Here is a 144179-nt window from a genome sequence, read left to right as displayed (position 1 = left end):
GTCTCCATCCCCTCGCACAAATAAAAATTAGGCCCGACTGGTTGGTAATAAACCGTTCCATTTATATTAAAACATTCCATAGAAGTAAAATACACCTATACAAGTCTATATATATATATATGCATGGGTATAAGAACAATTGCGAAACCGGTCGGCATATTAAGTTATATAAAGTTCATAGAATGTAAATTTTGACATTCGTTGTTGAACTTTTCTATAATGACAGTAATAACATTTCGTTGAAAAGTTTAGTGCATATATTCCCGTGTATAGTATTATACTATCACTTTATGTACTTTAAGATAATTGTCTAACAAATGTGTAATCAAATATCCTTTGCAAAACTTTGTGCAATAACACAATAGCATGTGATTAGTTCTATTTGATGATGTTTATAAGTATAAGTTTTTATTTTTCTCTTCTTGTCTAATTTTCTAGTTGCGGATGTCAGTATAAATGGTTGTGTTCATGGTCAAGTCGAAAATATTTAAATTCTTGACTTAAGCTGCAACTCTTGGTTCATGTTTTTCAGCCCAAAATACAGATTGAGCGAAATGACAAAGTGCGAACTTTAAAAATTAATTCCTAAGTAATTAATTCTATTTAGGAGGAATGCTGTATTGAAAGTAAAAGAAGAATTACAAACTGCATTGTTTGCCTCATCTGTGTGAAGCGGTTAAGCAGTGTTCTCCTGTATTAAACATATTAACGTATGCAAAGAATATTTCGTTAAAAACACAGAATTATATACTTAAAGAAAAAAATAATTATGTTGCATGATGGACAACAGTTTACGCTTTTGATAAATCAGTCATTCCAAGGAAGAGATTATTGTGCAACCAGCACAGTTCATCATTGTCTTTAACACTAAGGTGACAACAATTAATACATGCATGATAAAGTAATTAATAAGTATTATACTTTATATAAATGTTTTAATATAGAAAATTGACTATGTTCTGTTCTCTTTGCTTGTCTGGAGGATTCAGAGTGAATTATGTACGCAACAAGAATATTTTCATCTTGATAATATAAATTGATTAATCATTTGCTGTATTATTTTTAGGGATGGCATCGAATACCAATATCTGTATTCGAATGTTCGAAAATTCATTCAATCGAATATTCGAATATTCGCATAAAACGGCTAGATTGATTTTACCTTGTTATGTGTTTATTTCCATTGGTTTGTAAGTTATATCCGTTTGCTAAATACGAGGCTGTTTATTAACGTTGCTATCGAATAATTGTATCGCTGTCGACTAATACTATGACCGATACTGTGATCGGGCACAAATAGAATGAAAAACATCGTGTCATTGAATTTTATTTTTTAATGATTCCACAGATTTTTAGCAGACCGCGCATATGTAAAACTAAGTTTACACACGTCACACGTTGCGGTCTGCTTATCCACAGACCGTGTAAAGTATTCCATGCTGCAGAAGGGGCTGGCGGCATTTTCAGATTTGAATTATGATTCCTTGATGATTGTTTAATTTATATCATCTGTTACTTTTGAGTAATTCACATATTTCAATGTCTGTTCAAAATGTGATCACAAAAACTTAATTATTATTCGCAAGTAAATTGAAGCCCTTAATTGGTACCTTATTGACAAACAACAGTTCGGGCCCTTTCTTATAGTAAGTATATTGCATTGCGCGATTTGAGTAATTCACACATTTTAATGGCTGTACATACTGTAATCACAAAACTTAATTATTATTTGCCAGTCAAGTGAAATCGTTAATTGGCACCCCATTGGCAAACAACAGTCGGGGCCTTTCTTAGAGCGTGTATATTGCATTGCGCAATCAACACTGATACGGGCCGCGTTATCAGTTTGACACGAAGAACGTCACGTCAAACATGTTACTCCCAGGTGATTTCGGCTGCTTGTTAGTAAGCGGTTCGCAGATCATTAAATATTGGTGAAATTACGTTTGGAAAAAATGCGAATATGCGAATATCATTTTTATTATTCGAATGCTGACCATTCAATCGAATATTCGAATATTCGAATAATTTTGCCATCCCTAATTATTTTACAAAGATTAAGTTTCAAAAAGAAAAGTTTCTGAAAAGAAGGAATGTAGTTGACACTTGTTCGTAGTTTCATTTCATCGTTCCTCAAAAAGTTGTAACTCTGTTGCTCTGGTCTCTTTCCTACCATTGAGCAATTAAATGGTAATTAAATTGAATGCGTTTTAATTTCCTTTTATTATTGTTTAATTTGAGTTTCAATGCTATGAGGTTAACTTTTATTTACACTTAAATGTATCATGAATATTGCTTGGCCAAGTGTGAGGTTGAGCGCTGAAAAACCGGTTTAAACCCCCAATGCTTTGCAAGCTTTATTCTTATATGTGTTTATGTTGTTTTGTATTGTGCTGTTTTGTGCTGTTTGGTACTGTTTTGAGCAATTGGCCACTTGCCTTAAATAAAGGACCAACTAACTGTATATAATGATAATTCAATACTGCTCCAGCAGCTGGAGTTTCACTTTGTTATATTTAAAGAAAAATAACGATGAAGACAAAGATTGCATGCTATATTGGTTGTAATTTCAATAAATTGTGGACAAGTATGTGGTCTCCATTGTGTGATGTATTATTGATGTGTTCGTAGCAGGTTGCATATAAGTAATCAATCTTTTATATAATTATTATCATTGAAGATCATCGAAAATGCATTTTGCCAATCCTGGTGCAACCTGAGCTTACCTTGTTAACATCGTATTGTCAGTTTGGACATTGCGCGTGGACAACATATTGTGTTGTGATTTTGTTTAACAGATAAAGTGTTTTATTCCAGACTTAACAGGTCATTTTTCATCAAGAAATAACAAAAATACAATTGTATTGATATGCATAAATATGTAGTAATAATATCAACAATTGTATCTTATGCTGTTTTTAACAGTCTGTGATCCATAAGTAAACATATTAAGCATGTTAAGTAAGTTTAGGAAATATAATGTGTACAGTTTTGTTGTTTCTGAAAACTAAGTCAGATACGTGAAAATCTGTTTTATGATTAATGATGAACACCTCACTCATAGTATACAATATTCGGTACAGTATAATACATATATTGTATTGTATGCCGGGTATGTGTTCTAAAAATAATATCACTAATACCTTTGTTGTTCATATTGACATCAAGATATGTGATGTAAACATATGTGTTTATGGTATGTGTACATGTATATTATTTTTCAAGTTTAATCTATGATGACATGTGCCATTTAATATGTAGTGTTCATTGCTATAATTTTGTTTTAGTTGCAAATCATGTGTTTGAACCTCTACATATGAAATGAGTGAATTTTCTTTTCTATCAACACTAATGCTAAAATTAATTATATATATTAACTATAAAAAAATTGTTGATAACAAACAGCATGTATATATGCAATTAAAAATTTACTTTTTCCACAGCAACTGTTAACTTAATTAATTTTTGTCTAACTAATTAATTTGATCAATTGTTGAACAAAATAGAATTGCTATATAAAACAAAAAATGTCTGGCAATGAAGATGCACAACACAATTTGTATCATGAGCAGTTATTCATTACAGTTTCAAGTACGTAGGTATACAAAATGTTCAATTTCTGAAAACACACCTATTTCACGAAAATGTGCATACATTTTTTTCATTATATTATGTTTATGATATTCCATATCTGTTTATGGTATTTTAGTTATTTTGCTGCTATGTTTTGGTTTTCAATTCTTAATATTGGTAAAAAATAAGAAAAAAACAACATTTTTGTTTCCATGACAACCATGACTGTGTATCATTTATAATACTGCAATTAATTCTCTAGTTTGTAATCAATTATGTTCATCGACATACGCTAATAAGGCAGTTATTATCAACACATACTGATCAGCATAACATGCACTGATACTTATTGAATTAAAACGTCATTTCATGACATGAAACTTAAAAAATAACATAACTTCGTCAGTTTTAGAAATTGGATCGTCAAATTTCAGATTTTGAATATATATATGAATATATTCATATATACATTCAAAATATTCATATATACATTCAAAATATGAAATGTGAAGATCTTATACCTAAACATGACGAAGTTATATACATACTATATATTTAATTATTTTATGCATTCGGCAGTAGTTACAGCAGAAGTATTTGCAGTCGTACTTATAATATTGTTAGTAGTAGTTGATGTAGTAGTAAATGTAGTATATGTGTTATTGCAGTTGATGTCGCATTACCAACAGCAACAGATTAATAATTCATAATTGATATAACATCGGACTGAACGAAGCAGAATCAGCACACGTTGTAGTGTCAAAAATAGAACAATGATTATTTTTTAACAAGCTAAAGCACAGGGACATTTAATATTTTTGGTCATGGAACATGCTTGTCGTAATCCATCTCCATTTGTAAAGATTATCGGCAGATATAGCTCATAAAGACGCATTTACTTTATTAACAGAATATTTAACTTGGCGATTACTCAGTTGAGTGGTAAGACACTAATTCTACACGAAAGGATATCAGGTGCGCCTTCGGAAGCGCTGAAGCTAACTTATATGCACCACATTGTTTCTATTTAAGTCACATGTAAAAGGTTTATCGCAAATTCTTGCAAGATCTATTCCAAAGCCTTTATGATTAGCATTTCTCTTTCGTCATGTATATTAAACTTTAACTATATAAATACATAGCATCCACCTTGTCCACGTTGTATTATAATTATTTGGCTTTGCGTTGCATTTGATCATATAGTAAGGTAAGATCGTTCAAATGCATTTACATATTTTATACTTGTGTAGCTCTGTAACTATTAGTTCAACTATTTTGTGTGTCATACGGAATGAATTATTAGTGTGGTATGCGTGGTATGTATGAGGCGCGTATAGCACGAGACCACTGTGTAGATGTGAACATAAGCATTTGTTGTACAAAGGCAGGCGAAATTTTAAATCACATATATACATACCAAAACGCGAATCTGAAGTCCACAACAATACAATATTTTATTCCGTACTATGAAGTGAAGTCTGTAAGAAATAGTGAACGACGACCTGATAATTCCATTCTAGCTCGAGTGAAATGATATACTTTGATCATTTCACTGTGGCATAATGCGAAGGATTTTTCCGATGTATTTATTATATTTTGAATATGCGAAAACCTGATCGGTAGTGTAAACCTTGATATGTTGATAATATAATCCAAAATTAAGATTAAATTATATAACATACTAGTTTAATAGTGAAAACGATGGAGAAACAATGGTACCATTATTGCACAACAGCAGCAAGTTTCATTCTCGCTGTCACGTGACGTTATGGTTATAACTTGTACGAAAGTTTATGGCTCTTACAAACCTTTTTCTAAATTTATAACTCCTCGTTCAAGAGCATGGCATGAAAAGAAAAAGCGTGTCGATTTCAGGAAACAGGCACAAAAGCATATTATCATAACCTCGTCAAAGACAAACACATGTGTAACATGTTAAATTTGTACTAAACAATGTTTTGTGTATTTGCTTTTGGTATAATCAAATAAAATATTATATTTCGTTTAATCGTTTTTATTACTCGTTTGTTAAAGCCTAATGTATCACAAGCATAGTTACATTTAACGTTGCCAACTTCAAGCTCAGATAAGTCGAACTGCGGATATATCGACGTTGCATTTGCAAACGACTTCGAATTAAACGTTGAGCTGCATTCATAACCAAACTTTTAGCTTTAAGTATACGTAACTATACTTTAAGCAATCTGTATATTGAAATAAAACAATACGTTGAACTGTTTAACTTATTACTATATTTAAGTACGCTTTAACAGCTAATGCTTATAAATATCTCCAATCGCTATAATCTTCCTTTTCATAATCCCAGCTTCAATATGAGCATGATTACCATCATCATCCTATTCATCATTATGGTCATCATTATGATCATTAATCAAAACATTCTTATTTTATGTTTGTAGATGCATCTGTTGCTGCAACTCTCTCTGGCATGTTCGATCATTGCCGGATGTTCTACGCAGACTCGGCGCCCTGGTATGACCAACCCAGATAATTGCGCAATAAATTCAATAACATCCAATAAATTATAGTTTTCAAATTTCGATGCCAGCAACGGAGCAATATTGCTCTCAAAATTGCGACTACTTTTGTATTTGTGATCTTTGGTAGTCTTTTATAGATTTTTGTTTTGTTTACGTAAAATTCAAAATTATCAAATGGGTAGAGTATCTGAAAGAAATGAGCACTTATTTACAGGCATGCGGTGCTATTACAAAGGACAATGGTACGCGCACGGTTCAACGTTCCAAGACGAATGCAATACTTGCTGTTGCTACAACGGGTCTGTAAGCTGTACAGAATTTGCATTCGGAGGTAGAATATCATCGTCGAGTATTCAAAAAAATGTTTTGGCAAGAGATGAAGACGTTCAATATTGCACCGCGTAAATTATGTTTTAGTATACAAGGCATCAATGGTATTGTTCTTAATTGCAGTAAAGTATATTTACTTATGTAACAAAGCGGCGAGATTATTGCATTGCACGTTTCTAATGTATACTATGATAGAAAAGCTCTACTGTTGCAAAAACGGCGTCATATTCAACGTGTTTCATAATGAGCGAGTTTTCTTCGCGATTATCGATTGTTTTTTTAAATTCATTCCAAGGCAGCATGGGAACGTTTTGCACATTTTATTATATGCATGAATTAAAAATCTTTGAGTTCTTACATATAAAACTTTATGCTTATTCAAGCAATTGTAAACAATCAAGTAACTAAATAAATTTTGTTATTTGTAATGTGTTGTTATTTGATCGGAATCTCGATGACATTTTAACAAAATACAATAACACGGCATTATTAATAAGCACGCGCACAAAGATCGCCATATTCAAATGTATATATGAATTAAAAGAGCAACCCTTATATTATAAAACATTAAGTATATTTGATGGTTGATGTATGTTATCGATTCAATTCAAGAGGATCAGAGAAAATACAATTTTCACGATTGGCGCATTTCTTATTATTATAATATTATGAGGTATAACTTTAAAGTACCCCGGTACTCATAAGTATACTAAAATGTACCCCGGGTACGGAAAAATACACGTAAAGGCGTAAAGGCGTAACCCGGCCATACTCTGGGTTTATACTCTCTATATTTTCCGTACTCCGGGAACTTTGTAGTATAGTGTAGCAGTACATGAGCCGACAATGACCAATGGAGCTTTATTGTGAGTGTACTCATTCTAGTCAAACCAGGCAGATGTCCTAGGCCAAGGCCTGGTACCGTTGGGATATGCCTGCAAAGGTGCAATTCCGATAATGACTGCCCGGGGGCATCGAAATGCTGTTCCAATGGCTGCGGAAATGACTGCATGAATCCAGTCTAAAGGGGCAGTTACACAAAGTTTGGCTGAAAAATGATTCTCTAGAACTGACCTTTTTGTGCTATATAACGGAATGTAAGACATGTTTCATTACAAATGTACGAATCAACGACAATGTAAAAATGCATTCGTTGTAAAAACTATGTCTTCTATATGTTTCGGTTATTTTCTGTTCTATAACAATATAACCAAATAAAACCAATTAAGAATAGCTTAACACACACACACACATAATAGATTGTACAAATACATGCCACAAAAAGTACAGTCAGAAGTGTCTTTCTTGTAAAGCAATTGCCAAAAAGCAAGTCTATTTATTTCGTCGCTCTCCATACAGTTTCCATATGATCATCTTCGACGTGACCTACAGTGAATGTAGTGACGGCAGTATGATTGTAAAATCAAAGATCTATCAATTGATAGATTTTTGGTAAAACGCATTATTTACTAGTGTACAAAGTAATCATGTTGATGTTGTTGATATTGATGACGTCGTCAAGAACAATTGCGATGATCATTTGATGATGTTGTTGTTAGTTTTGATTATGATGGCAATACTGATTCCGTTGTTGTTTCTGGTGCTGTTGTTGTTGATGATGATCAGGATAACGTTGATCAACACATAGCCCTTGCTACTCAAAATGCGTATTATGACCTCTTAAATTTAAATGAAGATAAATGAATTAAAATAAGCACGGGTTTAATCTGTCTCACGTATATTGACATTAAGTAACATACTCTGCGGTCTCGTGATATTAAAACTTATTAAGGTTGATACTATGACAGACTTTCTGGAAAAACTGGGCGCACTGCATGTGAGTAAAGTGTTGTATCAGATTAGCCTGTGTAGAGTGCACAGGCTAATCAGGGACGATACGTTTGTGTTTTTTATGTAAAGGAAGTCTCTTTTAAACGAAATTCCAGGTTAGGCGGAAAATATCGTACCTGATTAGCCTTTGCCTTTTCGGTGATTATAAACCTATTAGAAGTAAACACATTGGCATGAATTGTGTATACATGTAATGTTTTTCAAAGTGCATGACGGCCCTCCTAAGAGTCGGCATAAGAGTAATAAGGGTTTGTCACTGCACCATGGAGTAATTTACATTTGACCTATACAAGGCTTAGGCTAACCGGAGTGTATAACTGTTTATAAATAAATAAATAATTTAATTATTGAAATACTGGTGTGGTACTGACTTTTTGAGAAAATCTGACTACGTGCAAAACCACATATGGGCGCTATTGAGCCAACAAAACAAAACGCTTCAAATATGCAAGTTTGCATTGTAAACATTAGTATAGTTCATCAAAAGATGTTATACTTGGCAAGGTATAAACATATATTTGCTACTGTCGTGATGCCTGAACAAAATTAATATGTCGTTAACAAAATAATATAATACGTAACTGTCATGCCCTTTAAAGATGAAGATAATTTATCAATTTCCCTACGATTCAAAGTGGAAAAAATAATTATAGGATTTGCTGTTTTCTGTAGATTGCATCGATTGTAATTAGCGAGTGACCTGATGAATACATTTTGACGTGTAGAGCAGCCATTAATACAATTATTTATTTTTCGATTATCATAAGTGTAATCCTGGGTTTATAGCTATTTAGAAATTAATCGAATCATTACTAAAAATTGGGTATGCTACTGGCTTTGCGAGAAAATTTGAGTACACGAAATAACACATGTAAACGTCATTGAGCCAACTAAAAAGACGCTTAAAATATGCAAAAATTAATAGTAAGCATGATATTGGTTTATAACTAAAGTCCCTTCAACACTCAAAATCCACGAATATTTTGTAAAATACTTCGTAAATTAAAGTTAACCCATTAAAAATCAGTGTCCTTTATAGGAATGGCACAAATTGCAACGCTAGATATGGTCTTGCTACATTTAACAAGTTACAAAATGCTCGTTTTTATTTTGTGTGTAACAACATATTGCATGTGAATTTCCCGCGACGATATCCGCCTACGTTTTGCTTCCGACGCTTTCTGAAGCCAATCTCGCATTCGCTCGTAAATTTTCGTATACCGTCGCGTGAAATTCACATAGAAGATATTGTCACAGCATTTTGAATCTCGTTAAATCTTTGTGACCATACCATACATAGCGTTGAAATTTTGGCTTTTGCTTTTGTTATTGTTATAACGAACACTGTTTTTGTAGGGGTTAAGTTTATTTAACAAAATATTTTACAAATTATTCGTTGATCTTGAGTGCTTATGGGGCTGTATTAAAAAGATGCTAAACGTAGCAAGGTATACACAGAAATTTTCTACTGTTGTGATAATCATTGAAATAATTTATATGTCGTTACCAAAATATATAATAGTTACTAACATGCATTTGCCAAAGCAGAAAATTTGATTAATGATTCACGATTAAAAGTGAAAAATAAATACAGAGAATCTGTAAGTTTCTGTCGATAATCGGTTGTAATAGAAGAGTTATCCGAGAAAGAAATTTTGACGTTTAGCGCTGCCAGGAATACATACGGAATATTACGCTAGTCAATTGTTCCAAGAGTTTGTATCAGTCGAGTGGCTTGTGTGATGATTGGTCAATAAGAAGGAGTAGTAACATAAGGTGCCTTGCACCGCGGGGATCTTATGAGATTTGGACCACGGTCTGATTTAAAAGTTTTGCTATTAAAAAAAGCGGATATGGTTGGCCAATTTCTAGCAATAAGTTCGGTAGCAATGAACAACCTGATGATGTGCTCCCGTATTGCAAAATGTTAATAATTGTGATTATTTGTTGTTTGTTGTATTTTACAGAGTTTGTTTACGGTCTTAAGTGTAATGTTTACACAATTTGTTTAGTTGCGACACATACATGTTGGGAGAACAGTTTAATATAGAGCGAGCAGCATACATGTACAAACAAAGATTAGTGTGTCAATAATGTTGCGGGTTAGAGTACGGTAAGATTTGTTTTGAGAGTGGATAAAACTAAAATGCTTCAGAAGTCACAGCTGTAAAAGTGTGAGTTATTGTGTTTACCATATCTGTTCGAACGTGACAATGCACGTATTGGCATGCTTTGAAGTGTTTGTAGTGTACCAGGATAAAGCATTCACCACAAACCACGATGTCAGCCTGTACCATCCATACATTAACCACCATAACGTCACTGGGGAGACCACGTTGACATGCTGTATAAGCACAGGGAAGACATCGCCGTATATTTAATAACGTTATTTTTTCTGAATTATGTTTGAATTTTATAGACATGTTGATGTTAACAAGTGTTGCGCGAATCTCCCATTTAACCATCGTAGAATGAGTGCATGTTTTTTACTATGTATATAGTCGCAATAACAGGTTTTTAACTGAAGCTTACGACAGCAACAAGTAAGACACTATTAAAATGACGCAAAATCTTTAAATAAAGGGAAAATACTACTTCATATAGTCAAGTTTTTTTTAAATCTCGTTAAATCTTTGTGACCATACCACATATAGCTATTGCTATTGCTTTTGTTATTACGAACACTGGTTTTTATTTAACGAAATTTTTTACAAACTATCCATTGATTTTGGGTGTTTATGTGGCTTTATTAAAAAGATGGTTAACGTAGCAGGGTATAAACATATATTTGCTACTATTGTAATAATAATTTAAATAATTATTAATTATGTCGTTCAATTTGATCAATAATTCACGAATAATGTGGGAAATAAATAAAGAGGACTTGTTTGTTTCTGTCGATTTTCGGCTGTAATGGACGAGTGATCCGAGAAAGAAATGTTGACTTGTAGCGCTGCCAGGAATACAAGTATTTATTTTCCATAAACATACATGTATACAAAACTCGAAACTAATACCAGGTCTTTAAACTGTTTATTGGCATTAAAGTGCTTTCAATAAGCGATTTGTGCGTATTAAATTAGGTCATAGCTTTAAATAATAACGTCATTCAAGCCCGTCATTATTCAACCTGCGCTTAACTTACTTTCATATTTTGGGAGTATATCAAACCACCGATAGCTCTATATAAATCACTCGGAAGCAAACCATGTAGTTGCCAATAAGGTACATGATACTTTTATTAAAAACATACAACCGTTTTAAATATATTTTGTTTTTCATAGTGCAATCAATACTGCCGGTATCAATTGTAACTTTGAAATTAAAATAATGGCTAACTTTTTTTCAACACGCATAAATTATCAAGTTGTTGCATATGGAATTATGATACAATATTTATTCGCAGTTGTTGTTTATTCAATCTCTACAATCTCTAAAAATGCAAACAAAGTATTGTGATGGGAATTATTGGACTGTTTTGTGGATATTAACATCAACTTTTTGTGTATTTGTAAACAGATTAATTGTATGCTGACAAATGATACAATTTTTCGTTTTAGGTAGGTCTTGACTCGAAACATTAAAATGGTTTCCGGATGATAACTCAAGAATGCTTAGGCCTGGGATCATAAAACTTCATAGGTACATAGATCATGACTGGCAGATAACCCCTCTTGATTTGCAGGTCACTAGGTCACTGACCCAAAGACGGCTAACGTATAACAATAGCCGCCACTACAACAGCCCATTCGGGGCATGCGTGTTTTACAAACAGCCCTTGTTCTTATTGTTTAATGTCTAACAACTATTTGTATTTTTGTTTACGGTCTTTCAACTATTTGTTTTATTGTTTAAGGTCTTTAAAAGATTGCTCTGATTACTTACGGTTTTACAACTGTTTCTCTTATAGTTAAATGTTTTACAACTCTTCTTCTTATCTATGTAACTTTGTCGTAAAAATATGACTTGTCAGTGAGTTATATATATATATAACAAGGTATTCAAGTCACAAATACCCGAAAACAGAGTGCATCGCTTTGAATAGCCATAACTTCATCAATTGTTTAGCGATTTCGTACATATCTTGTAATATTTTTAAAAATCCTGGGTCAAATTTTAAGACATAACACGATACACAACTCGTGTGACCCACTCGTCATCGATCAGATTATTTTTGATTTCAGAGAAGTAGATTGTTTATTATAATTTGATTATTTTTCATTTAAAATGATATTCTTACTAATTGATATCAGATACACGCTAATTACTTGTACCTGTGAGCTGAATAAGAAGTCGAAGAAGCTATTGCAGTTGATGTCGTATACTAGTTACCAACAGCAACATAAATGTAATAAACATCAGAGTTTAAAGAAGCAGAAATAGCACATGTTGCAGTGTCAACAGCACCAGTTACATAAGGGTTATTCTTTAATAAGCTAAAGTAGAGGGACAATTAATATTTATTGTCATGGGAAATGCCTGTCGTAATCCCTCTCGATTTTAAAGGCGTATCGGCAGAAATAGCTCATACTGGAGCATTTATTTTAATTATCAGAATATTCAACTTTGTGATTACTCAGCCGACAATAATTTTGCACGCAAAAGTTGAAGCTTAATTATATGCAACATATAGTTTCTATTTAATTCCCATGTAAAAAGCTTTATCGCAAATTCTTGCAAGATCTATTCCTTAGCCTTTAAGATTAGCATTTCTCTGTAGTCATGTAAATGAAACTCAAAATCTATATAAATACCGCTAGTCCACGTCGTATAATACTTTTTTTCAGCTTTGGGTTTCAATTGATCATATAGTAAGGTAAGTTCGTTCAAATGCATTTTACAAATATTTTAACTTGTTAAGTTCTGTTGCTACATGTAAAACTTCTTTGTGTGACATACATTATTAATTATTAGTGTGGTATGCATGAGGCAAGTATAGAACGAGTCCACTGTGTAAATGTTTACATAGGCATATGACGTAAATAGGCAGCGAAAATTTTAATCAAATATATAAATGCCAAAACGCGAATCAAAAATCCACAATTATAAAATATTTTATTTTCGTACTATTCAGTAAATGAGTTGTAAATAATACTGAACAATAACCTGATAATTCCATTCTAGCTCGAGTGAAATGATATACTTTGATCATTTCACTCTGGCTTAAAGCCAATTAATTTTCCAGTTTATTTACGTTGATAACAAAATGCGATTAGCTTTAGCTTTAGTGTAAAACTCGACATGTTAATATAATTAAATCGGAATGTTTTTTAAGTCAATCTAATAACGTATTATAGCGATAGCGATGTGGAAAGCAAGGCACCATTATGAGCTTCGTTTACAGATCCACGTGACATTATATTTATAATCTACACGAATGTTATGACGCCGAAGAATATTTTCGCATGTTCACTATCTTCATTCAAGAGCATCAAATAAACACGAAAAGCGCGTTGATTTCAGAGTGAGATCGTTAAGATTTTCATTTGTGGTCGTATCAAAATATGATCACAAATGAAATAATATCTGGATCATCATCATTATCATCATCATCATCATCATCATCATCATCATCATCATCATCATCATCATCATCATCATCAGCATCATCATCATCATCATCATCATCATCATCATCATCATCATCATCATCATCATCATCATCATCATCATCATCATCATCATCATCATCATCATCATCATCATCATCATCATCATCATCATCATCATCATCATCATCATCATCATCATCATCATCATCACCACCACCACCACCACCATCATCATCATCATCATCATTACCATCATCATCATCATCATCATCATCATCATCATCATCATCATCATCATCATCATCATCATCATCATCATCATCATCATCATCATCATCATCATCATCATCATCATCATCATCATCATCATCATCATCATCATCATCATCATCATCAACAACAACAACAACATTAACATCGTCGGAATCAGAATCAGAAACAGAATCGTCCGAACTTCATTAAAATCATAATGACCATCATCATGCTTTTCACCATTATGGTCATCATAATGATCATTAATCAAATGCATGCTAATTATTGTTTATAGATGCATCTGTTGCTGCAACTTTCTCTGGCATGTGCCATCATTGCTGGATGTTCCACGCAGATTCGGCGCCCTCCCCAATGTTTCCGGCAAAGATGTATGTTTCTCGATTTAATAAAACCGGTGGATAAGATTTGTATTACAGAGTTTAAAAAGACACGTTTAATTGCTTGCGTTGAATTCGAGTAATATAATGTACCTCCCAACATAGATTGATATTTAATCATTTAAATTACCTGATAGTAGAATTATATCATCCATCTTTTTATCAGTCGATATCAGCTTTGTGGTTTGACCAACCTAGATAATTGCACCAAAACTTCACTAAAATCCAATAGATTATAAAAAGTTTAGCAATTCAATGCCAGTAACGGATCAATATTCCTCTCAAAATTGCGACTACTTTGTGTATTTCTGATCTGTGGTAGTCTTATATTGCTTTGAGTTTTGCCTTTCGATGTATTCGAAATTATCAAATGTGTCGAGTACCTGAAAGAAATGATCACTTATTTACAGGCTGCTATTACAAGGGAGAATGGTACGAGCATGGTTCGGAGTTCCAAGACGATTGCAATACTTGCTGGTGTGACCACGGGTCCGTAGGATGTACGGAAATTGGCTGCCCAGGTAATTTATCATATTAAGGCCTTCACTTGTCATTTTTATATTTTTATGCAAGAGATGATGAAGTTTTCAATGTTGCACTGCCTAAAGTATATTGTTCATAGCATGCACTGCATCATTTATATTCAGGCCTTCTTCAGCCGAATCTACGGGTTCGTTAAACGGGACTATTCCCAGAGCGGAATGGTAAACAAATCATAATAAGCTTTTTTAAGAAGCATATTGTGATAACTATATATTAATTTTATTCAAATTGAATCTATTAAAGTATATAACTTAAATTTGTAGAATAGTGTATTTATAATTTGTGTTATTATAGACACTCCCAGAGTCGATCAATTAACCGCTGTCATATTGGGTATTACCGCTGCCATTACGGTACTGAAGAATCTGGTAGAAAACAGCGTTTAAAGATCTCACAATAAACAAAGATTGGACACATTAATGAATATATGTTTCACATCGTTAACAAATAAATGTTAACTAAAAATAATAACGCTAGATTTCTAACATATGTATCGCAGGTTATATTTTAGCGATAATGTGTAAGATGTCAGAACATCGCAGAGTTTTTTTTATTGAGGAGTGCATATCTGCTTTTGCCTTAAAATGCATTTTAATTTTACTATTTTAACAATATTTTACTCGTTAAATCGAAATCTTTAGCCTTAAAAACTGTTTGTGTGATTCTCAATATTTACTTGATTGACTTCTTGTTTTATTTTATGTTATAAATAAAATATAAATTTTCGATAACAATGTCTAACATGACACATACGGAGCCATAAGTATACTTAAATAGTTCCAATAAGGTTCGATGCATTCCATAAACGTATGAATTTCTTTTTTAAATTTTCAATTTGAATCTTAGATTTAAAATAAACGCTTAAAGCTCGAACAAAATATGTGATGTTTTTTTATAAATATTTTTCTTCGTTAATTTCTGATTGTCATTCTAAGCAAGATAATTGTCTTGAGAAAAAAAAATGCGATCGAGTCACGAAAGCATTCCTTCAGTGAAAGATGTTGTCCAAAGGGTGGATTAAAAGTGTTAATTGGCCTATCTGTGACGCAACATTCTGCAGATGTGCAGATGCCGTCATTATGATGCTAAGCGTTACATTCAAATATCATGTAAAGTGACAATTAAGACCTAACTCATGCTGAGTTTTATTACTCTAAAATGTAGATGAACCTTGTTTCTATTCTTCACCATATATCTGATATAAATATTTATAAAAAAACGAACTATTATGTTATGACTCTCTGATTATACTCCTTTAATTGACGTTTCGGCATAATGCCTTTATCAAAACATTGGAATTTATATGTTAACTACATTTTTACGTCTTTTGACTGCACAATTTAAATAACAAAGAAAAATGTTTTTAAACGTCAAATGACGTTGTACATGATGACGTCATAAATGGCGTTATATAAAATGGCGCCAAAAAAAATGTAAAAATTCGCCAAAAATGAAATGACGTTAAACACTTACATATTGTATCTTAATCTTATGTTAAATGTGTGCTTTATATATTTAATAAATTGATATTTTACAATAAAACAATCATCATCATATGTAATTATATTATGTTATGATCAAATCGATAAGAGAAACTATTTAAATCTTCAAATATATTAAATACAATCGCTTCACTTTCTTTAATTGTTCAGGTACCTATACAAACATATTGGTCCCTGTATTTTTATTCAGTACCATAATGGCGGCGAATGCGAGTATTCAAGGTCGATAATACGGTAGTAATCGATTTCTGGGATTGTCTATAAAGAGTTATATTAAAATTGTTTTCCACAAAACAGCGGACATTTGGCTCAAAACAATTCACAATCCCGAAATTGCCTGTTTTCCCAAAATTGCCAGAAAAAAGTCTTATATTGTTATTTAGTTGCAGTGCATACATTATTTTGTTCATAAATTGAACTGCATTATGATATTGCTCATATGAAGAACTGAATAAATTATGTTAAACTATTTAACAAAGCGGCGGTGATTATGGATTGTCTTCACGAGCATTTTTTGATTTACAAATTATTTCCAAGAAAACATGGGAACATTCTACACAATATATTATATACATTAATTTGAAATCTGTAATTTCTAACCAATATTAATGGTCACTTCATTATTCACGCAATTTAAAAACTCACATATCTTAATTGATATACATATTTGTAATATTTTATTATTTCCTCTGAATATTGAAGACGTTTAAAAATATACAAAAAAACACGACATTGTTAATAAATGCGCGCAATCACATCGACATACTCGCATGTAAATGACCAGATCAAATAATATTTTCACAATTTGCTCGTTTTGATCTTATAATTTTATTCCAAATGTGTGCATAAACTTATATATTATTAGTGCACCGTGTTTTCTTGAGACATACGTAGACAAGTGTCTCTTTAATTGTGAGTGTAATCGTCTGAATTGTGAGTGTCCTCGTTTTAATTGTGAGTGTACACGTTTCAATTGTGAGTGTACGCGTTTCAATTGTGATTGTACGCGTTTAAAATGGGAGTGCACTCGTTTCAATTTTGAGTGTGCTCGTTTCAATTGTGAGTGTATTCGTTTTAATTGTGAGTGTGCTCGTTTCAATTGTGAGTGTACGCGTTTCAATTTTGAGTGTACACATTTCAATTAAGAGTGTACTCGTTTCAATTGTGAGTGCACTCCAGAGCTCCAGATAAGGGCCGTACAGCCTATAATACGCCTTTTTCATGAAGATTTACGCATTTATTTTTATAAACTAGACGTACAATTACTACATTAATACCCATTTTACGCATTTACGAAAAAAATCTGGCATTACCGATACGCCTGCGTCAGCGCGGCTTGATTTGTTGGTCTCTAACCTAACGGCGCTTTTCGTTAATTTAAATTACCGAAAAGTTGTAGACTGGGTTCATATATTATTGTCTATTCTTTCGCGTGATTTCCTGTAACTTGTAAATTCGTCAAAAACGATACGTCTGCGCGCGATTGAATGCCGGCTTAACCGAAAGCGGCTCAAAACAACACTTTGTTGTCATATAATGACTTCATACGGTGTCTTCTAACCATCCTGACATTAAATCTGTTAACCAAGAAAAAGTCATTGTCGCCTCGATATTAAACGATTTGATTGCATCGGTGGCGTTAGAAAACACAATGGGAAACGGATGAGACAGTGAAATAAGTGTTCATTTACTTAGCTTACTAGTTGGCTTGTGTTTTCTTGTAAAGAAAAATGAAGAAATAGTATTAGTCATGAGTTTTAATGTGTAGTTGTATTAGCATCATAATTCAGAATGGAAAACCTAATACAGTAACTGTTTAAGAAGCTACATATATTTCTTATAATTGCTGCAAATGTTTCTGTAAAGTCAGTTATACACCCTTCAATATCCAAGAACACGGGTAGTACAGTACTACCTGTATTTTTGGATATGGTAGTACAGGTACTAATTGATTTTAAGCGTTACTCCTTTTCTTTCTGTCAGTGGCAGTACCGTTACTTATTTCACAAATCCTTATCTGGAGCTCTGGCACTCGTTTTAATTCTGAGTGCACTCGTTTTAATTGTGAGTGCACTCGTTTTAAAATTATGAGTGCGCTCGTTTCAAGTGTGAGTGCATTCGTTTCATTTGTGAATGTACTCGTTTCTATTGTGATTTTACTCGCTTCAATTGTGACTGTACCCGTTTTAGACAAACCAGGCGTATGTCCTGAGCCTGGCATTGGGATATGCGTTGAAGCTTGCTTTTCCGATCGTGACTGCCCGGATGTACATAAATGCTGTTCCAATGGCTGCGGACATACCTGTCAACAACCCAACAATTGGCAGTAACACATCGTTTTCCGATTTTTGTAGAAGTGACCCTTTTCTGCAATATAATGAATGTATGTAACGTTCCAATACTTAAGAAAATGTATGTAATAAGGACAATGTACATATGTATGCGTTGTGATTAACTGTCACTTCTAGCAGTTTCTGTTATTTTCTGTTCGCTAATAATATTAAAAATAGAACCAACCCAAAAAGCTTAACATGCAAACATGTAACATAATAAAACAAAATCCACGTCGTACAAAATATAGTAAGAAATGTTTTTTCTTGTAAAGCTATTGCAAAAGCAAGTCTATTTATTTCGTGGCATTATTTACAGTTACCATATGATCTCTGTGATCTACAGTAGAGGCAGTGTTCTTATCTTGTATAAATAAATACATGCATTAATTATAAATAAATAAATAAACAAATAAATAAAAAAAATAAGTGAATAAATAAATAAGTGAATAAATAAATAAATAAACAAGTGAATAAATAAATAGATAAATAAATATATATATATATATATATATATATATATATATATATATATATATATATATATATATATATATATATATATATATATATATATATATATATATATATATATATGAATAATAATAATAATAATAATAATAATAATAATAACTTTATTTCACGAAGATAACACATTAAGAAATAGCATATCTTTTTTACAATGTGGTCTTCAAAAAACACAGTATATGTAAATATAACTCAACAATGTCTAGCATACTGCAATCAGCCTTAAAAAAAATACAAAAGCATCATATAATGAAAATAATAATACTAATACAAATAATATTAATAATATAAAATAATATTTATAAAATTACAATAATAATAATAATAATAATAATAATAATAATAATAATAATAATAATAATAATAACAATAATAATAATAATTATAATAATAATAATAATAATGGTTATTTCGTTCTTTCATAACATGAGACAATCACAAAGCAAAAAGAAGAAGAATAAAATACCCATAGGCGGTATTTTAATCCATACAACCCACAATATCAAAAAAGGTTTTGCGTTTGTAGCAAATGATTTTTAATGTGCCGTTTAAAGGAAATAATTGTAGGTGCTTGTCTTATATTATTTGGAATAAGGTTCCATATATTTCTCGCACAAAAGGAAAAGTACGCTTTTCGTAATTCGTTTTAAATGCAACATATGATAAATCGTTGTTGGTGGTGGACCTAAGAAAGTATGTATTGTTATTTGATACAAAAATAACGTCATCAAAATAAGGAGGCATTGAGCCATCTAAAACTTTGTACACTATAGTCCTAACAAGAAATTTACACCTATTTTCAACAAATGACAACCAGCCCAGTTTATTGAAAATCGGAATTGAAGGAGAGGAAAACGGCTTATTCATTATTATTTTTGCAGCAAGTTTCTGTATCGAAATTACCTTCTTTAAATTTGATCTTGTGGTTGAGCACCATATTGTACAACAATAGTCCATATGTGGTAAGATGTATGAATTATAAAACAACTTCATTGTTTCACAATTTAAATAGGGTTTAATGCGTTTTAATAAGGCTAGCTTTGAGTTGAGCTTTCGACAGACGTTATTTATATGCAGTTTCCAAGTGAGATGTTTGTCAACAGTTATACCAAGTAAATTATGATGTTCAACTTGATCAATAACAATTTTGTTGATTTTAAGTAATAAGGTGTTTGCAGACTTTTTAGCACTGGAGAATATCATGCATTTAGTTTTGTTTGGATGTATTAACATATTGTTAAAAGAGCACCAATTTGATATTATATCTAAGCCATTTTGCAAAGTACTTTGAATGCTTTAAATGTCAACGTCAGCTGCATGTAAGGTAGAGTCATCTGCATAAAGATCTAACGCTCCCTTTTGAAGGAAAAACGGCATGTCATTAATATATATAAGGAAAAGAAGAGGGCCGAGAACAGATCCTTGAGGTACCCCGGCTTTTATAGTTTGAAAAGCTGATTGTTGTGTTCCGACTTTGACGCATTGTTGTCTGTTAGATAGGTACGACTGCATCAAGGTAAGCACACTCTCAGAGAAATGATACATAGAAAGTTTTTTAAGTAAAATATCATGATCTACTAAATCAAAGGCTTTCCTAAGGTCAAGGTATACTGTCCCTACAATTTTCCAGAATCTATGTTTTGTAGCCAAGAATCTATAAGTCGAATCAATGATGACTGACAAGAATGATTTTGACGAAAACCAGACTGGAAAGTATGCAACAATTGATGTTTTTCAAGCAATGACTTCATTTGATTTGAAATGTGTCTTTCAAATATCTTAGAAATAGTAGGGAGTATGGAAATGGGTCTATAGTTGTTTAGGTCATTTTTATCTGATTCTTTATGCACAGGCAATATATATGCATTCTTAAGCCTGTCCAGAAAAATTCCACTTTGAATGCTCTTATTTATGATTGACGTTATTGAGCCGACAATGGTATCACCACAATGTTTGAGTATATCAGAACCGATATTGTCAAGGCCAGGTGCTTTATTGTTTTTTAAACAGTCGATTATTTAACGGACCTCAAATACTGTTATTGGTGCAATTTCAAATAAATGTGTTTTTAGTTTATCATTGAGATATCTTTTGAATTTTGTATAATTATATGGTTCAAATTTAGTTTTGGTGACCAAATTGGAGATGTTAGTAAAATGTGTGTTGAATGTGTCTAAGATCTCAGGAATGCTGTCAATGGTTGTATTATTTACGTCAAGTGTTAATGGCAGAGTGAGGGAAGGATTTGGATGTGCAAGTGAATTAATTGTTTTCCATATATGTTTTGTTGACACATTTTCCTTTACTGAGTTATTATAGTATTGTTGTTTATATTTTCTTATAAGAAACGTTACATGGTTCCTTTGTTTTTTGTACTCGTCGATTTTGTGATGTTTTTTCAACCAGTCTCGCATTTTAATTGCATGTTTAATTTCGTCTGAAAACCATCCAGGTAAAATTTGTGACTTAATTCTTTTTGTTTTAATAGGTGCATGGATGTTTAATGTTGATGTTATGGTATCAAGTAAATAATTAAGACATGTACTGGGGTCTGAGACCATGTCAATCATTTCTAAATTTGACATTAAAGGGGCCTTTTCACAGATTTTGACATTTTTTAACTTATTCATTAAATGCTTTATATTGATAAATGTAAACATTGGATCGTAAAAGCTCCAGTAAAAAATCAAGAATAAAATTTCAAAAAGGAAAAGAACATTGCCCGGAGCAGGTTTCGAACCCGTGACCCCTGGAGTCCTGCCAGAGGCCTGAAGTAAAAACGCTTTAACCTAATGAGCTATTCCGCCGAGAACACATACTAAACGTATTTTATACCTTATATAAGCAATCTTCGTAGTTTCACAAAATTTAACGACAAAAACAGAACTCTCCAAATTATTCAATCGTTTCGCGTTGCAACGCTTTATAATTTTTAGGTTTTAAAATCGTCAAAAGATGCATATAATGGCTATATTAGAGCATGGTAAATGTTCAGTATTACTGTTTCCTCACAAATATCATGACCAAAACGAAAATTTGCGAATCTGAAACAACTATTTTCAATTTTGTCAATTTACCAAAGCGTGAAAAGATCCCTTTAATAAATCGTTTTGAAAAGTGTGCTCCTTAAAATGTTTGAATGGCCTATATTCTTTTGATATATGCTTGTTCTTAGTTATTTTTGTATGCATTTGTCTTGTAAAACATACAGGAAAATGATCACTAACACTATACGATGAAACAAAAACATTGCTTATACGATCGGGTCTATTTGTATATAAATGATCAATAATTGTATACGATTTCTTTGTAATTCTTGTTGGTTTCGTTACTAACTGTTTAAGACCATTTGAAATTAAAAAACGAATTCCAGCGGGAGTTTTTGAATGTTTCTTTTTCAGATTGAAAGTTCATATTGAAATCACATAAAATATAAAGTTCTTTACTCATACAGTTAATAGCATTTTTAAAGCTGATATCATAGGCTGATACCCAGTCAATTGCAGAATCCGGTGGCCTATAAATAAAGTTAATTAGAAACGATTTAGCGTTTGGGAACATAATTTCAATCCAGACCGATTCTAATGAGCACGTATTTAAATCTAATCTATGTTTGAAAGGTATATTGTCTTTTATGTAAGCAACTATGCCACCACCCTTACGATTATCTCGGTCACGACGAATACAATTAAAATTTGGAATTTGTATATCCGAATCTTGTATTTCATTGATTAAAAATGTTTCGCATAGTCCTAAAATATGTATTTTTGAATGTGAAAGTACATATTTAATTTCATCTATTTTAGGCATTATGTGACGTATATTAAGACAAACAACATTTAACCCTCTATTAGAAAAATTGAAGTCTAAATTAGGAGCAGTATTATTGTCACACTTGTCAATAGCAATACGCCTGTCAATATTTTAAATACACGTATTGCAATTTGTACTTGAACTAGATTTATCAATATTGTTTTTACTAGGTGTCAAATAATTTGAACAATATGATGTTTTAAAAAGAGAATTGCTCTTATCACATTTGCAGACATTATTATTACATTCTATACATATATACGTAAGTGTATGGAACCTGTTTGGAGAAAGGATACTGCTTGTTTGTTGTATATCATGCGATTGTCTGTTAAAATTGTCCTATATTGGAAACATCGTTGGAGCCATGACTCGTCTCTGTCCTCGGTATTTCCTGTGGCGCCCATGGTATTCCGAGTAGCCGCCGGCGCCCCATCGATTTTGGTAGCAGTCTTCGGCGCTGTGATTTCGCAATCCACATACCGTGCATTTGTTTCCCTGTTGCCATCGCGATCTGTTAGTAAACGAAGCAATTTGGGGATGTTCGTTCACACTTCCTTTTCCGGACCCGTGCCTCGTTATTGGTAGTTGTTAATTTATGGCTGTAACAAGAGCACTAGTGCCTTTTGCATTGAGATGAATGCCATCTCGATGGTAGTAATGGCGGGCTGTGTTCCCATTGCCAAATACAAACGCCTGATGACAATCAATGATGCGTGCGTTCATGTCTTCTCCAGTCCGCTTTAATAATTCATTGAGCGGAAGTACGTCAGTGTCTATGCGTGGACAAGCGGTACACAAATATACTGCGCACGATTCCGATTTTCTTCTTATGTCCAGGATTAGAGATTTCACGTCATTGTAGAGCGCCGATCGAGCAGAACCGGAAGCAGCATCATTTCCCCCAGCATAAACAACGATGTTATTGTATTTCTCTACTCAGATTTGACTGGATTTCATTAAGTTTCTTTCCTGGGCAAGTAAGAACATCCACGTCCGTCTTCAAGCCAGACTTGTTTATCCCTTTCACGATGGAGTCTCCTATGATTAGCGTCTGTCTGGTTACTGTTTGGCTGGATCTTTGATCTTTATTTGGTGTTTTTTGTATTTCAGAAACCACAGAGGAGCTGTCATTTGTATTTTCATTATTGGAACTTTGATCTTTATTCTGCGTAGAATGATGATTTTCTTTCTTGTGATTTGTAATAGCAGACAACTGAGTTTTGATAGAGTCGGTAAACGATTGCCATCTTTTGAGAAGTTCTTCATTTAGTACACTCATTTGGGTTTTAACTGACTCTGATTCTTCAGCAACGTCCTGCATTTTTGAGGAAATATCATTACAGCAAAGACTATGGTGTTTTTTGAGGCCGCAAGTGATGTCTTTAAGTTCTTCCATTTGAGCCGACGTTTTCTTTACGTGTTCTTTTAATTCATATTTAAGTTCGAGTATTTGTTCAGAAACAGATTTCATAAAGTCAGTCAAAATACCCTTGATATATGATTCCTGGCTCTGGATAGAATGACGAATTTGCTTCTCTTTGCGAACAACTTGTATAGTCTCATTCAATTTGCGCAACTCATTGTCATGGACATCAGACTCATGGTGGTCACTCGAGGGTTTTGCCGTCTTGTTATTTACCGACATAAGAAGTTGTTTTAAAGAATTGTTTATATCTGCTGGTGTTATTTGTTCAGGCAATAACATGTCTTCTATGTTCTTTAACATGATTGGAAGGTGAACGTCGGTGAACTTCTGCGCATTTTTTCCATTAATCAGACATGAGCTTTTTGTGTGGTATAAGTTCAACGTGTAGATAGATTGTCGCCCTGTACTTAATTTGTACTGTGTTTCTACCAAATTCCCTTGTTTATCATGTATCGGTATTTTGCAGCATTTAAATGGAAAAGAAGTGTCATAAAAAAATTTATCAACCGCAAACTTGAAGCATTCAAACATACCGGTATTTAGTAATAATCGCAGTCCACCTCCAGTCTCGTACACAACAACATCTTGGTCCGTAGCGGCAAGCTTTTTCTGCAGCGATTTACTCACGTTTAATGAATATGTTCTCTCCTGGTATCCGCTTTCATGGCTTTGTGGAACTTCTGTTAAAACCGCTGTTCCGGGACTTCCCACTATTTCATCCATTTTACTTCGTTATTGGTACGGGATTCCCACAAAATTTACATCATATTATTCACTGACTTATACAGAATCATTTCTAAATTTTCACAAATTTATATCTCGTTTTTAAAACTTGAAAATATCATTATTATTATTATTTTGACATGCGGATTTTGAAAAGTTGTTTATATCAACCGGACGTGACGTGACGTGAATAAATAAATAAATAAAAATATACAAATAGATAAATAAATAAATAAATAAAAATATCCCGGTTGGATATTTAAGACGTTTGGTTGCCATAGTCTAGCATAATACTACAGAAAATATTCATGCACCGAAGGTTAAACATTTTTAGCAAAACTAAATACATGAACAAACTAATACAATCATGCTGGATATATAAACAAGAAACGTATTTCTTACTGAAATGTTTATATATATATATATATATATATATATATATATTGATATATATATATATATATTGATATATATATATATATATATATATATATATATTGATATATATATATATATATATATATATATATATATATATATATATATATATATATATATATATATATATATATATATATATATATATATATATTGATATATATTGATATATATATTGATTTAATTTTATGTTTTCAAAAGTACAGTTGAAACCATTGTGTTATAATGTGATAAGGGTCATTTGTAAAGGAAAAATAAATAAATAAAATAACTTCACCGTTATTGTCTTATGTTCTGAAAAAAAAACTGTAAGGACTCACTGTTGTTATCATTTGTCTTGAATTGTGCAATGTAATAGTGTGTATAATATGGTCAAAATGTATGTGGTTGTATTAACCAAATGATTATCAATTGTAACGTAAAATCTTAAGTTCCAATTAAATATGCACCCTTAATGTCCTTTCTGAAGCTATTTAGCGCATTATCGATTATCGATTGCTTCAAGTACACAAGAAATTGGCTTTTTATTTTAACTAATTGGTGATAAGCTGATAATAATCTTGAGAACAAGTCATCCAGATTACTTAGGCGTAGCCTAACGGTTTTTAGCAATATATGAATGAAAGAACGAAAATATAACACTTAATAAATTTCAAAGGCAATGTTTTCTAATGACATCTTCACTAATTTCAAAACGTATCACATGCAACTATAAGTACCTAACGCAGTATTTATTGTGTGCAGCAAATACGAATATGTAAACTTCATTAAATTAAAAAAATAATATATATGTGTTATTATGTTATTTATTTTTTGTTTCAGTTGTTATTAAGTCAGCAAACCGACATTCACAATGTGTCGATGTATTGCAATTCATATTTACATTTATAAGTAAAATTATGAATTCGATGTTTTTCTCACATTTCCAACAAAATGCATGCCTCATTGATAATTTAGTTTGACCATCCAAGTCTTACAATCAACTTACCATTTAATAAGTATGGAACAATTAATTTGTATAGGCCAGGTTCAAACACAAACAAATCAACTTTAATCAAGTTATTAAGGTACCGTGTCCATTAAACGTTTATAGTTATTCAAAGATTGAAAATTGGAGTTTCTGTGATCTGCGATAATGATTGTCAGTTTTACCTTTAATTTTCATAAACAAGTATATGAGTACATCAAAGCCACATGTCACACCTTTAACAAGCTGTTAATGATAGAGTAAATATCGACTGCATATATATTTAAAAATCATCCAGCTTTAAAAAAAACCTGTAGAACATATTTGTTGTACGTTACTCAATTTAGCATTACTAAGTGTTTCTTCGTAATTAAAGCGTGTTTTATTTCTCTGTGTGTGTGTGCAGAAATAGTTAATTATGGCTATGATAGTTGGACATTCACAGACTAAGTATCTTGAGTCAAGCACTTTGTGCACAGTGTTCCCATACCCTGGATTTAAAGTGAAAGATTTCATGCGCGGTCATCTGGAATTTTACAAGCAATTGTGCCAGAAATCGGTAAGTACATTTGTATAGTGAAATGTTTGTACATATTGTCTGCAGCTTCTTCTTTTATAACATCCGCAGATTCCTTCTTTGTATATATGGTCCGCAGATTCCTTCTTTGTATATATTGTCCGCAGATCAAAAACCCTTCTCTGTCTATATCGTCCGTAAATTACTATGTACTCTTTGTATATATGGTCCGCAGATTCCTTCTTTGTCTATATCGTCCGCAGATTCGATAATCCTTCTTTGTCTATATCGTCCGCAATTTACTATGTACTCTTTGTGTATATGGTCCGCAGATTCCTTCTTTGTCTATATCGTCCGCAGATTCGATAATCCTTCTTTGTCTATATCGTCCGCAGATTACTATGTACTCTTTGTATATATGGTCCGCAGATTCCTTCTTTGTATATATCGTCCGCAGATTCGATAATCCTTCTTCGCATGTATGGTCCGCATATTACTATGTACTCTTTGTATATATGGTCCGCAGATTCCTTCTTTGTCTATATGGTCCGCAGATTCCTTCTTTGTTTATATGGTCCGCAGATTTATTATTTATTCATATGGTCCGCAGATTCCTTCTTTGTATATATCGTCCGCAGATTCCTTCTTTGTATATATGGTCCGCAGATTCCTTCTTTGTATATGGTCCGCAGATTCCTTCTTGGTTTATGTGGTCCGCAGATTTATTATTTATTAATATGGTCCTTCTTTATCGTCCGCAAATTCGATAATCCTTCTTTGTCTACATAGATATCTTCCGAAGATAACTATGTACTCTTTTTTTTATATGGTCCGCAAATTCCTTCTTTTTCTATATGGTCCGCAGATTCGATAATCCTTCTTTGTCTATATCGTCCGCAGATTACTATGTACTCTTTGTATATATGGTCCGCAGATTCCTTCTTTGTATATATCGTCCGCAGATTCCTTCTTTGTATATATCGTCCGCAGATTCATTCTTTGTATATGGTCCGCAGATCCGATAATCCTTCTTTGTCTATATCGTCCGCAGATTACTATGTACTCTTTGTATATATGGTCCGCAGATTCCCTCTTTGTCTATATCGTCCGCAGATTCGATAATCCTTCTTTGTCTATATCGTCCGCAGATTCGATAATCCTTCTTTGTCTATATCGTCCGCAGATTACTATGTACTCTTTATATATATCGTCCGCAGATTCCTTCTTTGTATATATGGTCCGCAGATTCCTTCTTTGTATATATGGTCCGCAGATTCCTTCTTTGTATATATCGTCCGCTTCTTTGTAAATATGGTCCGCATATTTATTATTTATTCATATAGTCCGCAGATTCCTTCTTTGTATATATCGTCCGCAGATTCCTTCTTAGTATATATGGTCCGCGGTTTCCCATGGTCCGCAGATTCCTTCTTTGTCTATATCGTCCGCAGATTACTATGTACTCTTGTATATATGGTCCGCAGATTCCTTCTTTGTCTATATCGTCCGCAGATTCGATAATCCTTTTTTGTCTTTATCGTCCGCAGATTCGATAATCCTTCTTTGTCTATATGGTCCGCAGATCACTATATAATCTATATCGTCCGCAGATTGGTCCGAGTTTTAGTGCGACCCCATTGTCTTAGGCCGAACGTTGCATATCATTTAGCTCTTCAAACGAAGATACAAAAATTCGTTTTATGCGTCTATGGCTACAGGACGATTGAATTTCGCTTTTCAGAGGCATTTACGGAGGTTATTTGCTCTCAGCAGGGCGTTTTGTCGCACAGAACAGGTTTTGAATTTAATTTGCTTTGATTTGTGGTAAAATTAATTTGACATCATTAACATTTTGATTTGTAACGCCCCTTTGAAATGTTTACTGAAAATACTGTGTTTTACTGTACACAGGTACAACCAAAGTTCGATCGTACCTGTAATGTTAAGTTAAAAAGAGGGAAGAAAGTATCAATCTTCCAAAAGCGTCTTTAATGATTATTATAAAAAATCGGTATACAATTTAATTTTTTTTTCCTGGAGAAATGTTTCTAACCAACGATTTCAAGATTGTGCTCTTATAAAGTTTTATTATTATTTTGTTCTCATTACGGTTGTTATTTTGTTTATATTTAAGACGGGATATCGATATGTCTATCCACTTCATAAGGGAATCCACAAACCGTTGGCTGGTGCATTTCCAGTTTTCTTATTGCTAGGCTGGTCATGGGACAGTATCAAAAAGGAGGTCGATTCACAGGGTACGTCAGGACTGGACCAGGGTATGCCAATTATAGCCAGTAGTTCTTTTTTTATGCCAGTAGTTCTTTATTATGGTGGACGAACCAGTTATCGAACACCTAAGAAATCACGTTAAATTTCCTTAAAATTGAAACACTTAAAATGACAAAAACATTTTGTTTTAACAAATGACTAACAGTTCAATCATTGAATGATTTATCTGTAAAGTTTTCCAGCAAACTTCCTTCAAGAATTTATAACAATGATTCCCTGGTTATTGTCAACTCTAGCAGACAAAAAAAATGGCGGCCGATGTAAATATGACCTATTACCCGACACTTCATAAATACTACTCCAGTATATACAAAGTCACATGACTATCACGTGACCCTGACTCGGCAAAAAATCTGCGTCTGCTGCAATCAAAATTGCAAACGGAAATATGCTTTTTGTTGTGTAAATGTACGCTTTAATAAATGCATTCAAAAAGTTATAGCAAAAAACACATAAAACGGTGTAAATAACAATAAATGCATCCCTTTAACCTGTTTTTTGGCGCATTTGTTTCAAACTAAGTAGGCAAGTAGGTCATGGACTTCATGTGCGACCATTTGTTTATTAATGTGACGTCATGCGCACTTTTGCGCATGTGCATACAGAACCAAAACAAAACGTCCGATAATAGGGGCTGTTCGATAACAGGTACTTACACGATACGTCTTCTTCTGATACAGCGCTCCTTGTAAATAGAAGATTTTGTACCAGTGCCTATTGGTTATTGGATGAAAACTGTACAAAAGGTGCTTAGTTGGGTGTTAGTTACAATTATTTACAATGTAAGTGTTTACAGGTGGATAAGGGGGACTATGACAGCCACGTACAGGAGTAAGTGTTTTGAAAACTTCAACTGTGGCTGCTGCATGTGTGTTGGGAGGTAGTGAATTCCATTGTATTTCTGATCTTAGGTAGAAGGAGTATTTACAACAGTTAAATAAACTATGGACAATGTTTAAAATTTTCAAATCCCAATGTCATTCTTTACATTGATGATTGCAGGGTGGTTTAATGCAGTTGCCCTAGTTAGGGCATATTGTCACTTAGGGATGAATAGGGCCGAGCATTCCAGTCCGGAATTTTTATGTGGAATAAAAGCCATAAGTGGGGACAGTGGTCTAGTGGTATGATTTTTCTGAGCAAAAAGATAATCCCACGCTTGCTCCTCTCCACCCAGGTGTATAAATGGGTACCTGTGAGGTAAATAAGCCGATGTGCCGTGGCTGCCTTGTGCGCCATATGTAAACGGACGACTTAAATCCCAGTGATCGGGGGGTTATTGTCGAAGTCGGCTGAAGATGCATTATGGAAGCAGACTATAAACCGCACTTTTAATCTTTAAACCATAAGAAATTCAAGAATATTTTGAAATTACAGTCAATCTTGTGGATGCGACCACTTGTAATAAGCGACCTTTTTCATATGCGACCATTTTGAAATCCCACGGAGCTATTTCGCTATATAATGATATTGTATTAAGCGACTTTTGTCTTACGCGACCAGCGACCGCTGATTTTTGTGTATTTTGATGTCCGAATCTTGAATTAAGCGACCACTAGGAGGTAAAAGTGGTTAATCTATCGATCTTTCCGGGACAAATCTGTGTTAATTGTTTATCTAAGCCGATAAGAAGTACTGTTACACCTCTGCTTTGTTTTCACACCAACCATTATGATTATGCTTTGTCTCGTTGACCGGTTCTGACCGGTATTGTTGTAGACTGCGTATTAATTCATTGAGTTGAATAATAGAGGAACGTATTACGCATAGTCTACAGCTTAAATAATTAACTATGTGGTACGTTAAGAGACAACGCCGATTTTTCTCGAGTATAGATAACAGGTGCAGAAACAATGCACTGTACGCGACAAACATTTCCTGAGAAGTGCGGAAAATAAACTATTAATCGGCAACATCTGTCGAAATCCGTACATAACCAATTTGTAATTATGCTAATTAGTATATATTTGTTAGCCAATCACATTGTTATTAACTTAATAAATTTTCCAATCAGGTCTAGTGTTTGTTTGTTTTCAATTGACGTGTTGTAATTTTTTTCAGCTCATTATGTATCATACTCGAGTCAGATTTCCTTAAGCGTACATGCAGAAATTAAAATGTCAAAACGAAAAGTGTTAACGTTGAACGAGAAAATTCGGGTTTTGGCCATAAAATCGCAGATGAGTTTGGAGTAGGTCAAACTCAAATTCAGAACATTCTTAAGCGTAAAGCCGAGGTGCTTGAAGACGTGGAAAATAATGTGTCAGGTGAAAAAAACCCGAAAAATATTTCCTTTTCTATGTTGTTTTTGCAAATAAATATGTACACACAATTCATTTATAATAAATGATAATTTATAATAAGTGAAAAAATAAAACACATTATAAGTAAAATATTGTTTATGTATTGTGTTTATATTCATTTTATTATAAAAGTTAAAATCATTGTTGACAAAAGAGATTATCCTTCATATAGATTAAAATTAATGGTAAGCATTCTTCCCCGGGAATGGCCTTTTTTTATTTAAAGACCATTTTATTAAGAGACCACGTTTGATTACTCCCTTAAGTGGTCTCTTAATACAAGATTGACTGTACTTAACATTATAAAAACATGATAGCTTGATATCATTATTGAAAATAAACATAGGCAATGTCTTTATAACATTTAGATAATAAAATTAACATTTATTAAACAATTCCAATTTCATTTTTTAGCTAGACTACTCACCAAATTGTAGGTATTAGCATCCCCATATTGCTTTACTTAAGGTGAATTTGAAACATTTCCATATCACTAGTTCTACTATGGGAATTTTATTGAAACTTCACACATGTATTAGCACTCTTAATAATGACCCCTTTAAAAGTGAAGAAAAGGAGTAAAAAAGAAAATGAAGAAGTATAGTACTCTATAGAAAGAATCTATAATGAGGTTTGCAACATAAAAAAAAATAATTTTTGGTCCATACTTTTATTGACCCCTGTTTACATTTAAGTTTAACTACTATTTGCGTTTTTATGCCCCCGAATCGATAGATCGGGGGTATATTGTTTTTGGCCTGTCTGTCTGTCATTCTGTCCCAAAACTTTAATATTACAGTAAAGTTTTGCAATAACTTTTGAAATATTGAACATAGCAACTTCATATTTGGCATGCATGTGTATCTCATGGAGCTGCACATTTTGAGTGGTGAAAGGTCAAGGTCAAGGTCATCCTTCAAGGTTAAAGGTAAAAAAAACAACACCAATCTTAAGTGATCTCTGCCCTTGCCCTTCAGACTATTCTGAAAACTAAAGCGGCATTCACACTCTCCAAAATAGATTCCAATATTGAAACAACACAATGTTTTCGTACATCGAACTGGGCCCCACCATCTTTGCTGAAGACCTTATAAATGTTGCTGTTTTGCGTTGATGTCTTTTTCAACAGTTGCCCAACACAAGAAGACGCCATTTTTCCAGCACCAAAAATATAGCGGATTGTGTGATCAGCAAATACAACAATTTTTGGCTATATTATAGTGAACCAGTCTAAATTCAAACAATTTAAAGTTGTCTCCCTTGCTAAACATTTAAAATCCATTACTTTTGGAAATTAGGTATGCGGCCAAAAAGAAAAAAATGTGTAATCAACATTTTTAAGGGTACTTGATATGCACACAAAATATTTTTAATGAGTACACTGTATTTACATGATTTAATTTGCATATTTACGCAAATACACCCTTTATCAAGAGTGCTGACATTCATCATAATTAGAACCCTTGTACTTTTTTCTTCATTATATGTTAGTGCAATATTTCTATATGTACTTCAGATGTTGAAACAAAACTTTACATATGTGGCCAGGATTTTATTGAACAATCACTGACCAAGACCTATATCTTTGACCAGCCTTTTAGCAAGCTTATGTCCCCTGTTCATTCATACTACAGAATTAATTGAATATCTGATATTCAATTAAACTGCACACATGTCTTTTGGATAATCATATGAGGTCACAGACCAAGGCCCATATCTGACATACATTTTAGCAGAATTATGCCTCATATTGTACGATTTGTAATCATGTGCGTCTAATAACTCCTTTTTCTTGTCTTGCTTACAGCAATTTTATAACCGGGCTGCATTTTGAGCCAGGTGGGTCAAAGTCCCTGTTTTTAAAGTAGCCAAAAGTTTGCGTTCAATAATTTCACTTAGGATGAGGTTTTAAGCTGAAATTGTTTGTGTAGGTAGGTAACAGGGTGTTCGTACACAGGGTTTCATTCACTGGTACTACAAATAGAAAAAGAGTTTCAGCTAAATATATTTAGTTTAGATGAATTATTGTGCTTTTTGGGGTTTGTAGGAAGCTTTTATGTAGGCCTGTAATGGGATTGCATTTGGGACCAGATTTGTCAAGATCATTTTTACTGAAAATTGAATAATTGTTTCCCCTTAATAATTTGAATAAGGATGGATGAACTTTGCTGGAATTTGTGTGTAGGTAGCTTAGATGCAGACCCTGCGTTAAAAGTTAACGCCATTCACCTAATTTAATTGGTAAAGAGTTGAACATCTACCAGGTAGTTTCATGGAATAGTCATATTTTTTGTTTCATTACAAAACTTTCAGTTGTAAGTTTACATATAATGCATAACTGCTACTGAAATTCAACATGTTATATTAAAAATGTATGTTCATTATATCAGGTGACTGACGGTTTAAGCACATTATACTATCAAAGCAGAAGAATAGTTTACTGCACTGTCTGGAAATGTATTGTTGTATTTTTTTAATAGGTGAAACTTTTTATGTAGAGATGAAAATACTTTTTTCTTTGAAGAAAGGTTGAATTTTTATCCCGAAATTGGATGAGAATATTTCTTTGTCTTATTTTTGTTGTAAGGGTCACTTGACATTTGTTAATGATTTCCTGTTGGTTTAAATTTTGTGTCTGTCTATGTTATAAGGCTTTACCAGAGAAGTTCCGTTTATGTGATGGAAAGATTCATTTTTTTTAGTTACATAATGTTTATTGCAACTTTCACATCCTATAATTATGTGTAGTGGTCATTAGCAGAATCAGATTCCAATAACAGTTACATACTTGGACCAATCCCAGATATTGAATAATTCTCATATTTCACACGTATGTGTCTTTACACTTTTTATGCCCCCCTTCAAAGAAGAGGGGGTATATTGTTTTGCACATGTCGGTCTGTATGTCTGTAATTGTCCGTATGTCCGTCCGTCTGTCCATCAGATGGTTTCCGGATGATAACTCAAGAATGCTTAGGCCTAGGATCATGAAACTTCATAGGCACATTGATCATGACTCGCAGATGACCCCTATTGATTTTGAGGTCACTAGGTCAAAGGTCAAGGTCACAGTGACCCGAAATAGTAAAATGGTTTCCGGATGATAACTCAAGAACGCTTATGCCTAGGATCATGAAACTTCATAGGTACATTGAACCTGACTCGCAGATAACCTCTATTGATTTTCAGGTCACTAGGTCAAAGGTCAAGGTCACGCTGACCCGAAATAGTAAAATGGTTTCCAGATGGTTTCCGGATGATAACTCAAGAACACTTAGGCCTAGGATCATGAAACTTCATAGGTACATTCAACATGACTTGCAGATGACCCCTATCGATTTTGAGGTCACTAGGTCAAAGGTCAAGGTCACGGTGACCCGAAATGGTAAAATGGTTTCCTGATGATAACTCAAAAACTCTTATGCCTAGGATCATGAAACTTAATAGGTACATTGAACATTACTCGCAGATGACCCCTATTGATTTTCAGGTCACTAGGTCAAAGGTCAAGGTCACGGTGACCCGAAATAGTAAAATGGTTTCTGGATGATAACTCAAGAACGCTCATGCCTAGGATCATGAAGCTTCATAGGTACATTGACAATGACTCGCAGTTGACCCCTATTGATTTTGAGGTCACTAGGTCAAAGGTCAAGGTCAGGGTGACCTGAAATGGTAAAATGGTTTCCGGATGATAACACAAGAACTCTTATGCCTAGGATGATGAAACTTAATAGGTACATTGATCATGACTTGCAGATGACCCCTTTTGATTTTCAGGTCAATGGTCAAGGTCACGATGACCCGAAATAGTAAAACTGTTTCTGGATGATAACTCAAGAAAACTTATGCCTAGGATCATGAAACTTCATAGGTACATTGACAATGACTCGCAGATGACCCCTATTGATTTTGAGGTCACTAGGTCAAAGGTCAAGGTCAGGGTGACCCGAAATGGTAAAATGGTTTCCGGATGATAACTCAAGAACTCTTATGCCTAGGATCATGAAACTTAATAGGTACATTGATCATGACTGGCAGATGACCCCTATTGATTTTCAGGTCACTAGGTCAAAGGTCAAGGTCACGGTGACTCAACTTAAAAAAATGGTTTCCGGATGATAACTCAAGAACGCTTACGCCTAGGATTATGAAAGTTCATAGGTACATTGATCATGACTCGCAGATGACCCCTATTGACTTTCAGGTCACTAGGTCAAAGGTCACGGTGACTTGACACAGTAAAATGGTTTCCGGATGATAACTCAAGAAAGCTTACGCCTATGATCATGAAACTTCGTAGGTACATTGATCATGACTCACAGATGATCCCTATTGATTTTCAGGTCACTAGGTCAAAGGTCAAGGTCACAGTGACAAAAAACGTATTCACACAATGGCTGCCACTACAATTCACAGCCCATATGGGTGGCATGCATGTTTTACAAACAGCCCTTGTTTAGTTTGTGTGCCTGAACTTTGAAATGTTTAAACCTACTTACATATGTTTATTAAAGGGGAGCCTTCCTCAGCTTGGTCATAGTTCTGAGCCCGTATCCATCACCAATTACGAACTTGGCTGTATCCTATCCACCAACCAATTACGACCTGGACTGTATCCTATCCATCAACCCATTATGACCTTGGCTGTATCCTATCAACCAACCAATTACAACCTTGGCTGTATCCTATCCACCAACCCATTACGACCTTGGCTGTATCCTATCCACTAACCCATTACAACCTTGGCTGTATCCTATCCACCAACCCTTTACGACCTTGGCTGTATCCTATCCACCAAACCATTACGACCTTGGCTGTATCCTATCCACCAACCCATTACGACCTTGGCTGTATCCTATCCACCAACCAATTACGACCTGGACTGTACCCTATCAATCAACCCATAACAAACTGGGCAGTATCCTATCCACCAACCAATTACGACCTGGGCTGTATCCTATCCACCAACCCATTATTAAAGACCTGGGCTGTATCCTATCCATCAACCCATTACGACCTTGGCTGTATCCTATCAGCCTACCCATTATGACCTGGGCTGTATCCTATCCACCAACCCATTACGACCTTGGCTGTATCCTACTCATCAACCTATTGCGACTAGAGCTGCAACGAGTCGATCCGATTCATCGAAAATAAATTCGAAATGCTTCGATTCGATAACGATACCAAACCTACCAAATTCGATTCGATTCTTTAACATATAAACATATATATACATAGATACGTAAAGCGCGCTGTATTCTGACTATTGATACAGGAAGGTGTAGGTTTTATCTTTACCTGTAATTACGACGCGCGCGATTGGTTGCTTATTACTTTAGTCATCCAATCAATAAGCCCGTTTCGGTCTACTTTCGGAAAAGCGTCAAAATGGCTGAACAAGTTGTTGCTTACAAATTGAAATTATCAGATGCGACTAAGAAGCTAAAATCAAAAGTGTGGCAGTATTTTGGGTTTCGGGATGGTAGCCCTACCAATAAAGCAAAGTGTTAACTGTGCTTCACGGATGTGGCGTACGCTAAGTCCGGCTCAACCACTAATCTAATTTAATGCTATATGTCAAACGCAAACATAACGTTGATTTAGCAAGACAAAAAGGTCGCAAAAGTGCAACTACTCAAGTCGCCAGCCAGAAAAGTAGTTTTATTACTGTTGGAGTTTTGTTAAGTTTATTAGAGAATGTGATTTGTCCTACAGGTAACAGGTGATGTTGTCATGGTACAGTGGTAGACATGCTTATAGCGGTTTTGGATAAAGGTGTAATAGTGATAGTACTACAATTCAACTGATTCCAGATACGTTCTTCTTATTATTTATTTATTTTTTATATTATTGTGTTATCAACACAATCTTCTAGTCAGAATTTTTAATCTTAAAATTGAGTCCTAATTTGCTATTCTTTTTTTATGTGTTTTATTGAAATCACATTTGAACAGAAATGTTAGTTTTGAGGCATAAGAGTGAATATATGATAAACCTAGGTTTGAAGATGAATCGAATCGAAAAAATCGGTATCGGAGTGTCTGAAATCGAAATCGAATCGAATCGAGCTGTTGGTGAATCGTTGCAGCTCTAATTGCGACCTTGGCTGTATCCTATTCACCAACCCATAACGACTTGGGCTGTATCCTATCCACCAACCCATTAAGACCTGGGCTGTATCCTATCCATCAACCCATTACGACCTTGGCAGTATCCTATCAACCTACCCATTACGACCTGGGCTGTATCCTATCCACCAACCCATTACGATCTTGGCTGTATCCTATCCATCAACCTATTACGATCTTGGCTGTATCCTATCCACCAACCCATTACGACCTTCGATGTATCCTATCCACCAACCCATTACAACCTGGGCTGTATCCTATCCAACAAAACATAACACCCTGGGCTGTATCCTTTCCATCAACACATTATGACCTTGTCTGTATCCTATCCAATATCAACCCATTATGACCTGGGCTGAATCCTATCCACCAACCCATTACGACCTGGGCTGTATCCTATCCACCTTCCCATTACAACTTTGGCTGTATCTTATCCATCAACCCGTTACAACATGGGCTGTATCCTATCCACCAACCCATTACGACCTTGGCTGTATCCTATCCACCAACCCATTATGACCTGGGCTGTATCCTATTCACCCACCAATTATGACCTTGGCTGTATCCTATTCACCCACCCATTATGACCTTGGCTGTATCCTATACGTCCACCCATTATGACCTTGGCTGTATCCTATCCACCATCCCATTTCGACCCAGGCTGTATCCTATCCACCAACCCATTACGACCCGGGCTGTGTCCTATTCACCCACCCATTATGACATTGTATCCTATCCAATATCAACTCATTACAACCTGGGCTGTATCCTATTCACCCACCCATTATGACCTTGTCTGTATCCTATCCAATATCAACCCATTACAACCTGGGCTGTATCCTATCCAACAACCCATTAAGACCTGGGCTGTATCCTATCCACCAACCATTATGACCTGGGCTGTATTCTATCCAACCCATTACAACCTGGGCTGTATCCTATCCATCAACCCATTACGACCTGGACTGTATCCTATCCACCAACCCATTACGACCTTGGCTGTATTCTATCCACCAACCCATTGCGACCTTTGCTGTATCCTAGCCACCAAACCATTACGACCTGGGCTGTATCCAAGCCACCAACCCATTAGGACCTTGGCTGTATCCGATCCACCAACCCATTAAGACCTGGGATGTATCCTATCCACCAACCCATTACAACCTGGGCTGTATTCTATCCATCAACCCATTACGACCTGGGCAGTATCCTATCCACCAACCCATTACGACCTGGGCAGTATCCTATCCACCAACCCATTACGACCTGGCCTGTATCCTATCCAACAACCCATTACAACCTTGGCTGTATCCTAGCGTCCAACCTATTACGACCTGGGCTTCATCCTTTCCATCAACCCATTAAGACCTTGGCTGTATTCTATCCACCAACCCATTACGATCTGGGTATATCCTATCCACCAACCAAGTACGACCTTGGCTGTATTTTATCCACCAACCCATTACAACCTGGGCTGTATCCTATTCATCCTCCCATTAAGACCTTGGCTGTATCCTATCCACCAACACATTACGACCTTGTCTGTCTTCATCAATCGATTATGACTTTAGCCCGCATTATTAAACCGATCAGACAGGGGCTCGTATTAATCAATCCGTATTAATCAACCTATTCTTAGACTTAAGATTAAATATCAGACTTATAACCAAGAACAGTATGATCAGCAGTGTAATGTATGCGGACACTAAATTATGGTTGCTTATATCATTAATACATAATTTATGAATGTAGAATTGTGTAGATTATGGGGTTAAATTCGATGTCATATGATATTATAGAACTGCATAAGAACATTATAGTTTCAGGAATATTCTTTATTTGTAGACTTAATTAACAATTGGTTTGTGAATATATGTACCATCACTAAACTATAATGGCCATTTTAGAATCCATGTATAAGTGATTTATAATTTTAACATGAACCTTTTAAAAATACTACATGTAATCAATCATTGTGTTGCATTTGTGATTTATTTTAGAATAATGAGTATTCAATGTATTAAATACAGATGTTTCGTTAAAACCGACAAGGGACGTGATGATCACCCTGAATTTTTGGCCAAAATATTTAATACTATCCTTCTATGTTTGCAATGTTTTAGTCAAATTAAACTTCAATTCTCCCACCTACTTTTGGAAATAATTTGGTCCCTTCAAAACCCAATCAAAATTCTATAAACATGAAAGGATCTGGGACTTTTCAACTACATCAGTTACTTTATGACAGAATTTTGTTGTTCCTTTGATTATGGTTGATCCTCAGTAAATAATTACAATTATGCTTTTGCAATGTTTTGCAATAGTAACAAGATAAGTATTGATGCAAAGCATCAAAGGGCGTCAGGAATTTCAGTGTAAAAGGCACTCAATGAATTTACATGGAACGATTTTTTTTCTACTGTAAATATTAATAAATTGGCAGATTATTTTAAACAAAATAGAAAAAGATACTGGTATAACCATTATCTATGATTTTGTGTTATAACCCCCAAATAACCATTATCTATGATGTTGTGTTATAACCCCCAAATAACCATTATCTATGATTTTGTGTTGTAACCCCCAAATATTTCATAGTTCATTTTATTTACATTGGTTTCCTTTTTTTTACTGGCATCCGTGTGCAGTTTTCATTAATGGAACAGAACTGTGTAGGTTTCATCTTGTAAGCGTAATTTCATATTTTTCTCAACTTCAAGGGGAGATGATTCTGAACTTATTCTTACGTTGCTCATCTACGATAGGGGTTGAGTACTCATTGATATGAAAACACTGTAAAAGTTTTAATGTGTTTACGAACCCCCCACCCACTCACACATATATTTCATGGGATAATAAAAACAAAAAATGGTTACAATAAAACAGCATATTTATTTAAACTAAAATGTCTACATCAAGACCAAAAGTTAACATAGAACACAAATAAAATAATTTGATTCTACTGGGGCTCAAACCTTGGGCCTCTCACATGTGAAGAGAGCGTGTAACCACTACACTACGGAACCGCTTGAAAAATCACCTTCTAACTAAGATATTAATAAGTGACTGTAGTGTAACGGTTATCAATAAAGCAATAAACCATGTAATCGCTGTGGTCTTGTAAAATTGAAGAAATACGCGTTAACCAAAACTCGAACAGCAAAAGTCTGCGCCATTGTTAGAAAAACCACAAAATAAATATATTTTGATTATGTTTTGTTTTTATACAAAACCAAAGTTTCACCGGTTCGCGTATTTGCCCATTCCCTGTGATCTTTTATTATTGCCCAGTCCCTGTGATCAGTTATTAATTAAAAGAATTAGCTTTGCATTATTGGCAATAAATGTTGTAGTAAATGTAATAGGCACAAATGCAGTACTTATTTACACATATTAACACAAAAAATCACCACTATGCAAGATACTCTGACAACAAAAATATATACATTGATCCATAAAATAACTTCTCCTCCCATAAGCGAAAAAAAACAACGTATTACATACGAGTCGCCGCACTTCAGTGCGACGCCAATAAGAGTCAAGTTATCCTCACATCAGGGTATATTTTATTTTATGCCATGAAATCTGTTGTTAATTATTATATGAGTTGTGATCTCGGAAAACTGGGCTTAATTCATGTGAGTAAAGTTTCGTCCCATATGGCAAGCGAAATGCACATTAATTCCTTAAACCGCGGTTTAACAGTTAACTATATAGTTAAGATACTTTGAACCCGGGTTCAAAGTGCCGTTTGCACATTAATTCCTTAAACCCCGGTTCAAGACTTTGAACCGCAGTTTAAAGTGTGTCTAAAAATAGATACAAATCTGTTATCTGAGACAACCAATCAGGGGAGCTGAAAATACAATTAGAAGGTAAATGCCGCGACTTCATTGGTCATCTCTTAACTATAGGGTTAAGCGACTTTGAACTGCGGTTAAGAGGCGCGGTATGCACATTAATTATTTAACAGTAAATTATATAGTTAAGAAACTTTGAACCTGAGTTCAACGTGCCGTTTGCACATTAATTCCTCTCTTAACTATAGGGTTAAGAGACTTTGAACTGCGGTTCAAAGTCTTAAATAGTCTGGCAGAAAATGACATATACCCGACATTGAAGTGTATAGTAAATGTTTAAGTGTTTTTTGATGGGGGACATAGTCCTGATGAAGAGTCCAAATGATGCCGGGCTGGTATCTTTGAGGGTTCTGAGAAATCCAAGATGGCGTCCAAGATGGCCGCCGTTTTCAGCTTTTTTACGTTAGTGGTGGTATGATAATGAATTTATCCTTATTTTTGGATCTATTCAGCAAAAAATTGAATATTGTTATGATGGTTGAAGTTTGGGAAGTGATTTTATCGAATTAAAATTCCAAATTATAAAAGTATACGCAAAATGGCTGCCATTATGGTCACTCATTCAAATAATTTCATTTAAAATTCGATTCTACATCATTGAATCGGAATTTCATGCTCTTCAAACTGGACTTATTGTATTTCAGAATGGCATTTTGTAAATAACATTCAATATTAGCAACTAAAATCCCTTTAATATATTATTTTACTCAAACAAAGGTATTACAGACATGCAAACTAAGAAACCGTATTAAAATACACATGTACTGCATAATGCACAATGTGCAAACATCATGAACACATATTCATTAATAGCGCAAATGATTTACACCCGTTTGATTAACATCTGGTTAGCATGGAATACACAAATACATTAATAATAATTATTCATTATGTTCCTAATATATTAAATTACAGTTTATCATTACAGTACGGTCAGAACTTCACTGTGTTTACAGTGACCTACAACTATATAGAGTTGCAGTCGATATTATTTGGGCATACCCTGAGCAGTCTCAGGATGTAATACAACGTCTCGATGGAATGCACTTCCTGATGAGTTTTGTTGGGTCAGTGGGAACGCTTATGGCAATTAGTGGGTTGGAAGAGCTGATTGAGTCAACATTTGCTGTAGTGTCAAAACTCCTAAATGGGAAGAAATATCCACAAAATGTACGGGCATTTTGAATTGTGACAGAGGAATTGTTGTGCAAGGTATTCACCGACAATCTAGAAATGCATCTGCCAGTCGTACGTCTAAATTGTGGGTTGATTGTTTGATTATGGCGGTATGTGTTGTAATGATGTATGTTTGTGCAGAAAGAGAAGGTGATTGGCCGCTGCACTTGGCATCAGTTAAGCTAATGTTACCCTACTTCTTTGTCGCTGCACACCCAAACTACGCGAAATATATCCTCTATTACCTGAGTTCAATGGGGTAAATGCCTGAAAGCGCACAAGAAAAGTTCTTAAAGGGTGTGCATGTCATGAGACATGTTCCGGGGATATGGAATGCCATATGGAGCGACATGTTCATAGAAACAACTTTTATGAGATATGGCCATGGCAAGAAGGGAATTATAGGTTCAACACTTAAACCTGAAACTGTCAAGGTTTGGAGTTTGAGTCTGCATATTTGCAGCAGTTTGAAAGAAGATCTGAGAGAAATGAGCAGTGCCAATTTTGTGGACACTAATGAGCAACACAAAGAAGAAAAGTGATGGAGGATTAATGCAGATGCTAAAGATAAAGCAAGTATTCGGAGAAAGTTGGCAGAATGTATTGATCCGTGGGATCCAAGCAAGCATCCACACAGTCTAGTGAACATTTTGACTGGAACAATAGCATCACCGTCTGCTGATTTTGATCCCGCAATATATATTGGTAAAGCCCAAATGATTGAATTCAAAAACTCATGGCCGGACAATTTCAATGGGTCAATATCTAAAAAGATTGAGACCCAGGTTGTGTCTCGAAAGCACATTAGGGTTGCAGACACCAAAGTGTATGACATCAACCTGATTTATTCAGGAGTGATTGGCTTACAAGCTAGTTCAAGGGAAATTGACATTAAAGATATACTAAACCATGAATCGGCTCCAGTACCTACTGCTATGTTTACTCAGAATAGGAAAAACCAAATCTATGCTAAAGAATCAATTAAAAGTAGAAGTGTCTGAGCGGCACATTGAAAGCAAGATCACATGTTCAGTAATTGATGGATCTGCTGTCCTGTATATCAGTCACTGGCCGTTCGACGGAAAAATACGTGACTATATTGACAACTTTAAATCTTATATAAGACAAATTCTGAATAAATATGATGTCTACTTAGTGTTTTACCGATACATGGAGTTCAGCACCAAGAGTGTGGCGAGGTCAGGGAGACAATCTAATGCCTCAAGGGTTTTCAAACTAATGGATGACATGGCATTACCAACACAGAAGGTTATGATAGGTGTCACTGAGAACAAACAACAGCTGATCCCTCTGATCTGTAAAGCTTTTTGCACAGACAAAGAATTTCACCACCTGTGCACTCAAACACACACATTAGTCGTTACAGGAGATCATGATACGCCCACTGAAATATATAAAGGTGTCATAATGATCTGAATTCTGAAAACAACAACGAAGAAGCTTACAGTATTATGATAAGGCAAATGATTGATGCTGTAGAAGCAGAACACACTGGCATTTCTGTGGTAGCTGCTGAGACAGACGTGTTTGTTTTGTTGTTACATGACTATGTTGTTCTTAAACTGTCATTATTGGTCATCATGAAATAATCGGTGAAAGAAAGAGCAGTTATAGACAATCGCAAAACTGCCCAAAAGCATATAAATATTGCGACCGACTTCTGTCTGCTTACACTATATCTGGATGCAACAGTGTGGCTGGATATTTTGGTATCGGTAAGGGTACAGTAATTAAGATGCTAAACACAGGCAAGTCCATCAGACTGTAAGGCGAGATGACGGCTTGTATGAAAAAAGTTGTGAAGGAAGCGAGTAAATTTGTCTCAGCATGCTATGGAAATCCTGATACAGAGCAAATGTCTATTACGAGACGAATCCTTTGGTCAGCCAGGGTAGGCAAGTCGGGTAAGGCTATGCCATTGCTAGCAAGCTTGCTTGTCGCAAACCACGGAAGCATTCTATGAAAATGTGAAACATGCTCACATTCAGGCGTGTATTTGGAAACACGCATCAGATGCATACCCACCAGATCTGGATCCATGTGATTATGGTTGGCGAAAGGACGAGGTGTCAAACACACTTTTACCCTTTACAATAGCATCAAATGTTGCTTTAGCTCCACTCAATGATCAAATGTGGGTGTACAAGCGATAGCCAATGTTCAACACTTCAGTGCTCACGTAATCAAGCGCGACTACCATTTACTATCTTCTGCGCTTGTCAAAGGTTCAAGTTGATGTAACACAATGTAACAATGAGCAGAAAAAGCACGCCCGTTAGATAACTTACTGTGTTGATTATAAAGGAAAGATGTATTATGTTATTGTTGGTTTGAAAAACAAACATGGGAACTGAACTAATATTTACATTAGAACATAACGTTAGTTAGACGACAACTCACAACATGAGCTAAACTAGTATACATACTACTTTATGCCATGATGTTTGAAAAATGTGCCTAGATCATGACTTTGACGAACAAAGGTTGAATAATACATATTATGGTGTTTCAATTGAAACATAACGTGCTTGTTAACATTTATGAGAACGGTGTTTTTTCATCACACACACCATAACTTTTACAAAATTGCTGCTTCTGTACACAAAGATAATATAACTTTTCTCCAATGGTCAGGAGTAGGCCAATATGTTCTTGTTATATTATACTCTACATATGTTTAATTAAAATTCATTTATTGAACCATTATTAAACATTAAATTGCTACCAAATTGTATTATTTTTCAATATTCATTATTCTTATGAGAAAAATTGAATATCTAGATCTTCAATACATTTTATCTTGGTTAAAGGAGCAATTTTTGAGCTGCCATCTTGCTTCTGGCAGCCATTTTCGATGTCATTTCCATTTTAGTTTATATAACACACGTTTTCACTTCATTATTCATATTTAACATGTAAAACAATATAACAATTACATTATAATACATAAAATAATGCATATTTATATTTTTAAACAAAAAAGACTGAAAATTGCCGCCATCTTAGACGCCATCTTGAATTTCTCAAAACCCTCAAAGATACCAGCCCGGCATCATTAAGATTCTTCATCAGTAACATGTCCCCTGAAAAACACACTTTAACATTTACTATACACCTCAATGTCGGATTAAGTGAAAAATGACCACTTTTCTGCCGGACTAAAACTGCAGTTTAAAGTCTTAAACTGCGGTTCAAAGTCTTAAACTGGGGTTAAGACGCGCTGAATGCACATTAATTATTTAACAGTTAACTATAGGGTTAAGAGACTTTGAACCCGAGTTCAAAGTTCCGTTTGCACATTTATTCCTTAAACCCGAGTTCAAGAGTTTGAACCGCGGTTCAAAGTGTGTCTAAAGATAGATACAAATCTCTTATCTAAGTAATTCAGAGACAACCAATCAGCGGAGCTTAATCCACAATTAGAAGGCAAATGTCAAGATTTCATTGGTCGTTTCTTAACTATATAGTTAAGAGACTTTGAACCGCGGTTCAAAGTCTTGAACCCGAGTTTAAGGAATTAATGTGCAAACGGCACTTTGAACCCGGGTTCAAAGTATCTTAACTATATAGTTAACTGTTAAACCGTGGTTTAAGGAATTAATGTGCATTTCGCTTGCCATAGTCCCAGATTAGATTGTGCAGTCCACACAGGCTAATCAGGAATACAATTACCGCTGTTATGGTATTTTTGTTTAAAGGGATCTTTTCACGGTTTGGTAAATTGACAAAATTGAAAAAAGTTGTTTCAGATTCGCAAATTTTTGGTTTAGTTATGATATTTGTGAGGAAACAGTATTACTGAGCATTTGCCATGGTCTAATATAGCCATTATATGCATCTTTTGACGATATAAAAACCTAAAAATTATAAAGCGTTGCAACGCGAAACGATTGAATAATTTGGAGAGTTCTGTTGTTGTCGTGTAAATTTGTGAAACTACGAAGACTGCTTATATAATGTATAAAATACGGATCCTAAGCATGCTTGGAAGAATAGCTCAGTTGGCCTATGCGTTTTTACTTCAGGATGCCGGGGGTCACTGGTTCGAGCCCTGCTGCGGGCTACTTTTTTCCCTTTTTAAATTTTATTTTTGATTTTTTACTGGAGCTTTTAAAATTTAATGTTTACATTTATCAATATAAAGCATTTAATGGCAAACTTCAAAACATGCCAAAATCTGTGAAAAGGCCCCTTTAAAGGTGGGGAATGTGTAGTCCCTGATAAGCCTTTAACGACACTTTACGCTCATGCATTAAGCCCAGGGCTCATATGTCAGTGTCTTTAAGGTTAAACACTTTTTTTCAGGTGGCATTAAAAAAAGCAAGACATCTGAAAAAGATGCCCATACAATACTATTAGAGACTGCTGATAGGTTATATTATGAAGACAAAAAAGAGGAACTTTACAAACTGCTAGAAAAACATAAGGTATATTATAAACAAGTTACCTTCCTTAAACCGTTTCAAATACAATATTTTATTGTTAAAACAGTCTGCAAAACTAACTTTTCGTATTCATATCCATTGGGGCGATCAAACCTTCCTCATGTCATAGCATGACGCAATTTTCTATAGCCAAAGAGATTAATACTTATTTAAAAATTACATTTAAATGAAAGTATAAAAATATCCTAATACATGTATAACAATTAGAGGTTTTAGTTTTTATGCTCCTCCAAATTTTTTTGGGGGAGCATAATTATAGTCGCCGCTTCGTCTGTCCGTGTGTGTGTCCGTCCGTGCACAATTTTTGTCCGGGCTATTTCTCAGCAATTAATGACCGGAATTCAATTAAACTTTATGGGAAGCTTCACTACCAAGAGGAGATGTGCATATTATCAGCTGGTTCTGGTCGGATGATTTTTCACAGAGTTATGGCCCTTTGAAATTTATAATAAATAAATAAATTTGAAATAATCTATAAACTGTACATATAGTGCAATTCTTGTTCCCCCAACTACTGACTGGAATTCAATGAAGCTTTATGTGAAGCATAACTACCTTGAGGAGATGCGCATGTTATTTGTGGGTTCTGGTTAGATGATTTATTTAGAGAGTTATGGCCCTTTGAAATTTTTAAGTTGCTAAACCATCCATCGTATTATTTTGTCCAAAGTTATGCCCCTCAAGACGTTTCCTTTTATCTGAATATATAGTGCAATATTGTGACTAAATAAAACTTTGGGGAGCATCACCCGTCTCTGACAGTTTCTTGTTTTTAAAGAAGTAATTAAAATGTTCACTGTTACTTCAATTTCATCATTGATATTCTTATTTATTTGCAGAAGTAAATTAATCACACTGTATTTTTATGTACCTAGAATGGTTGCATACAGCATTTGGACTGTCGTCAGTCTGCCCTTCTTTCCGTCCGCCCTTCTGTTTCCAGAGTGTTTTTTTTACTGCTTCAAGATAATGTACCTGATATTTTGTGTGTGAGTCTACAAGTATGACTAACAAATCATTTTCGTTACGGTCCATTAATTTTTGGCGAAGTCACAGGCGTTGACTAAGACATTTTATCTAGAATAACACTTTTCTGGACTTTTTTCCTAAACGCTTTCAGATATTTGTCTGATTGTTGGGGTGTGAGTCTACCTGCATGACTAACAATTCAAATTTGAATATCATTCCGGTCCATCATTTTTGCCGAAGTTACTGTTTTTTACTAGTATTTTTCCTAAAAATACCGGTAATATGAACAGTTTTCTGGACATGATTTCAAGATTAAGTTTTCCTTCCTGTCCATTTTTTTTATGAAGTTATGGGCCTTGGACTTAACACTGATTTTATGCTCCCCCAAAGTTTATTTTGGAGGGAGCATATAGTCGCCGCTTCGTCTGTCCGTGTGTGTGTCAGTCTGTCTGTCTGTCTGTCCGTCCGTGCAAAATTTTTGTCCGGGCTATTTCTCAGCAACTAATGACCGGAATCCAATGAAACTTTATGGGAAGCTTCACTACCAAGAGGAGATGTGCAATTATCAGCGGGTTCTGGTCGGATGATTTTTCACAGAGTTATGGCCCTTTGAAATTTTCCATTAACTGTACATATAGTGCAATTCTTGTCCGGGCGATTTCTCGGCAACTAATGACCGGAATTCAATGAAACTTTGTGGGAATCTTCACTACCAAGAGGAGATGTGCATATTATCAGCGGGTTCTGGTCGGATGATTTTTCACAGAGTAATGGCTCTTTGAAATTTTCTATAAAAAAATTTATTGTCCCCCAACTACTGTGCCCTCAAGACGTTTCCTTTTATCTGAATATATAGTGCAATATTGTGACAAAAAAAAACTTTGGGGAGCATCACCCGTCTCCGACGGTTTCTTGTCTAAATAAGTGTATGTGGGGCTTCAAAGTGCAGTAGGGGGCAATCTGTTTCGCACACATAGTTATTTTTAATCCAAATTTCATTGGTTTTAATATTTTGTTCTTAAACTTGCAAAAAAACTGCAACAGCAAAACTTAGGACAAAACCAAACATTTTACAAATAATTTTCACATTCATAGGTGTTCAATGAAGACAATATTAAAATATCTGTTGAGTTATTTTATACTTTGAACGTAAATTAGTATTTTTTCAAGTAGCTTAAAATAAACAAGGGCTGTTTGTAAAATATGCATGCCCCCCATATGGGCTGTCAGTTGTAGTGGCAGTCATTGTGTGAATACGGTTTTTGTCACTGGGACCTTGACCTTTGACCTAGTGACCTGTAAATCAATAGGGGTCATCTGCCAGTGATGATCAATGTACCTATGAAGTTTCATGCTCCTAGGCCTAATTATTCTTGAGTTATCATCAGGAAACCATTTTACTGTTTTGAGTCACTGTGACCTTTACCTTTGACCTAGTGACCTGAAAATCAATAGGGGTCATCTGCCAGTCATTATCAATGTACCTATGAAGTTTCATGATTCTAGGCGTAAGCATTCTTGAGTTATCATCACAAAAACTATTTTACTGTTTCAAGTCACTGTGACCTTGACCTTTGACCTAGTGACCTGAAAATCAATAGGGGTCATCTGCCAGTCATTATCAATGTACCTATGAAGTTTCATGATCCTAGGCGTAAGCATTCTTTAGTTATCATCCCGAAACTATTTTACTGTTTCAAGTCACTGTGACCTTGACCTTTGACCTAGTGACCCGAAAATCAATAGGGGTCATCTGCCAGTAATGATCAATGTTCCTTTGAAGTTTCATGATCCTAGGCGTAAGCATTCTTGAGTTATCATCTGCAAACCATTTTACTGTTTCGAGTCACTATGAGCTTGACCTTTGAACTAGTGACCTGAAAATCAATAGGGGTCATCTGCCAATCATGATCAATGTACCTATGAACTTTCATGATCCTAGGCGTAAGCATTCTTGAGTTATCATCCGGAAACCATTTTACTGTTTCAAGTCACTGTGACCTTAACCTTTGACCTAGTGACCTGAAAATCAATAGGGGTCATCGGCCAGTCATGATCAATGTACCTATGAAGTTTCATAATTCTAGGCGTAAGCATTCTTGAGTTATCATCCAGAAACCATTTTACTATTTGAAGTCACTGTGACCTTGACCTTTGACCTAGTGACCTGAAAATCAATAGGAGTCATCTGCCAGTCATGATCAATCTACCTATAAAGTTTCATGATCCTAGGCCTAAGCATTCTTGAGTTATCATCTGGAAACCATTTTACTATTTTGAGTCACTGTGACCTTGACCTTTGATCTAGTGACCTGAAAATCAATAGGGGTCATCTGCCAGTCATGATCAATGTACCTATGAAGTTTCATGATCCTAGTCCTAAGCGTTCTTGAGTTATCATCCGGAAACCATCCGACTGACAGACCGACATGAGCAAAACAATATACCCCCTCTTCTTCGAAGGGGGGCATAAATATTATTGTAAGAAGAAAGGTTAGTTCTATTTAAGAACATGCGAGAAAAGGAGAAAATATAAGCAAATAACTTTATTTTAGGGAAGCCCATACAAATTAGACTAAAAGTATACAAACTTCCTGTTCATATTTCACCTAGTTACCTAACAGATGCATCTCTTGAATTGTTACAATGTTTTTTTTATTTATTGTACCAAAATAGCTGACAGAGTTCTTAGAACATTTTTACTTATTTAACCTTCACAAACCAACACAAAACACTATTTCTCAACAGCTGGTTTATAAGGACTGGTTGCTTTTGTAACAGTCTTATAATATTTAATTCAAAGTATATCAGGTGATCAATATCACCCTTGTTTTATTACCTTTACTGAGATTTATCGCAATGGCGATCTAGCCATGAGATAATGTTGCAGACCACTAATAAATATGATGGTGTCATTTATAAAATAGAACACTAAGGGATATCAAACAAATTATTGGCAATACGTTGGCAAACATTTATTGGCAACTTTTCCAGTCACATTTCATTTCATTATGTAATTACAGCAAAAAGAAACAAAATATTTAATAAAATATCAAGTGAGGCTTAAAATAAAATAACTGGGAGCATGATCTTTAGAGTTTGAAGTGTTCTTCATGACCTCATTAGCACTTGAACTTGATATTCGTAAAATATTACTTTGCCTTTTTTCTTGCTTTTCATGTATAAATTTTATAAACACCCACTGACCCGATATAAAAATATATCAGGCAGCATTTTGCTTTTCAATGTCAGCGTAGTTTATATGACAAAGTGTAATACCCCAGGATGAAAACGATGATGAGATTCTGTGGCGACTAGCGAGGGCAGCTGTAGATAAAGGAAAGAACACCAACAAGGAGGTGCAGAAACCAAGCTGTTACGAAGGGCTCAAGTACATCAAGAGGGCCCTATCAATAAACCAGAATAACTGGGCTGTACATAAGGTAAAGCAGGGCTCTTTTTAATGCCATAGCTGTTGCCAAGTCCCTTCTGATAATTTCTTGATGTGATGTTGTGAATAACTTTGCCAATGATATCCATGTCAGTGTGTTGAAAATACATATGAGCCATGCTCTGTGAAAATGGGGTTTAATGCACGTACCAAAAGTGTCGTCCCAGATTAGATTGTGCAGTCTGCAAAGGCTAATCAGGGACAACACTTTCCGCCTAAATGGATTTTTTGTAAAAGAGACTAACTGCAAACCAAATATACCATATAAGTGGGAAAATCGTCCCTGATTAGCCTGTGTGGACTGCACAGGCTAATCTGGGATGACACTTTATGCACATGCATTAAACCCCTTTTTCACAGAGCATGGCTCATACCTTTTTCTTGTCATGCCTGTTGATGGCTATACTTTCTTAAATATGATACTTTTAATAGTGGTCGCATGCCTAAAATATTTACATGCAGTGCTTTTTAGATAGTTCACATATACCAGGACTTGATAAATCTAAGTTCAAAGTAACAATATATTGATTAAAATAAAAATATAGAGACCTTAACAATAACTAAAATAGAAATGCTATCAACTATAGCTTTTTCTATGAGCAATGTTTGATATACATCTTGAAGGCTTTGTTAACAGTTAATAAACTTTTAATGTTTCCAGATTTAAATGTGAACAAGTTTGTTTTTTTATGCTATAAACATTTGTATCAGCTTCTCTAGTGTCATTTTCAACCATTTTTGCATGTTTTATTTCGCAGGCTCATCAGGGACGACACTTTCCTTTTTTATGATATTTTCTGTTTAAAGAAAGTCTCTTCTTAGCAAAAATCGGGTTTAGGCGGAAAGTGTAGACCCTGATTAGCCTGTGCACACTGCACAGGCTTATCTGGGACGACACTTAAAGCACATGTATTAAACCCCTTTTTCACAGAGCAAGGCCCATATGCAAACTGCCATGTCCATTTGGTACTTACAATGTTAAATTGCATGTCAATTTAATTTCATCCATTCATGAGCCCTGGAATCATGACTGACCACACCCAGGTGGCCAAATAGTATAACAAAATATAAAAAATTAATAAATCATCGTCTGATACCACAACGCTTAAATATTTAATATTGGATGTGTTACATTTTATCGTGGTTCTTTACAGGCTTTGCTCTAATTTGTTCAAATAATACCCTAGGGTAAAATCTAATCACACTTTTGGGCCCAATTTTTACACCTTGCTACATGAGTCGTGGAGATGTGTCACTTGTGGCAATAATATTTTTTTTCCTGATAGGAAAAAGCTTTTTTGTATAATGTTTATTTAACGTAACTATGTTGTGCATACACTAATGTGGGTAATACAAGAGGTGTTAATCGCCCACTTATAGGTTAATATTTTTTACATCAATGGTTAAAAGGTATCTAATAATCTTACATGTGGAAACATATTTATTTTTCTCCACATACATTTTTTAAGGGTTATCATATCAGTTTTCAAAAAAAGGTTCAACATTGCTTATAAAAAAGCTTGCAACATGGTGTATGCCTTGTGAGAGGCAAGAACTGCAATCCATAACAATTCTGGGAGCATTTGCATGAGCTTTCCCAACACAACAAGTGCTGTTTATTCCCAGTATTTGCACTGTTTGGTCTCTTCAAGGCTTTTGATAAAGTGGAATTGAACTACATTGGTTTAAACAAAGTACTTTGTTGATTTCAGAGTGCTGTAATGCTGAACCCCAATGATGCCTTCTCTTTTCACTCCCTAGGCTGCTGGTAGGTCTTGCTTAAAATAATAATTACATAGACTATAAGTTGGTCTTGCTAAAATACATTATTACATAGACTATATGTCGGTCTTGCCTTAAATACAATATTACATAGACTATAAGTTGATCTTGCCTAAAATACAATATTATCTAGACTATAAGTAAGTCTTGCCTAAAATAAAATATGACATAGATTATAAGGCAGTCTTGCCTAAAATACAATGTTACATAGACTATAAGTCAGTCTTGCCTTTAATACAATATTATAAGACTATTAGTCGATCTTGCCTAAAATGCTTTATTACCTAGACTAATAAGTTGGTATTGCCTTAAATACAATATATTACGTAGAGAATAACTCAGTCTTGCCTAAAGTACAATATTACGTAGACTATACATCGGTCTTGCCTAAAATAAATATTACCTAGACTACAAGTCGGTCTTGCCTAAAATACAATATTATGTAGACGATAAGTTGGTCTTGCATTAAATGAATATTGACTATTTGTCGATCTTGTCTAAAATGCTTTATTACCTAGACTAATAAGTTGGTCTTGCCTTAAATACAATATTACATAGACTGTAAGTTGGTCTTGCCTAAAATACAATTTTTCCTAGACTGCTTGTTGGTATTGCCTTAAATACAATATTTGCTAGACATCTAGAAGGTCTTGCCTAAAATACAATGTTTTCTAGACTACTTGTAGGGCTTGCATAAAATACAATATTTCCTAGACTTCTAGTTGGTCTTGCCTTACAAAACATTATTCTTAGGTTATGTGTTGGTCTTTTCCATTATAAAATATTCCCTAGACTTTAAGTAGGTCTTGCCTGAAATAAATATTTCCTAGACTACTTGTTGGTCTTGTCTTAAAATCAATATTTCCTCTACTACTAGTATGTTATGCCTACTGTACAAATTACCAAAACTATTAATAGGTATTGCTTAAAATACAACTTTTCCTAGACTACTAGGAGGTCTTCTCTAAAGTATAATGTTTCATAGACTACAATACTGTCTTGCCTAAAATATAATGTTTCCTAGACTACTATTATGTCTTGTTTAAAGTACAATATTTCCTAGACTACTATATAAGATCTTGTCTTAAGTACAATATTTCCTAGATTACTATAAGGTCTTGCATAAATTACAATATTACCTAGGCCACTTGAAGGTTTTGCCTAAATACAATATTCCTCAACTATAAGTTTGTCTTGTCCTATTATGTCAAACAGTTGTGCTATCTTGTCAAAATCATGTGCTGACTTGTCGAAATACAGTCCTATTATGTCGAGCAGTCGTGCTATCTTGTCAAAATCATGTGCTGACTTGTCAAAATACAGTCCTATTATGTCGAACAGTCGTGCTTTTTTTGTCAAAATCATGTGCTGACTTGTCAAAATACAGTCCTATTATGTCGAACAGTCGTGCTATCTTGTCAAAATCATGTGCTGACTTGTCAAAATATAGTCCTATTAAGTCGAGCAGTCGTGCTATCTTGTCAAAATCATGTGCTGACTTGTCAAAATACAGTCCTATTATGTCGCACAGTCGTGCTATCTTGTCAAAATCATAAGCTGACTTGTCAAGTTACAGTCCTATTATGTCGAACAGTTGTGCTATCTTGTCAAAATCATGTGCTGACTTGTCAAAATACAGTCTAATTATGTCGACCAGTCATGCTATCTTGTCAAAATCATGTGCATACTTGTCAAAATACAGTCCTATTATGTCGAACAGTCGTGCTGTCTTGTCAAAATCATGTGCTGACTTGTCAAAATACAGTCCTATTATGTCGAACAGTCGTGCTATCTTGTCAAAATCATGTGCTGACTTGTCAAAATACAGTCCTATTATGTCGAACAGTCGTGCTATTATGTCAAAATCATGTGCTTATTTGTCAAAATATAGTCCTATTATGTTGAACAGTCGTGCTATCTTGTCCAGATGTGTATTATTGGCCATGGACCAATTACGAGGTGGAAACTAGAAAGTTTAAATTTTCATCAATTGCATAACATTGCAAAATAACATTACCAACTCTTAAGTTTTAGTTCAGACGTCCATCTTTACATGTACCTCAAATATTGTCAAATTGAAGTTAGAAAGGCAATATCTCTTGAGTTAAACGTCTGCTTACAGGGCTCGAATTACTTTTTTTATCAATTAGCACAAAATTGCGAGTTGTTAAAACTTTAACTCGCATTTTAAGCTCGACTATTATCTCTGAATATATATAGTGGAGCTATCCTACTCACTCCGGCGTCGACGTTCCGTTCCGTGCCGTTAGCGTGCACATGTTAAAGTTTTCATACTACCCCAATTACTTTCATTGTCCCTTTACATATTGCTTTCATATTTTGCATACTTGTTAACCAACATGACCCTAACCTATAAATATAAACAAGAGCAGACAACTCTATCAAGCATTTTGTCATAATTATTGCCCCTTTTCCACTTATAATATGCAGCAAATGTTAAAGTTTGCGTACTACCCCAAATATTTTCAATGTCCCTTTACATATTGCTTTCATATTTTGCATACTTGTTAACCATCATGACCCCAACCTATAAACAAGAGCATACAACTGTATCTAGCATTTTGACATAATTATTGCCCCTTTTATACTTAGAATATGCATATAATTGATATATCTATGTTAAACTTTGCGTGCATTGACATAGTGCTTTCATATTTTGCATACTTGTTTACCATCATGACCCCAACCTATAAACAAGAGCATACAACTGTATCAAGCATTTTGACAGAATTATTGCCCCTTTTATACTTAGAATATGCATATGATATTGATAAATCTATGTTAAACTTTGCGTACTACCCCAAATATTTCCTACATCCTTTGACATATTGCTTCTATAGTTTGCATACTTGTTTACCAACATGAACCAACCTATAAACAAGAGCAGACCACTGTATCAAGCATTTTGACATAATTATGGCCCCTTTTAATTGAACATTTTGCTTAAATTGCCATAACTTCTTTATTCATTATCACATTTTATTATTACTTCGACAAAACAACACTTACCTGAATACCACAATGTATTCCACCCAAACAATACCCTACGCCCATACCCAGAATCCCCCCCAATCTCCCCCCCCCCCCAATTTTTTTTAACTTCATCTTATAAATTACCCCACCCCACATTATACCCCCCCTCTAACCCCCCCAATTTTTTTTAACATCATCTAATAAATTACCCTTCCCCACATTATACCCCCTCTCCCCCCCCCTACTCCACCCCTACCCCCGCAATTTTTTTCCCTTTTTTTATTTTTGAAAACATCGTCTAATAAATGACCACATCCCACATTATACCCCCTCTCACCCCCCCAAAAAAAATAATTATTTTTATTTTTTTCCTTTTTTTATTTTTGAAAGATCGTCTAATAAATGATTGAATATGAACAATTTCCCCATGATGGCTTACGTTATACTGTCAAGCAAGCACTCGAATAGTCGAGCGCGCTGTCCTCTGACAGCTCTTGTTTATTTCCTACTCGCAATACAAGTTTTTTTTAATGCATCCTTCGGTAGATCTTAACTTGAAAAATAAAACCGTGAACTTGTAGTGATACTGTGATAACAGATACACATATATAAAATTGGTAGAACTGAGTATATTTTAACTTAAAAGGTTTAAAAATGCAAGAACAGTGCATATTACACTATTTAATGGTATACTATGATCTAGGTCTTTCTCAGCAAGTCATTCAGCCCTTGTGACACCTTGTCGAGTATTTTTGTTTTTAAATAAAGTTTACACTGATTGCACAGCTCAAAAATGAACTTTCTGATCAACAACCGGACGTTTTAAATTTTTTTCAGCCAATAAAGTACATCTGAAAATCGGTTGGGGTTACATCATGCTTTTTGTTTTTAACACAAAACATATAACAATCTTAGATTGGTAGCTATTTTAAAATTATGACGTTTATCGGATAGTACACATTGCTCTGTGTTGGTTTCAAGTCAGCACATGATTTTGACAAGATAACACGGCTGTTTGACATGATAAGACTGTATTTTGACAAGTCAACACCACATCTGGACAAGATAGCACGACTGTTCGACATAATAGGACTATATTTTGACAAGTCAGCACATGATTTTGATAAGATAGCACGACTGTTCGACATAATAGGACTGTATTTTGACAAGTCAGCACATGATTTTGACAAGATAGCACGACTGTTCGACATAATAGGACTGTATTTTGACAAGTCAGCACATGATTTTGACAAGATAGCACGACTGTTCGACATAATAGGACTGTATTTTGACAAGTTTGCACATGATTTTGACAAGAAAGCAAGACTGTTCGACATAATAGGACTGTATTTTGACAAGTCAGCACATGATTTTGACAAGATAGCACGACTGTTCGACATAATAGGACTGTATTTTGACAAGTCAGCACATGATTTTGACAAGATAACACGACTGTTTGACATGATAAGACTGTATTTTGACAAGTCAGCACATGATTTTGACAAGATAGCACAACTGTTCGACATAATAGGACTGTATTTTGACAAGTCAGCACATGATTTTGACAAGATAGCACGACTGTTCGACATAATAGGACTGTATTTTGACAAGTCAGCACATGATTTTGACAAGATAGCACGACTGTTCGACATAATAGGACTGTATATTGACAAGTCAGCACATGATTTTGACAAGATAACACGACTGTTTGACATGATAAGACTGTATTTTGACAAGTCAACACCACATCTGGACAAGATAGCACGACTGCTCGACATAATAGGACTATATTTTGACAAGTCAGCACATGATTTTGACAAGATACCACGACTGTTCGACATAATAGGCCTGTATTTTGACAAGTCAGCACATGATTTGACAAGATAGCACGACTGTTCGACATAATAGGACTGTATTTTGACAAGTCAGCACATGATTTTGACAAGAAAGCAAGACTGTTCGACATAATAGGACTGTATTTTGACAAGTCAGCACATGATTTTGACAAGATAGCACGACTTTTCGACATAATAGGACTGTATTTTGACAAGTCAGCACATGATTTTGACAAGATAACACGACTGTTTGACATGATAAGACTGTATTTTGACAAGTCAGCACATGATTTTGACAAGATAGCACAACTGTTCGACATAATAGGACTGTATTATGACAAGTCAGCACATGATTTTGACAAGATAGCACGACTGTTCGACATAATAGGACTGTATTTTGACAAGTCAGCACATGATTTTGACAAGATAGCACGACTGTTCGACATAATAGGACTGTATTTTGACAAGTCAGCACATGATTTTGACAAGATAACACGACTGTTTGACATGATAAGACTGTATTTTGACAAGTCAACACCACATCTGGACAAGATAGCACGACTGCTCGACATAATAGGACTATATTTTGACAAGTCAGCACATGATTTTTACAAGATAGCACGACTGTTCGACATAATAGGACTGTATTTTGACAAGTCAGCACATGATTTTGACAAGATAGCACGACTGTTTGACATAATAGGACTGTATTTTGACAAGTCAGCACATGATTTTGACAAGATAGCACGACAGTTCGACATAATAGAACTGTATTTTGACAAGTCAGCACATGATTTTAGCAAGATAGCACGACTGTTTGACATAATAGGACTGTATTTGACAAGTCAGCACATGATTTTGACAAGATAACACGACGGTTTGACATAATACGACACCTTTTTAAGAAGACAGAAAGAAATGTGACAACGTAAGACAGCTATGGCGTTCCATAAAAGTGCATGAGCATATATAATGTTATATGTTTTGCAGGTGTTATGCGATAGCAAACTTAAACTGGTACGAGAGACTGTTTGCAGCAGCGTTTTATACTAATCACCCGACATCAACTTTTGAAGAGGTTAGTTATAATTAGAGCTTGTCTGAGTATTGACGCATACCGCTTAATCTCGCATGTTGTCATTCCATATGACAGACCAACGGATGCGCGATGGGTGGACAGGTGGACGGGACCTTAAGCTTAATTTCGATAGTATGCCTGGACATTATTTTTTTCAAATGGGCGTAAATATATAGGAAATGGAAAGAAGCTCAGTTGGTTGAGTGCTAGACTCCAACTTCTAGGATGTGGGTTCTATTCCTCGCCCAGCCACATAACATGTTTGGATATTTGTAATGAGATCCTTTCTATGGCCATTCTACCCTACCTCTGATTGATGGTTAACACACTGTGATGTGACTAAAATTCTGTTTGAAACAGAGAAAATCTCAAATAACAAACCCAACTAATTTTTTTGCCTTTTTTCTTTCAGGCGTTACATTGGTTTCTGCTGGCAGAAAAAAGTATGTTTTTTTATTTGAGACATAATTTTAATGTTATAAGTATTAATGAAAATACTAATTGTAAACTTTTTAATTATTTTACATTTTAGAAATTTATATTTAATGCCCAAACGGAGTAGAAGGCATTAAGCATTGCACTTGTCTGTCCTTAGGCAATACCGCACGTCCCGAAGTTTTGTTTAGAATTTTTCTAAATGAAAACAATTAACTGAACGAAAAAAAGTCGGTCTTCGAGCTTGCTTTTTAACAGATGACCATATATTTTCCCTCAATGTATTTTAATCCAAACACTAAGATCTGAAAAACGTGAACTGTTTTGCTCATTTGTTGATTGTTCAGTTGACGTTGACTCTATTTGGAGAGCAGGTGTCTGGTTGAAAAACTTCAAACTGAGAAAATGGAATGATTCTTGATGTTATAAGAAACATGTATTCAATCATTAAATTGTCCGATTTTTTTACAGCACATTGGCGAGCAACAATAAGAAAATATATCCCCTGTCTTTTCCTCTATGTAGATGAACTTGAGGATTGCTCTGGAGTAATTCTTTAAATACTAAGCGCTACATACTTCTTAAAAGGACTTGTTTCGCTGATATAAACTAATGATACTTAAAAACACAAATGCTTAAGCTACCGTGTGGATTGGGTTAAAATACACTATGTAAGTATACACAATATTTAAGATTATCCGGACTTCTCCGCCATGAACCTATGTATGCTGAGCATGACGTACTTGCAGCTAGGGGATACCACGTCGGCAATTCATTACTTTCAGCGATGTGTTGAACTGCCAGTACCATATGGCACGCCAGTTGATAAACGGGTGGGTTGAGCTCAATCTCGAGCAGGCTCTATATCCAACTCCCTGTCTCCCTATGTCCGTTTGTACAGACAACCTCCATAAATGTATATTTTTCTAGCTTAAAGACTGGTTTTATATCATATCTGTTTTTAAACATATCGCTACAGATTACAGTGTTCCTGGATAGAGAATTAGATTTTGTTCCCACAAAATCTCACTTATATTTTTTCCTGCGTTAAGACTTCGTTTTAAGAATATGTAAGGTTTTACACGAAACACATAACTTACTTTTTTATACATAACAATTCTTCTTTTTGGAATATCAGTTTGTACAAAAAAGCCCACAATTTACTTTTTGTCATGAACAAAAACTAAATTTTTAGAATGTAAAAGTCTTAACAATTTGTTTTCTTGTATTTGTTTATTATGAGCAAATACAATGTTGATATGAAACTGGTATATACTCGTTTAATGGGAATTCTAGAACGGCTTGAACTATTTTAATGCTGTTAAATTATGTACGTATTATGTAGATTTTCTTAGGGTATCGCATTTTTTTTTGCAAATATTATTTTTAATGTTAACCACACAATTTCATGCAATGCCATTTCCATTTCCAGGTTTACGTCGAAATGAGACTACTTTTCAAGACCATGCAACAATTGGAGCGGAATAAAAAAAAAACATAGATAGACAAGGCAGTTTATAGGTGTTGTTTGTTTCGTATCCTCATGTTATGGTAAGGGAAGGAAAGGTGATCGAAAACGGACGTGTTAACATCGGCTCTGTTAAAATTTAAGTAAAACCATCTTTTCACTTTATTAAATTCACGAGGTACGAAGGAGGTCATGTCAAGCAAGTACAAAGGTAAATATGCTTATTTGTCGAAAGAAAACAGCTGTCAAGTAAGACTAACCAAACGTTGTGCAACTAGCAGTTCGTCTAAAGGTGACTTCGGCGTGCATAAAACAGTGTAAACAAACCGCGAGCAGGTTTCTGACGTGAACATTGGGCACAAATTGACATGCCTGCTTGATATGCTTTCTTTAAACAATTCACTAAATCATTCATTTTAATGTTGGAACGAGAAAGTGACCGCCCTAAAGCAATTCACGATATTACAAAGGCCCGTCTTAAGCTTCTAAAATACCAAAGCATTGACATGTAAGCCCGTCGCTGCGATCAAACTTGATGTTCAGCGGCAAACTGAGTATGCAAGTGGCGACAACAAAGACCCTCTCCGCATCGTCCGCGAGTTCACAAAGAGCAATCTGAGCATGGTCTATGATAGACTTGGATTGTCGAGGCTCTACGGGTAGGCTGGCGTCAAGTGGCCCGCTCCAAAAAAATGTCATGTAGTAGGGCCATTTTAGTTTATATCCACTGACCTGCGTGACATGACGCTTTAAGACACCGATAGAACTGGTATTTATCTCTTAACCGCCGCGCTGGTGATAAATGAGAAAAAAAACCCAGAAAAAACTGTCATCTCAGATTGGAACAAATCGCTTTAAACAAGCGTATGTAATGATCAATGTGTAACAGCGATTCCAGCATGTCCGCTATGTCCCCGCCAGACAGTTTCTTAACACAATAACACTCGATATAAACCACGCCCGGTCACAAACTTCCATTTTGTATGGATAGACGGGGAATGTGGTATCCTGTGAAAGATGTGTCCATATACAGTGTTCCTCCGCGAAAAAGAACAGTGAACATTCTCAACCCTGTGTATCCAATGACCATCCAAATAATTATCATTTTGCGCAACAAACGAAATACTTGAAATCTACGTAAAGATAGCTCTTAACGCAAAATGAGCTTAAAATAGAATATGTTAATTTATCAAATACCATATCCTGTTTCCCGTGTAATATAACCATTACGAATATTTTTAATTTGCACATGTGTAATATACTTTTTAAGCGTATTCATTGGCTTAGTTTTCGTTCGATTGACCAATCTTATTTTGTTATTTTGCTGAAATGACGTTGCAACGTCAAATGACGTCACAAAATGTAAACAACATTCGGGATTTGTCATTATGTTTGCGTAAATATTTATTGTCCCCTACCGGTTTCACCAGAGGGGACTTATGGTTTACGCCCTGTGCGTCTGTCTGTGAGTCTGCCTGTCTGTCTGTCTGTCTGTCAAACTTTTCTGGATCCTGCGATAACTTTAAACGTTCTTCATATATTTTAATGAAGCTTAAAACATGGATATATGGCAATATGGACATTATGCACGTCATTTCATTTTGTTCATATGTCAAAAATTCTGGTTGCTATGGCAACAAATAGACTAGAAATACTGCTGAAAAAGGTGGTTTTCTGGAGCCTGGGATAACTTTAAAAGTTCTTCATATTTTTTTTTATGAGCTTTGAAACATGGATAGATGGCAATATGGACATTATGCACGTCATTTCATTTTGTTCCTACGTCAAAAATTCTGGTTGCTATGGCAACAAATATATATATTTTTTTAATCTGACACTCGTGGAATTTCTGACAATGGTGGAGCCGGTAGGGGACATATATTGCTTGGAAATAGACGTTTAATTTGCTCATTTAAAAGCATGTGATAAAAAATCTGACACTCGTCATTTCATACCATATTTTATTAAACTCGTCCAGGAAATTCGTAAGTAAGCTCGCAAGAGGCTCGCTTACTAACAAAATTCCTTAGCTCGTTTAATAAAATATGGTATGACATGACAACTCGTGCCAGATCCGATATATATGTGGTGTTAAAACAAAATCCAAATACCCGTTATGCATTGACCTTCTTGATATCTTTGACATAATGCGTATCCAAGGAAGCTAAATTGACTTATACGATATTGATTCTGTGCTCAATTTTTAGCGAGGCTGTTTTCGGAGAAAACCCGAGCTATTGTCATAGCCAGCTCGTCGTGTCGTGTCGTGTCGTCCGCCGGCGTCGTGCTAAAACCTTAACATTGGCTCTAAAATCAAAGTGCTTCCACCTACAACTTTGAAACTTCATATGTAGATGCACCTTGATGAGCTCTACACGCCACACTCATTTTTGGGTCACTAGGTCAAAGGTCAAGGTCACTGTGACCTCTAAAAAAATCTGACACGCTTTCGCAGCCGAGCGTGGCACCCGTTATGCGGTGCTCTTGTTAATTTTTCTCTTCACAAAGGCTAGGGAACTTTAACGGAAATCAGGTTAACTGGGTTTCTAAGTGAGTAATCTGAAGAACGACTTAATCACTTTACTAGAATCTTAGTGTGAATGCAATACCGTAGACAAATATTAAACCACCGTTCAGACATAGACTACTACGATCAAAGCGTGGCCGAAAACGTGGCTGATCGTGACAAATCGCAGGAGAAATGTAGTGGAGTCTTCATAAGCGCAGTATGATCGCTGTAGAGTCTTCATGATCGGAGAGCTCAACGCTCTCGCCACGCTTATTTTGAACATGCTCAAAACAAGCGTAGCGGGATCGTGGCAAACAAGAAACAAGAAGAAAAAAAAGAAGAAATGAAGACCATAATTTGCCAAATTGCTCGATTTAGACTCCGATCGGCCTCGATCCGCCCCGATCCAAACCTTTTTCAGATCGTGGCTTGATCGGGATGATCGTCGTAAAGTCGGTGCTCTGTGAGAACGGGGGTTACAACCCAAAGAATCAGAGGTGCAGATAACGGCGAAAAATGCCAACGTGGGTAGCGACCGCCACAACACCAAAGCTGTTTCAAGCATGCTGAATTCCGGAAAGAAGACAAAGCTATCGACGAAAGCGATGATTACCAGGAAGTGCCGGACAATACCGATGATGATATTCCACTTGCAAGACTGGCAGCCATATTCGGCTCGTCTAAAAGCACAGACGACTACACCAGCATCGGCAACAATCTTCAAGTAATCGAGGACATATCCGACAACAACATTTTGCAAGACCCCCCGAGATATGGAAACAAATGTAGAAGATACTGCATCATCGTCAGATGAAGAAGACAACATCGCACTAAACCCACCAACGAAGATGTCCGCGAAGTCACCAATGGAAGTGATAAATGTTATCCAGAAATTTCACAAGAGTCCGAAGACTCACAGAATGTACAAAGTCAACTGGATGGAATAACAATCGTATCACGACGACCACTCATGAACATATCAAGACTGACATCATGCCATTCTTTACAAAAAAAGAAGCGAATAAATAAATTATATTGTTAAATATTTCAGTGATGAGTATTTAGCGCTTAAGCATGTTTTCTGTCTTAATGCTGTTTATTACATGTACCCGTAAATGTGCTACGTGAAACATGCCGATCTAACATACACTTATTATATGATATTTGTTTGATGTATGTCTGTTTTACAATATTAATAAATAAAAATATTAAGTTAATATTTGGCTCCTATAAATTCATAAGCAGAAAGTAGTACGGATATTAGGCAGTATGAATACTATTCAACTGGAGATGCAGATATGTTTCAGATTCCACGTCATGCGAAAATGGGTTTTATGCCATTTTCGCCCATCATAGCTATAGCCCACCCAGCCTGCGCATCTCTCAATCTGGTCAGGATATACATAATGAAACGCTAAAACATTGAGTGATTTTATAGCGGACAGCATCGCCTATGACCAGACTATGCATACACACAGGCTGTGCTTGAGCTACGCTGGTCGAAACGCCATAAGACCTATTTTCGCATGGCACGGCTATGACTGTGATTTGAATGTTTCGAAAGAAACTGCGTGTTAAATATTAACAAACGATATAATTCGATGGTGGAGAAATAAACTCATAATAAGCCATGTGAGGACACATGATGTGAACTCAAGTAGTATAATTTATATCTTCTAACACTAATGTGGGGTTTGACTATAATAACACATTTCATGCGGTGAATATGCGAATAAGCAGTGAAAAAACACACAAAATAGTTAAACTTTTGTTTTCAATTAAATTATTTAGAAACGTAAATTTCAAACTTTATTTCAAAGTCAGCATTTTCGCAACTCATGTTCAACGTTTAATAAATCGAGAACTGTGGATATAAACAAGCTTAACCTTATACTATTGCGTTGTTATCACCCGCGAAATTGAGAATACATGACATATCGCCGCTACGTGTTGAGAACAAAAGAACGTTTCCCAGACATATCAAATATAACCCCGCTTTAGTAGCAAGCACTACCCACGAGGTAACGCAACATATGCGTGATAGTGTCTTTGACTCTAGATATAAGACTATACTTGTTGATTAGAATAGTGTTATTTTCCCGCATCTATTTATAGCCTCAGATTATGAATGACCTGTGCTGAGCAAAAATACACGTGATTAAGACGCGGCAGATAGTGGACTTTTTTAATAATTCAAAAACTTTCTCTTTCTCGACACGTGTACTTCAAACATTGTTTATTGATTCTTATATACGCTCCGTTCAAAAATATTCCATTTAACACGATATTCACATTATGTTTCCATTTGTGAATGAATATAGTAAAGAATTCTGGCATGAATTATATAACTTTCTCGCAGCGGATGTGGCAGATGCGGCAGTTATCAGGTTTATCGTAGTTTAGAGAAAACTGTATTGGAACGCGTGCGCAAGCGAACAACTAACAAAAACACTCTGAAAAAGAACTCACCTCTCGCGCGTGCCTTTTGTTGTTCCTTGTTAACGAAATGCCATCTGTTATCAATGTCTCCGTAAGACCGGCGTGCAGATGTCCACCAAACGCCAAGAAAACCGAAGTTGCCATGTGCCAGTTTCTATTGCCACATGTTAGTTGGTCAATGATTTCGTTTTCTTTTGAGAAATTAGCAATTAGAAAATGTCATTCAGCAAAATGTAATCAAATCTGGCCTGGAACAGAGGAATTAAATAATTAGAAATAAGAAACTTACATTAAGCAACTTGCTATTGGTAACTTGCAAACTGGCATGACTCACTGACCTTCCATTATTTTGCCGTTTTACTTTTTGTTGTAGTTTCATAATATCAAAAAATGGCTGTTATATTTATAAATAAAGATATCTTAATTCTAAAAATGGATATATTGATATCAAGAATTTGATTTGTGATGTCAGCAAATAATTGACATCGAGAAATCGGTAACATAGTTTTTGATCTAAAGAACTCGAATGTTTATATTTAGAACTGATTCGGTGTGGCGTTTAGCACAGATATATAGTTTTGGGCGCATTTAGACATAATTATGAACAAAAAATACACTGATACCGAGATAAATGTATTTCAAAACATATCAAATTATTTATCGAGATGTTAATTAAACAATATTATTTTCTGTAAGCATTTACTGAGTCACATATTTTCTAGACAAATAGCTATTTCTGCAAAACCTATGTAACATTTATTTCTCGATATGTCTATTGTGTGTATATCAAGAATATATTTAGTGATTTGAATAAAGATATTTTTGATATCAATACATGATTAAGGTTATCATTTATTCGAATGATTTATCAAACAAAAGCAACAAAAGCCATGCGCGAGAGGCGAGTTTTTCAAATTAAAATTCCATCGATAATCATCATGAATTGGATGATCAGTACGTATTTCAACACAATAGAAATACTTGGAAATTAATAAAAAAACACGCCAACTATGCAAAATAACCGATCAATATGTCCATTAATGTTACAATCTGTTACATTTTAGTTAACTAACGTATCTGACGAAATTCAAATGTTTAAGAGTCGGATGCCAACTTTGTATGGACACATCTTACCGATCATCTCAATGACAATTGCATTTTTTTTCAGATAACTCGACACTTTTTAATAGATATAACCCACTGTTTTTAGTGAATCAGAAATGCAGAATTCCTGTGCATAAAAATGTTTGTACAGACGTAAATTCAAAACGAATTACCGAAACATTTTCTTATCCCTTTGGAATAAGATGCTGATTTTGTATAAATGTTAATAGACAAAAGGGAAACTAATTCGATTTGTTAAAGATAAAAGTGAAACTAATTCAATTTGTCTGATTAGTTCATTATATATTTCCATGCATTTACCAGTTTTCGAGTCACCCAACAGCTGGATCTTCGCATAGTACACGAGCTTAAACAATTTTAAATTACATTCTTTGTAGTGAAACGGCTGATCTAAAGCATGTATAATTATGTCCCAATGAAGGCACTATGGCTATTTAATTATATACTAGATATACATGCTATACTAGATAGCATGTCTTGAAACATTACTCTGCTAAAAACTGCAACTTAGATGCCTATATGGCATCAATGCATATTCCTGGCAATATTGGTTTGATTTTGTCATTTCCAAAGAAATTCGATTTGTTTGTGATGTGCTTGGATCATAACAGCGTCTCTTCTCCGACTGTGCGCTTATACCTGTGTTTACTAAGGGCCGGACATAAACTGGAGAAATTTCCAGTAAAATAACCGATTACCGATCTGCCAAAATTTAAAAGTTTCCGGTCTGTATCTCATACTAGAAGTGTTATCACATGAAAACCATTCAACCAAATCTAAAAAATAATAAATAGCAAATGTTATTCGTTGGCCATCAACCGTTTGACAGTAAACGCGTGTATTTCTAAAAGTGTGTCCATCTTTTCCCAATCCTTCTAGAACACTTAGTAAAATACACAGCTATTCCTTATGTGAGTTTTACAGTTTAACAGATGATGAACTATAATGTCAATTTCAACGGTATGCTCTACATCTTCACACTAAAATGAAAGATATCTGCACGATGCCAACTTTTCTTTTACAGGAATGTTGAGCTTTTTGTGTTTTGGGGTTGTGAGGGTGGTGAAGGTTTGCGAACCCCTTACTTCAATAGTTTTCCCCTCATTTTCCAAACTTATGGGAATTATCCCTTCGTGGGACTTTAACTGGTATTTGAGCATTCCAGTTTCGCTCTGAAGGATAAGGTCTCTATATTTTAAAGTCTTGCACTTGTGGGGGCTTTGACACAATGCTCCGCAATTTGGGCATACTTCTTTGTTGTGTATGTAGGTGCTGTATAATAAAAGCACATATACTTCGACAGAGTCTTCTAATTCATTGGTCCAGATCCTGTGAAAAGACAAACCATGAATATATATGAAAGAATAAGTACGGTAGTAATATTTCATGTTAACATTTCATGCATGCATACCTTTTTCCAAAATCAGTTGTTTTATCGATTGAATTCAAATTTCTTACCAGTGTTTTTTTTTAACTCAACCAATACAGAGATTTAGGGTCAGGTGAATCGCACTTCGAGCTAACGTTATTGTTGCGTAAAGGGAAGTGCTTCCTTTAAGCAGAGCTCAAGATAAAATGCGTTTTCTATTATCTTTTTAATTATGTGGCTACGCATTAGTATTCTCTTGGCACTAACGACATAGGATTTTATGAAGAACAAATGTGTATTTGCCGCTTTCACTCCCCTTCGCTCCCGTTATCTAGAGGCCTGTTACGTTTAATTAAACACGATCGTGTTGATCCACATGATCCGTTGTATTTTCATCTCTCTGAATCTCAAGTTACCACTAAAAAACAAGTTCATTATGAAGATTATTTTCGGTCGTAACTTAAAATATATTACTTAAGAAATAAGCATTTGAATCTTATTTAAAAATTGCAATTATAATATTATATGTATAAATCAATAGTAAAGTGATTTTTGTAAACGAAAATGCCATTTGTTATATTTTATATATGTGTGTAATTACGTTATGCATAGATTCACAATGTGTCGCGCTTGACTATGCAAATTGATTCGTACTTAAACATGTTTGGTAAAAATAGCCATCATATACATAAATGCATTTCACGTAGAAGGTAAAACTCTTATCAGAGTGCCCAATTTGTTTAAAGTCTCTGTTATCCGAAGTGTTCTATATCGGGAATCAAACTACATGTATCCGCAATTTCACGAATACCACCTATTAAAGCTCGATTGGTCATTGTCGGCTCGGGTACTACTTACATGTACCTCGGGTACTCTTAAGTATACTTAAACGTACCCGGTCGATATTAGACTGTACCCGAGTTGTATTCCCGCCCAAAATCCGATGTCGTAAAACGCTCTACCGATTACCATAAAAAGATATTGTTTATCTTAAAAAAAGTATCTTTAAAAAAAACTGCATCAACATGTTTTTGAGTATAAGTTTCGATAATATAGATGCCATTTAACAGAAAATTGACATAAATGTGAACATAATTAATAAAAAAAAATAGCCGACAACGACCGATTTAGCGTTAAAATTCCAGGGTATGTTTTAGTACATTTACCGTACCCGGGATACTTGTAAGTATACTTAAGAGTACCCGGGGTACATGTAAGTAGTACCCGAGCCGACAATGACAAATCGAGCCCTATTAAAGCATGCTCTATCTTCGTTTACATTTCATTGAATACTATCAACATTTAAGTATTTGGAGCACAGTGATTACTCTACATGCTGGAATAGGAAACACTGTCGTACGATATTTCTAAATAGTTTTATTTTGTTGAAATGTTTACTGTCCACCCACTTCATGCTGTTTTCCGACAAAATTTTCTACTTTGGAGGCAAAAATCTTCCATTTACCGTGAATATTTTTCTTCCCAATACAAAGGATACACCATTTATGTACTCGACCATGTGCCTTGTCTCAAAACACGTGATTTTTTTAATCAAGAATTTGATTTTCTTATATCAATAATTCTATTTATTGATATTAAGAATATATTTTTGGATGTAACAAATCATCATTTGATAAAGATTAATGTTGACATTGAGTTGTTAAGAATAAAAATGTCACCAAAATAGCAAAACGGCGTCCTAGAGATATGCGATAAGCTTCTGCGACTACATTGCTTCGTCCTCCATTAAAATGTAATGTAGTAGAATGAATAATTCAACTTCATTCGCTTACTTGCCTGGCCCGATTTCGTCTGTCGCAATAACATTATATTACAGCCCAGCTGATCAGTTCTGTGAAAGGAGAACCAATGAAACAAATGTGTAAAAGTTTATATTTTTATTATTCAGAAAAATTATTTCTAAAAATAAATTGATTAAAAACTTAATTTTCGCCATTAAGTACAACTATTTAAATTATAAATCAGATGCACCGGTATTCTTTATTTTCCTCGTGACATGGTCATTCAATATTTAAGCAGTCTTGTGAATTACATAACCTTTTGCTAAAACCACATACAAAATGATAACGTATAAATCCCATAAAAACAACCGACTTCATATAATCAGCTGTTTTACCTGAATGTGAAGTTAACCGGAAATCTAAGTCCCTCTCAACCAATCAGAATGCAGAGCTCTGACACACCTCTGTGTTTATACATGTATGGAAAGATAACCTGAGTCCCCCTCAACCAATCAGAATGCAGAGCGCTGACACACCTCTGTTTATACATGTATGGGAATATAACAGTTAATACGCAGATTAAACATCCACGTAAACATTTGTATTTACGGTGTGGACTTAAACACAATTGAAAACACACAAGGTAAAGTTACACAATATACTTAATCAATACAGTATGTTCAAAAATTTACTTAAAGGGGCCTTTTCACAGATTTTGGCATTTTTTAACTTATATATTAAATGCTTTATATTGATAAATGTAAACATTGGATAGTAAAAGCTCCAGTAAAAAAATCAAGAATAAAATTAAAAAAAGGAAAAGAACATTGCCCGGAGCAGGTTTCGAACCAGTGACCCCTGGAGTCCTGCCAGAATCCTGAAGTTAAAACGCTTTAGCCTACTGAGCTATTCCGCCAAGTACACATGCTTGACGTATTTTATACCTTATATAAGCAATCTTCGTAGTTGCACAAAATTTAACGACAAAAACAGAACTCTCCAAATTATTCAATCGTTTCGCGAATTATTCAATCGTTTCGCGTTGCAACGCTTTATAATTTTTAGGTTTTAAAATCGTCAAAAGATGCATATAATGGCTATATTAGAGCATGGTAAATGTTCAGTATTACTATTTTCTCACTTATATCATAACTAAAACGAAAATTTGCGAATCTGAAACAACTTTTTCGGCGTAAGCTGAATTAAGCCAGCTTTTCACCTCTCCTGACCTTTGTAAGTGTCCAATAAAATTCAAATAAAATTTCCCGCGGCTAGGTACGAATGAATACACTTCATTTATTCCATTGGCTGATTTGAGTATTCCACCAGAACATTGGAAACATATCCGCGTCTTTGTAACACTGTTTTACTGCATGAAACAATTTTATTTCTAATGAAAAGGCTTAATAGATAGAACAGTTTTACACTCAATTCTCGACATAAATACAGTTTGTGCGTACACCTTTTATTTTCAGAGAATTACCAGCGCAACGCGTTTATATTTAAAGGCTATGTTCTCATATTTAGTACTTACTTCCATATTCTTGTCAACATGTTAACATGTAAAAGTATAAAGAGCAGTGGAAGCGAGGCCTCACTTTAATACATTGCATTTCAACCCGGGTCAATTCGCGGCCAGTGTATGAATGTCAGAGTTTATATACAGGTCATCTCCGGAGTTCGCGGCCAGTAAAATAATAGTTATATAATAAATACGCTATCCGTGAACTAGGTGACCTGGAATTTTCTTTAGACCAGAAATATGTAGATTCTTAATGTGTTTTCAACAAAACAATGATAAATATTATTTTTGATTATTTTAACAATAATTATTCCACCATATTGACCAATGTATTAAGCATGAGCGCGATGATTAGCGATACTGTTAATAATCGAATCAAACCACTAAAACAGGTTTGTTCGAAGAACGCGCCTATAAATACGGATACTTCTCGTGTGGCCGGTTGACTCGTATGTTTTAATTTCACTTCCATTCTTCTTTTGGTTTTCTGTTTTGTATCTATAGGTTTATGACCAGCAATATGTAAAAATGTAAAATAAGCCGCGAAAACTCCGCGTAACATCCCGTACTGCGTGTGATGCAGCTAAGAACTGCACAGAAAAAAGACATTCGCTATCCTTGATCTCATTCATTGAACTATCAACGCCGTATATCTTTTTTAAAGATATTTCTTGTTTCAATTTCGTCAATTTACCAAAGCGTGAAAAGATCCCTTTAAGTAAATGATCATAATTTGTACAATCCTATGATTTTCCTATCGGTGTTAAAATGTATACCGATTGTTAACTCAACGAGTATTTTTCATACATGTATCAAATTTATTACAAAGGGCTGATCGATTGCATCAGTAAATACAGGAAACTATATGTATATTTATTTGATAACATGTCTTAAAACAGGTATACTACAGTATTTATAGGTTATTAGACGTTTCACTGTACAATACGGAGATATATTTGGACGAGCACACAGTTTGCAGTCATATTGGACGACTTCAAACTGTGTGCGAGTCCAAATATATCACGTATTGTACAGTTTAAACGTCTAATAAACTTTTTATTCTATATCCTCATTACCAAACCAGCTTTCCGTATTTTTATTTTCATTCATTGATTACGCACTTTATGACGTATCTCGTGTGACGTCATTTCTCTGACGAAACATACTAGTATAAGCAAGACTCTGCATTTTAGGGACAACAATATGGAGGTGGTAGTGTTTAATAAATCTAGTAGCAAATTATACCATTTTGATAGCATTGAACGAATCCAAAAGGCAAAACGTATTTCGGATTGTGTGTTTGTCATGCATAATTGTTAACTTCGATAGGAATAAAACAACTCGCTCTGACAGGATTACGAATTTGTAAATTGTGTTTTGGCCTTTGGGTCAGAATGATGAGCATGTGTACAAACGCTATCAACAAATACTGTGGTTTAAAATACATTTCGATAAATGGATGGAAGAACAGAAAATGGAAAATGGAAATGCATATCATTGTAACTTAGTTGTTATAAGGCTAACATTGGATTAAAGTTGTCATTTTGTTTTGCTGTTGCATATTTGTTTTCAATTTCTAGCAATAACAATATCACTTGCTTTTGCATTTTTTTTTCTAACAATAAAAAATAATTAAATATCACATTCTCGATTCGTTTTTTATTTCCTCTCATATTTTCAATAGGAAAGTATTAAAAAGAGACATACAAGCAAAATATCGCCTGTGTGAATCGATTATAGTACATTCGGATACTTTTTCTCGGTAACGGCTTTTATCGCTATAAAACAATTGCTTAGTGCACTTGTACTCAACTGTCCAATATGGAAAAAATACAGACTTTTTGGATCCAATACCGGAATATATTGGACGGTCACGTGGTATACATGAAGAATGCCGATTGGATGAATTTATTGGATATAGAATAAATACAATTTATCACAAAATTGCTGGCATGATCTACAATGTATTTGCTTGTTTGATTTAATACCAAATGTGGCGTTGATTTAATTACCCAGTATGCATCATAAGATCATTTAGCTGAAAAAGGAAATGTGAAGTCGTTTTTTTACTTTTTGCTATGTATTTATGTGACGGTAGAATTCTCAAGCGATGAGCAACTGCACTTTAAACAAATCCTAAATGCGTTTTGAATGTAAATGTTACCTCATACCTTTGACTTGCAACTAGTCTAATACAGATGTTAAACGCGAATTAACTAATACCTAAGTATTTTGGTTAACTCGATGGAAACCTCGATCATTTTATATGAACATCGCTCTGGGAAAACGGCGTTTAATGAATTTGTCTCAATGGTCGTCCAAGACGTCCCAGATAAGCCTGTGGAGTCCGACATTTTCCACTTTTATGGAATTTTTCATTTGAAGTAAATATCTTTTAAACAAAAATCTGGTTTAGGCCGAAAATGTCGTCCCTGATTAGCCTGTTCGGACCTCGCAGGCTAATCTGTAACGACACAGACCGCACATGCATTTAGCCCAGTTTTCATAGAGCGATGCACATAGAAAACATATATATTATTACTCGCAAAGGGCCTGACTTGTTTGGCTAGACTTCAGACCTTTGAGATTTAATTTACTGGATTCATCTGCATTTTGACCCAAATATAGGTACATTTTAAAAACACAAACTATTTGCGGTCACGAAGTGTCTTTGAAAAACGAACCTAGTAAAAGATCGTATTAAAAGTAGTCTGCTTATAAAACTAAAATGTACCCTTTTATAGAGTGGTCAACATGCTAAACTGATCTACATGCTTTTAACATCTTTTTAATAATAAATTATGCGTCGCGAATAGTATGCTTTAAAAAATGATGTTCGATGTCATGTATCGATCTTGCACCCTTTTAATTTAAACGTCTACGATTGCATATAAATAAGACATATTATTGTTACAAAATGTTGAACACAGTGCTGCGTGAGATAAACAGTGCGAGATTTACGAGATAACAGACTACATGCATGCTCGTCTCATATTTCGAGGTCACAATTTTTGTGGTAAACAACATTGTCTAGGTACGCAGAATTCAAATACAAAGAACATATTGAGACTCGCTCTCTGAAAACGTCTTAATGCATGCGGGGTAGAGTATCGTACCAGATTAACATGTGCGGTACGCTCCCTCTATCAGAGCGAGGCTAAACTTTGCTAAATATCATGCGGTCTGAACCACAAACTAAAGTACAGTGGGGGATAAAGGCATCATCGGGTACAGAGAGAATAGCATTTTTCATTAAAACATATAACAAGAGGCTGCAGAAGCACCCCGCTGAACCTCCATGCAAAAATAGCGCATTTTCCTTTCAAGTCTTTGCTGTTTCCAAACGCCATCTTTTTAAAATGGGTAAAGAAAACAGTAGATTGATCTTTTTTTACTGTTTGTTGAGGCCTGTGCTAGGATTTTCAGTGTTAAATTGAGCCTCGTTCTGGAAAAACTGGGCTTAATGCAAGTGCGTAAAGTGTCGTCCCAGATTAGCTTATGCAGTTCGCACAGGCTAATCAGGGATGCTTTGCAGTTTTATGGAATTGTTTGCTTATAGAATTGTTCTTCTTTACGAAATTCCAGTTTAGGCGAAAAGTGTCCACACAGGCTAATCAGGGAGGACACATTACGCGTATAAATGAAGCCAAATTTTCCCAAAACGATAGTTATACAGGCTTAATTCAGAAAACTAGCAGAGTTTCGGAATCTAAACCCCTAGTAGTAGTGCTTGTAGGACTTCAAATTAAAACGTGATACACTGAAATATCAGCAAATAAATTGTAAACTTTGGTTGGCGCGTATGCTCTATTATATGAAATATAACAACAAGAACGAAAACAAGAGCAACCGCAAGAACACCAACTCTTGTGTATCAATCCCGCTTAGTTATAATGTTTCCCACAGATGCCTGTGTTTCCAAATTATTTGACACCGGAACAGGAAGAGGAGCTGCGCAGTGTCGCCAAAGCCATCGTCTCGCCCGGAAAGGGAATCCTGGCCGCCGATGAGTCGACCGATCCGTGAAATGTTTGTCTTTTGATGGCTGGCCATCGCGTTGAATAAGTTTTGATAATATTTACATCTGAATACTAAATTCTAATGCTATGGACGCGTCGAACACGGTACGCGTTCTAATTATGGGATTTATTTAGTTCTTTTGGACATGTTTTGCCGAAAATGCCGACCCACATCAGTCTGCGATGTTCGTGGATTGATGATACTTAATACACGTGTATCTTATTCGTTGTTTTGTGCACACAATTACACGCCTTTCATATGATCTTACCTTTAATATTTCAGGAACCATCGGGAAGCCGTTTGAAAGCATCGGGCTCGGGAACACGGAAGAAAAAACCGACGGCGGTACCGGGAGCTCCTGTTCACTGCCGACGCCGTCGTGTCGGACAGCATCAGCGGTGTGATATTGTACCACGAGACGCTCTACCAGAATACAAATGAAGGCGTTCCATTCGTTAAGGTTCGTACAATTTCGTGATTTTACGTATCATAGCGTGCAGGTACGTATCGTGTCGTGAAGGTACGTATCATATCGTGAAGCTACGTATCGTGTGGTGAAGGTACGTATCGTGTCGTGAAGGTACGTGTCGTGTCGTGAATGTACGTATCATGACGTGAAAGTACGTATCGTGTCGTGAAGGTACGTATTGTGTCGTGAAGGTACGTGTCGTGTCGTGAAGGTTTGTGAAGGTACGTATCATTTCTTGAAGGTACGTGAAAGGTACGTATCATGTCGTGAAGGTACGTTTCGTGTCGTGAAGGTTCGTGAAGGTACGTGCCATGTCGTGAAGGTACATATCGTGTCGTGAAGGTACGTATCGTGTCGTGAAGGTACGTATCATATCGTGAAGCTACGTATCGTGTCGTGAAGGTACGTATCGTGTCGTGAAGGTTCGTGAAAGTACGTGTCATGTCGTGAAGGTACGTGTCATGTCGTGAAGGTACGTATCATGTCGTGAAGGTACAAGTCATGTCGTGAAGGTACGTATCATGTCTTGAAGGTAAGTATCATTTCGTAAAGCTACGAATCGTGTGGTGAAGGTCCGTTTAATGTCGTGAACTTTCATGAAGGTACGTGTCATGTTGTGAAGGTACGTATCGTGTCGTGATTGTACGTATCGTGACGTGAAGTTTTGTGAAGGTACGTATAGTGTCGTGAAGGTTCGTGAAAGTACGTATCATGTCGCGAAAGTACGTATCGTGTCTTGAAGGTACGTATCATGTCGTGAAGGTACGTATCATGTCGCGAAGGTACGTATCACGTCATAAAGGTACGCATCGTGTCGTGAAGGTACGTATCCCGTCGTGAAGGTACGCATCGTCTCGTGAAGGTACGTATCGTGTCGTGAAATTTTGTGAAGGAACGTCTCACATCGTGAAGGTACGCATCGTGTCGTGAAGATACGTATAGCGTCATAGCAAACCATTGGTGTGCTTCTTAACAGAATAAAAGCGTGTCTTTATCTCAGCAGTCCCCTCCAATCTTAAATATTAAATGGCTAACATAAAATAGCTCAGGTCAAACACTGGATATATATTTCACCGTAATTGTGGAATCAAACACAAGACGGGTTCGGTGCAATACGGGGAATTCATTTTTAACCAATCAGGACTAGTATATACTATACTTGTAGGTGCCTCTCGGACCACCACTCTAAGTTTAAAGAATTCGGAGGGGGATATACTAGTAGCTGCCTCTCGGGCTTAGATGTCTTGAGTCCTTTGGTCATTGGCATAATTGTCCTCATATTTCCTTTTCCATACTTGCCACCCATGAGCAACATAATCGCAATACAATATATTCCGCCGACCTTTTTTGTTGAAGGTGTCGGCAGACAAGAACATTATCCCTGGCATTAAAGTGGACAAAGGCGTGGTCGCTCTGGCAGGAACTGATGGCGAGTCCACCACCCAAGGTAGGCTACACATCGAGCCTCATTCTTGGAACTCTGGGCATAATGCATGTGCGTAAATTGTCGCCCCAGATTAGCATGTGCAATGCGCATTCGCTTATCAGGGGCGACTCTTTCCGCCTTAACTTGATTTTCGTATAGAAAGAAACTTCCTGTAAACGAAAAAATCCATAAAAGCGGAAGGTGTCTGCCCTGATAGGATCCCTGATAAGATTGTTCGGACTGCACAATTAAATGATATGCCACCGAGTATTCGATTTATAGACAATACTTCATTAACATGATTTCTTACGCTTCACTTTAACGTAGCTACACATCTCTCTTGTATAGGCTAGATCACACTATTGATAGCAAACATATTGCCCTAACAAATGACGTCACATTGAAAGCTAGAGGTATAGCTGTACTTACAATCTGGAATAAAAATATGCAAAAGATAATGAACGCAAGCTACCGAAATTAAAAATGCTTTTCAATTGTCATGGTGATTATGATCTGCGTGCAATACGGGTTCATGGAACGGTAGAAGTGTTTTGCTGTCGGATATTTTTATAAAAAGTTACAGTGTAGAGTATGCATATAATGCAAATATAAAAATATACATAATTGAGACTAACTCTGGGAAAACAGGGCTTAATGCATGTGCGTAGAGTGTCGTCCCAGATTAGCCTGTGCAGTCCTCACAGGCAATGAAGTTCTTTCATAGAGAAAATCCAGCTAAGGTTAAAGTGTCGTAATTGATTAGCCTGTGCGTACTGAACAGCCTAATCTGGGAAGACACATTACACACATTCATTAAGCCCGTTTTTCCAATGGCGAGGCTCAATTGTATTGCATTTTATTTAGGATTTGAACGTTGCTATTAATGTTCAGGAACACACTCATACAATGTTTCCGCGCTATTCCATGCGCAGGTCTAGACGGTTTGGCAGAGCAGTGCGCCAAGTATAGGAAGGACGGTGCCCGTTTCGCCAAATGGCGATGCGTTCTGAAGATCGGGGACCAGACGCCCTCGTATCTCGCCATGCTGGAGAACGCCAACGTGCTCGCACGCTATGCCAGCATCTGTCAACAGGTGGGCATCACCGTGTTAGCTGTTTGGAAATATAACTAGTTTGTGGTTTTAATTTTTGTCTGTAAATTGACAAATAAGACTTAAAGTATGTTTGTTTAATCGTTAAACATGTCCATACCCTAGAAACTTATTCATTGTATAAGATTGTTTTCGTATCAATATTTGATATAAAAAATTAATATTAAATACAAATGTTTGTTGTATCCATTTTTGCTGTGGATCGATTTTATTTCACACGCCTTGGTTTAAGAAGAAAGTTATTTGACAATAATCTCAGTCTGGATTGGTTGCTTCTGGAGAAAATTGTTAATTTTATTTCTCTGGAAAGGTGCACTACATGACACAGTAATTCGCGTTTATACGTGACATCAATTGTTTATGGTTCAATGTGAATTTAAAAAAATCTTGTATGATGACTCCGTGATAACATTTTAAGATCAATAATCCTTATTCATTCTTTACCGTATGTACATGTTTCATTTGGTTTTTAGTAAAATGCATTGTCTTTCACAGAACGGTCTCGTGCCCATTGTGGAGCCGGAAGTACTTTGTGACGGCGAGCACGACCTGTTTACCGCACAGAAGGTCACCGAGCAGGTTTGCATCTCCCGTCTGGCATTGGAACACTTTCGTTATATTTGAGCCGCGCTCTCGGAAATGGGGGTTTCATGTGCATTGAGTTTCGCCCCTGGTTAGCCTGTGCAGACCGAGCAGGTTAATCGGGACGACACTTTCCGCCTAATTGGATTTTCGCTAAGAAATAACTTCATTTTAACAAACATATCATAAAAGCGCAATGTGTCGTACCTGATTAATCTGTTCGGACTTCACATTCCAATCTGTGTCTTTACAAATATATCTTCTAAATATTTTCAAACTTAACTAGGTTTATTAGTTGTGTAATGAAATTTTAAGTCATATTATAATTAAGGTAACCAACAAAAAATTTATCTATGGATGTAAAGAAAATCTGATAAACTAATATAAAGATGTGTACAATGTATATTTTATGACTACCACCAAATACTATTTTCTAATGCTGACGTTAATTCGTACCTTGCTAAGTACATCATGTAACTGTACTTTTCACAAAATACAGATATCCGAATTCCATACTCCACAGGTGCTCGCGTTTACATACAAGGCCCTTGCAGACCACCACGTGTTTCTGAAGGGGACTCTGCTCAAACCCAACATGGTGACAACGGGTCAAAGCTGAAGCCGGAAGTTCAGCCCCGAGGAAAATGCGCGCGCAACTGTCCTCGCTCTCAGTCGAACAGTGCCGCCTGCAATGCCTGGTAAGTCAGAATAAGGTCCGGATCGGCTATAATGTTTTTACTCAGTTACTTTTAACAAGTTGATTGATTGTAGTTTAGTTGCGTTTAGACCAAAAACCGTAGTGTTTAATGGAAAGAACACTATATGTTTTCACAGTCAGGTGTTAGATTGTACAGGAGCTAAACTAAGTCGGCGGATTACATTTCTTTGAAGCGAGTAGCCCCTAGTTGAAGATCCCGATTAAACACAATGTTTTCATTCCATGTCTCGGTTATAATATTCCTGAAGCAAAGTTGGATTAAAAAAATATTTTCCTTTTATTATTTATCTAGCGTTATATTTGCTTAAACTGTAACTATTTGATAGAGATTCGATATGATACGGACATTTTACCAAGATTTGCTAGTCGTATTTTATATAAATATATATAAGCTTTGCTGTTGGAAAACTTTACTTAATGCAAGTTCGTAACATGTCCATCTAGATTAGCCTGCGTGGCTCGCACATGCTTATCATGGAGACCTATATTCGCATAGACTGGATTTTGTTAAAATGAGACTTCCTTCAAAAAAGAATTCCTAAAATCTGAAAGTGTTGTCCCTGTTAAGCCTGTGCAGACAGCAAGGGCTAATCTGGGACGAAACTCAACGCAAAGGCAGTAAGCCCAGTTTTCCCAGAGCTGCGGCTCAAATCAATGTTTCGCGCAGGCGTGGTGTTCCTGTCCGGGGGCCAGTCCGAGAAGGACTCCACCGTCAACCTGAATGCCATCAACACGTTTACGGCCGCACCCAAGCCTTGGGCGCTCTCATTCTCGTTTGGGCGCGCCCTGCAGTCCAGCGTCCTCAAGGCATGGCGGGGGCAGGACGACAACAGGAAGGCGGCCCAGAGGCAGTTCCTGTTGAGAGCCAAGGTACAGGATGTAGTCTGGTATCCATAATATAACTTTCAATGTTGTTTCCCAACCGGATGAGCGAAATGGGTAAAGTAAACACGGGACAAAAGTGATTACCATAAGGCATGAATCTGTCAATTGGAATGGTTTGGTGTCCGGATGTATTCGCCTTTCATCAGATTTAAGACATCGAGACTCCAGTTTAGGCGAAAAGTGTCCAAACAGGCCAATCAGGGATGCTTTGCAGTTTTATAGAATTGTTTGCTTATAGAATTGTTCTTCTTTACGCAATTCCAGTTTAAGCGAAAAGTGTCCACACAGGCCAATCAGGGATGCTTTGCAGTTTTATGGAATTGTTTGCTTATAGAATTGTTCCTCTTTACGAAAATCCAGTTTAGTCGAAAAGTGTCCACACAGGCCAATCAGGGATGCTTTGCAGTTTTATGGAATTGTTTGCTTATAGAATTGTTCTTCTTTACGAAAATCCAGTTTAGGCGAAAAGTGTCCACACATGCCAATCAGGGATGCTTTGCAGTTTTATGGAATTGTTTGCTTATAGAATTGTTCTTCTTTACGAAAATCCAGTTTAGGCGAAAAGTGTCCACACAGGCCAATCAGGGATGCTTTGCAGTTTTATGGAATTGTTTGCTTATAGAATTGTTCTTCTTTACGCAATTCCAGTTTAGTCGAAAAGTGTCCACACAGGCTAATCAGGGATACTTTGCAGTTTTATGGAATTGTTTGCTTATAGAATTGTTCTTCTTTACGCAATTACAGTTTAGGCGAAAAGTGTCCACACAGGCCAATCAGGGATGCTTTGCAGTTTTATGGAATTGTTTGCTTATAGAATTGTTCTTCTTTACGCAATTCCAGTTTAGGCGAAAAGTGTCCACACAGGCCAATCAGGGATGCTTTGCAGTTTTATGGAATTGTTTGCTTATAGAATTGTTATTCTTTACGCAATTCCAGTTTAGGCGAAAAGTGTCCACACAGGCCAGTCAGGGATGCTTTGCAGTTTTATGGAATTGTTTGCTTATAGAAGTGTTCTTCTTTACGAAAATCCAGTTTAGTCGAAAAGTGTCCACACAGGCCAATCAGGGATGCTTTGCAGTTTTATGGAATTGTTTGCTTATAAAATTGTTCTTCTTTACGAAAATCCAGTATAGTCGAAAAGTGTCCACACAGGCCAATCAGGGATGCTTTGCAGTTTTATGGAATTGTTTGCTTATAGAATTGTTCTTCTTTACGAAAATCCAGTTTAGTCGAAAAGTGTCCATACAGGCCAATCAGGGATGCTTTGCAGTTTTATGGAATTGTTTGCTTATAGAATTGTTCTTCTTTACGAAAATCCAGTTTCGGAATCTAAACCCCTAGTAGTAGTGCTTGTAGGACTTCAAATTAAAACGTGATACACTAAAATATCAGCAAATAAATTGTAAACTTTGGTTTGCGCCTATCCACTATTATATGAAATATAACAACAAGAACGAAAACAAGAGCAACCGCAAGATCACCAACTCTTCCGTATCAATCCCGCTTAGTTATAATGTTTCCCAAAGATGCCTGTGTTTCCAAATTATTTGACACCGGAACAGGAAGAGGAGCTGCGCAGTGTCGCCAAAGCCACTCGTCTCGCCCAGAAAGGGAATCCTGGCCGCCGATGAGTCGACAGGTCCGTGAAATGTTTGTCTTTTGATGGCTGGCCATCGCGTTGAATAAGTTTTGATAATATTTACATTTGAATACTAAATTCTAATGCTTTGAGTCACGCGTCGAACATGGTACGCGTTCTAATTATGGGATTTATCTAGTTCTTTTGGACATGTTTTGCCGAAAATGCCGACTCAGATCAGTCTGCGATTTTCGTGGATTGATGATACTTAATACACGTGTATCTTTCTCGTTGTTTTGTGTACACAATTACACGCCTTTCATATGAGCTTACCTTTAATATTTCAGGAACCATCGGGAAGCGGTTTGAAAGCATCGGGCTCGAGAACACGGAAGAAAACCGACGGCGGTACCGGGAGCTCCTGTTCACTGCCGACGCCGTCGTGTCGGACAGCATCAGCGGTGTGATATTGTACCACGAGACGCTCTACCAGAATACAAATGAAGGCGTTCCATTCGTTAAGGTACGTGATTTTACCTATCATAGCGTGCAGGTACGTATCGTGTCGTGAAGGTACGTATCATATCGTGAAGCTACGTATCGTGTGGTGAAGGTACTTATCGTGTCGTGAAGGTACGTGTCGTGTCGTGAAGGTACGTATCATGACGTGAAAGTACGTATCGTGTCGTGAAGGTACGTATTGTGTCGTGAAGGTACGTATCGTGTCGTGAAGGTTTGTGAAGGTACGTATCATTTCTTGAAGGTACGTGAAAGGTACGTATCATGTCGTGAAGTTACGTTTCGTATCGTGAAGGTTCGTGAAGGTACGTGCCATGTCGTGAAGGTACATATCGTGTCGTGAAGGTACGTATCGTGTCGTGAAGGTACGCATCATATCGTGAAGCTACGTATCGTGTCGTGAAGGTATCTATCGTGTCGTGAAGGTTCGTGAAAGAACGTGTCATGTCGTGAAGGTACGTGTCATGTCGTGAAGGTACGTATCATGTCGTGAAGGTACGTATCATGTCTTGAAGGTAAATATCATTTCGTGAAGCTACGTATCGTGTGGTGAAGGTCCGTATAATGTCGTGAAGGTTCGTGAAGGTACGTGTCATGTTGTGAAGGTACGTATCGTGTCGCGATTGTACGTATCGTGTCATGAAGTTTTGTGAAGGTACGTATAGTGTCGTGAATGTTCGTGAAGGTACGTATCAAGTCGCGAAGGTACGTATCGTGTCTTGAAGGTACGTATCATGTCGTGAAGGTACGTATCATGTCGCGAAGGTACGTATCACGTCGTGAAGGTACGCATCGTGTCGTGAAGGTACGTATATATAACGTCGTGAAGGTACGCATCGTCTCGTGAAGGTACGTATTGTGTCGTGAAGATACGTATCGCGTCATAGCAAACCGTTGGTGTGCTTCTTAAAAGAATAAAAGCGTGTCTTTATCTCAGCAGTCCCCTCCAATCTTAAATATTAAATGGCTAACATAAAATAGCTCAGGTCAAACACTGGATATATATTTCACCGTAATTGTGGAATCAAACACAAGACGGGTTCGGTGCAATACGGGGAATTCATTTTTAACCAATCAGGACTAGTATATACTATACTTGTAGGTGCCTCTCGGACCACCACTCTAAGTTTAAAGAATTCGGAGGGGGGATATACTAGTAGCTGCCTCTCGAGCTTAGATGTCTTGAGTCCTTTGGTCATTGGCATAATTGTCCTCATATTTCCTTTTCCATACTTGCCACCCATGAGCAACATAATCGCAATACAATATATTCCGCCGACCTTTTTTGTTGTAGGTGTTGGCAGACAAGAACATTATCCCTGGCATTAAAGTGGACAAAGGCGTGGTCGCTCTGGCAGGAACTGATGGCGAGTCCACCACCCAAGGTAGGTTACACATCGAGCCTCATTCTTGGAACTCTGGGCTTAATGCATGTGCGTAAATTGTCGCCCCAGATTAGCCTGTGCAATGCGCATTCGCTTATCAGGGGCGAATCTTTCCGCCTTAACTTGATTTTCGTAGAGAAAGAAACTTCCTGTAAACGAAAAAATCCATAAAAGCGGAAAGTGTCGGCCCTGATAGGATCCCTGATAAGATTGTTCGGACTGCACAATTAAATGATATGCCACCGAGTATTCGATTTATAGACAATACTTCATTAACATGATTTCCTACGCTTCACTTTAACATAGCTACACATCTCTCTTGTATAGGCTAGATCACAATATTGATAGCATACATATTGCCCTAACAAATGACGTCACATTGAAAGCTAGAGGTATAGCTGTACTTACAATCTGGAATAAAAATATGCAAAAGATAATGAACGCAAGCTACCGAAATTAAAAATGCTTTGCAATTGTCGTGGTGATTATGATCTGCGTGCAATACTTGTTCATGGAACGGTAGAAGTGTTTTGCTGTCGGATATTTTTATAAAAAGTTACAGTGTAGAGTATGCATATAATGCAAATATAAAAATATACATAATTGAGACTTACTCTGGGAAAACAGGGCTTAATGCATGTGCGTAGAGTGTCGTCCCAGATTAGCCTGTGCAGTCCTCACAGGCAATGAAGTTCTTTCATAGAGAAAATCCAGCTAAGGTTAAAGTGTCGTAATTGATTAGCCTGTGCGTACTGAACAGCCTAATCTGGGAAGACACATTACACACATTCATTAAGCCCGTTTTTCCCATGGCGAGGCTCAATTGTATTGCATTTTATTTAGGATTTGAACGTTGCTATTAATGTTCAGGAACACACTCATACAATGTTTCCGCGCTATTCCATGCGCAGGTCTAGACGGTTTGGCAGAGCAGTGCGCCAAATATAGGAAGGACGGTGCCCGTTTCGCCAAATGGCGATGCGTTCTGAAGATCGAGGACCAGACGCCCTCGTATCTCGCCATGCTGGAGAACGCCAACGTGCTCGCACGCTATGCCAGCATCTGTCAACAGGTGGGCATCACCGTGTTAGCTGTTTGGATATATAACTAGTTTGTTGTTTTAATTTTTGTCTGTAAATTGACAAATAAGACAAAGTATGTTTATTTAATCGTTAAACATGTCCATACCCTATAAACGCATTCATTCTATAAGATTGTTTTCGTATCAATATTTGATATAAAAAATTAATATTAAATACAAATGTTTGTTGTATCCATTTTTGCTGTGGATCGATTTTATTTTACACGCCTTGGTTTAAGAAGAAAGTTATTTGACAATAATCTCAGTCTGGATTGGTTGCTTCTGGAGAAAATTTTTAATTTTATTTCTCTGGAAAGGTGCACTACATGACACAGTAATTCGCGTTTATACGTGACATCAATTGTTTATTGTTCAATGTGAATTAAAAAAACTCTTGTATGATGACTCCTTGATAACATTTTAAGATCAATAGTCCTTATTCATTCTTTACCGTATGAACATGTTTCATTTGATTTTTAGTAAACTGCATTGTCTTTCACAGAACGGTCTCGTGCCCATTGTGGAGCCGGAAGTACTTTGTGACGGCGAGCACGACCTGTTTACCGCACAGAAGGTCACCGAGCAGGTATGCATCTCCCGTCTGGCCTTGGAACACTTTCGTTATATTTGAGCCGCGCTCCTGGAAAAGAGGGTTTCATGCACGTGCAATGAGTTTCGCCCCTGGTTAGCCTGTGCAGACCGAGCAGGCTAATCGGGACGACACTTTCAGCCTTATTGGATTTTCGCTAAGAAATAACTTCATTTTAACAAAAATATCATAAAAGCGCAATTTGTCGTACCTGATTAATCTGTTCGGACTTCACATTCTAATCTGTGTCTTTACAAATATATCTTCTAAATATTTTCAAACTAAACTAGGTTTATCAGTTGTGTAATGAAACCTACCAAGTGTTTAAGTCAAATTTTAAGTCATATTATATTTAAGGTAACCAACAAAGTAATTTTTTTATCTATGGATGTAAAGAAAATCTGATAAACTAATATAAAGATGTGTACAATGTATATTGTATAACTACCACCAAATTCTATTTTCTAATGCTGACGTTACTTCGTACCTTGCTAAATACAAAATGTAACTGTACTTTTCACAAAATACAGATATCCGAATTCCATACTCCACAGGTGCTCGCGTTTACATACAAGGCCTTTGCAGACCACCACGTGTTTCTGGAGGGGACTCTGCTCAAACCCAACATGGTGACAGCGGGTCAAAGCTGCAGCTGGAAGTTCAGCCCCGAGGAAAATGCGCGCGCAACTGTCCTCGCTCTCAGTCGAACAGTGCCGCCTTCAATGCCTGGTAAGTCAGAATAAGGTCCGGATCGGCTATAATGTTTTTACTCAGTTCCTTTTAACAAGTTGATTGACTGGAGTTTAGTTGCGTTTAGACCAAAAACCGTAGTGTTTAAAGCAAAGAACACTATATGTTTTCACAGTCATGCACGGTGTTAGATTGTACAGGAGCTAAACTAAGTCGGCGGATTACATTTCTTTTAAGCGAGTAGCCCCTAGTTGAAGCTCCCGATTAAACACAATGTTTTCATTCCATGTCTCGATTATTATACCCCTGAAGCAAAGTTGGATTTAAAAAAATATTTTCCTTTTCTTATTTATCTAGCGTTATATTTGCTTAAACTGTTACTATTTGATAGAGATTCGATATGATACGGACATTTTACCAAGATTTGCTAGTCGTATTTTATATAAATATATATAAGCTTCGCTGTTGGAAAACTTTACTTAATGCAAGTTCGTAACATGTCCATCTAGATTAGCCTGCGTGGCTCGCACATGCTTATCATGGAGACCTATATTCGCATAGACTGGATTTTGTTAAAATGAGACTTCCTTCAAAAAAAAATTCCTAAAATCTGAAAGTGTTGTCCCTGTTAAGCCTGTGCAGACAGCAAGGGCTAATCTGGGACGAAACTCAACGCAAAGGCAGTAAGCCCAGTTTTCCCAGAGCTGCGGCTCAAATCAATGTTTCGCGCAGGCGTGGTGTTCCTGTCCGGGGGCCAGTCCGAGAAGGACTCCACCGTCAACCTGAATGCCATCAACACGTTTACGGCCGCACCCAAGCCTTGGGCGCTCTCATTCTCGTTTGGGCGCGCCCTGCAGTCCAGCGTCCTAAAGGCATGGCGGGGGCAGGACGACAACAGGAAGGCGGCCCAGAGGCAGTTCCTGTTGAGAGCCAAGGTACAGGATGTAGTCTGGTATCCATAATATAACTTTCAATGTTGTTTCCCAACCGGATGAGCGAAATAGGTAAAGTAAACACGGGACAAAAGTGATTACCATAAGGCATGAATCTGTCAATTGGAATGGTTTGGTGTCCGGATGTATTCGCCTTTCATCAGATTTAAGACATCGAGACTCCAGTTTAGGCGAAAAGTGTCCACACAGGCCAATCAGGGATGCTTTGCAGTTTTATGGAATTGTTTGCTTATAGAATTGTTCTTCTTTACGCAATTCCAGTTTAGGCGAAAAGTGTCCACACAGGCCAATCAGGGATGCTTTGCAGTTTTATGGAATTGTTTGCTTATAGAATTGTTCTTCTTTACGCAATTCCAGTTTAGGCGAAAAGTGTCCACACAGGCCAATCAGGGATGCTTTGCAGTTTTATGGAATTGTTTGCTTATAGAATTGTTCTTCTTTACGCAATTCCAGTTTAGGCGAAAAGTGTCCACACAGGCCAATCAGGGATGCTTTGCAGTTTTATGGAATTGTTTGCTTATAGAATTGTTCTTCTTTACGCAATTCCAGTTTAGGCGAAAAGTGTCCACACAGGCCAATCAGGGAGGACACATTACGCGTATACATGAAGCCACATTTTCCCAAAACGATTCTTATATAGGCTTAATTCAGAAAAGTAGCAGAGTTTCGGAATCTAAACCCCTAGTAGTAGTGCTTGTAGGACTTCAAATTAAAACGTAATACACTAAAATATCAGCAAATAAATTGTAAACTTTGGTTGGCGCGTATGCTCTATTATATGAAATATAACAACAAGAACGAAAACAAGAGCAACCGCAAGATCACCAACTCTTCTGTATCAATCCCGCTTAGTTATAATGTTTCCCACAGATGCCTGTGTTTCCAAATCATTTGACACCGGAACAGGAAGAGGAGCTGCGCAGTGTCGCCAAAGCCACTCGTCTCGCCCAGAAAGGGAATCCTGGCCGCCGATGAGTCGACAGGTCCGTGAAATGTTTGTCTTTTGATGGCTGGCCATCGCGTTGAATAAGTTTTGATAATATTTACATCTGAATACTAAATTCTAATGCTATGAGTCACGCGTCGAACATGGTACGCGTTCTAATTATGGGATTTATCTAGTTCTTTTGGACATGTTTTGCCGAAAATGCCGACCCAGATCAGTCTGCGATTTTCGTGGATTGATGATACTTAATACACGTGTATCTTACTCGTTGTTTTGTGTACACAATTACACGCCTTTCATATGATCTTACCTTTAATATTTCAGGAACCATCGGGAAGCGGTTTGAAAGCATCGGGCTCGAGAACACGGAAAAAAACCGACGGCGGTACCGGGAGCTCCTGTTCACTGCCGACGCCGTCGTGTCGGACAGCATCAGCGGTGTGATATTGTACCACGAGACGCTCTACCAGAATAAAAATGAAGGCGTTCCATTCGTTAAGGTACGTGATTTTACGTATCATAGCGTGCAGGTACGTATCGTGTCGTGAAGGTACGTATCATATCGTGAAGCTACGTATCGTGTGGTGAAGGTATTTATCGTGTCGTGAAGGTACGTGTCGTGTCGTGAAGGTACGTATCATGACGTGAAAGTACGTATCGTGTCGTGAAGGTACGTATTGTGTCGTGAAGGTACGTATCGTGTCGTGAAGGTTTGTGAAGGTACGTATCATTTCTTGAAGGTACGTGAAAGGTACGTATCATGTCGTGAATGTACGTTTCGTATCGTGAAGGTTCGTGAAGGTACGTGCCATGTCGTGAAGGTACATATCGTGTCGTGAAGGTACGTATCGTGTCGTGAAGGTACGCATCATATCGTGAAGCTACGTATCGTGTCGTGAAGGTATGTATCGTGTCGTGAAGGTTCATGAAAGAACGTGTCATGTCGTGAAGGTACGTGTCATGTCGTGAAGGTACGTATCATGTCGTGAAGGTACGTATCATGTCTTGAAGGTAAGTATCATTTCGTGAAGCTACGTATCGTGTGGTGAAGGTCCGTATAATGTCGTGAAGGTTCGTGAAGGTACGTATCGTGTCGCGATTGTACGTATCGTGTCATGACGTTTTGTGAAGGTACGTATAGTGTCGTGAATGTTCGTGAAGGTACGTATCAAGTCGCGAAGGTACGTATCGTGTCTTGAAGGTACGTATCATGTCGTGAAGGTACGTATCATGTCGCGAAGGTACGTATCACGTCGTGAAGGTACGCATCGTGTCGTGAAGGTACGTATATATAACGTCGTGAAGGTACGCATCGTCTCGTGAAGGTACGTATTGTGTCGTGAAGATACGTATCGCGTCATAGCAAACCGTTGGTGTGCTTCTTAACAGAATAAAAGCGTGTCTTTATCTCAGCAGTCCCCTCCAATCTTAAATATTAAATGGCTAACATAAAATAGCTCAGGTCAAACACTGGATATATATTTCACCGTAATTGTGGAATCAAACACAAGACGGGTTCGGTGCAATACGGGGAATTCGTTTTTAACCAATCATGACTAGTATATACTATACTTGTAGGTGCCTCTCGGACCACCACTCTAAGTTTAAAGAATTCGGAGGGGGGATATACTAGTAGCTGCCTCTCGAGCTTAGATGTCTTGAGTCCTTTGGTCATTGGCATAATTGTCCTCATATTTCCTTTTCCATACTTGCCACCCATGAGCAACATAATCGCAATACAATATATTCCGCCGACCTTTTTTGTTGTAGGTGTTGGCAGACAAGAACAATATCCCTGGCATTAAAGTGGACAAAGGCGTGGTCGCTCTGGCAGGAACTGATGGCGAGTCCACCACCCAAGGTAGGTTACACATCGAGCCTCATTCTTGGAACTCTGGGCTTAATGCATGTGCGTAAATTGTCGCCCCAGATTAGCCTGTGCAATGCGCATTCGCTTATCAGGGGCGACTCTTCCCGCCAAAACTTGATTTTCGTAAAGAAAGAAACTTCCTGTAAACGAAAAAATCTATAAAAGCGGAAAGTGTCGGCCCTGATAGGATCCCTGATAAGATTGTTCGGACTGCACAATTAAATGATATGCCACCAAGTATTCGGTTTATAGACAATACTTCATTAACATGATTTCCTACGCTTCACTTTAACATAGCTACACATCTCTCTTGTATAGGCTAGATCACAATATTGATAGCTTACATATTGCCCTAACAAATGACGTCACATTGAAAGCTAGAGGTATAGCTGTACTTACAATCTGGAATAAAAATATGCAAAAGATAATGAACGCAAGCTACCGAAATTAAAAATGCTTTGCAATTGTCGTGGTGATTATGATCTGCGTGCAATACTTGTTCATGGAACGGTAGAAGTGTTTTGCTGTCGGATATTTTTATAAAAAGTTACAGTGTAGAGTATGCATATAATGCAAATATAAAAATATACATAATTGAGACTTACTCTGGGAAAACAGGGCTTAATGCATGTGCGTAGAGTGTCGTCCCAGATTAGCCTGTGCAGTCCTCACAGGCAATGAAGTCCTTTCATAGAGAAAATCCAGCTAAGGTTAAAGTGTCGTAATTGATTAGCCTGTGCGTACTGAACAGTCTAATCTGGGAAGACACATTACACACATTCATTAAGCCCGTTTTTCCCATGGCGAGGCTCAATTGTATTGCATTTTATTTAGGATTTGAACGTTGCTATTAATGTTCAGGAACACACTCATACAATGTTTCCGCGCTATTCCATGCGCAGGTCTAGACGGTTTGGCAGAGCAGTGCGCCAAGCATAGGAAGGACGGTGCCCGTTTCGCCAAATGGCGATGCGTTCTGAAGATCGGGGACCAGACGCCCTCGTATCTCGCCATGCTGGAGAACGCCAACGTGCTCGCACGCTATGCCAGCATCTGTCAACAGGTGGGCATCACCGTGTTAGCTGTTTGGATATATAACTAGTTTGTTGTTTTAATTTTTGTCTGTAAATTGACAAATAAGACAAAGTATGTTTATTTAATCGTTAAACATGTCCATACCCTAGAAACGCATTCATTCTATAAGATTGTTTTCGTATCAATATTTGATATAAAAAATTAATATTAAATACAAATGTTTGTTGTATCCATTTTTGCTGTGGATCGATTTTATTTTACACGCCTTGGTTTAAGAAGAAAGTTATTTGACAATAATCTCAGTCTGGATTGGTTGCTTCTGGAGAAAATTGTTAATTTTATTTCTCTGGAAAGGTGCACTACATGACACAGTAATTCGCGTTTATACGTGACATCAATTGTTTATTGTTCAATGTGAATTTAAAAAACTCTTGTATGATGACTCCTTGATAACATTTTAAGATCAATAGTCCTTATTCATTCTTTACCGTATGAACATGTTTCATTTGATTTTTAGTAAACTGCATTGTCTTTCACAGAACGGTCTCGTGCCCATTGTGGAGCCGGAAGTACTTTGTGACGGCGAGCACGACCTGTTTACCGCACAGAAGGTCACCGAGCAGGTATGCATCTCCCGTCTGGCCTTGGAACACTTTCGTTATATTTGAGCCGCGCTCCTGGAAAAGAGGGTTTCATGCACGTGCAATGAGTTTCGCTCCTGGTTAGCTTGTGCAGACCGAGCATGCTAATCGGGACGACACTTTCAGCCTTATTGGATTTTCGCTAAGAAATAACTTCATTTTAACAAAAATATCATAAAAGCGCAATTTGTCGTACCTGATTAATCTGTTCGGACTTCACATTCTAATCTGTGTCTTTAAAAATATATCTTCTAAATATTTTCAAACTAAACTAGGTTTATCAGTTGTGTAATGAAACCTACCAAGTGTTTAAGTCAAATTTTAAGTCATATTATATTTAAGGTAACCAACAAAGTAATTTTTTTATCTATGGATGTAAAGAAAATCTGATAAACTAATATAAAGATGTGTACAATGTATATTGTATAACTACCACCAAATTCTATTTTCTAATGCTGACGTTACTTCGTACCTTGCTAAATACAAAATGTAACTGTACTTTTCACAAAATACAGATATCCGAATTCCATACTCCACAGGTGCTCGCGTTTACATACAAGGCCTTTGCAGACCACCACGTGTTTCTGGAGGGGACTCTGCTCAAACCCAACATGGTGACAGCGGGTCAAAGCTGCAGCTGGAAGTTCAGCCCCGAGGAAAATGCGCGCGCAACTGTCCTCGCTCTCAGTCGAACAGTGCCGCCTGCAATGCCTGGTAAGTCAGAATAAGGTCCGGATCGGCTATAATGTTTTTACTCAGTTCCTTTTAACAAGTTGATTGACTGGAGTTTAGTTGCGTTTAGACCAAAAACCGTAGTGTTTAAAGCAAAGAACACTATATGTTTTCACAGTCATGCACGGTGTTAGATTGTACAGGAGCTAAACTAAGTCGGCGGATTACATTTCTTTTAAGCGAGTAGCCCCTAGTTGAAGCTCCCGATTAAACACAATGTTTTCATTCCATGTCTCGATTATTATACCCCTGAAGCAAAGTTGGATTTAAAAAAATATTTTCCATTTCTTATTTATCTAGCGTTATATTTGCTTAAACTGTAACTATTTGATAGAGATTCGATATGATACGGACATTTTACCAAGATTTGCTAGTCGTATTTTATATAAATATATATAAGCTTTGCTGTTGGAAAACTTTACTTAATGCAAGTTCGTAACATGTCCATCTAGATTAGCCTGCGTGGCTCGCACATGCTTATCATGGAGACCTATATTCGCATAGACTGGATTTTGTTTAAATGAGACTTCCTTTAAAAAAAAATTCCTAAAATCTGAAAGTGTTGTCCCTGTTAAGCCTGTGCAGACAGCAAGGGCTAATCTGGGACGAAACTCAACGCAAAGGCAGTAAGCCCAGTTTTCCCAGAGCTGCGGCTCAAATCAATGTTTCGCGCAGGCGTGGTGTTCCTGTCCGGGGGCCAGTCCGAGAAGGACTCCACCGTCAACCTGAATGCCATCAACACGTTTACGGCCGCACCCAAGCCTTGGGCGCTCTCTTTCTCGTTTGGGCGCGCCCTGCAGGCCAGCGTCCTCAAGGCATTGCGGGGGCAGGACGACAACAGGGAGGAGGCGCAGAGGCAGTTAATGTTGAGAGCCAAGGTACAGGATGTAGTCTGGTATCCATAATATAACTTTCAATGTTGTTTCCCAACCGGATGAGCGAAATGGGTAAAGTAAACACGGGACAAAAGCGATTACCATAAGGCAGGAATCTGTCAATGGGGAATGGTTTGGTGTCCGGATGTATTCCCCTTTCATCAGATTTAAGACATCGAGACTATATGCTCAAGAGATTTGATACAAATTTACTTCCACTCGTTTTTTAAACGATGTTTGGCTTTGAAGTACGAAATTGCACTTTCATAAAGAATCAATCAGTAGGTCTCGCCGGAAATGTCCGTCGGTCACAAACTATTCAGGGCTATATCTCAAAATCTATATACGATGTCATCATGAAACTTAATTGGTGTAAATATATCAATTAGGAGAAGTGCCATGCACAGGAACCATAACTCTAATGTTTCTTAAGTAAGTGTAATTACTCTTTGTTGTTTTTGTGTGATGCACGTCTGTCACAAACTTTTCAGGGCTATATCTCAGAAGCGCTATAATATTCGAATTCATAAAAGAAAACAAAATGCAATTTAAAGCGTCTACATGCGTTTCATGCAGATTGCATTTTCACGCCCGAATACGTATACAAAAACATACATTTTAGAGGAAAACGTTTGTGTTCTTATTTGTCAAATCCGGTGGATAAGCAAGAATTTGTTATTGATTCAAAATATGTACAGAGTGAGTGTATGAACATAGTAATGTCCAATTAATTTACAGTTTGGTCATTTGTGTTAAGCTGGGTTCCCACTGCCGATCAGATCAACTCGATCAAGCCCGACCAAGCGGTCGGGTACTGGTCTGGTTCGGTCGGCATGAGTGGTCGGGAGCGGTCGGGTAGATCAGCATTTGTCGAGCTTCCTACCCGATATTTTTTGACATGTCATAAAATATCGAGTAGCGGTCGAGTAGGAAATGGATCGAGAAGCGCTCGGGAAGTGGTCGTGTATTGGTCGAGTAGAAGATCGAGAGTTGATCGTGAAGCAATCGTGTGGCGATCGGATTGACATCTTTTACACGTTCTGTACCCGATCCGCTCGACCTCTACCCGAGTTATTTTAGATCGCAACACGATCCACTCGAGCTCTATTCGATTTCATGTACAGATTTACTAGAATGCTACCCGACGGCTACTCGACCGTACACGATCACTTCCCGATTGCTATTCGACCATACAAGAGCTCTGTACCCGATTTGCTCGACCTCTACCCGAGTTATTTTAGATCGCTTTGTACGACTGTAGTACGACCATCACGATCTGGTCGTGTGAAGATCTAGTGGCGATCGAGCTGAGGTCCACTTGGTCGAGCTGAGATCGTATAGGGCTCGCGTATAGGTCGAGATGATCGAGCGGAAATCGGAAAGATAATTGAGTGGACGTCGTGAATGAGTCGGGTGGGGGTCGTGTGTTATCGACAAGAGGTCGAGAAGAAGTCGTGTATACCCTTTTAAGTCGAGCTTGGTCGGGTTTGGTCGGGAAATTTCGGTGATCGGGATGATGGAGTTTATCGGATCGGTAGTGGGAACCCACCTTTATTATTAATGTTAAGTGGAAGCGTCTTGTATACATGTTGGTGTTAAAGGATAACAATTCTACCGAGTCCCCATCATACAAAGCGCGTGGTACAGAACAAAGTACGGACAACTTATAGCCTACTCGCATCATAATGGCCTCCCAGTAAGCCCGCGAACATTAAACTGCGCCGTCTGCTCTCGGCATTGTGCCAAGCAACTTTTTAAAGGCTGACTGGTCGGGTATTAAAATGCGAGGAATACAAAAGTCTGTAATATTTCCGATATGGTTACATCTAGTTGGATTTTTTTTAATTTTTATAGATATTTTTTAATTTTTTGTTTACATTTTTACCTTTTTTACATTGATATTTGTGGTATGTTTACGGGAAAATGTATGAAGCTAATACAAACTGAAAATTATAACTACTGTCGTCTGGAGAAATCCGCACCATCTTATACGTTTAGTTTTGTCGGTGGCAATAAATAACCATGTCGTTTGGTTTGTACCATTTTAGGCGAACGGACTAGCAGCCATTGGACAATACTACGGGGAATTGGGAACAATTTCGGCGGGGGGAGAATCGCTGTTCGTGCCCACACATCAGTACTAGATTCAATATGATATGGACTTTATATAATATAGAATTGATAGGATCGAAACTGGATATTTACTTTATATATTGTAGATACTTAACAGGGTTTTACATTTGATTTTTAAAGGGAATTGAAAAAAATTACATTATAGGCCGTTGTGGGATTTACATTTGATTTTATGGATACTTTTTTTAAATTGAATACATGTAGTTTTATATATTTTGTTTTTAAAACAAAGTTTATGTATTGTTGTTTCGCAAATCATTATTTGTGTATATTTAAATTTTCTGTATGTGGAAAGTTTCGCTGTATTTACATAGAGGATATTTGTTGGAATCGGTGGATTATCGATTTTAATTCACGAGTGATCATAGAAAATAATATTTTCCCGAGTGGCGCAGCCACGAGTGAAAATATATATTTTCTATGATCACGAGTGAATTAAAATCGATATATGCCACCGAATCCAACAAATTTTCTTTTTATTTTATGTTTTTTTTTCACAGTTTATATACATTGTTAAAGAGCTCACTAGTGATTTTGATGTGTTTTGTAAGTAGCGGGTTTCTTACTAACGAAGCTAAATCACGGTATCTTAAATTCTAATTCACAATATTACAATTTATTTTATGTTTAACTATAATAGATTAAGCAAAAACAGTCTATAAACCCCCAGCGTCCAGCACGAGGTAGCGTTTGCCAGGCGCGAAGGATTCAATTGACGCTTTGCCAGACGAGTCGACCACCTTCTCCATGGGCAGGTAGCGGCAATACAGGGCGGCAGCTTCCGGCTCCAGAGCCAGCGACAGATTCTCTGTCGCAATGCCCGCCTGAAAGAGATACCGATTTTAAGTAACGAGACGACATTGTTTATTTTCTCAGACAATTACTGCAAATACATATTAATTCCAGAAGTGTTTGGGAATAAAAATGTAAAGCCGTCACATATTCTTACTAAATTAGACAATATTACTCTATAGGTGCATTTTCTCTGAAGACAGTTTATCTGAAACATTTATTGCTACAGTTGGTATATTAATATAAATTTGTCAACAGTCGTTACAATACGACTCTGTCTGAACATATGATATTAGTTTATAGGCACTCGTACCTCAACGGCGGCCTCTCTCATGAACTGTTTTGCTGAGTCGCCCCAGATGGCGGGCACGGTAAGCACCCAGTGCATCTCAATGAACATCAGGCCCTTCCCAGTCACAGATTGCAAGTTGACAAGGTGATCCTTCAGGTAGCGGATGCAGGAAGAGAATACCTTGTGTGCAGGCATCTTGAGACCCTTGTTGTCGGTTAGCGTGGTTGAGCGTGTGAGTTTCTGAAGTGGATTAGAAATGGCAAAACATAGAGTAGGAAATCGTCAGAATCAACAGTTTATATACCGTTGTAACTAAATTATATACGGTGGGGTAACTGGCTCCAAACCTTTCGTTTCATAAATGTTCACAGACAAATAATGTCCAATAAAATAAAAATTTAAGTTAGAATACTCTTAGGATGAAGTCTGGAATGCAACGACAATTTGAGCGGGTAACTGTGAAAATGACGAAAGCAAACGGGTAATATTACACCGGGAACAACGCCTGTATTGTCACTGATTTGAAAACGAATAAACGAGTCGTTTCACTTGTTTATTTTCCATGTATATTTAGACACCGGCACCAATTAGACGCCTCATCAATCGATCATGATTACGATCACAAAAGTATACCAGCGATAGCTCCTCCATTGGTCATGAAGATTAATATCGTAATCGAGTGAAAGTGGATTCCGCCGATAAAAATAGCATTTTATACTATCATAAATACATTGGAAACGGTTCGCATATATAAGGAGACAGCGTTAATGTACATACCTTTGATACTTACTCATCATTTAATTTTATTTTGCCTTTTTATGTTTTCTATGCATTTAATTTGATTACTCATCATGTAATGTTCAATAAATCATTCAGTATTCACCTTAGTTTCGTACAGAAACATTTTAAAGTTTTTGAAGTAGAACCAGCGTGCATGTTGCTCGTCCATTGCCAGTGTCAGATACTTCTCCTCAGCATCATAACCGAAGCTGTCAAAATTTCCATCCGGAGAGAAAAGGACACGGGAAGGGGTCTTCATGGAGACGAGTGTTGCTGAGCCGCCCTGGGACTCACATTTGTTGGTGAGGATTTTGAGAGGGTTTTCCAAGAAATCCGTGCGAAACGAGAATGCATAACCGGAGTAAGTCGTGCCGAAGTCTATTGCGGCCACCTGAAGCCGGTACTTGGTGGCTTGTACAGATACCGGAAGAGCGCTGGCCATATCTATGTACTCACCTTTTCTGTGAATTAAATTAGAAACATCTGTCAAATACATTTTATTAAAGTTGCTTCAAATTCCATTTACATACAACATATTTGTTTAAACCAGTATATTGTACGTCGCTTTCGTCAAAAGCATGGTCATTGCTGTTGCGGTTGTTGTTTCGGGATTTATAGTTTTCCTAACGTCCCGTTGTGTAAGGTCTAAGTATTTTGAATAAGTTCTTCATGTTTGTTTTTCTTTTACTTTGATGCTCCTTATCTTATGCTATACTTTTTCAAATGCTTGATTATTCGATTTTTTTTCCCTTTAACTTACGGGTAGCTTTCCTATAATTTTGCAACATTTTTAATTAAGTCATGCTTGAATGTTCAATACTGCTGTTATACTTACAAAAATTGAAAAACAATGTTTGTAACGAACATAAGAAATATAATCTGCTTTCTCAAATGTTATTTAAGGGGCCTTTTCACAGATTGTGGCATGTATTGAAGTTTGTCAGTAAATGCATTATATTGATAAATGTAAGCATTGGATCTAAAAACTGCAGTAAAAAAACAAGAATACAATTAAAGAAAGAAAAAAAGTAACCCTCAACTGGGCTCGAACCACTAACCCCTGGGATGAAAGTCCATCGCTTACACCACTCGGACATCCGCGCTGATACAAACAGCGATGTAGTTTATACTTTATATAAGCAATGTTCGTAGTATCACGAAATATAACGACAACAACAGAACTCTTCAAATTATTTAATCGTTTCGCGTTGCAACGCTTTATAATTTTCAGGTTTTTAAACCGTCAAAGGATGCATACAATGGATATTTTAGAGCAATCTAATTGTTTAGTATAACTGTTTCCTCACAAATATCATAAATACAACGAAAATTTGCGAATCTGAAAGTAGTAGTAGCTGCAGTAGTATCAGTAGCAGCAGTAGCAGTAGTAGCAGTAGTAGCAGCAGCAGCAGAAATAGGAGTAATAGCAGTACTAGGAGAAGAAGCAGGAGTAGCAGCAGTAGCAGTAGTAGCAGTAGTAGCAGTAGAAGCAGCAGGAGTAGTAGTAGTAGCAGTAGTAATAGTGGTAGTAGTAGAAGTAGTAGTAGTAGTAGTAGTAGTGGTGATGGTAGTAGCGGTAGTGGTAGTGAGACTGGTAGTGGTAGTTGTAGTGGGACCGGTAGTAGTGGTAGTAGTATTTGTAGTAGTAGTAGTAGAAGTAATTGTAGCAGTAGCATTGCAGTAGCAGCACCAGCACCACCAGCATTGGCAGTAGAAGTAGTTGTTGTAGTAGTAGTTGCTGCAGCAGTAATAATAACACTATTAGAGTAGTAGTCAAAATTCAGTCATTGGTGCGTGATTGTTGCGAGTATGGTCGTTTGGGTTCACGCTATTTTACACCCACGTGTGAGTGTTCAAGTCACATTTAGATGTTCATTCGACTTAAATTCCATGCAATAAACACGTTTTCTTCTGGTTCAAAGCTCAGGATGGAAGCCCATATTTTTTTAATTTTTTAATTTTTTATATGCTATTATCTATAATAGAAACAAGGAGTTTAACTTCCTTTCTGTAAAACTATACCATCTTTATTGTAAACTAGGGACGACTTCGATCGCTGACTTTAGTCTGGAAACGGAAGTTGTAATACGCATGTTTGGTAGGGTACGTGATGGAATGCGTTTTAGTTTGGATTGGTTATTTAAGAATGCAGTATACTAACTATTTTGAGTATACTCTCTCAAAACAAGAACATCATACAGTACCAAATTACATGGGAATACCAGAAAATATCGTCGATTTTCGTGCACACTATCGAATAACAAGACATTTATTCGATATATTGCTTGAAATGACAGTACTGTTTAGTTAAGCTTGGAACTTCATGTACATTTCCTGAATAACTTTACTTCAAGTTCAACTAATTTTCCTGCGCCTGCTATCAAATAAATCATGTTTTACTAAGAGATTTCTGAGTGTTTCTTAAAAAAATAATTTAAGGAAGACTTAATTAATCATTTAATAAATACTTGAGGCTCGCTCTGTAAAAAGAGGTTTTAATGCATGTACATTGTGTTGTCCCAGATTAGGCTGTGTAGTCCGCACAGGCTTATCAGGTGCGATACTTTCTGCCATAACTGGATTTGCGCTCAAAGAAAAATACGACAAAAGCGGAAAGTGTCCCCTGATTAGTGTGGGCTGAACATGCGATCTGGCTAATCAATTTAGGCGCATGCATTAATTAGATTATAGCCGTCTAAATGCTTTTTACTTTTAATTCATGACACAGTTACATGTAATAATTTATTATTTGTCCATTTTAAATGATACATATTTTATTGTACTGTGTTGAACGATACTTTTATTTTAATAATGTGTCCACTCAACATTCTTGCAGTTATGTTTTGCTGTGTTATACAATTATATAATAATAGATTAAATTTTAACAACTAGCTTCTCTTTTCTTCATGTGATTTATTTATATATTTTAAACCTGAAGAACAACAAAATCCATAACTTTCTGAACGCAAAACATGATACCATATATTCGCGGAACAAAACTATGTTTGACAAAATTCAGAATCAAGGTTCCCAATTTTCAAAACTTTTCCAGATCATTTATTTCCAAGTTCCATCAATTATTTATCAATGAATAAACAACACTTGTATCATCTATATGTAAGGCTATTACAATAAATGGCTGTTAATAGACTGATAAACAATTGAAACAGTTACAACAGATTATAGAGCATTGTGCTTTGATTTCATTGTTCATGGAATAAGAACCAATATCATAATTATGATGTGCAGCTCGCACTCAACATTGCCATAGTCATATTATACCTAAAAGAGATAACAATTGCAGTTCATGTTATTGACTCTTGATGAAAATTCTGTAAAATGCATAGCATGCAATGTTTATGCAGTTATTTGCTACTGCTGCTACTGCTGCTGCTGCTACTACTACTACTACTACTACTGCTACAACAACTACTACTGCTGCTGGTACTGCTACTACTACTACTACTGCTACTGCAGCTACTCCTGCTACTGCTGCTACTACTGCTACTACTGCTACTACTGCTACTGCTGCTACTCCTGCTACTGCTGTTACTGCTGCTACTGCTGCTACTGCTGCTTCTGCTGCTGCTGCTACTACTGCTGCTGCTACTGCTGCTGCTGCTGTTATTGCTGCTAATGCTGCTACTGCTGCTACTACTACAACAACTATAACTACTACTACTTCTACTAATACAACTACTACTATTACTTCTACTGCTACTACTGCTGCTACTGCTGCTGCTACTGCTGCTGCTGCTGCTACTGCTGCCACGGCTGCTACTGCTGCTACTGCTGCTGCTTCTACTGCTGCTGCTGCTACTGCTGCTGCTGCTGTTACTCCTGCTGCCGCTACTGCTGCTACTGCTACTGCTGCTGCTGCTACAGCTTCTACTGCAGCTACTACTACTATTACAACAACTACAACTACTGCTACTGTTGGTGGTGCTGCAACTGCTACTACACTGCTACTGCTACTATTACTACTCCTGATTCTGCTACTACTACAACTACTACTACCACTTCCACCAGTCCCACTACCATTACCACTAATACAAGTCTCACTAACACTACCGCTACTACTACTACTACTACTACTTCTTCTACTACTACCACTGCTACTACTACTACTACTACTGCTGCTACTACTACTGCTACTACTGCTACTACTGCCATTGCAGCTACTGAAGCTACTGCTGCTACTGCTTCTACTGAAGCTACTATTACTATTACAACAACTACAACTACTGCTACTGTTCGTGGTGTTGCAACTGCAACTACACTGCTACTATAACTACTCCTGATTCTGCTACTACTAGAACTACTACTACCAATACCACCAGTCCCACTACCACTACCACTACTACCAGTCTCACTACCACTACCGCTACTACTACTACTACTACTACTGCTACTACTAGTACTGCAACAACTACTACTACTGCTGCTACTTCTGCTACTACTGCTACTTCTGCTACTGCTGCTACTGCTGCGACTGCTGCTGCTACTGCTGCTGCTGCTACTGCTGCTGCTGCTGCTACTCCTGCTGCTGATACTGATACCGCTGCTAATGCTGCTACTGATTCTACTGCAGCTACTACTACTACTACAACAACTAATAATACTGCTACTGCTGCTGCTGCTTCTGCTGCTGCTGCTACTGATGCTGCTGCTACTGCTGCTTCTGCTTCTACTGCAGCTACTACTACTTCTACAACAACTACTAATACTGCAACTACTGCTGCTGCTGCTGCTACTGCTGCTGCTACTTCTGCTGCTGCCGCAACTGCTGCTACTGCTGCTGCTGCTACTGCTTGTACTGCAACTACTACTACTACTACAACAACTACTACTACTGCTACTGCTGCTGCCGCTACTGCTGAAACTGCTTCTACTGCTACTGATGCTGCTGATATTGATGCTGCTGCTAATGCTGCTACTGCTTCTACTGCAGCTACTACTATTACTACAGCAACTACTAATACTGCTACTGCTGCTGCTACTGCTGCTGCTGCTTCTGATGCTGCTGCTACTGGTGCTTCTGCTTCTACTGCAGCTACTACTACCACTACTACAACTAATAATACTGCTACTGCCGCTAATGCTGCTACTGCTACTGCTGCTGCTGGTGCTGCTGCTACTGCTTCTACTTCAGCTACTACTACTATTACAACAACAACTACTACTATTACTACAACAACTACTAATACTGCTACTGCTGCTGCTAATGCCGCTACTGCAGCTACTGCTACTGCTGCTGCTGCTACTGCTTCTACTGCAGCTACTACTACTATTACAACAACTACAAGTACTGCTACTGTTGGTAGTGCTGCAACTGCTGCTACACTGCTTCTGCTATTATTACTACTCCTGATTCTGCTACTACTACAACTACTACTAACACTACCACAAGTCCCACTACCACTACCGCTACTACCAGTCTCACTAACACAACTACAACTACTACTACTACTACTACTACTACTACTACTACTACTACTACTACTACTACTACTACTATTACTACTACTACTACTACTACTACTACTACTACTACTACTACTACTACTACTACTACTATTACTACTACTACTACTACTACTACTACTACTGCTACTACTACTACTACTTCCTCTACTACTACTACTTCTACTACTACTACTACTACTACTTCTACTACTACTACTGCTACTACTAGTACTGCTACTACTACTACTACTACTGCTGCTACTGCTGTTACTCCTGCTACAGCTGCTACTGCTACTGCTGCTGCTGGCACTGCTGCTGCTACTGCTGCTGCTACTGCTGCTGCTGCTACTGATACTGCTGCTTCTGTTTCTACTGCAGTTACTACTACTACTACTACAACTACTACTACTGCTACTGCTGTTGCTGCTGCTACTGCTGCTGCTGCTACTGATGCTGCTGCTTCTGCTGCTTATGCTTCTACTGCAGCTACTACTTCTATTACATCAACTACAACTACTGCTACTGTTGGTAGTTCTGCAACTGCTACTACACTGCTACTGCTACTATTACTACTCCTGATTCTGCTACTACTAGAACTACTACTACCACTACCACAAGTCCTACTACCACTACCATTACTACCAGTCTCACTATCACTACCGCTACTACTACTACTACTACTACTACTACTACTCTACTACTACTACTACTACTACTACTACTACTACTACTACTACTTCTACTACTACTACTACTACTACTACTACTACTACTTCTACTACTACTACTTCTACTACTACTACTACTACTACTACTACTACTTCAACTACTACTACTACTGCTACTACTTCTTATACAACTTCTACTACTACTATTGCTTCTACTAGTACTGCTACTACTACTACTACTGCTGCTACTTCTGCTACTGCTGCTCCTGCTACTGCTGCTACTGCTGTTACTCCTGCTAAAGCTGCTACTGCTACTACTGCTGCTACTGCTGCTACTGCTGCTGCTGCTACTGCTGCTGCTGCTACTCCTGCTGCTGCTACTGATGCTGCTGCTTCTGCTGCTTCTGCTTCTACTGCAGCTACTACTACTACTACAACAGCTACTAATTCCTCTACTGCTGCTACTTATGCTTCTGCCGCACATGCTGCTACTGCTGCTGCTGCAACTGCTTGTACTGCAGCTACTACTACTACTATTACAACTACTATTACTGCTACTGCTGCTGCTGCTGCTACTGATGCTGCTGCTACTGCTGCTTCTGCTTCTACTGCTGCTACTACTACTACTTCTACAACTACTAATACTGCTACTGCTGCTGCTACTGCCGCTACTGATGATACATCTACTGCTGCTGTTGCTGCTATTGCTTCTACTACAGCTACTACTACTACAACAACTACTACTATTGCAACTGTTGCAACTGCTACTACACTGCTACTGATACTGCTACTATTACTACTCCTGATTCTGCTACTACTACAACTACTACTACCACTTCCACCAGTCCCACTACCACTACCACTACTACCAGTATCACTAACAATACCGCTACTACTACTACAACTACTCCTAGTACTACTACTACTACTACTACTACTACTACTACTACTACTACTACTACTACTACTACTACTACTACTACTACTACTACTACTACTACTACTACTACTACTACTACTACTACTACTACTACTACTACTACTACTACTACTACTACTACTACTACTACTACTACTACTACTACTACTACTACTACTGCTGCTACTACTACTGCTACTACTACTACTACTGCTGCTACTTCTGCAACTACTGATACTACTGCTACTCCTGCTACTGCAGCTACTGTTGTTACTCCTGCTACTGCTGCTTCTGCTACTACTACTGCTGCTACTGCTGCTGCTGCTTCTACTTCTACTTCAACTACTTCTACTACTACTACTAATACTACTACTACTACTAATAATAATAATAATACCGCTACTGTTGCTGCTGCTATTGCCGCTACTGCTACTACTGCTACTGCTGCTGCTGCTGCTGCTGCTGCTGCTGCTACTGCTTCTACTGCAGCTAATACTTCAACTAAAACAACTACTTCTAATGCTACCGCTGGTTGTGCTGGTACTGCTACTACACTGCTTCTGCTAGATAGATAGATAGATTTATTTCGGCATAGGAAGCATATACACAGTTCACAACATAACATAGAATAAAAAAATAAGCAATTATTAAAAACTATATCATGTACAATAAACTATGACATGCTCACCAAACCTAGGATAACACAAAAAAGAGCAAGCCCGTATTTCCATTGTGGTCCTTATTATTGGTGGCATGACAAAAAGAGGCAGACCTTAAACATAACTATTACTATTACTACTCCTGATTCTGTAACTACTACAACTACTACTACCACTACCACCTGTCTCACTACCACTACCACTACTACCAGTCTCACTACCACTACCACTACTACTACTACTACTACTACTACTACTACTACTACTACTACTACTACTACTACTACTACTACTACTACTACTACTACTACTACCACCACTACTACTACAACTACTACTACGACCACTACTACTACTACTACTAGTACTACTACTACTACTACTACTACTACTACTACTACTACTACTGCTACTACAACTACTGCTACTACTACTACTACTACTGCAGCTACTTCTGCTACTACTGCTACTGCTGCTACTCCTTCTACTGCTTCTACTGCTGTTACTCCTGCTACTGCTGCTACTGCTGCTACTGCTGCTACTGCTGCTACTGCTGCTACTGCTGTTGCTGTTACTGCTGCTGCTGCTTCTGATGCTGCTGCTGCTGCTACTGCTGCTGCTGCTACTGTTGTTGCTGTTGCCGCTATTTTTACTTAAGCTGAACAATTTACTATAACACCTTGCTTGCAGATGAAACGAGAGCGCCGATGGCGTTGAAAGCATAGTTGCAAGATACGGGGAAGGTGCTGCTGAAGTCAATGTTTAGGTCAAAATATAATAAATAGTTTCCTTGTAGGTTACGCATGCGCAATTAATTTCCTTCTACTGTGAAACATTTATTTTCGACAGCACAAAATTTCGTCATTTTTATAAAAATGACGATTTCGTCAGCACTTAAATTCGCCAATTTCTGATTTTGAATTTTAAAAAAATGCGTCAGTCAATATCCGATTTGTGTGTAATACATTATCGCGATCAATCGCAGTTGCGAAAAATCGTGGTACGAATGCGGGAACACACTTGAGAATCACTGCAGGAGGTGGGGCCTGTTTGTCACATGCCAATTAACTAGCTTTTTTGTTATCAAGGGACAGTGATGGACCCTCATAATATATGCCATTCACACGTTCATTGTTATGATTAGCGGACAAGTGGGATCGAATAACCGTTAACGAGTGTTTGTAACAACGAAGCCAATTGCCAATTAGTCTTATTCTATTATTATAATTGCCATACTGATAACAATTTTATTAAAATGCTGTCAATACCGTTTTAAAACTGTTTGTGTTATACGAAAGAGGTTCCAGATTGTAAAGTGTTATTTTTTTTCAAATAAAATGCTTTTTTAATCTGATATCAACATTAAAATTATAAACTCTATGTGTGTGTTTGTTCTTAAAAAGTAAACTACCGGTAAAAAAATCAATAATGTCAATAATTAAAAAAAAATTGAAACATATAAAATAGTAATAAGTGTGGTTTAACGCAAACAATCAAACAACAAACAGCAATTAAAATAATTTTTATTTATTTGTGATAAATACGCATGTTGATCACACATCGTCATCTTTTCATTTGGTTTATTGTCTTTCATCGGCATTCGCTGCGTGATGGCTAATATGCAACACCCCTGAATAACACAATGCACCTAATGGGTAATAAAGTAATAAACAATTAGCGCTAATTCATTACCATTCTACATAAACGAAGTCAACGCATTCGATACAGCTGTACTGCACACGCGTTTTAAAGAAGTGTAACGTGTCAGTTAAGTACCTTGTGTAATCATCATCCCTTTGTGTCAAAACCGGATTAATCTTGATTACGAAACAGCAGTAAATGTGTTCATGGATTATGTTGGAATTTAATGCCTCATGTCTACGGTAAACTTTTAAAATATTGTTCAACTTAGTGTTTGTTTGTGTTCAAACATAGAGCATGATTGTTCGTTAGGATCTTAAATTCGCCGATCGGTCGACTGACGAAATTTATGAAAATTAATGCCTGACGATGAATAATGGTTTCAGAGTATATTACATATACAATAGTTGAAGTTCGATATCAATTTTTACCATGATCAAGCGCAAACCCACTATATCATCATTCATCATTGGAAATATAAATGCATAATCTTTTGAAAAAAACGCATGTCATTAAATTCTATACGCGCTAACTCAAAATATTCACCTCAGAATAGGCAAACCGGTTTTGACAGCTGTGCATACAACCATTTTGGGCTCAATTAGTATGACCTACTTTCAAAGCCGGGAACCATCAACACAAAAAGAAGAGCACACAAATGGCTTATTTTCTTATTGCTTACAAATATACCGTCAAGATGATACCAAAACTAACCATTTGCAATGTATTTACAAATCCTAGGCAGCATGCACTCAACAATGTGTGCTAAGAATCAAACTGACTGCATGTATCCCTAAACACAGGAGTTCCGGTTTGGGGTTATGTGACCTATATGTTTCAGTGTCAAAGCGACAAATTTGAGCGAAAATAAATACAACATTTTGCACATAGAGACCCCCATAACCATATCTTTTCTTGACGTCAATTCTTAGCTGAATCGATTTAAGTAATGAAAAAGATATGTCATGTTCAAACCAAAAAAGAATTCGACTCAAATCAAAATCGACTGTTTTTGCACCTTCTTTTTTCGACCGTTTTCTAGTGGATTGTAACATTTTGCAGTACCATTTTTTACTTTAATCTCTAACTTTATCCTATTTCAGGTATTTAATAGTGAACACCTATGCTTACCCTATCAATATCTCAAAATGATAAAACCAGAACAACAGTCTAAAGTGTAAAACATGCCTTCGAGGAAAATATGATTATTTATTTAGACAGGGACCTATATAGTATAGGTCCCTGGTTTAGAGAGCAACAGACCTTCATGACTCGATTATTCATTACTCGATTATTTAGTTTATTGTAACCTTAACAGTTTCTGACATCACGAGTCGCCTCCCTTGTTGGTTCATGCTACCCAAATGTTCTATTTTTAGAAACGGGAATTCCAAATCGTGACGAATGTGAATGGTTACAAAATGACATAACTATGAAAATAAATACGTAGAATTACATTATTTCACGCATACCATTATGCAACCATCCGTTTTCTTTTCCGACTTGATACATTTACGGCATTCCATTTAATATTTTACAGACACAACACTCGTCCAGAATTTGCACGAATCCATTAAATTCGATGCCACATTTAAACCGTTAGCCCTACTTGTAACGTTAATTTATGGCTCAAAGTAAATCATTTTAATTTCAATTAACACATCTCTATTACTTTTAAACTCTTCTTCATTAAATCCATAGAAAAGCAGGTCAGAATCCATGTCATAAATCAGAAAACATTCATCGTACTCCGCTATTTTTTTCACACATTTACAAAGAATGAAAGTGCTTTATGCCCCACTTCCTGTTGAGAATATGTTCATTTCTATTTATAATTAACCAATGAAGTTCTACATATCCTTAAACCAGGGCCTAATGAATTTGACCTCTCCCGAATGTAAACAAAGGAAAAAGAAAGTAGGTGTGAGATCACTATCAACCAGAACATAATTGTTTTACGAAAGAAATTTGTTTTAGTTTCTTAGAAGGTTTTTTTCACGTGAAACGGTCTAAGAAAAATTCACTAAAAACGGTGTCGTCAATATTCTTGGAAGAAAAACGTTAGAAAAACGTTTCTAAATAAAAAAATGTTAGAATTACCATATACTATATTAAATAGATATTTCGTCTGATTTTTGATCAGGTAAGGCTTCATAATGGTCAACCGTTCCATGTCGGTTTTCGAAATGTAGCTCCAACATAAGCATAGTTGCGTAACCGCAACTATGCTAAAAATTACTCCCACACCGGTCGACATACGACACTTGTGCGACATTGGCTCGATATATCGCGCGAGTGTCATATCGTGCGTCGAGAGAATGTCGACATTTTTGCGATATATCGCGATAATGAATGTCGCGCGTCGAATCGTGCGTCGAGAGAATGTCGAGAGAATGTCGAGAGAATGTCGAGAGAATGTCGAGTGTCGCGCTCGAAGGTCGACACACGACATTCAAGCGACATTCAAGCGACATTCTCTCGACGCTCGATACGACGCGCGACAATGTAGTCGACAGTCAAGATTTTCTGCGATATTTTTTTCTAAAACCCAGCGCGATATGCGACATTCAAATATTGATTGTCGCATGATCGTCGCGCGTCGTATTGAGCGTCGAGAGAATGTCGCTTGAATGTCGTGTGTCGACCTCGAAGGTCGACACGCGACACTCAACTTGGCACTATCCGGATTCCGTACCAAGGTGATAGTGACACAAATCTTCTTCCGTACTTTTAAACGGCAGCCGGGATGTCATAATCCATTTGACGTTTTTTTAAATAATTAATCACAAGTTTTAAAATGAAACTCATTGAACGCAGCACTTAAAAAGAGTACATTTTACGTTTTTACGTTACACGTTTAACAAACCCAATATACTTCAAATTTCACAAAAACTTACATTTATGTTCAAAAGAGAACTTATCATTGCCGGGAATTGTTCTTCTCTTTCGAATGCGTTTTCTACATTGTCCAAAATCAGCAGGATATCCTTTCTTTCTATAATGCGTCGGAATATAACAAATAAACAAACATCCGACAACAGTTCATACTTTTAGTTGCGTGAGTATACTGCAGGTAAACGCCGATTGTTTTTCTATAAGCAAGCAAACATATATCGAACTGTGTCCAAGAGGTGAATGTTGACGATAGTTGTATGTCATATTACCCAATAGAGCAATTATTTGTATGGTTTGTGCTTAAAATGGCATGTCAAATGTATTTCCGCTAAATATAAGACATTGATTAGAGAATGTATGTTTAATAAACAGTTCGGAAGTGTATACCGGAGTTTAATGTACATTTAATTGTAAAAGGGTTACACATTACATATATCGTATTATGTACATACAGTGCGCTATAATCCATGATAAAATGACAGTATGTAAAAGTATAACGTTAACAGTTAATAAGTTTCAAACACTTGAAACAATATGCTTATATATTCATGTGCAAGAAAATGGGCTTACATGTGTGTACATGCGTTGTCATGTAGTTTCTACTTTCACTTTCTACTGCGATCATAAGCATAGACGTAAGAGATGGCAACATTTGATTATTTATCAAAATCGATGTATACGAGTTTATAAATTCATTTAAATTATGATGTACAAATATAATTTCTGAACAAGTTTCAACAAACTGACATTTAATGACTTTTTAAGACTTGTTAAGTTAAATGTATCATCGACATTTCGGCGGAAAATGTAACTTGAACATCCCATCACACCATGCGCATAAGAAAAGTATTTATTAAAAATAAGGCACTACAATTATACTTCATAAAAACAACATTTATGAATTAATATCCCTATACATACATTATTTACAAAAATATTTTTATATTTTTATTATTTATATTAATTAGTGTTTTCATCTTCGATCTGCCCCTTTTATTTCACTTTACTATTATCTGAACATTGCCTTGATTGAGTGTGTCTTTTAGACATACGAGAAAGTTTCAATTCTTACTTAATCTTCATTGAACTATGCATTCAACTGCTTGATGATACATTTCAGCATATTGCTTAGGAAGTGTGTTTCTCTGTAACAAAAAAAGTTGGTTTTAAATACTTATTCGACTATAGTAAGGCTTTCATTACATGTACCCTCCGGAAAAGTATAAATCATTTTACGAAAACATTATAACGATCATACTTTAAATTCACTTTTTTGACAAGTATTTTGGTCTTATTTGTCATTCTCGTGAAAAATTTATTGACAAGCGTCGTTTTACCAAGGCCACCTTGCCCATACACCCAGATTCCTGCAACACATAAACATGTGTTATTTGTTATTAAACATGGCGGTTTGAACCAAAAGCTAGGTTAGGCGCCCGGTTTAATAAATAATGTTGTTTGTAACGTGGTAGATTTGAACGTTTAATTTCTTACTGCAAACTTAATTTAGAACAAAAAAGTTTTGTGTCTGTATTTTTGACTATTCGCCGTCGCAGCTTTAATCAATCTTTTTTGTTTTATGTCGAACTGCATGTAGTGTATTGTACTGTATAGGCAATTGGTTCATTTAAAAAAAGACTAGTCAACATGGAAATCTGTCTTGTTAAGGTATCTGAAGTTTCATTATTACTATATATTTGATTGTGAAAAAACAATGTCATGATCCACGAATGTGCTACAACAAATATATGTATATGCATTGCTTAAACATATACATCAGTGCTAACAAGAACCTTTTCGTGTTTCAAATTCCTTTTTAATATATTCCAATTCCTTCTGTCGCCCAATCAAATCGTCATGGTATAAACATCCTTTAGCCTCAAATAATTTTTTAATATAGTTTATAAACGGCTCATATGTCGTTGTATTGTGCAACCGCATTCACTGAAGACGTGAGAAATTATTATTAGAGCCTGTGATTCCGGCATATTGTTTTCTAAGTAGTCGAGTAATTCGCTCGGACTCCAATCGTCCTCCCTCGCGAGGAATGCTTCATACACGGGACCAAGGTGTCGCTTCATTAAGCACAAGATCTGAAATGCAAACAGTGGTCTTTATTTGCTTAGGTTGGGAACATTGTCAGAGATCAGCCCGTAAAATCTTTCAAAAGAAATTCAAATGCATACGTATATGTTCTTTATGCATCGCACAGTTAATATTTTCGTTAAATAATAGTATAAGCCAAAACAAAATACACCATTTATCACATAGAAAAAAGTAAAACCTACTTTGTTTTGAGATTAAAGTCCATGCCTTAAAAACACGCTTTACTTTAATGCGTGTATTAACTAAATCATTGCTCCGAATCGAGTACTGTATTCTCTTCAGTGTCATTGGCTGATATAGTACACAATTCAAAATATTCTAAGCCCTAAATATAATTACACAAACCGGGCATGCTATATTTGAATTATATCTTATTTGAAATACCCTGCGTTGCATTTGAATATAATATAGAAAAAGTTAATTCCATTCAACATTACTTCTATGACTACGAGGTCTTTACGAATTCCATACACATAGAAACTAAATATTTATGTAAAACTTACATTTTGTAACAAAATTATTAATAAGATATTTCTAGCACAATAAGTATACAACGATTTTCATAAGTTCGTTAAGGTAATGTATTAAAATGAATTCTTAACAGATAGCAAACATCTTCTTAAAAGTTTTAATTTCTTCCGGATGAGTAAGACATTTATTATGGGTATGTTCAAGATGTAGATAGCTTTAAATGCATTTATGACGAGAGCGGGATCGTATTACATCATATGTAAATAAATTTTACTGACATATTTATGTTATCTGAAGTGGATATTTCTGGTGTAAAATATTTTAAGATTTGAATCTCGGATTTTGTGAAACCATTATATTTTATTTTAACATGCGGTAATAATTTAATGTATTTAAATCAATATAACTTATTTCAAATTATTTACTGAATAATTGTGTAAGGTTAAACATAGACAAAGTCAAGCATTGTAATTTTTTCTTTTACGACCTTATTTGTGCTTCTTCCTGCATGGCATGGCGATGATCTGAATGTAATAACTGAATGAGGCTATTTCTCTAGCATTTAAATAAGGATGTAGTTTTGGTTTTATTTAAGTGCCTTAGATAGTAACGGTTCTGTTGATCTGGTCTCTATAAACAAATTCAGTAGTTAAATAATAGTAATACAACCGAAACGTATTATCTTTCATTTGAATTGTGATGATATGAGGTGATTTTGTTTATACACTTAAATGCCAAATACATAAATCTAGTCATAGTGTTGCGTTTTAACGCCTTAAAGATGTTTAATTCCCTCGCCCGTATTTGCATGGACCACTCCAAGTCGGTGTCCCCAGATTCGATCATGTTTGTGCGTGTGTATGTACATTTATGAATTGTCCTTCTATGTTGTGTGTGTCTTACTATTTGGCAATTGATCCATTGTCATACATAAAGGACCGCCTTGTAAAATAAGGGTTTTCTCTCCTGCCCTCAGCTGAAGTTTGAACTTATGTGTATTTTATTTAGGGCAAGTAATGTGATACTTCACAGCATCACTCGATTAATGCAAATGCGATTACCACCTTGATTCAGTACTTGTAAATAATATTACTGGGCTAAACGCCGTTCTCATGGACCACTTAACGTCTTTCTAGTATCAGACATATTCGCATAAATTACGTGGTAGCATACACATGTCATTTCAAGAAGCAACACTTCTTACAAATTATTATGATTAGGAGATTAGGGTGCAGGATCACGTGACTTTTTGGGGTTCCACTTTTAAACTTAAAGAGTTCTTTATTTCAAATAACTTGTTTAAAGATGTTTTCTTTAGAATTTTAACTAGTGCGTAAAAAAAAGATTATTATGCTGCTTATGGCAATGTGAAATACATCAGAATTACTTTATTTAATAAGCATGTGTTCTTGTTCAAAATTTTCATTTTTACTGCATACGTTGTACACGAATAATGTCGGTTATATTTCACGCAACGTAAAATTTTGTCACCGATTTCAGACGTATTCGGGGATTTATTCTTATACCTTAAGATATCGGCACGAATTTCAAGAAAAACTGTCTATTATGCCCTATAGAATTTTTCAAATGTATTTCAATAACTTGAGATATTTGCAAAAATAAAGTTCTTAACGGTGTGATTACATTCTGCCCAGCCCGTGTGTAAACCCCTGAAAACCCCGTTCATTATGCACCCTGGAGATGTTAAGCTGTAGATACAGGATTTATAGTTAGTTACAGTGAGTTCAAACTTAACAACGAGAGAGTCATATCAACAATGTTGACTACTCGCGGGTCGGAATGACAAATCAGTCTTTATTTATGGATAAAGAACGACTATGCGGATAATTGGTTTCAAGTGTCACAATACAATACATTTTGCTAAAACAAGGGCAACACATAGTTTACAGAAAGGCAGTATGACTAGGAGATGGTGAGCAGTAAATAAACGATTGATAGTCAGTTTCAGCGAGTTCAAACTTTACAACGAGAGAGTCATATCAACAATGTTGACTACTCGCGGGTCCAGAATGACAAATCAGTCTTTATTTATGGATAAAGAATGAGTATGTGGATACTTTGTTTCTAGTGTCATCATACAATACATTCTGCTAAAACAAGGGCAACTTAAAATCAAAACGTTTGACAGCGGTTGAGAAACGTATATTTAACACGCACAAAAACAAGTATACAAACGTGTATTGATTTTACAGGTGAGCATTGCTACTTGAATTTATATATCAACTTTCAAACTTAAAATAACATTTATTATAGTTACCATTTTTAAAATATTTAAAGGTGAGGATTATATGTTATTAATTTGTAACATCTTTCGTTTGAAGAAAAGTCAATAACTTTCAAATATTGTTTCTATGCATTGTGTATGCATGAAAAATTAGTGTTTTGTTTGTATTACATATAAAGAAGACGGGTGCTTTGTTGAGACGTTAAGTAAGCTTAAGTTCCTACCTGGTATCGCTGAGCAGTATCTTGTTCGCTGTCTAGTTTGTTCTTAAGGTCTTCCAACACTTTTAAATTTTCTGGAGCATCCACTGCACCAGAAAGGATTTTAACATGCACACAACATGAGATGTTTGAGTTTACTAGTCTAAGATCTAGTTCAGATTATTGCTCGATCGATAAGTGTGACCATGTAGTGTTACAAATTATAAACAGTTCGATGTCCAGGAAGTTAACTCAATCCATTGATACTAATGAATGATACTTGATATTGTAACTTTGGTAAGGAAGGCTATATGGCAATATTTATTTTTACTGTGTGAGCATTACTTTACGTGTCAACTTTTTTTTGTAAATATGATATTTAAAACTAATTACATTTTGCTGGCTAGTGGTATAACACATTTACATGAAAATAATTTTTCATGGCATTTCATCGGTTCGCACAGGGCTTGAACAGTGCTCGAAAACGAGTCCCAGGCTTGAAAAGCCCTTAAACAAAGGTCGGCCTTGAAACAGTGCTTGAAAAGTGCTTTTTCATGTAAAAAAGCATTGAAAATGTTTATTTCTGCTCAAAATTACTTTTATCATCGCTTTAGTTATAAACTTAAATCGTTCTTAAAGTCTCTTTAACGCTCAAATTCAACGAAAATTGCGTTAAGTATTTCGTAAAATAAAATTAAAACCTAAACAATCAGTGTTCCTGATAGCAATAGCCACAATTTTAACGCTATATGTGGTGTGATTACATAGATTTTTGTAGATACAAAATGCTCGTTTTTATTTATTTGTGGACACAATAAATTCCATGCTAATTTCCTGCGAATATATCTATTCATACGACACACAAACACTAAAATGGTACCATGTTAAAACCATAATAAAAACGAGCATTTTGTACCCACAAACATCTATTTTACCAGACCACATATGGTGTTGAAATTTCGACAATTGCCATAAGGAACAATGATTTTTAATTATTTAGCTTTGATTTACGAAATATTGTACGAAATGTTCGTTGATTTTGAGTAGTAATGTTACTTTAAGGGAAATTTAACGAAAATTTATCATAAATTCCTTCGCGCAAAAAGTGGAGTACGAAATATACACTATTGAGTACGAAACGTTATGTGTTCACGTAACATATTATGTGTACTACGTCAGAGGTTCTCCTTTGTGATCAATTTTCGCGAGTGAAAAGGCAGCGATGGGGAACTGTCTTTTCAAACATGGTTTGGTTAATTGAATATTCCTGGGTAAAGAAAACAAATAACATTCGAAAAGCGCATTGTCGGATCTGTATGAAGACCATTGATGTCGGGTGGATGGGGGGAAGCGCTTTGAAAAGCCATGAGAAATGGGAAACCTACAAAGAAAACATGAAATTGAGAAGCAAACAGGGTTTCTGCGGTTTGGTTTTTTTGTGAAACAGGAAGTTACTATTGTTAAAACTGTTAAATTTAAAACAGAGAGATGGAAGAACTGGAAAAGGAAATCAAATCTGTGAAAGACAAAATGTTATTGTAACTGACTTCAGTTTAATAAAATGAACTAGTCTGTTTGATGTGAGCATAGAAAGTGACAATGTGTTTGTTTGTAATAACTTTAAAAAGTAAATACATATGTGAGGCTCATTGAGTTAAGGATGGTTAACATGTATTTGTATGTTATAACTAGAAATAACATGTATGAGTTATTGTGGAATAAGTTTAATGTGTTTGAGCAAATAAATGCTATGTACTGTGTTAATCTGGCTTGAAAATGCATTTTTTAAAGGAAACTAACGAACCGTTCTCAGCCTTGGAAATGAAAATTTGGCCTTGAAAGTCTTTAAAAAGTGCTTGAATTTCAGTTTGAGATTGTTGTTTGAACCATGAATAAAAGTTTTCCAGTTCAAGACCAAAAATATCATACCGTCAAATATGAGCCAAAACAAAAATATAGCACGGAAATGGTCGGACGGCATAGGATGGCTAATAATTTGTATTGAAATCCTTACACGGTGTTGACTGGACAAGTTTATTGTAAAAGTAAATATTTAAAACTAAAATATTTACCTAATAAATGAAGCTGAGATTGCATAACGCTTTGCATAGAATTTCTTTAAGTTAACCATGTCTTGGAATGATGACATACAATTAAACCAGAATATGCTTTCGTTACAAAGCTTTCAAATTGGACAAAACGCGTATAAATATGACGCCGAGCTTGCTAAGGCCAACGAGCATTGAGACAAGTACTAGTTGAGCACATTTTTAATGACTTTGAACGATATCTAGGTGTTTTCCTGATATTTGGACGCTGGAAGTACAAGTAGGAAATACATATTTTCATAAACCTTAATATATTGAGGCTAATGTTGTGAAAAATTTTTAAATGATCTCTATATGATATTGAACATATTTGTTCATAACAAGGCTAACGCTATCGCAACTTCAACTCGAGATGACAAAGATCGACAAATTTCCGGGATTTACTGATTAATCAAAATTTACATTCATTTCAAAACCAGGCTTATACAATGCTGTTTGTGCCAAATCCGAGTCTTAGCTAATCACAGTTGTGTTTCCTTACAGTTCCAGCCATTTGTGACTTCAATTTGATTTGTTTCTTTAAAATAATGAATAATAACTAATTAATTTGTTCACAAGGCAGTGCCAAAAACCCTTCTTCGCAAAGGGCCTCTTTTTCTCCCCCTTAACCAAAAAGGCCCTTTCTCCTACAGAAAATTTCTTTTAAATCATGCATTTTTCTCAAAGTTTCCAATCTACCTCAGCATTTTTTAGTCCCCAAAGCCAGAAAATTGCGTCTTTTTTCCCCGAAAATAAGGCTGTAGCCCTTTCCCCAAAGTTGGTGTTTTGGACCTGCAAGGGGCATGGGCATTATATAGAAACAGTTCGTTATGACGTTTTTATGTCAACAATCCGATTCTTAAACATGTCTTAAAATGTGAAGATGAAATATTTGACATGTAATAGCTTATGGTTGTCATCTGATAAAAGTGTTAAAATCACAATGTATATACATTCTTGTATAGAAACATGACTTTAACAATTTCTAAACCACAAGGCCGAGAGGTTTTGTATTCTGTGTGTAATAGGGTATAATCGACTTAAAAACGAAATTTATTTAGCTATTTACTGTTTGATGAGGCTGCAACATTGTTTCCTGATTATACGTTTTATTTTTATTTATAAGATTATCGCTCAGCTAATATTACTCATGTATCACGATATGAATTCAGGTGAGCGATTCATGGTCATCGTCGCTCTCTTGTAAGCTGTAAGTACCGTTCGGGGATTTCAAATGTGTGTGCCCTGGGAATCGAGATATCAGTATTTCACATACTATATGTGACGGAAATAAAACAAAAAGTGACGGGAGTGCGGTACATAAATTGCATGTGAAACACATACGTAAATCTGTGTTTAACAATTTAACTTACGTTATCTACAAAATTATTTTGCAAATGAAATAAAGCGTCCATTTATTAAGGCAAGGACAATTTATTCGTTCAGATCATTCAAATACACCTCGGAATGCAAAATAAGGATTCAAACATTCAGATTCTTTTCCCAAATGTTGAGTGTTTACAGTTTTCAAATTACTGTTTGTAAGGAATATTATTGTGTGATTGATCAATTAATATGTATTAATATCTTCGAGAGTAATGTTCGGGTTACTATTCGCTGTGCTTTGAACCAGATAACACGAATGCCTTTTGAGGTTTTGTTGATCTACTAATCAAAGCTTTTTTTATTCATTCAGCGATTTACTGTTTTACTGGAGTTACATTCCTAGCCACTACAGATATATGTTTTACGCTCCTTTTTACGCGCAACATTCACCAGTTTTGCAACGTGAAGGTCCCTTTGCATGCACGTCGACTTCACGTTCTCGCAGCTGTCGAGAGCATTGAAGATAAAACATAAAGATGTGTATGTTATACAGGTTCATCATCTAGAAGGTCGCACTGTGTAGATTTTAAAACGCATTACATGGAAAAAGGATATCGAGAGTGCTTTATTTTGCGAATTGTATTATTTTCAGAACATTGCTGCTCTAGTTTTCGTTTAGGTATGTACTGATAGTACGATACAATGTATAATGTCTGCTTAAGCGGCTTCGAGCACATCATGCATGTTTTTGAATAAAGTATAGCTTACGACCTACCATGATGGCCGTACAGATTCACTTACAAGTTCTGGTATGTGATTAGGGAAATCGTCTTGCTCAATTAGCGCATTAAGTGAATATTCACTCACAAGTTCTGGTATGTTTTCCCTTACAGATGAACAGATTCACTCACAAGTTATGGTATGTTATCCCTTACAGATGCATATATTCACTCATAAGTTCTAGTATGTGATCCTTAAGTTGAACAGATTCACTCGCATGTTCTGGTATGTGATCCCGATCGTGCCACATATTTTCTCGTTAATGGCTGCCTAACATGGCTCACTTTGCAATATAACCCATAACAAGCTTCAGCAAACAATTAAGTTTAATCAAGATTTCCTCAAGTAATCACCCACTTTATGATAAAAACATCCCGATATGGGTGGCACATTAGCACTGCACATAGATATTTCCTTTGTTAATGACCATAAACTTAAATCAGAAGAGCAACCTTCACATTTCGCTTAATACGTTGTTCCATTGACACATTGTAAATAGCGCACATTAATTTAAGCTGTAAATGGGAACAGGTAATCGTAAAATTGATGAGAAATAAAGGTCGTTTGACCACCGCTTACATCGCGGTATATTTTTAATTAATAACGCGCTTATAGAATCGCAACACTATATGAAAACTCTTTGATTCATTCGTATACACTTGAAGACTTTTCAAACCCAACACTTGTCAAACTTAAATAATCAGTCGTGGGTAAAGTTTTTACTTTGAAATTGAAACTGTGATCATGTGACTATATTGTGTGCAAGCTCAAGATAAAATCAATAAACCGTGTCGATAATACGCGTCAGTACGTGAGTTAGCATGGTTTCATTTGTTTACGTGAAAATGGTAAATCGCGATATAGTTCTTATTTTATTTCAATTTCATTATTTAAGGTTGGTTGTTACACCAGGAAACCATATGTTAAATTGAAAACACTTGGCTCTTATGAATATTCAGGAGCATAACCACACAATTGGCGTGTTGCTGGTTACCGTCCCATCTTTATTAAGCGTTATTTCTTACTGATATGTGCGATAGTACACAATATTGCGTTAGTAAAGTCTCCAATTGCGTGTCGCGTTAGAAAAGTCTCTAAGTGTATTTACCCCCCTGACATAAGCATCTCGTAACAGTAAAGTACACGCATTTCTTTCATATCTACCGTGAACCACATGCAAATTGTACCTCAATACCGTTCACTACCTTCATGCGATATGCACTAACGTGTTTAACACGTATGGCGCTGTTTATTCAACTAAGATTTTTATTACCGATTCCAACCACTTTTGCTAAATGTTATATAAAGGGACCCTACTTAAGTTATTATTATGACATTATAATTGCTATTTACCTCCCATATTTACAACTTTGAGCATCATGATTTTTGTAAATGTTTTATGCCCGTTGTTACATAAAGCAACTACACAAATATTAGCATACCATTTATTGAAATGTGGTTGTATTTAGAAGACAGTACGCGTTCGTTTATATAATTAATACATGTTCTAATTATAAAATGATTAATACCTTTGAAGAGAATAATCTACATTAAGTAACATGTATGCAGTTCGTTCATCTGACAGGAACATCTGTTTCAAATGTTCATTGAGAGGTCATATAATTTAATGAATTAATTGTGAGGTACCGTTTAGACCATAACAGATTAGTCTTTGTTTCGTACATGCTAATTAATCATCTAGAAGGGACAGGACATTGACGTGCGCTCCTATAATATAGTTAACAACTGTAACATATTGTCTGTATACACTCACAGCAATATGTGTACTTTATAAAAAAATACTCACGAATGTATAATTTTGCTGGAATAAGTAATGCTATGCCACCGGTTTTAAGTTATGAATAAACTCCAAAAAAACCTAAAACGATACATATGGACATTCCCAAAATGTTATTAGGCGATATATTTTACCTGACCCTCGTGGATTTTCCGTTCAAATATTTCGTTTGCAAATATTAATGAAGATCTCAAATTTCGTACATTATTGATACGAGTATTTGACTTGAACGGATAGCAAAAAGGTAACTGTGCAAGGTCACTAAGTTGTTGCTGTCTTATTCCAGATAATTGGGCTTAGTGTGTTTTCTTTTCCAAACTTATTTGTACATTTGTTTATTTGTATGACTAAAAATCCGCATTGACAATTTTGTAGCATACATTTAACCGTTGCAGAGCCCATTGTACTTTCAACACTAAGTTTAAGAGTTATTGCGAATGGGTTATTGTGTTGCTTTTATGTACAAAAACACTTGAAAAATAGAAAAAAACACAATAAAAAAGTGTAGAGTTAAATAGTAATTACTTCACGAAGCATTTATAATATAGCAGTCAACAAGAGTTACACTGTGAAAAATTAATTAAAACAAACAAGCTTGAACTAATCAAATTTAGTTAAAGAGGCCTTTACACGTCTGGGTAAATTGACAAAATTGAAAAAAGTTTTTTCAGATTCGCAATTTTCGTTTTAGTTATGATATTAGTGAGTAAACAGTAATACTGAACATTTACCATGCTCTAAAATAGCCATTATATGCATCTTTTGACGATTTAAAAACCCGAAAATTATGAAGCGTTGCAACGCGAAACGAATTAATTATTTGGAGAGTTGTGTTGTTGTCGTTATATTTTGTGAAACTACGAGGATAGCTTATATAAAGTATAAAATACACCTGACATTGTATCCGGAATGGTGGCCGAGTGGTCTAAGTGGTAGACTTTTTAATCCAGGACTCCAGGGGTCAGTGGTTCGAGCCCTGCTGAGGGTTACCTTTTTTTCTTTTTTTAATTTTATTCTTGATTGTTTACTGGAGCTTTTTATATCCAATATTAAAATTTATCAATATAAAGCATTTAAGGACAAACTTCAAAACATACCAAAATCTGTGAAAAGGCCCCTTTAATGAACCATACATTGATCCACTGTAATACCTCAGTGTTGCGTCGTCTTATCGCAATCATATGTTTGAATTGATGACCTTGTTGTTTCTTTGAATACCTTACGGGCCAGGTTAAATATATCGTTTAATCTGAAACAATATAGCCTGTGATTATTATATCGATCGTCTAAAGCTACGTCATTTTACATCGGATTTACTCTGGCTTTTAAACACAATGAACGATCCAAACGAAGAATACACGTACGTGTAAATAAAATGTATTCTCTGAATTTTAGACATTGTTATAATCTAATAGTTGAATTGAAGTACTTTTTTTAAGGAATCCGACATTTTCTCAATATTCATGTTTGAAAGAATAACATTTCTTATACTTTGTAAATGTATTTAATTTTTAGTTAACATATATGAGACAGTTATTTCATATGTAGATTAATTCATTACTATCGATTAAAATTATTCGAAACACGCCAATACAAACGAATAAACCATAACTGTAAAATTAAAACATCAAATCCATCTAGGTCAACTCATTTATGCGGTTATTGTACACAATCGAGGTTAAAACAGCGTCCGAAGTAAGGACTAAGAGATATAAAAGGACATTTGTTGCAAGGATGAACTTGTCTATAGAAACATTTAATTAAAGGGACTAGTTAACAGCAAGAACAAATGACAATTTTAAATAATAATTGTTCTAGATTCGAAACGAATGCATACATTATGTTAAACAAGCGAAATAAGAGTCCTGAGTAAGAAAAATGCTAAAACACATTTGTTCGTGTATATATTATTGTCGAAATCGGTAAAATAAGAAAGTTTTTCTAACAGTTTCTTGCATAAAAGTTCGGGCATATGTTTAGTTTAGTTTATTAGATAATACAGTAGGCAATATGCACATAAGAATACATAAAATATCAAATACAATAAGCAAAAACACAAAGTCACAGGTCATTCGAATCATAGACATCAAAAATATATCGGTACAATGTAAAGCAAAGTATTGGATATTTTATAAGACAATATACAGCAAGAGGCTGTGCATAAGTATATACAAAAGTCCTACCCTTATCATAATACGTATTATAAGTATTTCTTATTTCCCATGCTTAAAATTAAACATAGCTAAATTTTTAACTATATTGCTATTTTGAGAGGTCAATAAATCTATAAACTTTAACATATTTGGTCATACGTAATAACATGGTTTTAAATAAGCTTTTCTTACATCAGTATATAATGTACACTCCATAACAAAGTGGTATTCGTCTTCTCAAGACATTGCATAAAGTACATTTTCTTTCTTCATAAGGAATAGCTATTGGTTTTTGCCATCTACCCGTTTCAACTTTAAGCTTATGTGCAGATACTCTTAATCTAGAGAGAGCCATTCTGTACTTTGGGATATTTACATCATTTAAATAGGATTTAAATTTAAAATCTGATATTTATATGTATGTTTTTGCTCAAGTTGATTCGCTCAATTCGGTTTTCCAATTTGGTATGAAAATATCTGTAAATCTTACTCTAAAAATTTTCAAAAATATTTCTAGATCCCCTACCCCTTGGTTCAGCCACACATCGTTAAAACCACAATTATCTAATAGACTTTTTACCACGTAGGCCCAAGATCTGTTATTAGGGTACGTTTCTAATTCTCGGAACATAATATCATAAACAAGTTTTACATATTTGATATCATGTCTGTTTACTATCTTTAACCAATATCTATTTACATTAATGCTATGTCTGACGGTAAAGACGTTCTTCCTAGTTCTCCATATATAAAGTTATTCTGTGTTTGCCTTCGTACTCCTAATAATAATTTGCAATAATTTAAATGTATTCGTTCTATCTTTATATTGCTCTGTAAACCCCATATTTCGGACCCTTAACTTAAAACCGGATAAATTAATTTATCAAATATTTCTAATCTGTGTTGTTTTGTAATGTTATACAATTTTGACATATATTGTCGTAACTGTCTTAATTTAAAAATAGCTTTCAAAGATTGTCCACACAGACTATCAAACGTTTTAGAAAAAGGGCCCCCTGAGGAAAAGACAAAAGACATATGTGTAGTACGTGCATATTGTTTAAAATTCGCTATTAATATTGAAACCAACGTGGCGCAGTGTATTCGCACTAGCTTTTGCTTAAATAATACCTGGGTTCGAATCCCAGAGAAGCAATATTTTTGTTTACCGTTTTCTGTTGTTAGTAGGTTATACTATTCAATACTGTAAAGATGTATTAGTAAATATATTGAATGGCATTTTTCAAGAATGCCAACAACTTATGACAAGTTTCTTTAACCGAGCAAAACAATATTAAGATAAATCGTAATTCTTTTTACACTGTCTGGGTATATATATATATATAGAATAATACACAAAATGCCAGTTAAGTGAAATTATATAATCATTGTAACATGATATAATAGTGCATTATACTAAAAGAAAAACAAATGGAGAAAAAAAAACGATAATCAAACACATATTTTGGTAACCGATAAACAACAATTATCAGTGACCGTATACATACACGTAGATACCGTTGTTAAAACCCATAATTATCTGAACATATTGAAGCATTTTGATTTGTAGAAATTCAACACAAATCTCCCACACTTAACCAGTACAATATTATCATTAGCGGAAGGAAATATTCACACCCAGCCTTAAATTAATGCATTTTTTAACAGAATCATTTTTTTTTATTTTCATATATTTTCTGAAAATTTGAAATTAAAGATTCAATTTCGACTATAGGCATCATCACGTAGACAAAACGGTTCACATATTCGCCCGATGACATATGCCTTAAATGACTTAAATTACCTATTAAATTTATTCCCATTTTACACTTTGAAGCTAGTTCATATTATGCTTGTAAACTACGTGCCTCATATTGTTAAGCCCCGGGTTAATATAAATAGTAAGTGTTACCAAAGTAGTTTGTCCTTTTGATATCTTATTCTTGTCTAGGGCCATGTACAGGTAATATTATATGAATTAGCAAATCAGCACAATTTTCATATAGCAAAACCTGGTTTAGTTTAAATTCAAATTACTGTTTGTTTTTCCGGATACAGTGTCCATCCTAATTCAACTGTCACTTGTAATATCTCCTTCATTTATGCTTATTTATTAACTGCTTTAAAGCAACTTCATACTTATGGTTTCAGTTTTTAACTGGATTGTTTGTAAGTCCAATTTTCCGTAGAAATATCCATTTTGGGGGTAAACAATGCTTTTAAAGCAGTTGCATTTATTGACAGTCATTGTAGCAACCTTCCTTTGTAAAGACTTATAAGGGGAGGTAACTTAAGTAAGTAGCTGTCTTGTGATGTCATAAGTACTATGATGTCATAGTGTTGATTTAACAATTTTGCTTGATAAGGTTCCAAAATGGAAAGTTTCAGTAATGAATTAATAATGTTTTATCATTTAAACATCTTAAATTACATGTTTTGAATGCTTTATTCCTGATAGTTTTTTTTGTATTAATGATAAAACATAATATTAATATGCATTGACTTTCTGTTGATGTTACTATTTAAAATGAACCATTAGATGAAGTTTTGTTGGTTCCTCACAGATTTTGTTGGAAACCCTATTCTGTACCTCTGTGAGATTTGTTGGATTTGTGTGAGAAATTAAGGTATAAAAGTGTATGCATTATATGGACGAGTCACTCTCGTTTTAGTTTCCTTTAAGCAACACCAGTGTACTGAGGTAATCAAAATAGTTGTAAGAAAATTTAATGGCATTGGTGTATTTTATATTTATTTGAAAGTTGGTAATTTTACTAAAAAAACTTAGATACATTCCAGTTTTAGATTTAAGTAGTGTACGTTGTTTGAATATATTATTTTATGATGTAACTTCAATGCTCATGGATTTTATTATTTGGTGTTCAAACTGAAATAACTTGTTGGAAGCTATCTGGATTTGTTTCTTTCTTTGTATTTACTTTACTGGAATTAAGTTTCAATTTCTGAGTCTTTACAATTTATGGGAGTCATCTTTGGTTCAAGAAATTATGGACGAATGACATACTGAATTGCGACTTGCGCACAACAATATTGTAGGAGTGATGGAAAAACACATATATTAACATATTGATGTAGAATTACTGCTTCGCTATTGTACAATAAACATTCCAAAGAGCGTAGATGAGTTTTTGAAAATATGTATTGTTGTTTCCTTATGATTTATATTCATTCCGTCACAGGAGACATACATAACACTCAATATTGCCTGTGACTATCCCGATGAACCAACACAACTCGTTTCATAATCCTCATACTAATTAATTTCTATCTCACTAATAGCTTGTGATATGAAAATACTCTTTGACCAGTGTTCCTTAAACAGAGAGACAACTCGTTTATTAACAACTTTAAAAAGCAATCGTGCTATGTACCACCCCTTATGTGGAAGTTACTTTTATGGCGTTTTGAGATGTACATGTTCAAATGCGAATTCGTCTTTGTACATAGCTAAACATATGTTATAAATAAAAGCCCACGCACCAATTTTATACAGAATTTCAAACCAAATATATTTTATTAGCCAATCGAATCCACGTACATAGTCAGTTTATTTAGCATAATCTACAGGCCGACATTACATATAATTTCGAATCATTCTTTGTAACATAGACATAGAATCGACAGTAAAATATTCCGAGCGGAGACTGGCCTGCGATGAATCAATTTCATTTTATGATATTGTCCATGTGGGCGACTTAAAACACTTATTTTAAAATAACTATTCCCGCTATGGGTCGCTATGAGACATTTCTGTAGAATCGGAAGGATCCGCTAGTTCTTATTGCATATACAGTAACTGCAAGGTTTAGTGCCAGGGTTTGAGTAAAACAACATTATTTATAATTTATCGCACGATATTAGTGATAAACTGGGCCATATTTTTTTTTTCAAAATTCGTAACTTATTCCGTTGAAGCCTGGATACGATTACTCGGGTGTGAACTTTTATTACGGATGATAAAATAAAATGCTTTAATATTGTTAAGCTATATTGCTCGGTTTTTGTCTGTATGAATATATCTAATTAAGGCGACGGCTTATCTAAAAATAGTAAACGTAATTATTATCTTGAAATGAACACGTTTGTAAATCCATCCATTCAAGACTGTGGAAACAAAACGAAATTATATGGAAACTGTTATTTTCAACGAAAAACGTAAAGTTTTTTTTTAGGAGTAATGTTAAACTAACAATAACGTGTGTGCTGTTCTAGTAACACCAACAATACCACACATGAAAAATACAGTGTTGAAATTAAACAAAATTTCAGACTTAGCACTAGAAACTGAGTTACAAGCTTACATGTAAATTTAGTACAGGAAGAGGCTGCCATATTCTAAAACGCTGCAATTACAATTGCATGGCTCATATGTTGAAAGTTGGGGGGTTTCAAGGACGGTACTTTAATAGCAAAAATTAGCCAAAAATATCCTCATGTACGAATGGTTTGCGGATGTCATATTCTGAGTTAAATGTATGTGTCCCCACTACTGAGCCATCGATATGCGATTGCCGTGTTTGTTTGTCTGCTGATTATTGATGAGGAGCAGCATGCATAGATATATTATCACAAACGGATTGAGATGCTGCTAGAAACCAGAAGTGTGAAAAGCCAAACCAGACTATTTTTTTTATAATATGCTTTATCCAATGAATATGTTTTATTATATTTTTTATTCAAACACGTATAGCTCAGGTTGTAAGCAATGTCTTTCCATTTGAAATGGAATATTTGCAAGTTATTAAACTGTTATATTTTTTTCAAACATGTGCTCATAAGTCAGGGGCAGCGTCTTACAAAATAATATACAGATTAAACCCTTAGCTGGTGGATTAAGCTAGAAGCATGACACAAATTGAAACATTCTAAAAATGACTTGGGATCGCGTTTAGTTGCTTTACCAAAGGCGCTGCAGCTATTGTATAGAGCTGGAACCATATAGCTCGGCAATATCAGAAATAATATGCAGTCTTATTAAAATAAAAATGACACCACAAAATTATTCTTGTACATGCAATCATATTGCTGTTTATGAATTAGTACAGGTTAAATTGGCAAAATCCACAGGAAAATCACTGGTAATGTACTACCGTTTTCGCAACATTACAATATTCACTATCGGGTGATGGCTACTATAAGTATATGCCTATATAATCAATTCAGCTTGTATACAAATAGTTAAAGGCGTTAAGCAAGTCCGTAGTGTTGTTATTTTCAGCCAAATGTTATTTTACAGCTTTGCTCTAACTAGCATAATGTAATGGATGGTTGGAGAGCAATATCCGGAGACTTTCGTATTTATGGGAGCACACTTACAGCGTGAGACAATTGATGAAACAACAACGTCATTATTACAGTCAAATGATTGCGGAAAGGCGACGCCACACTGAGGTATTTCAGTGGATCAATGTAGGGTTCATAAACCAAATTAGATTAGTTCGAGCTTAAAGTTTTTACTTAATTGTTCACATAGTAACTATTGTTGACTGCTTTATAATAATACTTTGTGAATTATACAAAAACTTCAACTTAATCAACTTAACGATATATATTGTGTTTGTTTTATTCTATTGTACAAGTTTTTGTATACATAAAAGCAACACGCTAACCCATTTGCATTAACTCTCAATCTTAGTGCTGAAAGTACTATGAACATTAAAACGGATATTGTATGCTACAGCATTTGTAGTCATAATTATACACGAACGTACACATAAGTTTCGAATACAAAACACACTAAGCCGAATGAGCGTCTCGAATTAGACAGCAACCACTTAGTGACCTTGCGCAGATACCTATTTACATCGGTTGAAGTAAATACTCGTATCAGTAATGCACGAGATTTTAGATCGTAATTTTTATTCGCAAAGGAATTAGTTAAACGGAAAATCCATGAGGGTGAGGGTAAATATAGCACCTAATTGCATTTTTGGAATTTGCATTTGTATCGTTCTATGTTTTTTCTTTGGAGTTTTTTTTATAACTTATAACCGGAGGCATATTTTTAATCATTCACTATTCCAACAGTACTATTTATGTGTGCGTATTTTATATAAAGTACATACCTTGCTGTGAATTTATACATCCACTATGTTACAATATTTCACTGTATTTAGGAACGCACGTCAATTCCCTGTCCCTTCTAGATGAATAAATGGTATGTACGAAACAAAGACTAATTTGTCATGGTCTTAACGGTAACTCACAATAAATTAATGAAATTGTATGACCTCTTAATGAACATTTTAAACAGCTGTTCCTGTCAGGAGGAGGAATGGCATCCCTAAATGAACGGGAAACTCTTTTACCCCAGGGTATAACATATTGCATAAAGTACATTTGCTTTTTTGCAAGATATGCCCGATATGATTTTCATTTTAAAACTCTGTAATTCATAATAAACAACCCGGAATATTTCGATTTAAAAGGCCTATTAAGTTATACTCTTTGAGTATGACGGCCTACTTGTGAATGCGTAATTTGATATGACAAGTTATTCATTTACAAGAAGTTTTACCTGTTATCAAAGTGGATTACAAACAGCAATTCCTTACATGAGTTCATGATGATGACAGCTGAAACGTATTTATTTTCAGTGTAAAAAAATGTTAAAACCACGTGACTCGAAAATTAAAAAAGATACCCCGGCTCATCTGAGTGTAAAAATAAAAAAAATAATTATAATACAGGATATAAGTTTTATGTTGGATCGAATGAGTTGTCCCTGAAAGATAGTTTCTTTGAATACCATATAAAAAAATCTATTTAATTGCATTTTGCAACAACTTTAGTCCAAAATAATCAAATGCTTTTGTTTGGAGTGTTTCTATCGTAAATCGGCTTCATTTTATGCCCGGGGAAAGTGTTCGTATCTCTACCATCATTAGATCACTTTATCTGCGAGCAAAACTAAAAAAACGTCAAAGCATATTAGTTTAATACAATCACCTTTATTTACAACCAGAATAAACTCTATCGACGTTTAGAAAATGCAATTGCGTCATGCCTTGGTCATTAAGATAAGTCGCCTGGTTAGCTATTAAACAAAGTTAGTCTTTATATTAAATGTACTGAGATACAGCAGTTCAGTAACCGCGTTGACATATAACATGCACATGTTGTGATTCAATATTTAATCAGATTTTTATGTTTAACGAAAATACATGCTAAGGGTTTTCGTCTTTGGTAAAATAACCCGTTTCTGTATTTGATTCTTTGGCGGTAATTACAATCCTTTGAGGTTGAAATACAAAACATTGTTTATGTATGTAAGAGTTTCTTGAAAGGTTATCGCCGAGTCTTAAAGACTACCTTATGTGCTGACCTGCCCATGCGACCTTTCAGGAAAAAACTTTTAATTTTTGGAGCCAAAGTAGGCCAAATTTACCCCGGCTGCACGGGTATTCGCCAAAGAAATAATTAAGATACAAAAATACAGAACATTAATTTAACGTCATTAATCCGTTATCGATGGCGATCCGTTACAATTGAATGAGTCTATAAAATGAAATAAATAAAACAAGTGAACAATGAAATTTATAGCTGGAAGTCGAATCTGATTATTCTGAAAGGTAATTCATAATTGTAGCCTCAGGGTACCAAATATCGAACGATTTTTTTCCGATTTTATTTAAATTATCAAACTGTTTCATGTTTTTAAAATTAATTTAAGCTAATATTTCAGGTTAAAGACTACTCTTTCTGAAACTATAAAATATAAAGAAAACAGGCGTTAATAACTCGACCCTACCGTTGGTCAAATAAAGTTGGTTCTGTTTACATTTTGCAACCCGTTTGGAACCAATTATCGAACGTTCACTAAAGCAAGCCATCAGACATTTGCAGCACACACATACACTGGTAAAATAAATTTATTTACATAGCAACTGACGTGGATAATCATTACTAAAATATTGTGTTCATTTAATCGAAAGATACTTATTGATACTTTGGACAGACATTTTCCTTTTTGACTTCTCTAACTGCTGCTTGTAGAGCACTGAGTATTTATTTGATTTTCTTCGTGTCATTTGTGGAAAAAAAAACTAAATAGATGTATTATATTTATGAATAAAATGATTCTTAATAAATGTGGTTGTAAGCAGAATGTTACTAAGTTACGAGTTGGCTTTAGTACGAATTGACCATAAAACAACTTAGTTGTTTGAAACCTAATCCATCAAAATAAAAATAGAAAACAGGGCAAGGTCAAGGATGTAATCGCTTATTTTGACAGTTGTAAACAAAGTAAAAGGTAATACAAAGCCTTAAAGGGGAATGAAAACATCGCTCATATTGTTAGAATATTATAAAACAAAACATTTTTATGACTTATAATGATCTAACTGAATTAACCACTCATTTATCTGGTCAAATATTAAAATTTTACTTGGTTCAATGAATCTTCGTCTGCAGTTGCGTTTACGAAGAAGAGGCTGTCTAGAGGGAAGTTTGCCAATAGAATGTATTCATATTGGACTTACTTAGAATGGGACCCGATTTTAAATTGAAAAAATCCACCACAAGTAAATTTTATTATTTATAAAAATCGTGCGAGAATTGGTTCCGTTCGAGAATTGGTACCCTGAGGCTACCAATATTTCTTAATACACGACAGAATCTCATTTGAATATTGCAACTTCGAGATATCAATCAGAGGATCCCTGCGACAACTTTTCTAATTAAGAGCTATTTTTGAAATTACATCATTTTGTTTTCGGATGATTATAACGGTAAATATTTATTTTTGGTTACATAACCTACAGAATTCAATTGGATACTTTTTTTTATATAAAAAACATGTTTTATATAAAGCCACTCCTTATGTTATTCTCGGGCGACATGTGTTTGGGGGAAGAATTGATGTGCACTACAAAATCACTGTTTAAAAGTCAGATACTACAGCGAAAACTTGCGCGATGGTGGGTAACCTTCACTCAAAAAGCAGGCCCCCGCCCCCCTCCGCCCCCGCAAAAGTTAACTTTGATACGTGTCGAGTTCCTCCTTTTATGCCACATGCCATTCCTGTGTTTAATTCTGTATCGCAATACGCTTGAAATTCCTCTTTTCAAAAAGGTCCTATTATGGCGGTCTGAACTTGCAAAATGGTGTCTTACGTTGTGACAAATTTTGAAGGTTTAACTTTAAATAACATTATAATTGGAATATAGTATATTGTTTACATTGTGAGCTTAATCGTAGTTTTCAATATAACAGTTTGGTAACTCAGTTCAGATATCTAATGTATCATGTATGATCTTTATCGAATTATCGAACGAATGAAATTATATTTTCGCTGATTCATTGCAGTAATTACTAAGTGTACTGTTTTAAATCTAAACTACATTAAATTAAATATTGGAAATAGTATAAACAATAATTATGCAATTACACAAACATAGATTAAACGATAACCTGTACAGCTATGTATGTACATTTCCATGTGTCGACAGGATTGGTATAGCACGCACACGGAGCGGTGTTAACCGTTGACAACGGCTCCAAGGAATGCTGTCGACGCCCCACCAAATCACTGATCGCCCCGCCAACTTTTTTGCTTGACCCAGAGAATAGATAACTCCGACAAACGGCTGCAGACGAGGCGCATTTTAAGCATAAACCAAGGTTGTTTTGGACAGCATTTCTACAAATTTAACTTTAAAAGATGGTTTATTGAACTTAACTTTATAAACAAATAATATACATGAAAAAAATTCATATACATTTTTATATTAATTTGATGTATATCCCGCTATTCCTATAGATGAAATAATAATGAAAATTTGCCGCTTTTGGGCTTAAACCTAATACTGCAGATTATTTTATGTTGCTCAAAATTGAAACGCTATGTTTGTATAAAACATTTTTGCTATAATATCGCTTAAAAACATTTCGAAAATTTGATTAGTTTTCCGATTTCGATTGGAGATAACAAATAAATAAAAGTATGGTTTAAAGAGGTTTGTTAGTCAGGAGGGTAAGTGTGCGTGTTTGAATACATGTGACGTGTAGCTATATCACTACATAAATGCTCATTTAGCATGCTAAACTTTTCACATTTAAATAATCGGGCAACATTTGCGATGTGTCATAAATTTGATATTTTTATTGCCCTTATTTATATTCAGGCATACACAAGAGCTAGGTATATTCCGTAAAATGAATAACAAACAATGACTCTTAAATCATCAATTATAAAAAGAAACAATGATAATTATGTAGGCACCGTATTATTATTCTAAAATTAAAAATGGCCATACAAGTACAGTATTTTATAAATGGTATATTCAAATACAAACACGCGCCTCCCGGGGTTATTTGATATACGAAATTGCTAGGTTATGATAGGTTAATGTAGTAAAAATCAATGAATTTTCGAAAACAAAAGGCTATACTACATACTTAGATCTGGACGCTGCATTTACATAAAAACTACCAAACTGTAAATGTAAAATGTTTGTTTGCGTTATTTCAAGGGAACTAATAAATACTTAACATAATTTATTATTTTATTATTCAAACAATCAAATTAACAGTGAAGCTATTTGTGTAGATCACTAGAGTATGACAATATGACTATGAATAGATAATTTAGCAACCATTATATATTCTTGATTATAATAACCGTATAAACTATATATACTAACAGTATAAACGTATTGCAAACAATACATTAATTTTCACTACGGTGCATGTACATATTGAATCTGTATAATTATTGAATAATAATTAGCATTTCTCTCGCAAATATATGGATACATTGATAGGTGATTGTAATGCTTGTATATTTTGCCGAGGGCCATGTATTACACCTAAAGCCATTGTAATTGCCAGCTGTCTCTTGCTAAAGTTTGAAGCAATATGTTATTTTTCTAAAATGTTTAGGCTTGTATCCACAGGCAGGGTTTGATGTTTATTGTTTTGCGAATGAATATGGAATATTACATGACTAGCTAGTCATGTAAGTTTTCCAATTTATTCGCTTGTTTAGTCCAACACTGCTACAATTGTGCTGTGTTTATTATAATACTTTATTATGCTATACTAATTCTATGTAAATTTTAGAACAACGTAGCTGCTTTTGTTTGTGTCCATTGTCTTAGTCATAAACCCTTAAGCAGTGGTATCACGAAGAGACTGCAAAACCCTGCTACACGTTGGTTATGCTTGGTACACATGTAAAGTCATTCGCCCTCTGACGGCGGTATCCAAAATAAAGATGAAAACTAAAAAAAATAGCGAATAACTGTACATAATAATTTGATTGTTGCAGTGTCTATGTAATCCTACCCGTTTGTGGTGTATGGATAATTAAGCGTTATTTTTTTATATCATCTTTGATAACGTTCATCAACTACATGCGCAAATAATCACATGTTCTGCCACTATATTTAATCTGCAAGAGTGAACGCCTTGATTGTCTCAAAATATTTGTCATTTTTTGTATTTGACAAATTACAGGTCAACAACGGTAATAAATATAACTCGTTTATATGGCACAAATGATTGATATTACATAGCTATGAGGCTCGAGAGCTTGAAAACAATTCGAGTCAAATTAATTTGTATTTTTGGCAACAGCAGGCATCGGTGATACGTGTGCGTTTCCTATAAATAATGGAGAACAAATAAAGGAAATATAGAGGCACTCAGCACATAACTGAACCAATAACGGGAGCAAGTATTGCTGTTACTTGTGTACATTTTATAATGTCAAATACAGCTCAGGTTGTACAAATTAACATTATTCACAGCTTATCCAAATCAAAATTAACATTTAATCAAATGAAATAAGTTTATTATTACATCAATTTTAAAATAGCAATTATACTTAAAAAACATAATGTTCTTAACGTTATTAAAAAACACCTGTTATTTAATTGTACTTGTCATTGCATCTCAGCAGTCAGGGGTAATGTCTTTGTGGTAAGGTATGTAGGGATTTTTATTTCAGGATAAGACGTCAACTATTGACCATGAAAGCAAAACTCATATGTATCCTGATTGTTGCTGTCGTCGTTTATGTGGCGATAGCTGATAATGGTAAGTTTGACATAATGTAGATTCGTGGTAAATAACGTATGCACATTACAGGCTGTCTTCATTAATTATGTATAACATATCTTTCTAAATACATGGTATGACATGTACCGAGAAGCTAAATCGCTTCTTTTGCATTTGATAATTAAATAACTTTGACAATGTACATAACGAGAAAGAGAACAGTAGCCATACAACCAATCAGTCATAGATAACCTGCGTGCTGACAACAAGATCGTTTGGCGATTACAAGTTTACATTTGTTTAAGTTTAAAATACAAGTTACATCTTAAGTTCCACTATAACCTTCATATTTTGAAGTGCAACATTTTTTATTTGTATACTATGTCTATTACATTTATTAACCGGGGACAGCATTTGATAATACACTGCTAATTTTCCTACAATCAATACCGTGACTCATAATGTCCATGATAAAACAAGACTTATACTGCCTTTCTGATGAGGAATTTTTCTTAGACGTATGGATTGTATAGGTTATATTTAATAACCATTCTACACTAGTTTTGAGCATAATCGGACTGTGGATTACACTGCGAATGTACGTTTTCGTTGTTAATAACACGTATTCGTGCTACGGAATAAATATTTTACTTAGCCCATGAGCAGGAGGTTTTGTAAAAACAAGTAAACTACAAAAAAAGATTTGTGAAACTAAATGAGCATACCCATTTCAAAAAGGTAAATTGATTCTAGTATTATTCATTGGTGTTACAAGTATGAGCCGATTACACATTAGTTGTTACGGTATTATTCGTTTTGGTTAAGCGTCGTGATATATGGATAATTAAAATAATCGAAGTATTTTATCATTCACATAATTATATTGCAATTATACGATGGCATACTTGTTTTCATTTTCCACATATACATTTTGATTTGTTATAATTGCCTTTTAACCAGAGTGTAGACAAGAAGCCTTTCATTTGCTGTTCCCACGAGGTGTGTTTTGTTGCGTGTATGTTCTAGGTTTTTTAATCGATAACTAGTATAAAACGACTCAAATGATGCTAAAGGGAATTAATATGATAGCGACGCACTTGAGTTTAAGTATTCGGATGTCGATTATAATGGTGACCTTGCTTTACTCATATTCATGTGTTGTGTGTTAAGTATAGTTCTGTACTGTAATTTTGTCACTAACTTTCGATAAACGACCTCAGATCTTTGTACGCATGCTTTCCACGTCATGTCCCTAGAAATTCGTTTTTTTTTCCAGTGACAGAGTGTTTTGTATCAGCTGCATGTTTGAATGCAATATATAATTGATCTGAAATAAAATAATTGCGGATGAACGTTTAATATATTAGTAGGTACACTTCGCCTGCACCATTTGTAAAGAAAAACTTGTTACTGGCCATTAATGTGTATTTAAGGCAAGCGAAAAAAATCAATTTAGGCATAAGCCCTTCATATATTGGGGTAAATACAAGTCATTGAGGACTTAAAACATATTAAACGCGATATAAATATTTAACCAAGTTCAAAATTAACAACTTTCTGTCTGTTTTCAGAGTGTACGTACTTGAACGGCAAGCAATACGATGCCGGCGAGTTTTTCGATGCTAATGACGTCGGAAACATATGAAGATGCCTCTACCAGGACGCATATGGATGTACTAACGGGCGCTCCTCCGGAATTCGGAGAAAGTAAAGACCACTGCCAACTATCGGTTATCATCCTATATCCAATATTACTGATTGTTGAGTATACTTAGCTGATAGCCATACGACGACTATATATATCGTCTGTATTAAACGGTAAAGCAACATACAATTTTGTTATTAATTGTGCATATGCACTAAATATGAATTGTGTAGCGTCGTAGAGTGGTATTCTATTATGGCATTAGACATCTACGCACTATACGAGTATTCCGTACAATTAAAATTTACAAAATCGAGTTACGAGGTTGACTTAATATACAAAGGACTGTATCAATGTCCTAAAAATATTTTAGTTTCAACATGAGTATAATGGAAAAATACCTTCGCATACAGTGAACAATATCGATCAAATACAACCAGTATGTGACAATCTAATAAAAGAATCAGTGAGCTAGCAGGTTTACACAAAGATAACGTTATCATAGTCAAACACACATAGTACTTAGCTGTATTTATCTTAATAATGTACCCTTTCAGAATGTGCCTATATAAATGTTTCTGAAAAAGATTAAGTTTTGCACTAAATGATTCTGAAAAATATGAAGTTTTGTACTATGTATTTAATGGATTATGGATTAACAAATAACAACTCTTATTTTATTACCGCAATTATTAAAACGTCCATTGTTTTACCTATGAAAGAACAATACTAGCATAACGGTTGGCAATCGTTCCACAAGTGACAAGTCGAGTGACTCCTGAATTTCCGTATCCCTTCACCGACGGAGTGGACCAATACAACACTCACGAGAATTAAAAGTGGAACTTTATTATGCAAATATCAGCCGTATACTTATATTTAAAAACGCGTCTTTTTGCCCTTATCTAGTGATTCAACGTGGGAAGGAAATTAAAACATTCTGCAACGTACTGCATTCAAAATTGAATATTATATATATTTCAAGAAGAACCTTGCACGATGCATTTGATTACACCACATATCTCGGTTATCAACTAAATAGTTTAGGAGAAGATATTAAATCACAGTACATGGAAAGGGTAACCACCAGGTTGGGATCAATTGTCAACCAAGGATCAAGGACACATATATGATATAATATAACAAAAGTTATCCCCTGGGTCTTGTGGTCCGAGAGACTTTTAAGTCATTTTGCTACTTGTCCATATAAACCATTTGACAACAATGGTATTTTCCATGTATACCCTGAAGGCACGCCTTGAAGTAATTTGTTCAACTGCATGATTTTAAGACGTTAATATATCAGCTTTAAGCATTATAAATTGGGAACAAGATAGTTGTGTTTCATTTTCAACACATACAAGATACAAGAAAAAGTACCCCAATGGCGTGGACAATTTTTACAGACATTAAAAGAACGAACATAGTAGTTAACCATTTTATGGTGTTACAATTTAAATACCAAACATCAGGGTCTTTCAGTTTCAAACAAGATGTGTTAGTGAAACACTATGTCCCCCATATATTTGACCTTTGAACTTGAAGGATAACCTTGACCTTTTACCACTCAAAATATGCAGCTCTATGAGATACACATGCATGCCAAATATCAAGTTGCTATCTTCAATGTTACAAAAGTTATGACCAATGTTAAAGTTTGACGAAAACAAACCAACAAACCAACAAACAATATGTCCCACAGTATAGACTGGGGGACATAAACATACAATTGTTGAAGTCATTTTGATATCATGTTTTTTTTTTATATACGAAACACCAAATAACCCTTACGTCAAATGACCAGTTTTGAATTCAGATTCATAGTTCGAAAATACTCTGCACAGGACCAATACGTTTGGATATATCCCAACAGATTTATCTCTAATTATTTTAGTTTAAGAGACTGCGTTTGTTTAAGATTCCACTATATATATTAATAACGAAAATAACATATTATATCCGTCTGAGCATAGGAAGGATGTTTAGTATGACAAATAATTTCTAAGCGACTTCACACACCGAGATCTGGGATAAATTCATTATACGGAACCAAAAAGCTCTTAATTGTGCATGTATATGTTCGTTCAATAGGAACAGGAATACATATTACATTCGATGTAAAACGTATTCGGTGATTTTATCCAAGCATGACTCTGGACATCAAAGCGATCTTATTTCAAACAAATATCACCGAATTCCACGTGAAATTAATTACTTTTACGTTAACAAAATTAGATTAGGCTTTTCTTTCTTTATACTTAATATCATTGATTTAAAAATCACATTCACCTTTTCAAACAACACCAGCAATTGGTCTTAACCCTTTGCATGCTGGGAAATTTGTCGTCTGCTAAAATGTCGTCTGCTGAATTTCTAAACTTAGCATTTTCTTCAAAGAATACTATCAGAATAGCAAACAGTTTGGATCCTGATGAGACGCCACATTTTGTGGCGTCTCATCTGGATCCAAACTGTTTGCAAAGGCCTTCAAAATTCCGTTCCAGCACTGAAAGAGTTAAACAGTAAATATAAGTTCCGTTGTTTGCTCCTTTGTCCTTGTTACCAAATACACTAATTCAATGAACCGATACGTGAACGATGTCGGAAACAACATATTTTTAAAATGACTTAGTATAACGTTTGTTATGCGATTGAATTTTTGGTGGCGTTACCTTGTTACACAAAATAATTTAATGAACTGATACTTGAAAGATGCAGAAAACAACTCATTTTAAAAATGACATAATAATGTAATCGTCATTGGATTGAATTTCCGGTAGCGTTACCTTGGTACACCCCTCCAAACATAACAAGCTGTCGGTAATCGAAACACAATACACCCACAATGATTTCGGTACTGAAACCATCAAATATCGCTAATATAGTAATACTGTTTCATGCCATAGAACAGATCCATAAATTATTCGTAGAACATTTATACATAATTATGCAATATCTATTCGTTTTAAGCAATTTTAGTATACTGTAAAACTTAATTATTACATTTGCAGAATTGACTTCATGTTTTAGACATAATAGCTACAAATACAAGTTTTGATTTAAAAAAAGATAGATTTTGCTTTTGCCAGAGAAAATTCTACAACAACAAAAAAACAATAACTTAACACAATTACAAGAACACATGTACGTTTGCAGTTGATATTATTACATTTTTTTGCTTGGCGTTATTTCCTTAAGTGTTCGCTAAAAACGGAAAATACAACATATATATCATTTCAAATAATATCGTTAAACTATTCGAAAGCAATAGTTTGTATTGTTTTATTGGTTTGAAAAACTGTTGCATCTCAAATCTGTAGGCGTTTCCGCAAAAAAATCCGGAAAAGTCAATTGATGTGTCTATTATCGTATTTGTTTAAAAATATCGTGTACTTAAGTTTGCAAACTTTATTCTACCTCAAGGGACACAATTATATATAGGGGTTGTTAAATCATTAATAAAACGTCAGTTGTTAAGCAGCTGTTCGAAGTTATTTGAGTTGACAAAAAGGTTGGTAAACATGTCAAACCATTACAATAAAAGTACAACATTTAACAACATTTCGAAGTTTATTACAACATACATTTCTAATGGTATCGTAAAACATTATACACTATCAACGAGATACTAACAACGAACTCTTTTGTGAATTGCATCAGATCAATTATGACAACCGATGAAAAACAGCATTGTCCTATATATATGTACATGTCAGGCAATAGATGATAATAGTTTTGATGTCAGTGACAAATTAGTTTTTCCTTCGTGTTTTCTGGAGGACACAGTCTCATGTTGTACACCGCCAGCAATTTTCCCCATATACGCACGTGTTACAGCAGTCGGTTTCCATGAAGCTGGCACCGGCACTATATTTGTTGCCATAGTAAATATTATTAGTAGTTTAAATATTTGAAAATATGTTATAGAACTTTCAACAGATATAAAAACACTTATGTCAAAATTAGTCTAATTGAATGCTTGGAAACTATATTTTAATGGAAACGTCAATTATCTACTTAAAACAGGACAATACTCACAAGATCCGCATGATTTAAAATGATGCAAAAAATTACTAAACTTTGTAACAAGTATTACAAACACAATAATGATACAGATGTAGCCACGATACAGACGCTTTATGAAATCCATATAACAAAATTTGCAATCAAGTTCACAAGTCATGATAATGACCAAACCAAGCTTGAGAAAAATTAAACCAAATAACTTCAAAGACAAAGTAAAAATACAAAATAAAACATTACCAGCAAAGTTTGCCTTTATATTCAAGTGGTAAAATATTTTTATTTGAATCCTATTAAATGGTAACTTAATTGGATTAACGGGCTGTTTAAAGAAACACAACTTAACTTAACTTATCTTTTCAGGAATGTCTATAACTTAATAAATAAGGTGGAGAAATGTATACGAGATTTTTCACCGTCCATATAAACATTAAGTTTACAAGTTTATATGTAAATGTTTACTTATTCACACGCTTATTCTCCTAACTTATTCAAAACGTTATATGGTTGGAACAAAAACATATTAATAAGATCTGTATTGAAACTTTAACGCGTATCTTCACCACAATGGTAATTTAAAGCGGACCCAGTGCCTTGTGTGAGTCTTTCTAACATGCATATATACGACTCGTTCTCTGTGGGTATATACGGTGGTATATTATCGTATCTTTAATTAATTGAAGAAGGCAACATATAGCTTCACTCTAAATAATAAACCCCATTGAATTGTGCAAACATATTTACTCGCCTTAATTCATTTTGTATCCTAGTATGCCCTCCGTACAGAAGCACGTATTGGAGCCGTCGTTGCAAATGAACGACGCATCGTGTTGGTATTGTTAACCATTCCCGTCAGCACATGGTTCTTAACTACGGAATCCGGATAGTGCCAAGTTGATTGTCGCGTGTCGACCTTCGAGGTCGACGCACTTCATTCAAGCGACGCACGATATGACACTCGACATTTGAAGTCGACATGCAACAATCAAGATTTAAGTGTCGCATATCGCGCTGGGTTTTAGAAAAAAAATATTGCAGAAAATCTTTACTGTCGACTGAATTGTCGACTGACATATTGTTCGTCGCGATTTATGTCGCGTGTCGCTTCGCATGTCGACTTCAATGTTCGTGTGTCGACCTTATAGCGCGTCACTCGACATTTGAGCGACGCACGATACGACGCGCGACATGCGATATGACACTCGACACTATATCGAGCAAATGTCGCGCAAATTACGCCTGTCGACCTAAAATTCCTTATGTTAACACGCGACATTTGCTCGACGCATGATACGACGCGCGACGCACGATATGACACTCGACACTATCGAGCAAATATCGCGCAAGTGTCGCATGTCGACCGGTGTGGGAGTATTTTTATCAACTGCAAGCACGGTGTTATAGTAACTTTTTCAGCAACAAGTAAAAAGAAATTACTATAACACCGTGCTTGCAGTTAAAAAAAATTACTCCCACACCGGTCTTACAAATAAGACAAATGTGCCACAGTGGTGTTTATGTGACAGTTTATGTCAAGTGAAAATATCACCAACCTTTTGGCCTCCACAATTCGGATGTGGACAATCACGGACCAAGAGTTTTTAACAGACAATGCAGAAAATAAGCATAAAGCCATACGTCTGCTCGGGGCAATTAGAGTAAATTGATACTGACACATACTAAATCGTGTAGTGAAGCACACTATCTTTAACCCGAGAGCAGCAGAGTTGGTTACAACATATCGCTCCAATGTAACGTTCTCACACAACATTACCATTGCGAGTAAGTACTTCGCTGATAACAGAATTATACAGCATTAAACTTGTATAACGCCCTGTTGGCGTTTGTACGCCTTTAAGTGTGTCGTTAATATTCCTGTTTAGCTTCTGTACGCCTTTTAGTTTGTATTATATCTACGCCTCTTTTAGCGTCTGTATGCCTTTGAGTTTGTCATTATAACATCATTTTAGCGTTAGCTCGCCTTTTAAGCGCTAGTTCGCCTTCTTAGCGTAATATGCTTTTCAGCGTTTGTACGCCTTTAAGTTTTGCATTAGCACGCGTTTATTAGCGTAAGTACGCGTTTATTAGCATTATATTGCGTTCGTTCCGTTATTACGTGTTCACTTGAGAAGCATATGACTTCGCACTATTTTATTGAAATGTTTAGAGATACTAATAGGCTTTCGAAGAATATAACGAATTGCCTCACGTGGCTTAATCATTTACTTTAACGAAAAGGCTATGCTACCTCGATCACAGCCTAGTTTTAAGGTAAGTGGTTGGGGTTGTATGATTTAAGAAAACGGTAATGTTCTCCGATTAACCGCTCCGCATTCTTAGATAAAGGATGATTGTGAAGACATCGAAGCCATTATTACTAACGGGTACGAGCAACAAAATTATACAAAATAGTAGTCTTGCGCAACACCTATATCCGGAGCGGAAAACAAACCGAACATACGGGCGAATATTTGCAAAAAGCATACTCAAGTCAATACGGATCTGACCTTGAGAGTTGGAAAGTGAATGAAAATAGATTTCCAAAAACTGACAGTGTTAGCTAACGACATATCTGTGTTCTAGCTCCTGGTGTAAGAAAGGGTTTTAAGTTGGTCGCGTTAGCGGCCAGCTAAATTTACAGAGCATATTTTGCAAATCAGTATGTGCTTAGAAGCATTAGCTACGGTAAGAACCGCAACTCACTCTGCTAGGGACGATAACCGCTGCCTGTCTGCAGCAGACGACAAATGATTCTGCTCTAGCATTGAGTGTATATA

General features: G+C 35.7%; 3 protein-coding genes, 1 long non-coding RNA gene and 3 pseudogenes across 4 annotated transcripts; 5 read left to right on the top strand and 2 right to left on the bottom strand.

Moving 5' to 3' along the window:
- The first annotated feature begins 4723 nt into the window (after positions 1–4723).
- LOC127834001 (uncharacterized) lies at positions 4724–6399 on the top strand. The gene is made up of 3 exons (XR_008027724.1): positions 4724–4780; positions 5994–6066; positions 6289–6399. It is a non-coding gene; the product is annotated as an uncharacterized LOC127834001 (long non-coding RNA).
- Positions 6400–44179: 37780 nt separating this feature from the next.
- On the top strand, positions 44180–64810 carry LOC127835971 (regulator of microtubule dynamics protein 1-like). Its single transcript, XM_052362388.1, has 8 exons — positions 44180–44327; positions 47336–47457; positions 51729–51887; positions 53608–53663; positions 59497–59584; positions 59997–60027; positions 60713–60852; positions 64559–64810. The coding sequence occupies exons 1-8, from the start codon at positions 44180–44182 to the stop codon at positions 64808–64810; spliced, it is 996 nt and encodes a 331-aa protein (XP_052218348.1).
- An 11020-nt stretch (positions 64811–75830) lies between these two features.
- On the top strand, positions 75831–81416 carry LOC127835970 (fructose-bisphosphate aldolase-like; annotated as a pseudogene).
- A 1514-nt stretch (positions 81417–82930) lies between these two features.
- LOC127835969 (fructose-bisphosphate aldolase-like) lies at positions 82931–88209 on the top strand (annotated as a pseudogene).
- Positions 88210–89070: 861 nt separating this feature from the next.
- LOC127833996 (fructose-bisphosphate aldolase-like) lies at positions 89071–96727 on the top strand (annotated as a pseudogene).
- A 237-nt stretch (positions 96728–96964) lies between these two features.
- LOC127833997 (heat shock 70 kDa protein 12A-like) lies at positions 96965–97752 on the bottom strand. The gene is made up of 2 exons (XM_052359536.1): positions 97538–97752; positions 96965–97256 (listed from the first exon to the last, which is right to left on the bottom strand). Exons 1-2 carry the CDS (start codon positions 97709–97711, stop codon positions 97089–97091), a joined length of 342 nt encoding a protein of 113 aa, XP_052215496.1. The 5' UTR covers positions 97712–97752; the 3' UTR covers positions 96965–97088.
- Positions 97753–98384: 632 nt separating this feature from the next.
- Positions 98385–98738, bottom strand: LOC127835968 (heat shock 70 kDa protein 12B-like). The gene has a single exon (XM_052362387.1). It carries the CDS (start codon positions 98736–98738, stop codon positions 98385–98387), a length of 354 nt encoding a protein of 117 aa, XP_052218347.1.
- Positions 98739–144179: the final 45441 nt, after the last annotated feature.

This window comes from Dreissena polymorpha, chromosome 6 (assembly GCF_020536995.1).
Source record: "Dreissena polymorpha isolate Duluth1 chromosome 6, UMN_Dpol_1.0, whole genome shotgun sequence".
Lineage (NCBI taxonomy): Eukaryota > Metazoa > Mollusca > Bivalvia > Myida > Dreissenidae > Dreissena > Dreissena polymorpha.
Note: the sequence above shows the minus strand (reverse complement) of the source record. Positions and strands in the feature narration are given on the sequence as shown.

What these genes read in the sequence shown, in the direction of transcription:
- LOC127835971 (XM_052362388.1), top strand. Translation starts at nt 44,180, where the DNA reads ATGGAGTTCAGCACCAAGAGTGTGGCGAGGTCAGGGAGACAATCTAAT. An exon ending in AACTGCTAGAAAAACATAAG is followed by an intron (nt 47,458 to 51,728) that starts GTATATTATAAA and finishes GTAATACCCCAG; the next exon opens with GATGAAAACGATGATGAGAT. An exon ending in GTTTCTGCTGGCAGAAAAAA is followed by an intron (nt 60,028 to 60,712) that starts GTATGTTTTTTT and finishes ACAATATTTAAG; the next exon opens with ATTATCCGGACTTCTCCGCC.
- LOC127833997 (XM_052359536.1), bottom strand. Translation starts at nt 97,711, where the DNA reads ATGCCTGCACACAAGGTATTCTCTTCCTGCATCCGCTACCTGAAGGAT. An exon ending in TGAGAGAGGCCGCCGTTGAG is followed by an intron (nt 97,257 to 97,537) that starts GTACGAGTGCCT and finishes TATCTCTTTCAG; the next exon opens with GCGGGCATTGCGACAGAGAA.
- LOC127835968 (XM_052362387.1), bottom strand. Translation starts at nt 98,738, where the DNA reads ATGGCCAGCGCTCTTCCGGTATCTGTACAAGCCACCAAGTACCGGCTT.